This window comes from Tympanuchus pallidicinctus, unplaced genomic scaffold (genome assembly GCF_026119805.1).
Source record: "Tympanuchus pallidicinctus isolate F22 unplaced genomic scaffold, pur_lepc_1.0 scaffold5, whole genome shotgun sequence".
Classification (NCBI taxonomy): Eukaryota; Metazoa; Chordata; class Aves; order Galliformes; family Phasianidae; genus Tympanuchus; species Tympanuchus pallidicinctus.
Genome location: NW_026294769.1, coordinates 69,574,517 through 69,718,695, shown reverse-complemented (window position 1 = coordinate 69,718,695; position 144,179 = coordinate 69,574,517). Strand labels below are relative to the sequence as shown.

Sequence of the window (144,179 nt, the reverse complement as noted above, 5' to 3'; positions counted from 1 at the left end):
AATCTATAGTACAAACTATCAGAAAAGCCCATAAATCCATATTACATATTAAAATATGAATTCAGTTCAGGAACATAAACCAGACTATGGGAAAAATCCTCCTTGTATCTTCTCTTAAAATATCTTAAAGTCTTTACTGACAAGCATATTTTTTCTCCTGACAACCAATTTTGATAGATTCTCTTTTTTACTAGTTTTCAATATTTTATGAGAGTTAGCAAGCCAATGTTGACATAGTGATAGGACTTGATATGACCACCAATACTTAAAAGTAAAATTTGTTTTAGAAGCAATAGCTCCCTTTAGTTCAGGCAGAAATGCATTCCTGCTACCTTGAATTTAAACAGAATGTGATGCTGGTTAGCCACTGAAATTTTTTTCATGTTTTCCCTTGGGTCCCAAAGCAGTTATGTTTTCCTTTCTTTGCCATACATTTATTTATAGATTTCCCCAGTGCTACCGTAAGAAGACAGACATGAAATAATATGGCTGAAAACTATGTCCATGGGAAAGATGTCAGGTGTTGCACAGTATCAGGAGCTCAGGGAACACAAAGAAGGAGCCATCTGGAAACGTAGTGTCTTCCTGGTCTTCATGGCCAGACATTCTTGTGGGACACAAGAACTAGGAACTCCTAACCACTAGAAGCCACATGCTGTGTACGAATCACCCCTTGAAGACCCAGTTTCTATTGCCATGCTTAAGGAAAGAAAAATACATTCTGGCACTCCAATGTGGAAACGTTGCTTACTCCCCACACAGCCTCATTTTATAGATTGGAAAATGCCATTTAACAGAGACGATGCCATCTGCCAAATGTCAAACAGAAAGTCTGTGACTGCACTGAGAACAAGAACAAGGGTCTTCAAGACACGGAGTCCTTGTGTTTATATACTTCAGGGACCACTGCCAAGAAACAGGACATGGGCAGAGCACATACTGGGCTGCTCTACACAAGCCTTTGCTCTCCCAAGTCTTCCCTTTAAAATTGCTGTGGCAGAGAGGATTCCAATGAAGAAGGGATACTTCTGAAAAGGAGCAAAGGTATCCTTGGAAACAAATTTTATGAACCATATTATACCATAGGAGAGGTTCCCAAGTACTGGACAAAATTTTGAACAATCTCCTATACTTACCGTGCTGCTTTGGATTCCAGAGTAGTTTCGTCTTTAGAAAAACACAATCCCATCCCTTGATGAAATTTTTGAGCAACACAAAATTTTATTCCAAGAATACAGAATCTCAGCAGAAAGAAAGACCAGAGAAACGCAGAAATCTACAACATAGTACAACTGCATTCAATATCTTGTCTAAACCAGGGCTGCAAATTTCTCACACTACATAAGCATTTTCATACAGTCAGACTACAGGATGATGTGTGTTCCTAGGGGTAGATCATTTTATCATGTTTCTTTGCACTCTGACATTGTGGTTCTCTACTGTCCATGTCAATGACGATAGAAAAGAGCAGGTAAGCAACAATATTGAATTTGATTTTAAATGCATATATTTAAAGCAAAACCAAAGTTCAAATTTTTCCCTTATTTTCACTTCTAGTGATAGAAAGACCTATATCTTCCATTCTACTCCACTAGATCAATTTAAAGAACCCAGAGTCCCAGAATTGTTGAGGTAAAAAGAGATTTCTGGGTCCATCTTTTTCAACTCCTGCTCAAGCAGGGACATCCACAGCAGAGTGCCCTGGACCATACTGAGGCAGCTTTTGAAGATATCCAAGGAGGGAAACTCCATAATCTCCTTGGGAAACCTGTATCAGTGTTCCATCACCCACACAGCATAGAAGTACTTTTGGATGTTCAGAGAGAGCCGCCAGTATTCCACTTTGTGCCTATTGCCTCTTGTCCTGGCACTGGGCACCACTGGTTTTGTCCTCTACATACTCCCAGCTGCCATGTATGCACATTGATTAGATTCTCTTTGAGACTTCTCTTCTCTAGGCTGGATGGCCCCAGTTCTCTCAGCCTCTCCTCGTAGGAAGAATGTTTCAGTCCTTACATCACCCTCGTAGCCCTTTGTTGGACTCTCTCCAGTATGTGCATGTTTCTTTTACACTGGGGAGCCCAAAACTGGACTTCTGATGTGGCCTCAGCAATGCTGCATAGAGGGAATGTGGTGGTTTTGCAAAGGGACATTACAACTCTCGAGTGCTGGGTTCCTTTAAGGTTTGAAAATCCAGCCAGCCCCATGGCATTTAATTGTTGCAGAATCAAACAAGAAAACAATGCCTGTCTTTCACACCTGCTAGTGCTATCTCTTTAAGGCCATGCTCACTGCCCACTCTTTGCATGGTCAGCAATTTCCTGTGCCAGCAATCTCTTTAATGTTCCTCCTTTCATTACCACGCAAGTGCAATCCCCAGTGAGCTAAAATCTCTCATTTCTGTGATTTTATGAGATACCCATTAAGAAGAGGTCATAGGAAGGGGTTCTGGTGTTTATTATTAGTAACTGGAGATATAATTTTACTGCTGCTTTACCTCCTTCTGCAGTTCTTACCTTAAGTTTAACACAGCTGCTCTGGGAGGTCATCAGCCGTATGAATTATAACCTGACTTTGAGAAGGAGGTTTAAGTACATAATGTGAAGCAGTTGATTGATGGCCTGTTTGATCAACTCTGCAGGCAGGGTCCTTGCTCTGCTGAAAACCTTACTGTACAGCCAGTACTGCAACATCACAGGTTGGCATGAGGATTCAGGGTCAGTAGCTATACTGTAGTAAAATCTGCAGTACTGTACAGCTGACATCCTCTGTCTTCCCCTCAGCTGTCTTTCATTGTTCTCGTAACAGATTCAGATCTGGGGCCTTTCATCTGTTCTCCATCCTTTGGCTCAGGCCAGCCTGCCACCCCGTAATTTGCAAGAATTCCTGTGGTCTCTTGTATCCACTCAGTTAACCAAGAAAAAGGTCTCTGTTGCATGGTTTCATTTTCATAGGAGCAGATCAGAGTTCAGGGAAAAATGTAGCTTGAATTTAACATACAGTGGATACACTACTAAAGAGTCAGTGAGAAGTCAACTTTTGCTTTACTTTGTTTTAACTTGCTTTATTGGAAGACTAAACTGCAGACATATTCCTTTTGTTGTTTTTGTTGTTGTTTTCCAAAAAGCAAAGCTTCCCATGTTTTAAGAAAGGTCATGTGTAATAGAGAAACTTCTCAAGCCCAGGGGAGGGCAGCCATCACATCACCTTCAGGGAAAGTCAGGAAGATGGGTTCATGGGGACACCCAGGTTTTTCATCCTCACCACAGTCTCTGTGGAATAAATCACTATAGAAATCACTACGGAAGCTATATCCGGGCACATGAAAAATAAGATTGGAAACAGCCAGCATGGATTCACCACAGGCAAATCATGCCTGACAAAGCTGTTTGTCTTATATGAAGAGAACAGCTGTGTGGATAAAGGAGATGGATATGTGAGTTAGCTGCCCGTGCCTGGGTGCTTTCCAGGGTCTTGCAGGGGCTCACTGGGCAGCAGCCAGGGCTACCCCATGCTGGACACAGCTGACTTAAGCAAGTTCCAGCTGGCTCAATGGCTTGACCACAGGTCACAGCTGAGCCCAGCACCAAGCTGGTGGTGCCTTCTGGAGAACAGATTTCAGCAAAGGCATGGCTGAGGAGAAATCATAGAATCAGAATGGCTTTGTTTGGAAATGGCCTTAAAGATCGTCTAGCTCCAACACCCTGCAGTGGGCAGGGTTGCCACCCACCAGCTCAGGCTGCCCAGGGCCCCATCCAACCTGGCCTTGAACACCTCCTAGGATGGGGCATCCACAGCTTCTCTGGGCAACATGTGCAAGGGCCTCACTGCCCTCTGAGTAAAAAATTTGGGATTGCTCTGACCCAAGTACAACAGCTTGCACTTGGGTCAGGGTAATCCCTTGCTGAATCTCATTAGATTCACATATGCCCACTTCTCAGCTTATCCAAGTCCCTTCAGATAACATTCCTTTCTTCTTTTTGATCAGTTGCACCACTGAGCTTAGTGTCATTAGCAAGCTTGTTGAGGATGCACTCAAACCCACTGTCCAGGCTATTGTCTTTGATAAATGACAGTGTTGAAGACATGGCAGAAGTTTAGGATGAGATCAGTTGCTCTTCCTTTATTTACTGTAGTCATTGCTCAGTCATAGAAGGTTAAGTCCTAGATTGGTCAGGTATAATCTGCCCTCAATGAAGCCATGCTGGCTGTCAGTGATCATGCATGTGCCTTAATATAACTTCCTGGTGGATCTGTTCCGTGAATTTCCCAGATACACATGTGAGATTAACAGGTTGGTAGTTTCCTAGGTCTTCATTTTTATCTTTCTCAAGAATGGGTGTGATGTTTTCCTTTTCCCATTTACAGGGAACTTCACCTATCAGATACAATCTCTAAAATATGATAGACAGTGGCTGACCAGAATCATGGAGAAGCAGCAGAGGGGACTCAGGCCCAAGGAGAAGGGCAGGAGAGGCTCCAGGCCCATAGCAGGGATTCCACTACAGCCCTGCAGAGCCCACCTGGAGCAGATCCCCAGCTGCCATGATGGGAGGGCCCACACCACATCAGGAGGATATTTTCTGAAGGAGCTGCAGCCATAGGGAGACCCTCAGGAGCATGGTGTTCTTAAAGGACTGCAGCCCAGTGCAGGGTCAGTGAAGCAGGAGAGTGTGTGAGGAGGAAGGAGCAACTGAGAGGGACTGGGGCTGGATGAACACAACCTCCATCCCACTTCCTGACATTCTTAGGGGAGAGGAGTTGGGAATGATCAGGGGGAGAAATAGGCATAGGAAAGAGGCAGGAAGGTATGGTTTTTATGTTCTCCTTTGTTTCTCATCCTGTTCTTTTGTTTTGTTTTTAATTGTCATTAAATTAAATTAGTTTTCCCCAGGTTTAATTGCTTTCTTCCATGATTGTTGCTTGGTGAATAATTTCCCTGTCCTTATCTTGACCCATGAGTTATTTCATTGTATTTTTTTTCTCTGCCCTTTTCAGCTGTGAGGACTGAGTGTCTGGGTGGGCATTGAGCCACAGTACAAAGTCAATTAACCACAAAGTTGTATATCTTGGCTTTCACAAGACCTTTAACATCATCTCTGTATGTTGTACTTTTAGCCAAAGTAAGGTAAGATACAGGCTGGATAAGTGGATGGTGAAGTTGACAGTATATTGGCAATAGCTTCAGCCTCAAATAGCACCGATAAGTGATACAAAGTCCAACTGGCAGCCTGTAACTAGTAGCTTTCCTCAAGGAACAGTACTGTCAGATTATCTATTCAAAATCTAATCACCATAAATAATTTTCCTACAAGGACCGGAATTGCTGTTTAGCAGTTGTCAAAGTAAAATTCAGGCTAAACCTCACAGTATTCTAAAAATCAGCTACTCTAGAACAGTTTGAAACATTATATCCTCCCATTGTTTTTTGTTTTATACAAGCTTCAGGGCTTATTTCCACCTTTTTAGATATATTTGTCATATACATCCAATGTATTTTGGACTGTCTCTGCTTTTGTTTGGTTTTATGGTTTTGGTGTTTTTTTGTTGTTGTTGTTGGGTTTTTTTGTTTGTTTGTTTTTGTTTTGCTTTTTTTTTTTTTTTTTTTTTTTTTTTTTCTTTCTTTCTTTTTCTTGTATCTTTATAGCACTGAGGATATTCTTTCCAGGTTTATTCTTGACATGTGCTCAAACCAGTAGAGCCATCACTCTGTAGCACAATTATGTCTTACCCTAGTTTTAACTGTGTTACTTCTTTTGTTCTCTGCAGTCTTGAAACATTCTATCTCCAGTCAACTCTTTTATAGTCAATATCTGTCATCATCAGGTTTTGCTGTTCTCCAGCATTTCTATCCATGTAACAATATAATACAATAGGTAGCCCATATATGCTGATTTCATTGTTATTCTTGCAGACACACAGAAGCAGTATTCAGAAAAGAGGAAAATATATCTCCCAAATGCATTAGATCGAGAGATGGAGGAGGCTCGAAAAAACAGAAATTTATGGTGAAGAACCTGCAGGACAAAATGCTTTCTGAATTTTTCATAGTTAAAAAACTGCTGAAAAATTACAAAATAGACCTTATTCATCTCCTTCTCTACTTCCCACACTTCTGAAGGCCGAGGTGCCTGCTGCTGGCACAGTCTCTCGCTGGTGATATTACTGTTTATCTCTGTATAGTACGTAGCTCAGTTTCAATGGAGGACTGAAGTTTGTCACTTCTGTATCCCCTTCTCTACCGTTCCATTGCAGAAAGGACAGATCATACCTGAAGGCAAAGACTGGACACTCAAATCCCAGGCAAAATCTGCTTCATTGATGGATCTTCCAATTAGTAGGGTTTTTTTAGTTTTTATGTTATGTAAAACACACTTATATAAATATTGAGATTTGTATACAATACACAGAATAGTGCTTATATAGTTTGTTGTGAATGATGCCTCACATGTATCATGTTCTATGCACTGATGTATATTCTGTGAAATTCACAGTAATTTATATGCAGATGTCACAGAAAATGTTTTGGGTTTTGTTTTTTTTTTTTTAGATATCTATAAATGTGATAATGAAGTTGGGTATTACATAAAACTACCACCAATAGCTTCTTGAGGAACCCAGTTCTGTCACTGAGTGTTAGGTAAGATCTGAAACACTGTGTGGAGATCCTCAGGAGGCACCAGCGTCACTCTGCGTTGTTTCTGCTCCTGGATCACACTTAGAAGATAGTGGCTCAAAGGAAAGGAGGCCTTGAATGGTGACTGAAAAGGTGTCAGATTGTGGTTTTGGAGCTAGACACATCAGTCTCACTTAGACTTTATGCTAGTTGTTTCTATCCGTATCTGGATGGAGCCCCAAGGCCTGGAACAATTATTTTGTTGCTCTATCTTTCACTAATGCAATGTTTCCAGGATTGGTCCCATAATTTCTTTGAAGATTGCAGTTTTCCAAATATTACTTAAGAGGCACATCTCAGTCAAGTTTCAGTAAGCAGCTTCCTGTGCAGTTTGTTTTGTCACTGGATGAAGCATCAATTTCCAGAAATAACATGCTTGTACCAAATCTCATTGTAATCGCTAGAATCTGCCCCACTTGCTAATGCAGAACAGGGAAGCCTGAGTAACAGGAAAAAACCTCTTAATACAACAGATTATTGCATGGGGCAATTTGTCAGTAGAAGTTGGAAAGGCTGTGATACACGCTCACTCCTGCACACTCGCAGCAAGGAAAGGGACAAGAGACAGCAATCTCTGGAATGAGGAGCAGGGAAGGGTGCAAAGAGCAGGATAAGCAATTGTCAGAAGCTCTTTGGAAAAACATAAACAATCTGTTAAGGAGGAGGAGGTGTGGGAGCTGAGCAGAAGCAAATTAAAATGATAATTAGAAAAAAAAAAACCACTGAGTAGCTGAGTACATTTCAGCTGGTAAAGCCACAGATTTCAGATGTATTCACAGCAGACAGATGGTAAAACGGGAAGAAAAGAAAAAAAGAAAAAAGAAAAAAAAAGAGAAAAAAAAGAAAGAAAAAAAAAAGAAAAACGAACAGCACACCCTATAATCAGTTCCTTAACATGAATATTTGGGATTTGGTTAGGGGTGGGAAATAGGGATCTGGCAGTCTTATATACCATTACTGTGTTTTGTACCTTTGCAGCAATGGAAAAGGGATCAGAAAAACCGGAGGCAACAGCCCCAGCCCTGGTTTATTGTGAGCGTTAGCTGGAACAGTCAAATAATCCTCACTGTTCGTCTGAACTGATCTTTTAACTGTAATTTTCACATTTCCTTGTGTAAAAGCTTTGGATTTCCTGTTTGCTCAGACACCAATGTCCCTGGGTATCTGAAAGTTTAATTAAAGAACATATGGATTAAATAGATAACTCATTTTGCCTTGTAAATTATTGATATATCCTAAAGAAGAATGAATGAAAAATAACTCCAACGCCCCATTCCCCAATCTCTGATAACATCAAATAACAGCTGCTGCAGTAAGCAAAACAAGAAAGAAAAGAAATAATCTTCCCAGTTCGATAAAGCAGTGCATGTCTTCCCAACGCATCAGAGGTGAAGTGCAGAGATTCCCATAGTAACTGACTGCTCAGTGCACCCTTGAGGCAAAGAGCAGAGAGCGATGCAATGAATTGCTTCAGCTCACTACCAAAACAGTTATCTATCGTCTTGCGCAGGGAACACAAATTGCCCATACAAACCCACCTAGATATCTCTTTGCTGTGTGCTCCAGAGCCTGGGATCTACATCTCAGTCCTCCAGAGCAACTTGGGATGTCCCTGTGACAGATAGCAGAGTAGTTAAAACTAAATGATCATTGTGGTCTTTTTCAACCCAGGCCATTCTATGATTCTATGATATTTGGTTTGGTTCTGTTAAACAGAGATACTTTACACAGTACCAGCTTTCTTGGGGGATGTACTTGCTTCACCTGTTAGTCTAAAACTGAGCTCAACCTATTGCCATGGTGAAGTGATCCCCTAGATTTATGAAAAATTTCACTAAAAAAGTCCCATTCCATCTGAAACTACTGGCAGAGCTTCCATTGGTTCAATTGAAAGAAGAATCACAGTGTTCATAGCCCCCAGCCTACAAATCCATAAGGACATCTGACTCGTGAGGAGAGTAACCAGAGGCAAGCTACTCACACGCTTTATTAGTTATGGAATCATGACTTTGGATAGCATAACGGTGTCCAAATTGATTTTAAACAGACAAGCATTTTTATTGAAGACCAAAACTTTTGAATATTTTTGCTGATTTCAACAACCTTTTAAATTTGTACTGGTTTGCTAATTGGGGTGGTTTACAACAGAGGAATTAATTTAAGAAAAATGAGTTAATGTTTGGGCTTTTTGATGTTTGCTTTCAAAATGAAATGGAAATTAAACGGGAATGAAAGAAAAGAAAAACCTTTGATTTCTCAATGCAATTTTTCCTATGAAGATGATGGTTAGATTCTGTAGTGTTGCATTGAGTATATTTTCAGCTCTTGTCTGAGAATTACATTGTTCTTTTGTTTTGTTGCTGCTGAAATACTGTTTCACTCATACATGGAATAAAAAGGGTTTTTGCAAGTGTGTAAATCACAAATAGATGTGAGATCAAGAGGGAGAGTTACCCTTCCTATCCACAATCACCCATACTTTGCCTTAATCCATGCTCAAGCACTGAGTCTTTGGACACAGCCATGGCCACAAAGACCACTAAGAGAGGGCTGTAGACCTCCTGGCTCTGGCTGAGGGACATGCAGAGACCTAGCTGTTCCTCCCTCTGTGGTCAGTGTAGGCAAAATAAGCCTTTTTTTTTTTTTGTGCTGCCGAAAGTAAGGAGTAAAACAGGCTGGAAGATTCAAAACAGGAATAAATGACAGAATATGGTAGGCACCACTGCATTCACTGGAGGAACAAGCTAACTTCCGGAAGAGTTTTTGAAGAAAATAAAGGCTTCAATTTCCCCTTGGCATCAGGCCTGGTTTTGTAACAGCCATTTCCATATTTCACTTGTTTCAGCTTAGAGGCTACGATTCCTTGATAGATCAGAACTTGCATCACTTCATCTCCCACTTAACTAATTTGATGAGGAAAATGGAACTGCTACAGTGGCAATTTGAGTGTATTAAAGAAAAAAGCTAATGCAAAATTTTGATTCACCAAATTTAAAGTCCATTTCCATTACATTTAATAAGTTCAGCCTCTCTTAGTTCATCTGTACTTATCTTTAAGTCTGCATGGCTGGGTGGCATTAGAAATAAGAAGATTATTCATAGTAGGGTGCTCTTCCTATGAACTTTTTTTAGCTCTCAGTAGAGATAAAGAATTTTTACTCAACTGTATATCATTCCATAATCACATGTGCAGTCAGCTTTTCTGTTCTTATAAAATCACATCTCACACCATCAGCCACAGACCTTTCAAAAAATACTGAAAGGAGTATAGTTAATTCAAATGGAGTAATCATTAAAATAAGAGGATCGCCTGGCACGTGACTTTTTATTTCCCTACAAGAATACAGTTGAATCCAAATGAAATCCAAACCACAGATCACGTTCATGTAAGTAAGAAGAGGATAGTGAAAGGAACTTGTTACCAGAATTCCCAATCTGCTGCTGCAAATCCATACACAAACCATTTGGAGCTGAAGGCCCAAATCATGATGTGCCACACCAGATCAAGGAAAGTCAGCAAAGAAGTGAGCCCAAAGGAGAAAAAATCTCTTAACGGGAGGCAGCATGCTAAAAGACTTCCTCTAGGAGTGGCAGCTGATGCTTAAATTTAAGGACTGATTGGGAAAGAAATGAAAAGAGAGAATTAAAAACAAAACAAAACAAAACTTCTAGGCAATCTTGCAAGAGCAGGAGCAGAAGCAGCTGGTGCTTCTCTGTCTGAGGAGTCAAGGAGAGGCAGCAGAGCCCTTAGAGCTGGTGCAGAGCAGGTGGGAAGGTGAAGGTGCTGCTGTTCTTTGCAATAGATCTTCCTTAGCCATAACCTTGAGCAGATGGGAGCTGAGTACCACCACGCTCAGGTGCTGGCAGCAGCCCCTGTCCCCTTCATGTCCTGCCTTGCGCAGAGGGAGGTAAGGAAGGACAGCAAAGTCTACAAGAAAGCTTTAATCCTGGTGAAATGAAAGGAATAAGGAGATCATCATCTGCTTATGCTTAGTTGAATCCCAAAGAGATTTGAAAAACTTTCATTAAATTAGTTTGATAGACACCAACAACAGTGTTGTAATTATATCTACACTAATTATAACTACAGGAGTATTAAACATACATCCGTCCATCCAATCTTTCATTTTCTGAGCCTGAGTTTAGAGTTACCTGAAAATGGACAGTTCACAGATGCAGAGGATTTCAAAGAAAGCGTACCTTGACAGATGGATGTGTTATCAAATTAAAGAAAACTAGTACCTTCTAGAGGATAACTAATTAATCTAGCACAGAGAGCATATGAAGAATCACCAAAGTGGAATGTAGCTAGAAGTGGCAATAGAGCTGCCTATAGACAACGTCTGTAAGACTGCAACAAACACCAGCAAGTTATACAGTCATTCCTTTTCCACAAAATCAGGTATGCAGAAACTAGTGCTCTGATATCCTGTAGTATGTTACTGCTTATGTAAGCACTGTCTTATTATTATTAAAGGAAAATAAATTATATTGCCTGTGTTTGATCTGGCACCATGCCCTTGAGCCTTGGTTGTAATCTGCATGCAAAAGTGAGGGGGAATAAAAGAAACAGAAGGGCCATAAAACTTCATGGTTAATAAAGCACCATAACTGTCTCTTGGGGAAAGGAGAAAAGCCCTCAGTAAGAGTTTGTATGTAATAAGAAGTGGTTGGTTTTCTTGCACCTCCACAGGGTCAATATTTTGTTTGAAATATGTCTATGGCCAAATTGGGATTATGTAAATCAGACTTCTGTCCTCAACACCTCTTTTCTATCCATATCACTACTTATGAAAATCTGACTGTCTGGTTGTCTTAGCTGATGACCTTGATTAATCAGAATCTAGGTGAACACCTTAAAGACTCACAGATAGCTTTGTAGCCAGGAAAAACAGATCAACACATGATTATGCATTCTGGTGAGTCAAGCGTACCCATATGGGATTTCATCTCTTGTGTCTCTTTTTCACTTCTGCTAATTTAACCTCTTAGCAACATTTTAGCAATTCCTGTGGGTGAAACAAGTGGTGAATAGAAATTGGAGAACTACAGATGAATCTGAACTTAGTTCCATCAAAGCTGATGGATTCTTTATTCTGTTAACTTAAAGGACACCAGTTGGGGTAAAAATGGTATTTAACATGGTGGCTGCTCCAGAAGTAATGCCTCCTATTTTATTATGTTGGCCCACAACAGAGGTGGATATTGGTGGTATGGCAGTAGAGGTTGAACCTTCCCATCAGTATCCCATTGCATTTTATTGCCATGTGACAGATGACAGCAGAGATGCAATCTGACAAAATGGTGTCTGATGTAGAAGTGCATACGATTCAAAGGTGTGTAATTAACTGAATTCTTCCATACAGCAAAAATTGCATCTACTGATATTCATTAACACTTTCTGAAATTTCATGGATACCAAACAGTGGGTGTGAGTATAATGAGGTGGTGGGTGGTGCATTTCAGCAGTGGCAACAGCGACAGTGGGGCACCTGAACTGATGCAGATGTATACAAGCATGGCATACAGGCCCTTATTTATTGCTGGTAAAAATGCATAGCTAATGGTGGTATCTATATTGAAAAATAGTGCTCAGTAGCTGAGAAATTTCTCTGTCAAATGATGCTATTGTGCTCTTTGTATCTGTTGTAGTTTCCATGAAAATAAATAGGAGACATTACTTTTGGAGCTACCTACATGCAAATCAAGGTTTAGTTCAGTCTCTCTTATAGAAATGGACCTAATGAGACATTAGTTGCTACATGCTGAAGAAAATAATACCACTTTGCATACCTGCCAGACCTGGTTCAGCCAGTCCTGGACTCTGGACATGAACAGGGAACACCTTCACAGAAGATCTGACATTTAGACTTTTTTCCTGTTTTTCAGAGGAGAAGTACCAATCAAAATTTACTTTGAAAGAGGATTGATTTCTGACTTCGAAGGAGTTGAACAAGACTGGAAATTTTAGAGACCCTGACTACGTGGATCCTGCTAGCTAACAGATTGAGTTTTGGCTCCTGAGGATCTGAAAGATCGCTCCCTGTCCTTAGACTGTCCCACACAGGAGGAAAGGTGTCAAAAAACAGTGAACAATTCGAAACTTTGGCAATGTAGTGACTGGGCTGAAATGTTTGAGATAGACAAAGTGTTATGGAGCACATGAGAAACATTAAATAAACCATCTCCTCAAAATTGCACAATTATTTCTGAACTGGTCAATTCTGATATCAAAGAAGGCTTCATCCTGCTGCTCATTAACCTTTTTTTGTGTATTTCATCTATATGAAAGCAAGAAAAAGAAGTTCTCATTTTGGCAAAGATATAATACTCTCTGAAAATAATGCTTCCTATTTACTCCCATGGAACTTAAAACAGATACAAAGAGCACGACAACACTATTTGATAGAGCAAATTCTTACCAACAAAACACTACTTTTCAACATAGTCACCACCATTAGCTGTGCATTTTCACCAGTGATGAATTAAAGGCTGCATGCCCTGCTTGTAAAGATCTGCATAGCTATCCAGAACGTGACTGATCTTTCGCATTGCTGTTGCCACAGCTGAAATACATCACCTAGCACCTCACTGTTCTCACATACACTGTTTGGTGTCCATAAATTTTCAGTAATCATTGATAAATGTTAATAGCACCATACCACCAACATCTGCCTCTGACGTTGTAGGCTAAGACAATAAAATAGGAGGCATTACTTCCAGAGTGGCCTTTGTATCTACATCGATTTCCTTACTGTAAACAGTACTAATTGCATTTCACTTAAGATTATTCCTAGCTGCCTCAATGGAAAATAATTCTGGTTTAAACTGATTTAGAAGCATCCAAGTAGGAATTTGCAGTGCTTTTCTTCTGTTAATTAATATCACTTATTCACTTAAACAATAGCAACATTTCTCTAAATGCATTATGGGCAGGGGCTGGGATAGCAGGCAGTGTCCATATACAACATCTTTGTCTCACAGCAGCATGCCTGTTTTCCTTTTCTTCACTTGGGTAATTTAATATAGCTCTTCTCATTCTTCTTCACATCCACAAAGCAAAAGCCACTATACTGACCTTTCCAAGGCAAAAACATGTAGTTTCTTTTCTTTATCATTTTATACTCTATCAGGGTGATCCTTTTAAGTAGTAGGAGAGCCAGCTTCACATTTCATAGAATATGCCCTTTTTAATGCAAAGTGTTAGCTAGAATGACATTTCAGTGCTGATCCTGAGGACAGGACTTTGCAAGTGTCTTTATGGTAAGATAAATCCAGTGTAGCATAAATAAAAAAATTTCCAATGCATTTCCATTCCTATTGCATATCTACTTGGAAAACTAGATGTCTTGTTTAAATCATCAGTCTGCTTGGTTCAATGCCATGGAAATTGCAAAGAGGCTCTGTTTTGGAGGACCTTCCATACTGGATCCAGCGAACAAATGTGAATGTTCCAATATACAGAGTTGAAAAAGTTCATTGTGACACTCCGCTGCATGGATTGTGTCACTTTTCATACTAAGCTGACTTTTTCAGTCTTCTGTTCAGCAGGTTATGTCACTTAAATACACGGTAATTATTTTGAAAAAGATTTATTTTTCATTCATTACTTTTTCATTCATTTTGTTACTTCAATAGGAAATCTATTCTGTTCTTGTTATTGTTTTCTCCTTTTTGTTTGTTTGCTTGAAGGATTTATAGAATCCTTTTTTAAAGGAATTTTATATTCCATTATATGCTACAGCAGCCTTATTGTGCAAATAGTATTATTACTTCTATTTTCTACTAATAAAAGCAATAACATGGTAAACTTCACTACTTAGTTCATTTTGCGAAGATTCTTCTTTTCCTAGAAATTAAATTCCAGAGAATTCGTAAAGATAAAGAAGAAATTTTTCTGTCGATATTGCAGTCACCAAATGGAAAATGATATTTGTGGTGCAGTTATTGCTTATTGCATCCAAGCAAAAAGATGGTGATCTGTGGGACAGGGAAAATCTTGGTGCACATCTTTCTTTGACTGATCCTTTGGTTTACAGGTTACTTTCCTTTCAGTGTTCTTCAAATATTACACAGTGCCACAGTCATTGCAAGACACGCATTTAAAATGCTGAGGCTGAAATGAACAATCACAGTACAAACATGAAAAATTTTACATTTAATTCTGATTTAGAGGAAGGAAGGAATATGATTACAGAACTGGTGTTTAAGAATTCAGAGGAAAAGCGAGTCAAAAACAGAAGAGGTCATTACCGGACAGCTTAATTCTTTCATTCCTTTTTTTATCATTCTGACATTACGTATTTATTTCAGTCCCTTATGGTTTTGACAATGTACAATCTCATTATGTGAAGTTCCCAGTATTTCACTTACCCCTTAGGATATGTAAAAATAGCAGATTTTTTTTCTTCTGTTTCTTTTGGTATAACTTTTCTCCAGTTTTACTTTTTAAAATGTTACTTTTAAATGTTGTCTAGTTCTAAATATTTCAGATGTTCTGACATGGTCTTATTTCAAGTTTCCTCACCCATCTGCAGAACCATCCCCTAGAGGATTGAAGTGCAGCTTTCATTCCAGACTGCCCTACAGTTTCCCAGAGAGAGCTGTCCCTCTCCCTGCTTATCTTTCTGACATGAGTATAATACCATTTTCATTGACATCCAAGTGAATTAACAGAAAACTCCTAAATCTTTGTGTGGCAGAATTACAGAATCATAGAATCCCTAGAGTTGGAAGAAACCTATGAAGGCCATCTAGTCCAACTCCCCTGCGATGAACAGGGACACCACAGCTAAGTCAGGTTGCCCAGGGGCCTAAACCATCCTTGCCTTGAAAGTCTCAAGGCACAGGGCATCATCTCTTGTATAAGGTAGTGACAAGGACCACCATTTAGCTAAGACATGGAACATGGGGGATGATCCACCTTTATCTCTCCAGTCAGCCTGTGGTGTGGCCTGGCAGGAGAATTGCACAAAAACGTGGAATTCTCAGACATAGCTGTGGTCCCACCATAGCTGGAGGTCCATTCCACGCTCTGTTCTGGACTATTTAAATGTGTGGAAGAGACAGCTCTCCATATTCTCCACCCTCATATTAGCACATGCTATCTATCTCTTGAGTTCTCATTCCTCAGCTCATGCGTATCTCTTTGAAGAAGCTAGCTGGAGTAGCTGCCTTCTTTTACATTTCCTGCTGTACTATCAGTGGTATACCACAGGTGATAAACTCTTCCACACTCTTGATTTGCTCTTCACTAGCAGTAAGCTCACTCTTAAAGCAAAGAAATAAAACTTCTTATAAGTAGAAGGAAATGACCTTTATTTGTTGTGTGTCTGAGTAAACTGCATAAAAATAATGTGAAGATTGTGCCATGAGGTAAGTAAAGATGGTAAATTTAGGCTGACACCGTGTCCTCAATTTGAACTGTTCAACAAGAAAGTATGCAATAAAAGCAAAGAACTAGCCTTAACTCAGGTTCTCTTGGAATTCTCATTCTGCTATATGCTTAATATATCTTCAGCTACTTCCAGAGCTGCCTATTACATGAGACAGAATTACTGGAAAAGCAAGAATGCTGAAAGACTGTCACTGGGGATCAGAATCCCTTTGAATTAGATGCTAAAAAGTGAAATCACAGTACAGTCCTTGCCCAGACAACTCAGAAGTTAAATGCCAGAAGGGCTGCAATAGATAAGTCATTCAGACAGATGAAGGGAGGGAAAGGAAAAGAAGCTGAGTACATCTGAGAATAAAAAGAACAAAGGTTATGAATTCCAATATAGAGGTCTTTCCTACACGTGGGAGTTAAGGTAAGGAAAGCATTTGTAAGCTTGAAAAAGAGTGAAGCTAGCGAAAAGCAAGCATGTGGGTCTTCTGTTCTTAGTCTTAGTCACGGACATTTGGGTGACTGTGGGTTTATGTGTCCATCCAGTTTTAAGTTAAGCATTCTAATATTAAAACAATTAAACAAAACACCTTAAAATAGTGCTATCAAATAAGCCTGACAGATGGATGGTGCCCTCACTGATACTGTAAGAGGGATGCAGCTACAGATTAGTATACCAAACTTATGTGTCTATGTTAGCAATAGGATCCAGTGTCTTCAGTACAACGTAGAGAGATCTAGAAATTGATTCAGTTGCCTTAAAAGTAGGCATCCTCTTTTGTTTAAGAGACTCTAGATCATCTTACTTTTCCCCTAGATTCAGGAACACTATATTGGTCTTCCAGCGTAAGATGTGTGCTAGATCTACTAATCTCATTCAGATATCTTGACACGAGACACCTGTGCTTAAGCAACTGAATGAAGAAACAGTCAATAAATTCAGAGGAGCCTAGGGAGAACTTACAATCTCTTTAACAGGGATTCAGCTTAGTTGCCCAATTGGATAACCATGCTTGACAGCTACGCAGCCTTCAGCTATTGCTCTAGATGGATGTAGAGAGCTAGCCAATGCTGTCTCATGGATATTTAGATTAGATGTCAGGGGAAATTTTCACTAAGAGAGTAATGAGTTGCTGGAACAACTACGGCTGCCCAAAGAAGTTGTGGATGCCCTGTCCCTGGAGATATTCAAGGCCAAGTTGGATGCGGTCCTGGGCAGCCTGACCTAGTGCCTAATTTACTATTGGCAACCCTACCAGCAGCAGGGGGGGGGTGGAAATAAATGATCTTTGAGTTCCCTTCCAAACCAAGCCATTCTATAGTTCTATATCATGTGGATGTGTGAGATACCATAGGGCATCAAAACATGGATTAGCTGTCTTTAGAACGTCAACTGAACAAATCCTCTGATGCTTGGTCAGTTCAATAATGCACTAGTCTGTCATGACTTTGGTGTGGATTTAGTTGCCTATAGAGAAACATCCACTATGGTCTGAGACCTCACAAGCTGTCCTTCCTGGCCTCTATGGACTAGAATCTACCTGGCATAGATAAGCCTAGAACATCTTAAATGGCCTATGCTTTCGAGATGCTTAAGAGACTGTTTGTATCCAGTGATGATGATGAGAAATCTAGCATAACTAGAAGTGAATATCTACATTTAAACTAATAAATGTTCTCATTATTTGTGGAAATATGTAAAGGCAGGCCTAAATGAAAGGAAAGGTGAACCCTGATCTTAGCTAAAATTTAAAGATGAAAGTCTCTGCATGTGAGGGGAATATTACAAGTTTTCCACCCATAGAAATAATGAATAATGGACATCAATTATCTTGACATGAAACTCCACAGCAGCAGACATCCCACTATGCAACTTGTTTTGCTGCTCACATCTTTTTTATAAAATAATAGAATTATATCCATCAGTATCTTTCTGATGTGTATTTGTATTGTTGTTAAAGCAAATGAGAGAGATAACAGAAGCAAACAAACAAAACTCATGAAGTCAATGTTTTTAATTACAATTCTCTGTGAGCAATGACTAGTGATCGAGAGTTGTTGTGGGCTTTTTTTATGCTTCATGGCTGCATGTCAGTTTATCTGCTATGCTACTAACCTAATTGTGCTTTCTTCCTCAGCAGAATGAGTCCTGGCTGAAAAGCTAAACATCTCTGATGAGAATTCACAAAACACCTCATGACTTCCTCCGAGCAATCAGTAAAAAGAAAAAAAAAAAAGTCAGAATTATCTTTTAAGTTGACTGAATTTCTTTTTTATCTTATTTGGAGTATGGAAAAAGGATTTCTATACTGAGTAAATGCTTTATTAAAGTCATTTTGTTAAGTGCGTTTTGACTGCGTAAAAACTACTGACAGCTTAAACTTCTGTATTAAAAAATGACACAAACTAAGCTTCAGATAAATTCCCTTAAGTGTACTAATACATAAAGTTATTTTAACTTTTTATTTATTATTCCATTTTAACAAGTTTTAGCAACTAGTTTTCCATCCATTTTGGCCCAGCTCCAATTTCAAGGTAAGATGTTGGGAAATACAATGCCATTGTGTAGAAAATATAAAAACTAAGTGGTAGTTCAGCATGACAAGACAACATATCACTGCCCAGCTGGGATGGCAAGAGGAAAATCAAAGCAAGAACTGGTGTTTGTAGTCTCCCACACAACATGACAAATGTATGCTGTGATCTCAAGAGAAAGGAGGATGAGCTCAGGAAGTGTGTAATGAATGGTGCTCTGTCTTTGAGAGTCAGCAGCACTAGGAGCAACTGCTGTTCCAGTAAAGCTCTGTTTCCTACAATGTTTTTATACTGAGCTGTTGATAATCAATAGCAAAAAAAATCCTGTTCTTATCAATTCTATTGGAAAGACTCAACACAGATCTCGTACAACATGCTAGTGGCTGATGGAGCCTTGGAGCCCCTTCTGGGAGCCAGCAAGGAACAGCAGAACTTACATGTGTGAATCCATCTTTCCTCACCTGCTAAGAAAATGCTGTGTATTCCGCAGTTTCATTTCTCCATTTTCAGTGGAGGGAGACACAAGATATTTGGCAGCTGGCCAGTCCCAACTAAGGCAACTCCTAAAGGAACCGCTGGTACTGGGTACGCCAGAGGAATGCAACTGTGGGTGACAAGGGGAAAAGTTCAGAAAGGGTTGTGTAGAGAAAAGACAGATAGGGATATGGTAGCAGGGTGTGTATGTTTCACCTTGCTGAAATTTATATAGATGACATCACTGGGTCTTCACTTGTCCACTGACACAGTTATACCACCATAGAAGGCCACTAGATTGGTCAGACAGGACTTACCCTTGGTAAAGCCATGCTGGTTACTCAGATGATGAACAGGAAGGGGACCTGCAGAGATTTAACCCAGAAAGAGGCAGAGGAGGTGGAGAAGTAAGTTGTACCCATCAAACAGCTGAGTTGGTCAACCCCATTGTATGCAGCAGCATGGCAACACTCCTGTGATTAAAAGGAGGCCTACGCACAGGTATAAATAAATAAATATATAAACACCTTTTCCACAAACATGAAAATTGAGAGTGTTTAGTTCAGGCTTGGCTGTTACTTTCTTCCCTGCATAAGGACTGCGCAGAGTGAGGACCACTGTGAGATATAAAGAAGCATTGACTCTATTAGCTTTTAGCTATTCACTGCATTAATCATAATCCACCTCACCTTTCAAAAAGTAAATAACATCTTTAAGATTATCAGACTCGGTTTCAAGCAACATTTTTCTTATTAAGCAAGCACAGAGGACTGGGAAAAATCAATAGGAGAGTTAGACTAGCCTCTGCATAGAGTGTTTGTGATCACTCGTAAGTCACTGTAAAAGATGACAAAGCTGCCACATCATGGAGAAAAGTAATTTTACAGAGCTCAGGTGAGCTGAAGTTTCTGTCTTTTCCACTCCTGTTAATTCAGTGCACCATGTGTCTCCACCAGCTAAACGAATCTGCAAGCTTGCCAGAGACAGATGGTCACAACAGTGACGGAGCTCAGTGTGCTAATTTCCACTTTATGGGCCATGACTCCTTACAGTTTCTTTTCAGCAACAAAGAAAGGAATCCTAACTCTTCCTGGACTTTGCAGGTCAGTGTGTATGGGCTGCAACAGCTCAGTGTTGCAGGTGGTTGGCTGACTACATCCATCTAGGGAAAGGAGAGGATCCTCATTTCAGCTGGTAGGAGGAGACTTGAGTGATCTCCACCACATTCATCACTCGACTGACACAGTTCACATCCCTTGCTTTTCCAGTCACCTCAAATAACTGCAAACAACAATAGAAATTCAGTGAATTTGAGATGGCTTAGACTAAAGTTATCAAATACAAACAGTTTTTAGTTTCTGTACTATTTTTCTATGAGACTTTATATGAGACTTTAAAAATTAATTAATTATGCTAAGTTTTGAGGTAATTTTGAGGGGGTTTTTACTCTGTTGTTGAGAGAGGAAGTTGATTTTTTATCAGAAGAGTAGTGAATCTTGATTTTCTTAGTAGGTATGTTATTCAGTTGTATTACAACAGAGCTTTAGAGGTTGCAGACGTAATGGGAAGACCAGTGGTTCTGAATAAGAAAAGGTAAGTAGCTATTCCAGCAAACTATTTGCAGTGCAAAGGAAAAGTGGTAAAAGAAACAACAGAAGAAGAAAATATCAAACAAGTTGCCTCTGGATTTACAGCCTATCTGTGTTAGTGAATCCCTCCATTTACCTTATATTTAGTGGATTGCTTGTAGTAGAAGTTACAATACATAAATGAAAACAAATATGTATGTGCTAGACGTTATGGACACTGAAAAAAAATGCTTCTAGACAAGAAAAAATGTGGGTTTGTAGTATTACCAACCTCAAATGTGTAGGAAAGCTACTATATTTCCTTCTTCCTTCTGTATCTGTTATGTGAATAGAATAAAACTATTCTACCAGTGATTTTCATATAGATGCCAAACTTCATCTAGATTAATGTGCTATTATTTTCTGTGTTTGTCCTTTTACCACTGTTAATTCTGACTTGAAGATTAGCTACTAATGATCAATAGGGCCTCTAATATGCAAATCCTTACATTATTAAAAGTAATGACATAGCATAGCACAGAACATAGCATAGCTGAGATTTTACTTTGTCCACCAGACAATTCCATAACCTTCATTTGTCCTCTGCGTATATTTTGGTAACTAGCATTGAGTTACTATCTAAACTGAATACAGTAACCTGTATTGTGAAATCAATCAATATTACTTGCTGCCATTGATATTACGCTCTGAGGATACTTAATTGTAAATCCCTGGAGCACAGGGGTATTTATAGAATGTGTCAATACATTTAGCTGGCTAAAATGGAAAAATAAAATTTTATTCCATTTTTAGTGGTATAAAACTTGGTCATGCAGTGTAGTAGAACTTGTTTATCCAGATCTATGCATTCCATGAAAACAGAATTATTTTCAGAATCTTCCCAAATTTGAACTGAAATTCTACGTATTGCTGCAAATTTCCTGCCAGTGAAGCAAAGCAAGGATAGTGTGCAAGTAGAATAAGATTATTTTAAGCCAACTTCTGCATTTGCTGTAATGTATATAATTGGTTCAAGATCAATTTTTCTAGGCAGTGAAGCACTTTCAGTACACAGTCCTGATTCATCTGTGAGATGTGCCCAATATATATAATGACATCCTAGCTTGTATCAGAAATACTGTTGCCAGCAGGAAAAGGGAGGTGATTGGCCCTCTGTACTCAGCTCTGGTGAGACTGCACCTCAAGTACTGTGTACAGTTTTCAGCCTCTGAATACAAAAAAGACGTTGAGGCCCTGAAGCATGTCTGGAGAAGGGCCGAGAAACTGGTGAGAGGTCTGGAGAACAAGTCTCACAAGTCTCAGGAGCAGCTGAGGGAGCTGGGCTTGTTTAGCCTGGAGAAGCGAGGCTCAGGGGTGATGTTATTGCTCTCCACAACTCCCTGGAAGTTGCGGAGGCCTCTTCTCCCAGGTAACAAGAATAGGATGAGAAGTAATGGTCTGAAGTTGCACCAAGGAGGTTCAGATTATTTCAGATATTAGGAAAAAATTCTTATCAAAAAGAGTGATCAGGTGCTGAAACAGGCTGCCCAGGGAGGTGGTAGTCACCATCCCTGGAGGTGTTCAAGAAATGCTTAGATGTTGTACTGAGGGCTATCATTTAGTGGGAAATATCAGTGGTAGGCAGACAGTTGGACTAGATGATGTTGAAGGTCTTTTCCAACCTTCAATGATCCTTTGATTCTATATAATGTATAATATGTAACATATTGTGCATAACATATTAACTCATTAATGTTATATATAATTAATACATGCATATATTTGCATAACCAACATATGGAAGAAAATATTTAGGAACAATACCAATTCAGGTAGCACAGAAACTTTTTCCTATGCTATGTGTTACATATATTTAAAAAAAAACATTTAAAGTTTTTAAGAAGTAACAGCAAGCAGAATTGTTTTTAGTGAAAGACTTTGCTTTTGGGTTGCAATATGGTCAGATAGTTATGCTAGAAATGTATGTATGCCTAGAATCATTCTTGGGCTCAGAGTGGTCTGTATTTGTACTATTCAGCTTTTCTAGCCTGCAAACTGGGTGAGCACATCCAAACTGCTAACTGGGAATGGTTTCTGGTCTGTGCTGATTCCCAAAATGTGTCCAGGATGTGTTTGGGAGAGCACCAGTTGGCTGCAGTGAAAACCATAACAGGAGCCATTTAACATGACTGGCAATCGAGTTCTCATCCCTGGGAATGTTCCCTGGCACTGTTGAATTAGCTAGGATAGATGTAGTCCAAAAGTCTAAACTAATTACTGTGAAAAGAGACAGTAATTCAGTGGTGGTGTTTCAGTGCCATATGCTGACACCTTTGGGGTCTGGAAAGGAAATAAAACCATCCTAAAGTATGCTTCATTAAAGGAATGCTCTGAAAGACAATTGCAGTGGGGAAGCAATTTCAGGCATCACTTATGACACAGCAAGCAGCGTGAACATGAGCAAAGGAGGGAAAGATGAGCCCACAGGAACATGTCATGATAAAACTATGCTTCCCTTACTTCCTTTCCTACTATTTCATTAGGAGACAATTGTGTTAAAATTTTTTTTTATGTTAAAAAAAAAAATTTCTTACAAAGATAAGCTGTTTCCATAAATTAAACCATTTGAATGACATGTTGGCATTACTGGAGTATAGAGTTAACCACATCTTGTTCCATAGGAAGAGCTCAAATCAGTTCCCAGTTAAAGCAGACTACTGGATATGGTATCCTGAGACTCTGTTCAGGACACAGTTGTTGTGAGGAACAGAAAAAGAAACAGGAACGTTATTTGGCGGAGCCTTACCAGGTATGACAAGTGAGCCACAAACATGCTGAAGCCTTGTAAAAGCCAAGATTTCCCAGTAAAAAGGCAAAATGTAAATGATAAGTCCCTCAAATTGGGACTTTGCTTATACATACACTCTTAAATATACGTAGTTTATAACAGACTGCCAACTAGTCCTATCCTCAGCGTGGATTTGCCAATGTAGTAAGTGAGCTGACTTAATCTGTCTTCTTGTTTCTGTTGTTTTAGAGTGGCCTGTGCACTAGATCATAGGAGAAGGAAGTTCATCCTTATCTGCCAGGCCTCTAAGGCCAGCAACTGTCTGGATGAGGAGAAGATATTGCATCAGCAAGGAGGTAAACAACTTTTGAAAAGACTATAAAACTTGCGCTATACCTCTCTAAGTTATGAAGTACTGAATATCTTTTGAAAATAGACAGATCTACAAAGGTAGGAGGCAGTGGGTAAAATCTTTTCATGTTTACTGGGACATAAGCCAAGATATGACAATCGTATAATCCTTCACCTATTAAATGGAACAACCAAGTTTATGGACTACCTCCAATACAGCTCAACAGTGAAGAGAAGACTAGTTTTATAACTTACTCACTGGACACCATGCATACATGTAGGGCATGATGGACATAAAAGTAACTTGATTGCGTCTCAACAAGTTTTCCTTTACTAGGAAAAATTCAAAATGTGCTTAAAATGACTGCATCTCAGATGTGCCTCACTGCCCACTTGTGTATTGTTATAAGGAGAAGTTGTCAGAACGTGATCTATGCACCCTGTTAGCTTTAACCAACTTCCATTCACTAAATTGCGGGAGATGGATAAAGGTCAATTTGTGGCTGAGAAAATTGAGCTTAATCACAGGCCACCTAAATGAGGAAAGACATTACCATTTGGTATTATATAGTAAATTAAATGGGCTTTTCTCTGGCCTGCAAAGGTCATTATACATTGTAAGTCAGAGGTTGTACTGTGGAAATGCTAATTGATTTTTAATATTGGCTGCTGACTTTCCTGTAGAGGGTGTCAAGTGCCTCTTGGGAGTACTTACTGACACTCATTCCCAATTCAGCCATAATTCCCACTCCATATCAGTAAAATCAAATAGATTTTTGAGGACTAGTCCAGCAAAGCTGGAAAAGGATTAAAGACCCAGGTAATAAGCATGACTCTGGCAATGACAAACTATTCAACCTCTGTCCATGCTGAGAGATACCATTGCATCTCATCTAGAAAGCAAGATAATTCCTTTCTCTTGTCTATGCACTCAGAGATGGAAAGGGCAAGTTATTATCCATCACAGAACTGGTCTGAGCATTTAGTGTCAAGTCCACAGCGTTTTCAGTATTTAACTCATGTTACATTTCAAATCACTTAAATATAAGTGAAATGTCTCATTAAAGAAAAGTCAATAAACTAATACAATTTCAGTGGAGACTGCTGAGATGGTCAGGGCTATAACACTAACTCAGGAGGGATTGGCTGAGGGATAGAAGTTGTTCAGTTTGGACAAAGGAGGAAAATGATCCGCAGGTGTTGGTTGGTGCTCAGATGAACATGAACTAGCAGTGTGCCAAGGCATCCAAGAAGGCCAATGGCATCCTGGCTTGTATCAGAAATAGTGTTGCCAGTAGGAGCAGGGAGGTGATCGCCCCTCTGTACTCAGCTCTGGTGAGGCTGCACCTCAAATACTGTGTTCAGATTTGGGCACCTCACTGCAAGAAAGACATCGATGTCCAGAGAAGAGCAACAAAGCTGTGAAGGATCTGAAGCACAGGTTTTATGGGGAGTGGTTGAGGGAACATGGTTTAGTGGGCAATGTTGGCAGTAGGTGCACGATTCGACTAGATGATCTTAGAGTTCTTTTCCAAACAGTAACAATTCTATGATTGTGTGACAAGAGGTTTCTTTGGGGGAACCTTACAGCAGGGCCTGGCTGTCAAGCAGATGGAGCAAGGGTCTTCACAGTGATATGTAGTAAGAGAAAACAGTAGGTTTGGACGACATATAAGAAGCATGTTGTTGTTTCTCCAGTGGAGCATGGAAAGTGTTGAAGGACATTGTCTACCTCCATCTTCCGAGATTTTCAAGATCTGAATGTATAAGGCCCTGAAGGATGTTGTTGGATGCCATTGCTGGCCCTATTTTGATAAGAAGTTTGCGATAGAGACCTCCTGAGGTCAAAGGAAGCTTTGTCTAAACAGTGATACTTTCCCTTCTGTAAAGAAGACAGTTGATAACCTTATTGTTTGCATACATCCAATAGCCTGCTTCTGATTGTCACCTATAGCATGAAATGCTTTCAGGGCATATATGGTTACTGAATGAATGCAAAGACCGAATCTTCCCAAAGCAATTTAATTAGAGTCAGCTCCCTTTCAAGGAAAACCTGAAAGATAAAGTACATTATTTGAAAGGATGTGTTTTCCAGGGCTCTGGTATGGCAGACTTCCTGGCTCATGGACATGGCTCATGGACAATGACAGAGGAAACCTCTGGCAAAGCATTGGCAAATTCAGACCTAAAATGAACTCTGGAAGTCTAATCATCATTTGTGTTAGATCATTAGCACATAGAAATAGACACAGGCTATGAGAGAAGGATAGAAGTTACGATGAAGACATTTTGACAAAGAATGACAAGAAAAAAAGAAAAAAAAAAACCTTTGCTGTTTCAAAAGTATATATTTGTAGGGAAAAAAAAAAATAGGAGCATTTCAGCTTTCAAACTGGGACTTCTTAAAATGACACTTCCTGTAGTTTAGACAACATTACCGCATTACCATTTATGTTCAACTTGTCACGGTTTTGCAAAAATGCCCAATATGAGGGGAAAAAAAAAAAAAAAAAAAAGAAAGAAAAAAAAAAGGAAATGAAAAAGCACTACCAGGGCTTAAAAGGAAGAGAGGAGAAAAAAAAAGACAGCTTATTCCCAGTGCAATCCAGGCTCCTTTTTGTCAGATTTAAAGAATTTTATCCAGTTTTCCCCATTAATCAGCCAATAAAGGGGGCCCACATTCTGACAAGAAGCATAAGATAATGTCAACATTATTTGCAAACTGCTACACTACAGTGACAGCCTAATGTTTATTACTGTCAAATTACTGTCATTTTATTAAAAGGACGAAAAGAGCTGGCTTTGCTGAGCACAGCTCTCAGTCCCACTAGACTAGTGAAGCTGCTCCCTCTTCCCCCTTGCTGTTCACTGTGATGGAGCACGGTACAAACATTCCTCGTACAGACAGCACCATGAACATGCAAGTTAATGAACAATGTAGGGACGTTCAAATACTGTGAAACCTTTTTATCTGAATCATCCTTTGTATTTTGATTTTTTTTTCTCTCTCTTGAAATATTAATATTATTATCACTAGAGTTTATTCTCATAATTGCTATTCTCCATGTAGCATTTGTACTGTTAGAGCTACATTCTGCTAGCCTTACACCATTTGAAGAAACATTTTCCTGCTGTGTCAGTTCTGGCTCTTGTGAAGAGGTATGCTTCACAATTTTAGGAAGTATCTCCATGAGGTACTGGCATAAGTTGCCCAGAGAAGCTGTGGATGCTCCATCCCTGGAGGTGTTCAAGGCCAGGTTGGATGAAGCCCTGGGCAGCCTGATCCATTGACTGATTTAGAGGTTGGCAATCCTGCCCACAGCAGCGGGGTTAGAATTAGATGAGCTTTGAGGTCCTTTCCTATGCAAGCCATTACATGATTTTATGATAGCCTTCTAGATTTGCATCTATTACTGAAAGAATGTCATATTCTCTTTACCAACAATTTTCCAGTACAAAATGATAACACTTGGTAACAGATCTGGGCTAATTCATCCTGTAGGGTCATATGAAAACACGTTAACATTGTTTTGACAGTGTTAACAAGAGTGTAGTGGAACTGGAAGCTGGAGATGGTAAAATCCAACCTCAGAATCATGGTAATGGTTCATTTGGTTCAAATGGTAATTTCCTGGAAGTCTTATTACTAAGAACTGATACAGCGCTTACACAAGGGAAGGAAGGGCAGGTGCTGTCTGCTGATGCCTTCTTAAAAAGTTTTGAGATCCCTTTATTGGGCTTTTAAAAGAATCATTGGATTTGCACTTTTTGAGAGAAAGGACAGATGAGCTTCCTCTGCTGAGTAGCCATGGGCACTAGCAGGAATGGGATCTCTTATGCTGCCCTCAATGCATTTATAACAATATTTTAGCTAATGTATTTATTGCAGTTGAACTTCATGTCAGATTGCCACCTATATAGGTCAGAAGAACTTTTTTTCTCCTTCAACTGCATACTTCAAAAAAATAGGAAAAAAGCATCAGAAATACATCTTGTTCTGTTCTTCACTGGTTTGTGTCCACAGAACCAGTCTGCTTGGTGTGACCCTTGCCTCCAATGTTTGCTTTCATATCTAATAATAAGCAGAGTGCAATTAGAGCTGGTTCAAATGAGAGTTAGAATGATTACTTAAAAATTTCAGGACAAAGAAAATAAACTCAGCGCATGCCTCACTACACATACAGTACAGAAAAACATAGAATCATGGAATCATAGAATTGCTCAGATTCGAAAAGACCTTAAAGATCATCAAGTCCAACTGCAACCTAACCAGAATACCCCAACTCTAACAACCTTGCACTAAATCATGTCCCTGACCACCACCTCAAAATGGTTTTTAAACACATCCAGGGGTGGTGACTCACCTTCCTCCCTGGAGAGCCTATTCCAGCTTAACAAGCTTAACAATCCTTTATCTGATATTCAACCTCAACCTCCCCTGGCACAACTTGAGGCCATTTCCCCTCATCCTGTCTCCAATGAGAACAGACCAGCCTTGCTCTGCCTGTAAGCACCTTTCAGATATTGGAAGAGAGCAATAATGTCTCCCCTCAGCCTTCTTTTCTCCAGACTAAACAGCCCCAGTTCCTTCAGTCTCTCCTCATAGGGCATATTCTCCAAACCCTTCACAAGCCTTGTTGCCCTTCTCTGGACCTGCTCAGCACTTCCATGTCCTTTCTGTACTGAGGTGCCCAAAACTGAACACAGTACTCGAGGTGAGGCCTCACCAGTACCGAATACAGGGCAGGATGACTTCCCTAGTCCTGCTCACCACAGCATTCTTGATAAAAGCCAGGATGCCATTGGCCTTCTTGCCCACCTGGGCACATTGCTGGCTCATATTCAGCTGGCTGTCAATCAGTGCACCAAGGTCCCTTTCTATCAGCCAGCTTTCCAGCCACTTCTCCCCAAGCCTGTAGCGCTGCCAGGGCTTGTTGTGACCAAAATGCAGGACCTGACACTTGGCCTGTTGAAATTCATACAGTTTGCCTTGGACCATCGATCCAGTCTATCCAGGTCCCTCTGTAGTGCCTTTCTCCCCTCTGGCAGATCAACACTCCCTCCTAACTTGGTGTCGTCTGCAAACTTACTGAGGGTGCAGTCAATCCCCTCATCAAGATCATTAATAAAGATGTTAAATAGAAGCAGCCCCAGTACCAAGCACTGGGGACACCGCTCGTGACCAGCCACTCCATTGACCACAACTCTTTGGGTCTGGCCATCCAGCCAGTGTTTCACCCTGCGGAGTGTATGCACATCCAAACCATGGGCAGCCAGCTTCTCCATGAGAATGTTGTGGGGGACAGTGCCAGAGGCTTTACTGAAGTCCAGGTAGACCACATCAACAGCCTTACCTTCATCCACTAAGCAGGTCACCTTGTCATAGATTGAAATTAGGTTTGTCAGAAGGGATCTACCATACATGTTAAATAGCAAGTCCCACAGACACAGACTTTAATATGACAGGTGGAAAAGAGAAAGCATAGAAGTGAGCTGAGGGTTAAGAGAAATTGGCTTTGGCTGTCACTGGAAGATCTGTTCAGAAAGAAGATGAGAAACTCTTTTGCAGGGACAAGAGGAAATGCTTTCAAACTAAAACAGAAGTGATTTAAATTGGACAGAAGGAAAAAAAAAATTACAGTAACAGTGGTGAAGCAGAGGAACAGGTTTCCCAGAGAGATGGTGGATGCTTCATCCGTGGAGATGCTCAAGGTCAGGCTGGATGGATCTGTGAGCGAGCTGATCTAACTGTAGGTGTCCCTGTTCATTGCAGGGGATTTGGACTGAGTGACCTTCAAAGGTCCCTTCCAACTCTTCCAACGATTTTATGGTTCTATGATCCTCCAAAATATTCTTAAGTTAAAATACTCTCAACTTCCATTCCTACTGACTGTCCAAACCACACACAAGTCATCCTGTAGAGTTTCAGTAGCTAATTTACGGATGAAGCTCACATATGTGGAATCAACCACTGCAAAACCAAAGCAGCAGAGACCTTTTAGATACCTGCAAAACCAAAGCAGGTATCTTGCCTCTTTCCATCACATCCTCAGGCCTATTGCATTCTGACTCAGAGGATCTACACTGTGGAGATGCTAAAAAAGTAAGGCTGGTGAGATAACACGGCCCATGGAGAAAACAGGATGAAAGAGAATATTTGCAATGGGCTATCTGCATCAAGAGAACTTCTCTGTTGTCTTCATTCCATGCTATGGGAAACTGTCAAGATGGTGTTTCTGCCATCTTGAGGAAAAAGATTATTTTTTATAAGATCTCACTTGCATTGCAGATTGCTTACTTATTGCCTACTTTTACCAAGACATTTAGGTTAAGTTTTGTTCTGGTGTAAAGTGGGAGTCAGCTTAAAAGATACAGCAAGAATAAGCACAAACTCAAATTTAACTAATTCCAAGAAAAGCCAAGGAGGCACATCTGACAAAACCTGAAGATTTCTTTTTTTTGTCAGTATCAAAAACAAATGATCTCCAGAACACTGAAATTTAACGGCAAATATTTAGTAAGCCTAAAAGCCTGCCTCTTCAAGAGGAGATTGGTGAATTTTTCAGGGGACTGAGGGAGGTATAAGGAACCAGTCCTCTTCTCAGGGCTATAATAATTTAAGGACCGATATCTCTATCAATATCTGAATTGTTACTCCTAAATCTGCGGGTGTCTGGAAAAAGATTTTGAAGTGAAATAAGGCAGAAGAGTAGGAGCTCTTTCCTCCCAGGGAATTTCACATGCTTGAAGAAAAGCAGTTGGCTTTGCCTTCTGCTGAAATGCAGCTCTCTCTGGGGTACAGAGAAGCAGCTGTGTAACAACACATAGCGATGGCACACAGGAGTGGAAAAATTGCACATGAAAGTACAGTGGGACCAGGAAGTTTGCTAAACAAATTGTGCTGTCATTACCCATTCAGATTATCAGATTATTGGGACAGAGAAGGGGATTAAGTTTCCTATACCACGCGGTCTTTAAGCACTCCTGTGTGGCAAAGCTTGAAGTTTGATATCTTATTTGAAGGTTGGCAACTACCACCTCATAGGGCGCTTTGCTTTGATACTGCTGCTCTGCTCCTGCTTACGCTGTACAACTGTCATAACTGCTGATATATTTTCACTGAGGAGCAACATTTGGTTACAGACTGAGAATGCTGGTGCTAATAACTTGGGCTGTTTCCAAAAAGGTTAAAAAAAAAAAATAATTAAAAAAGAAAGGAAAGGCAACAATCCAAATATGTATCAAAAGCTGCACAACCCACTGAGTCAACAGGGACATGAACTGAGATAATAAATGCCAAGTTCTGGGTGGACATTAGAGGACTTAGCAATTAGCTAATAGGAACAATACATTCATGGACACATTAAATAAGGCAGTGCTGCTCAAAAGAAAGTAAATAATAAATTGCAGTTGGCTAGGGTTTTTTTTGTTGTTTGTTTTTAATATATACTAGGAAACTCTTTGAAAAACAAATTTCTGAGAACGTTGCCTGCTCTTGAGATGTATCCATAGCAGAACAAAAGATCTGCAGGGATGATTAATAAGTAGCTCTGTTTCTCAAGCTCTGATTAACAGCATTCCCACTTACACAATACTCCACTTGAATTAGCAGAATAGGATTGTCAGTGAATGGCACTAATGGGACTGGTAGCAGAGCAGCATAAGGAAGTCAGTTCTTCCCCGCGAGCATATTCTGATTATCAGGAACTTATTTGTAATCATCTCACTTACTGTCTGCATTTGTACAAGCGAGAAGGCAGAAGAAGAAACACAGGCTTCATGTTAAGAGTGATTATTCATTATTAAATTAACTACTATATTAACGACTGCAATTATTTCAACAGCAGTATGTATGGGTTGATAAGGATGTGTCAGCTACCCTCAGACAACCAAAGGAGGGCTCTAGCATAGGAGGAGTGCTCCCACATTCCTTTGGGCAGATCATATCTGGCTGGCCTGTTTTTCCCTTTCATGCACTGCTCTCTCTCACAGCTGTCCATAGCGGAAGCCATAGCAACCACAGGACCAGACTTAAGAGCACTTCATGTGGGTCCAAAACCACCTGAAGCACATAAGCCTTTTTATGAAGTGGAGGAATTTACTTCCCCTGACACTGTAAATACCTTTGAAAACCTCACAGATTCTGATAGCATCCTACAAGAATCAATCAGAGGTGCAATGAACAAAACTGTTCTGATGGTCTTACGCCCATTGGCTGAGGGAGAAAAAAAGATGTGACTGTTACAGACTTGATGAGAAAAAGCAACAAGAAAACATGCTGTATGTTTTTAACCTTCTTCTTATGTATCTTTATAAAAGGGAAAGAAGGAACGACCTCTTTTGTTTTAGATTGCTCTCAACTACCTTGGCTTGGGAAAAGTTGGACAATTAGCCCAGTGTACTAGGTAATGAAGAACAGAGGAATATTTGAGTGAAAATGCATTTCTCTATCCCTTCCACTTTTTATTTCAAAATATGTATCTTTGGAAAAAGACTTTGGAATAAGTTTATTTTGAAATGAAATAGTAACTCTGTTCCAAACTCTGAAACAAGTTTTTCTGGGAAAAGTTGAGTTCCTAAAGAACATTAAAATAAAAAATTTCAATAAAAATAAAAAGACTTACTGGCACATACAGGATTATCCACTGAAAAACTGCACTGATGAAAAATTAAGCTTCTTTTAGCTCTTTTTCTGTATAGTGCATAATGATCTATGTACATTACCTCTTCCTTAACACAATAGAATTTGAAAGTCTGCAAATTCCTCAAATGTTAAGAACCATAGGAATATACAGCCTTAGATTTCCATTAGTGGAAGTGCTGCATGTTTTCTGTTTTTAGTTAAAAGATTTCCTACCCATATTCCAAAGGAGAACTAATCTTATTTATACAGCTCTGGATAACTGGAAAAGTACAATGAAGGCTTTTATTTTCTTTCTATGAGGCATCTAATGGTTATTACTGGAGGCTAGATACTAATATTTTAGCTACTATGTTGAAATAGGAAATATTTTACTTTCTTTGTGCCAAGTTTTTATGCATAGAAATTCAACTACATTTCCTAGTCTCCAGACTTTGCTGTAGCCAATCCCATTTAAATGTTTCCTTTAAGCAGCAGCTAACATTTATACATAACCACAAATTTCCTTTTGTGTGAGTCAATTTAGCCAATGTTGAAGCTAATCCTTCGATTTAAAGTACTTATGAGCAAAGAAAAGTATGTAGCAGTGTTTAACAGAAGGCTCTGGGAATGAACACTAGGTATGGAAACACACAAGCAGGAAGGCCACATCACAAGAACATTTGAAATGGCAGTTATCAAAGGATAAATCTTTTTCTGCTAAACCTTGGATAGAAGGAGAAGAAGAAGGTTGGCAATAAATATAGTTATGTACATCTCTCTCACCTACTCCTACTCTGTAAAATCCCCTCTATACTGTGTAGCATACCATATCTTCCACAAATTGCTATGATAGCTGTTTTCTGTGAAATTTTCCAGGTTTCTGTTTATTTCCAAACCATATCAATTGCCATTATTTTCAGTGTATCAACAAACCTAGATTTGGAACTGAAATATAAGTGGAAATCACCATGCCTCACTTCAGACATCTAAAGATTAAACATCCAAATGAGTCTAATCACCCACAAAATCATGGGGAAAGAGCCTGTTGCTTTCAAAGGATGAGACACCTGATCCCAATGTACTTCAGTCTCAGGTAAGATGAGTTATCATTTGAGCTAGTTTCTCTTGGTTGCCTATGACAGGAAATGGGCAACCAGTCTGGAGTTTGCCATCTGAGTTTGAGATGCATAAATTGTCACAGAAAAACCCTCCGAATTTCTTTTCTTTGACCAAACATACAGAGACTTCTGTTAAAATAACTAAATGCTTTAAAAAAAAAAATTAAAAGCATAATTCATAGTTAATAGTATTTCTAAATGTTTCTTGTATGGGGAACAGCAGCTGTATTCACGCATTAATACCAGTAAATACTTGCTTAATGTGGCTTTTGCTATTTGAAAAAACAGTAAGAGATATGTAGAATTACTGTTTTCTTAACATACCAAAATAGAGAATTCTTGCTAATAAAATGTATTTTTACCATCTCAAACTTCAGATTATACCGTCAGCTTGCAAATCAGAAAAAGAAAAGCTTTCTTGTGATGGTTTGAATTTTTATACAGTCATCACAGATCCACAACTTCAGTTCAGATGCAGTTATTAAATTGTTCAACCTATTCTCCTATGTAGAAAAACATTCAGAAGTTTGTTCTCCTTTATGTAGCTTGCTGCTATGGCTAACCACTCTCTTGTGAGCCTAACTTCTCATTTAAGATTACAGAGCTTTTACAGCAGCATTAGTTCTTAGTTTTTTTCCACTACTAGATTAGAGTCATTTAGTACTTTTTATTCTATCCCTGTGCAAGCAATTATAAGCCACAATCAAGCTTTTCAAGTCGCTCACAGTAAGATTTCTTCCGTCCTTTGAATTATTTTTCTGAAGAGCATTTACCAAGTACTTTAAATTATGTACACATGCATGTAAATACTACTCAGGAGTACATGATGACCTTTCAATGAGGTACCAATAGTAGCATTACAAACATTATCTGCTTATAACTTTGAAGGCTACCACCAAATGTTAATGAGGTTACTACTGCTGTATGAGGGATGCCAATGCCAGACTACTCAGTACAGATAGCACAGTTATCAGAGATCCTGCATAGGACCAACGTTTTCCTCTTATAGGAGACCTCTCTGACCTAGGACAGATCACTTCAACTTCTTAACATCAGATATATCTAATTCAAGAGGAATTATGGAATCATGTAGGGAGTACTGTGTGCAAAAAATACACTGTTTTGAAGATTAGCAGCCATCACATGGCCTCCCAGTCTGGCTCAGGAAAGCTGTGCACTGGAGCATAGAGGCTTTCTTCTTCCATTCCAGAGTTGGAAATAGAAATGGCTTTTAGTATTTAGATTGCTTTTTTCACTACCTGCTTTTCCACATCCAGAGTTTCCCATTAATTAATATGCTTATTCTAACTTCCATTTTCTCCTGTCTGTAACAAATATAATAAAAAAGTATATGCAATTGATGATCACCACCACAAAATGTATCAAGAAATTCTTCTGCAATTCCTTACACGTTACAGTTCTTTCAAGAGGAAGAACTGCCAGAGGATCCTCTCTGCTTTCTCAACTTCTACTGAAGTATAACAATCTTAGAGGGTCTCAACTGCTGATAGAACAATGATAGAATAAGTGAATCATGAAGAAGTACATACTTGTTAATATGCTGCATAACTGAGAGTGTCAGCTCTGGTATATTTTAAATGTCTAATGAAAGCTTCTGTTCAAACCATCATAAGTTAAGAAGCTTAAGTTCAGTAAAGAAGGAAATTATAAACTGAACATGGTTAATTTTTGCATTTGGAAAATGCCAGTCAATAAATCCAGACAACCTCCACAATACACGTAGACAGAATTCACCATAGTTAACGTATACTTGGTCCTCTCATCGGCTTTCAAGCCTGTGATCAACTATGCTGAAGGGTCTAATGAGTTTTTTAAACACTAAATATTTGTATTGCAATATAAATATTGCAAAATCATATAGCAGAAGCACAAAGCCCATGAAAAATACATTTAGCAGAGAAATTCTGTAGCAGTCTCTTGACACTGGAGGCGAAAGACTGCATGTATGGATTTATGAGCCGGTAACTGAATTACCAGAATTAATTTCAGAACACATGCTTCTTTCAGATACTTCCTCAATGACAGCAGTGACTTCTGTGCACATGGAGTCTGCATCATTTTTCTCATTGAGAGGTACACAGGAAATAGCCACTTATCAAGAAGTAAAAAGGAAACTACTCAGAAACGAGACAGTATCAAATGAAGATGCTTGGTGTGGGAAAAGGGGTCAGATCTTTCACAGGCAGATTAACAGCATTAGCACAAGTTACCACTTTAATCCTTTGCCATAGGAAGCCATGAACAACTGAGTTTGTTTGCCTGAGTCAACATTTGGAGCAGTTCAGAATGTTTTCTGTTGGAAGGGAAAACCACTCTGAGGTCAGTAAAACAACTTTCTCTTTAACTCCACAAAGGGAGGGGACAGCATTTCACTTCAGATGAAATCCTTCTCTCTTGATTTTATGTTATATAAAGATAAGGTCACTTAAGCTATGTTACACCAAATTCTTCCAGGCATGATGAACTGTGGATAACTTCAGTTTTGAAAAAGCAGAACCTGACTCCATGAACTGATTCACATGGGATTTCTCTCAAGGCGGTAAGAGCAGAACCACTTTTAGTCAGGAACAGCACAGTAGCTTTCTATCTTGAAATAGCATGAGTTATTTTGATATCTGGATATAAACATTTCTGAGAAATTTTATCCCATACTCTAATTAAATCTGAATTATTTTTATTTCATAAATCACAAGTATGATGAAAGCTGGAAATTTCCAGAAAGTCTCTTCCCTCATTTGCTATTCTTAGTAATGTCACCATTTCATACTCTCTTAATACTTTCCAATAAGGAGACTAAAAAAGAACTATACAGCAAAGCAGCTTTATTTCTGCCCTTGGCTAAAGTTTCTGAACATTTTAAAGATGCAAGCCAACAGAGACACACTCTCAGCTTGCAGTCATAGAGACAGCCTGCCTGAAGACAAGCACCAATGCACTGCAAACTCATTCAAGGCTGCACAAACATTTATCATCTTAGCAATACGTGCTTTAACACTAACTACCTTCAATAATTTCCCTTACCATAGGGGCTTTTTTTCCCCACTAAGTAAAATACAGCTGTCTTGGAAAAAAAAAAATTGCTGAGCTAGTGAAAAGTAATTCTCAGTGCCTTCAACCAATTAATCTTCTTCATAAACCTGAAGTCAAAGATGCTCTTTATTTTTATTGTGCATTTGCTCAGCTCTGACAGCAGTAAGGTTGTTGGACATCAGTTACTTGGCAATTTTACCACCCAAGATACCATTTATCGGCATATTAAATACACTTTTAACTTTTGTAACTATTTATTTTCATCTGTAAAGTGTCCATTCTCTTACTCAGAAGGATGAGGAGTTCCAACTTGAAAAGCACACTCAGTAATGTTTTTTAGGAAGATGGGTAACCAAGGTTTGATCCAACTCATCCAGTTACAGATTGTTTCCAAAATGTATGTACCTAAATGTGGTAAGACCAGTATCATTAGACACTGAAATACACCACTGGAAAGACCAAGATGCAGACTGAAGCTGGAGGCTTATGTCCTTGCTCCAAACCTTTAGGTAATGCAATGTTATGACCTCATAACAAAGAACCGTAGGGGCTGCTGTATCACAGTAAAGGAGGATTCATCAATGACTGCATAGGTAGGATACATCCTTCCTTCCAACACCCATATAGGGTCTTGAGGTGAATGACAAAACACTCCTCTCTTGAAACATGACCAAGATTTCACTCAAAAGAGATCACAAAAACCTCCTGATTGCACTTACTAAGAATAAAACCCAACAGTAATGAAGATCAAGACTCACAGCACAAGTTTTTAGTGGAATCAAGCAAATTGCTTTTAATTCAGGATAGCCTGCAATCAGCCAACTTTCATTTGACCCTATCAGTTTCCATGTTAGGTTACTCAGTAATTACACATATTTGTACGCATTGTACATTTGTACATTTTGTATACATATCAAAATTACTGGCAATGCTAGATAGGTTTGATAGTGCCATATTTTAAAATAAGTCATACTGGCAAAACATTTCAGTACCAGTGTTAGGAAACTCACTCTGGAATGAATACCTTACTCATTAAATAGATCATATTATTCCTCAAATGAGATCGTACCAGTAATCCTACTGTCCAGTCCAAACTGCAGCAAGTGAAATTACATTCTGCTTAACAAAGCTCCAGCTCCCCACCCTCCTCCAAGATCTACAGATAATTTTTATCCTTGGCAACACTTAAAATGTTAGGTGCTGTTCCACACTGGAGACTCCTGTCTGTCAGTGTGAAGAGAAGCCATTACAATCCATCTCTGGAGCTTACTCAAATGTTTTTGGAGTTTGCTTTTAAAGTATGTTATTTATTTACTATTTACTTATTGCTTGCTGTGGAAAACGCTGCAAAAATGCAGTTGTAATATAGTGAGAGATGATGGCAGGGAAATTCTTTCCCAACTTTGAGAGTAACTGGTAAAATCAACTTAAATATTCAAATGTTGGAAATAGACTTTTTTTCACTATAATCAGAGTAATCAGAGGTGTTCCCTTCCCCCGCTCCCTCCCCCCCCCCCATTTATTACTCAAGACATTTGCATCAGTGTAAATGTTAACATGAAATCTTAATATTCCCTGGATCCCCAACAAATTTCCAATGCATTCTTCAATAGTCAGTATCAGAAAATAACACATGCTGCAGACGAGCCACTTGGTGTAAAGATTTTACCTAACATTGCTTATTCAAAGTAAATTAGGCCTAAGATTTAGTTTTTGGTGTAATGAGACTCAGTGAATGCAAGAAAAATACATCTGATGGACGTATAACAAGAATGGGACACTCGTGTTTTTTTTCCCCTAAATATTATTTGCAAAGCACAAGGATTTGAATTATCAGGATTTTATTTGTTACAAATTATCACAACCACAACTGAAATAGAGCAGAAAGCATTGAGTAAGCAGAACTGTAAGATACAAGATTAATCAAAGTGTAAAAGCCTCATTCAGGACTACTACTAGAAAACCAGTGATTGCATACCAGAGAAAACAATTCTATGCAAACACCAAGTGAAAGAGAATAAGCAGCATAATACAACTGACAGGAATTAAAATACCATGTTATACAAGTTTCTGAAGGAAACTGGATTATCACTAGTACTTATGAGTTTTGTTTGGTGTTTTGTGTTTAGCTAATACATAAAGTTCCAGAAGAAACACTGATCCTCCATTTAATTTACCCATGTTGTTCATATATCAGGCAATCTATTTCCAAAAGCGTATTTAAAGTCTAGTCATGAGAATTCACACGCGCTTCAAGTTGCTGCGTAAGGCTAAGAGTCACTAAAGGAATGTGAAGTTGCATTATTGCTTTGTAACAGGAACTTAAATGAAAATTCTTTATTGAGCTCCAAGTAGAACATTTTGAGTCACTAAACAAATAAGGGTTCATATATACAATTATTTTAAAAAGTATATAACATTATACACTTTAAGGCTTTAATACAAGAAATACAGAAACAGAGTTTTCATACTCCGAAGCCTGTCTCATTGTTGCCTAGGCACATGGACAAGTACAATGTTCTAAGCAGTCAGTAGTTAACATGGCAGAAGATCCTGAAAAAGAGAAAAGCAGAATTTATTTGTACACAGCCTGAGAGTAGTAACTACTAGTTTTCTGAAGACTGTCAGAAGGATTAGGCAATAATGTGTACAATAAATACACACAGACTTAGGGAAACCACTGCAAAGACTGCTGTCATTGAATTCAGTGCAAGTGTGATAATAGGTTCAATAAAGGCAAATAATTGTGTCACTATAATCGTATTATTTGACCAATAACAAAGCAACTGACCTGTGCAAGAACATAAAATCCTACTAGAATGAATCAAGCAACATTTATTCGTTCATTTAGTTTTGCCTTAATAAAAGAAAGGCTGCCTTTTCTCCCTCTCACTTTGACTTAGGCCCCTTTTTAGATTACATTTCTCTTTGTTCAAAACTTAACAGATTTCATTTCATGGATTAGTCCAAAATTAGTCCAAAAAAAGAAAAAAAAATGCAACAGCTCAATATAATACTAGTGCATGTTATCTCAGAAAGTGTCAAGAAAAATTTCATACCACAAGTTTGCAGTTTCTACAAATATGCAGAATTTTAGTTTTAAGTGATGTAAACAAATTTTCATAGGAGAAATAAAATCTATCAAAGTGAAGCATGAAAGAAGGAAGACTTACTGTATTTACCATTCTAACTACCGTTCTGCCCTACATATGTATACTTTTTTTCTTAAAAGATTTTTTGAAATTCTCTTCTCATTAGTAGAGCAAATAAAAAAGGACTGAAATGGTCAGCTTTCCTGTCGAGGTGGGACATGTATACCAAATGGCAGCAGCACATGGCTGAGGATTATTACATCTCCTGTCAGAAGCAGATATGGCACAAGACCACGGCTGATATTTCTGACTACAGAATGAGTGTGTGCCTTTCGTCATGAGATTAGTTTACAGATGCGACCAGCAATATCCAATCATGTGCCATCACATTACACAATGGTGGCTGCAAATGTCCTCTGAGTGTTTGCACAGGGACACCTGATTATTATTTTTATTTTTCCCTCCAAACAGAATGAAGAAAATTAAGGTTTATAGAACTTGAGGACTGTATAGCAGAGAAACTGAACACGTTCATCCTTCATACTAACAAAGGATAACATCAAAAAATACAACTTGCATAAGCATTCCAGAAGGTTGAATTAACTTCTGATTCACTGGTTCACTGGTACTCACCAAGCCCAACCACTAGCCATTTTTGCTTTAAGCCATACAGTTTCATTGTATATGCAAACGAATACTTAATGATTTACATGAAACATCATTATCTTTCAGCAGATAAAGAGGGGATAAGAATGAAGGGGACAGATCTTTAGCAGGATCTGCTGGAATACAATAAAGATAAATGGTTTCAAACTAAAAGAGGGGAGATTTAGATTGGATGTAAGGAAGAAAGTCTTTTACAATAAGGGTAGTGAAGCACTGTAACAGATTGCCCAGAAATGTGGTGGATGCTCCACTCAAGGTCAAGCTGGACAGGGCTACAAGCAACCTTATCTAGCTGTAGGTATCCCTGTTCGCTACAGGGGAATTGGACTAGATAACCTTCAAGGGTCCCTTCGAACTCAAACAATTTAATGTTTATATGGTCTTGAATGTGTCAATAGAGATTTAAACAATTTTACTGTGTGTTTTTTAAAAAGATGCTCTGCTTTGCTGCTTCTAGCAGCTACTTTTTCTCTCATTTATAGAATCTTTGCTCTTCGAACCCATTCAGCAGAAATCTTCTCCAAGCTTTCCTAACCTTTATAAGGTCCTCTACTTCAAATCTTCGCAGTAATCTCAAAATTGTTCTAAAAGCATATTTATATGTACAAAAAAATTCTTTAGCTTGTGACAGTTGCCTCCTAAATATACTATGCAATACAATGTATAAAATATTTTAAGTATGGAGCTCTAAGTCATGTCCTCTACAGGCAATGAGTGCATGGGGTTAGCAGTAAGAATAACTGGTCCAACTAGGAAGCAAAGAGAATATCTGTGCAGAATAGTTCAATTATTTCTTACTTTATGTACTGGATTTATCAGAAACAGCACAGCTAGCTATTCTATAGCTAATGTTTCTCAGTGACTTGCAGTCCATTTGTGCCAAAATTCACTTTGCTTCTTGTGCAGAAATGCTCACCTTTAAATCTTTTTACAAAATGCTTTATTCAGCTTTATAAAACCACTTTAGACAAGCCTGCTGACCAGATCAGGATTTGAAGTTCTCATTTGAACGTCAGTAGCATAAAATTACATTCACTTTCACTCACTTTCTCCTTTGATGAAGTTCTTAATTAGCTGAAACGCTATCAAAGGTAAATATACCTTTCATTTCCCAGTCTCAGATACATTTACACAATAAGCAAACAGCCAGAGGACAGTGTCTGTCTGCACACCAGTACAGTTTAAGATCCTGTTTAATGACAATTGAAAATCATGCCTTTTCCCAGAGGAATTGAAAATGGCCAGTGATTTTATTGTATTCTATTTCAGTACCTTTAACCATTATGTAATTAATTACGTATAAAAAATTAAGGACCCGATCAGAAGCTCTATTATTTATCTAATAACTTCAGAGATGAACAAAGGTACCTACCAAAGCATCAGAAGATTAAGGTTTTTGTTTTTGTCTTGGCTGTCCAAGGAGTTGAGTTTCCTGGCAAGAGAAAAAAAACATTTTACTAAATCTGAAATATTTTCAAGTAAAAAATAAACAATATAAATTGAACTATAATAGAAACTTAATGATTAACAAAGCTTCAGATAACATTTGCAATGTTTAAGTTACTAGAATTTATGGAAAAATAATATATTACAAACTACTGGTTATGAGGTTTTACAGTTGTTTAATAGGGAATAGTTTGTCCACATTTAACTATCTAAGCTAAGGATTTTAGATTACTAACACAAATTAAACGTTTTAAAATGAGAATTTAGGTGTTCTTGAAACCTTTCCTACATTCTAAAATGAAACTTTCTAAGTTGTAGTCTCCCTGTTTTTATTGGTTAAACTAAAATAAATTAGTGAGATTAAAATCTTATTGGATTTATTTACCTTTGCAAATGAAGACCGTTTTAAGGGTTACACATCCTCTGCCTCTGACGAAAGCGACCTCAATTAGTCAAGTCAGAAAGTCTTTAAAAGCTTTGTGTTTATTGCTTCCAGCACGGAGCGAGGTGGTCATTAACGTACCAAAATTCTCATAAAAATTCCAAAGTTGCACTAGTGAAAAAACGCTCAACAAGGTGAAAACTAGTCACATCGTTTTCAGAAAATTCATTAGCTATTTTAACCCATTTTTTACAAAAATATTTTGATCTAATGTGGCACTCAAGCAGATCCATACCATTTGGATACTTTAAACAGCATTTATATCTACTGTGAGTATATGAAGGTACATTTAGGTTTATACCTTGTTTTTAAAAAAAAGTTGTGCCATGTTTAATATAAGCCTTTTATGCTGATTGCTGTTAAATGGATTTCTCCCTGTTTACTACTATTTATGAAGTTTTATTATAAGATAGAGCATAAAATTAATCTCACACACACTGATTTTCTTTCAAAAGTTTATTTAGTATCAAGCAAGGGTAAAACTTTGCTTAACACTACAGAACATTTCAAGACTTGAGTTACAAAATACCACATTATTTGCATTTGTAATTTGCTTCCCTTTTTACGCATGTTTGCAAAGAGAAAAAAACTAGCAAATGGCCGAAAATAAAAACTAAAAACTAAGTTGTTGAAAACCTTTAAAATAAAAGGTTACGCTTATGTTAAAAGAACAGACTAACATATTTAGTAAACCTAGTTTAACACTAGTTAATCAAAGGTTATTTTTTTGATCACCTATTTTTCAAATACAGTTTGGAAATAACAAAGTTCCTTGTTTTACATATCTTTCTGTCCAGGTTGTTCTTTCAACAAAATATTTTAAGCTCAGTCCATCCATTCAGATTTTTAAGCGCTTTGATTTAATAAAAAGGGATTGTTCATAGAAAAAATTACTTTGAACAGTATACAGGACTGGTGGAGATTGGATATTTCACAACATCAGACAGTACAATCAGTATCTGGCATATGGCTGGTCTCTGTAGACTCCTTTTGTCGTCCTTGCCGAAGGTGCCTTGTGTCTCGAGTTGGTCCATTCTTCTTGTCCTACAAGAGGAGAAAACACAGTTAGACCTCTTTCAGTATTTTCCAATGCTGTACTTTTTTCTTAATTGTGAATTCAACGGAAATGCTATTTACTGAAACCAAGGTATACAAATGGAAGTTTAACACCTGGTAAAAAAAAAGTGGATGGAACAGATCTGAATAAGCTAGCTTAGTCTTTCAGCCAACAACAGCACACAGTGTGACAAAACTTAAGGTGAAAAGATCCAAGATTCTGGCATTCAGCTAAGCCTCCATAGTGCAAAGGTAAAAAATGCCAGGTACATTAACAGACTAATAATTACACTAGAATGAAATAACTGAAGAATATGAGTTATATGTAAGCAACTCAGAAATAAATTTATTTTGATCAATACAAATTTAGGCTTAATTCATATATGCAATCTAATAGTGAAAAGCCACAACTTCACTGCAAACACTTGTGGCTTTTAAAAATCTTGAGACAACTGACTTCATTGAACACTCACTTCCTCTAACTGGCAAGGAATATGATGGTAGGTTATAAAATTAAGGAGCAAGATACATCACATGTTGGAATTCTGACAGCAAAATAACTTTGTCAAAAATGTGTGCTATAGTTAATGCTTCATATTTTCATATGCCATTTTCATGGTCATAGATATTAAGAAAAAATAGCAACACATCTTATTAAATGAAAATCAGAAGGCAATGTCAGGCATTCATAACAAGAGGAAGATTCAGGACCAAGTGCAGAATTTAACAAAACATGACTTAGGTATGCTCTAAAATGTAAGCACAAGTCAGAATACCACATAATCCCCCAAAAAAAGAAATCCCAAAAGCAACCATACACCTTCTAGACCTGTATTCTGAGAACTGCTCTGCACTAAGCATAAAGGTGTACACTTGAATCCAGTGCTATTCAGAAACTAAATGTGAAATCTAAATGGCTAGATACAGTAATCTGAAATGTTCAAGTCAATAGAACAAAAATATTACAGTCAACAAACAAAGAACCCACTGTACTTCTTTGAATGATAAAACAACTTCCTCTGATGGCAGATATGTGCCTCAGCTGACACAATTAGGAAATCGATAATTTCAAGAGTACAATTTAATCATCTCTTTATAATAGTCTAATTCCAGCTGTTTTATTGAAAAACAAAAAAAGGGCAGGTTACCTGCAGTGCCTAGGCTACATATCACACTGAGGTGTGAACATCTGGACTAATAAGTAAAAGATGCAAGTTCAAATTTCACTGTAAGGCTAGAAGAATTAAAATTTACTTTAGCCATCTGGTAACAGAGTAATATGCATGAAAAGCAACCTCTGGGGCTTATTCATTACAGTGAAAATAAGGATCATATTAAGCAAAAGAACACTGGCCACACAGCAAAGGCAGCTGCCAAAGGTGTAAGAAATTAAAAACTATTCTAGCTTTTAAGCACTGCTGTAAAGAACAGTTTACATGTAAAAGGCAGTGTTATTTAGTAGTAAGCACAGGTTGAGGAGACTTAACTGTATTTTTGCATTCTTGAAATACTCTTAGAAATATCATACTTTGGCAAAGAATTTACTTACGTATATCTATCTATCAATACCAAATGAAAGTGATGTGGGATAAAGAAATTTCAAATTGGTACCTCTTTTGATGAACTGATTTTTCTCTTAAGCAAAAAGAACCAGATTAAAAAGGTGAAATTGTAGAAACTATCATTAGGTATATTTATAGAATCATAGAATGGTTTGGATTGCAAGGGATCTTTACGATCAGCTAGTTCCAATCCCCCTGCTATAGGCAGGGACATCTCTCTTTAGACCAGCTTTATCAAGACAAGGATCTTGGTTGAGGTAATTTTTGTTTCCACAGGAAATGTTTTAAAATATAATTAAAGAAATACTCACGAAATTCTTTTAAGTTCTAAAATCCTGTGACATGCACGACTCAGAATCACAACTCTCATACTATGCACTAGCAATCCTCAAATGTATGATATTTGAATGATCTAGATTTTAATTTCTCTGATCTCTAGCCAGAGTTTTAATATTTATCCCTTAAGCAAAGGTGCCTTTTAACATGCTTTATGACTCTAATCCATAACAGATTCCTTTAATTAAACCTGTCACTACCACACTTCTACCTCAAAAAATGTGATCTTTACTACTGGCATATGGTTTTTGCTTCATTACACATTGTTTTGTCTCTGGATGAGTAACTCCCTGCCCTCATGTCTATTAGCCACCTAAAGTACTTCCACAACCTTTACCTAATGACTCTGCTTGATTTCACAGGACTGATGCACGACAATGAAATAATGCAAAAAGAGCACAAAAGTTTTAAATGCATTTGGTTCGGCTCTGTGTCAGAGAAGTTCAGCATATTCTTTGCTGGTACTGAGTTCACCACCAGATATGCTGTACTAGAAACATTTACTTTCAGCAGCAAACATCTGTTGAACGAAGGACAAACAAGGCCTTTTTTTTAGTTTAAATCTCACTGAATGAGACATGAAAATGATCATATATATTTGCATTTGCAAATATATTTGCAGCACAATTTAGACTGTTCTCTTTTAGTTTGTTTCTTTGATTTCAGATTCACATGAGTACACTAGCTAATAGACCACAAAAGCCTCCTGCAGTGTTCACATGTTCACATGTGGACAGTACAGGAATTCCTAGCAGCTGTTAGCCACTGCAGAACTGAAGTCTGCCTTACGGAAATTCTGCATCTTTGATTACATTATTTTTTCAGACATCTTTACTACTGTAGTCACTCAGCTCAAAGCCACTCACCATATGATTCATATGTTTCTTCACTCAGCCCATGGCCGTAGTCATAGTAATCAGCTCCACTGTACAGGAGGGAAGCGGGAAGGAAAATAAGAAATAAAGCAGTTAGATTTTTTTAAGAAACAGTGCTTACCATTACGCTTTCTGACTTCAAAAAGGAGAATCTAGAATGTAGATGTGTCCCAAGCTAAAGAAACTAAGTATTCAAGTGACAATGCAGCTAAAAGGTCCTCACTTTCACTGATGAGAAGGAAAACCAAAACACATTTACATTTGTTTAGGTTGATTTTGTCCATCACTGAGACCCTAGCCCATAGTGCAAAATGTTACACGAGAATTTTACATTTATCATTACACCTACAGATGAGAAAGTTGAAAAACTTAACAGTGCCAAAGATTATCAGGTAATGTTCCGGAACTAATTCCTTTGCTATCATTGTCTACTACTACCTAGTGGCCTGAATCTTTGAATTCAAAGAAAAAAAAACAAAAACAAATAAAGGATAAGTGAGGGTTATACATCTCCTACATGTTTGCAGAGTTCAGCATCTTCAAAACGAGACAGATGTGCACAAATGCAAAGGCTATCACTTGAACAAATAGAAAAGAAATAATAATCAGAATTTCAAAGCTTAAAGAAGGACTCTGTAGTTATTAGTATTCAAAAATTTGTATGAATACTGTAACGATGGACTAGAACAGTCTTCCATTTCATAATGACATTTTCTATTCACAGTAAGATCACTGAATGGAATCTAGAGAACAAGCACGACTAAAAGTGATATTTCCATCATCCTTTCATATTTTGTATAATTGTAGCTATGTATAGGTTGTTATATATTGCCCATTCCATCCATTATGTAAGAAAAGCCTATTAGACACCTTTACAGCACATTAAAAATAAGTGTCTCATTTTCTTTTCTTTTCTTTCTAACCACAGGCAGAGCACAAATATGATAATTGGAAAATATATACTCCACAAGCTGATGTCACCAGATCTTTACCTGCTCGGTAAAGAAATCCTTGTGAAATATGATCATTAACAAGAAATTGCAAATACTGACAAAGCATTTTCAAAATTAGATGGATTGCTAACAAAATAAAAACCAGAGTGAAAAGGCAATTTATAGAGCCTTAACATGAACTTGCAGATAGAACATTATAATACAAATAATTTCTAAGTCACAATCACTTCTAAGCTGAACAAGATCACTTTGGTTTTTGACTAGCAAGTTCTGGATTCCAGAAAATAATCTAAACCAAATACAGTAAAGCCCTGATGTGTGCAAATATGTATCTGAAAACCGTAGCTGAGTGCTTTTTAATTGTGAATGTAAAACCTCCTGAACAAAAGCGTTAACAGTGTTAACAGTGCACTATGAAACCCACACAATATATCTGTGCCCAATCGAAATATTGTATGTGTTTGTCAGCCCGTGTGATATACAACACAGAAATAAGGTCAAAGTTTGAAGCCTAACACATAACATAATCTTTTCCTGCAGCAGCCAGTGATAGAACAGTCTTTATTCTGACAACCAACCTGAAATTGACGTGCACTATCCCTCCACACAGTACGTGATTATTTATTTTAAAACTGTCAAGCTTAGAGGCCTGTAGCAGCTGAGCCCTATTCCCGTATCTGTCAATCCTGTCAGAATGACTTCTGCAGGGTTTCATTTCATGGACTTAAATATCTATTAAACAAAAAGTGACTCATTTTACATTATGTAAACTGAAAAACAAACAAACATCTGAAAATCTTCTGCTTGCACTAAAAGGATATCATGACTTATCCATATTAATCGTCCGATCCTTCAAAATTAATAATCTACATAAAAATAGAAATAATAATAGGAAGGAGAAATTGCCCAGTGAAATGCAATACTTCTTCCTTCAATTTTTCCCTCTTAGTGAGGAAAACCAGCTTTTTTTTTTTTCCTTAAAAAAGGAAAAATCTCCATTTTACACATGGATATCACAATTAATTTTGGAACTGATGGAAGGCAGAGCGTTTTCAGAAAACAACTGAGGAAAACTTCCAAGCAGAAAAGGTGTTTTGTTTTAAGACTAGGTTCATAAATGTCACCTTTGTCCTACAGAATCACACACAACAACAATGTAAAAAGAACAAGTAAGGATCTTTTTAGCTAGAGGTCCTACATGACAAACCCTGACTGGAAGAATCGTATCTGAGCAGAACTTTTCCATAAGGACAAGCCTCTTTCTATCCCCCCCTCAGATCTTTATGCACAGCTGCCACTGATATCAAAATCCATCTGTCAACAGCAAACAGGAATATGCATGTCCTAAGTATTACTGCCAAGACAACGATCATCGTAGCGAAGCTTCTCATCTTCACAACTGTCTTGAACATTAAGTTGAGTATATGTTCTTAATGCTTTTGTGGATCATTAAAATAGATTCTGTAACCTAGTTTATAGAAGGGTAGCATGAAACCAGGACATCAAGAGAAGATTGAAGTCCTTTCTCAGATCTTATAGATATATTTTTTACTTACTGCACAGCTATAACATTTCTTGGTGGATGTTTCTTTGGCTCGTGTTCTCAGCCTGCATCTCAACTTATATCTAATACAGAAAGCAGTTGAGACCTATTCGTGCATTTTTATAAAATACAAGAAAATGATGCAATCACTCTTAAACTACATCCCATTTTAATCTCATAATACAAATAGCAAATCTATTTCCTATAATCCAAAAAGATGACCACAGTGCCCTCTCAAGGATTCTCTTAGCTATCACTATTTAGAAATTATTTTTTATGGCAAGAATTGTAATATTTTTTACTTGTGTTGAAGAACAGTGAAATGCCTTCATAAACATCTGCATTTTGAAGCTACCCACCAGGCACAAAACTGGGTCTATGTATTTCTAGCAGAACTGTTTTTCCTTAAAGCAAACAGTCTTACCACATGGAATGTCTGGTTACTGGTATCCATAAACTCATTCAAGTTGTTTACCCCTGGACTCCACTCTCATCATATTATCTCAAAAAGGAAAACACAAAGGACAAGCAGCAGCAGTGACTACAGTGCACAATGCAAGTGAGATGACTTCTCAGGAATGGCAGTAGTAGGAACCTATAGTACTACTGTGAAACCAGTCTACAGTAACAATCCATTCCATGGATTCTATGGGAAAGACAAAATAAAATGTCAACATCAAACCAAAAAGCACCAGCAGAGAAACCAACAAGTAGAGCTACTGGCATTTTGGTTTACCATGAGAATTAGAACCAAATCCCAACCAATCCCCACATCACATTTCTCTGGCTTGCAAAGCAGTCTAAGCATAGGAGAACAAGACTGCTATCAAAGGACACAAAACTGGAAGCCCTGAACAATCCAGATGTGTACCAATGTGTTTCAACAGCTAAACAAGGATAGAAATTTGAACCAACATGAACATTAACGCTGAAGAATGTGCTTTCTTCCCCACATTTCCAAACAGACAAGAACTCTCAGCACAGTGGGAACAATGGGGATAACGAAGATCTGAATGGCATCAGTTAGACTTTGTAGAGTTAAGTAAGGCACTCCTCTTCATCTTGCATTAAAAAGATGAATCCACTTAACAGCAAATGTTTGTTTGTTGGCCTTCTGTGGGTCTGTGTTGTGTGTTCCAACTGCATTACACATTGTTCTCATTTGATGTGATTATATCACAATAAAATTTAAATTCTGATGGGTGCTAACTGATTGTTTTTCATGGCACCTCACGCCATAATTGTACAACTTCCATCTGCCAGTTATTTCTTCTAAAGCAAAACTCAAGAAGGAAGAGGAAAAAAAAAGTACAAATTTAACGTTTTTCTGCAACTGTCTTCCTTTTCTAAGATTTGCCCAATTAAATAGATATTCTCCCACCAATGGAAACAAGTAAAATTTTTCTTCCCTTCCAATAAAAGCAAATACATCAGGGTAACCTCCAATAGATAAAGCTACAGTTTTCAATTAATGCTCATATGCTTATGTTCTGTAACATAAAAATGTGTCCTGAACTGATAAAGACCTTTCTCATGTCTCTGTCATATGCCTACTGTTCACTGGCTTCCAAGAAAGCATGAGCTTTCAGTGAAGTTCCTTCTTCACCTAACATCAGGGAAATCAATCTTATTTATTTATATTTTTGAGTCTTCTGCAAGTCTGAAATTATGATGCCATCTATTTTCTTGCTGTAAACGATGTAATCTTCATTCCTTCCCTGTCTTTCAATGGAACTGGTTACTACATATGACAACTTTAAACTTATTTCCAAGTGAATAATTTGTAAACCCTTGAAGTCCAATCATCCAGCTTTTGTCTCCGAAGATCATACCTCTGGGATCCCTGCTGCTGCATACTGAGGCTTAGCAACTAGGTATTTCTAAATTCATTTAATCACCCTAAACTTAGTCTTCATTATTGAAGCTTAAGTCATCTTCTTAAGTAAAAGCTTAAGTCACAACTGTGTATTCCAAAATTCATTTTACGCTACTCAATATAAGGTCTGACAGTCTTCATTACTGAAGCTTAAGCTACCTTCTTTTTAGAAACATACTCTAATTAAATTTAAGCACTAAAATTAACGTATTTTTAATTTGTGACTAATTCCAGAAGTAACCATTAACATCTTCATAGCCTTTATGTTCAAAAATATTCACTGTTAATTATTTTTTCTCCTTATCAAGTATTTCTTAAGCAGGTCCAATTTTACCTACCCTTTTCTCACACCGTTCCACCTGTATAATCAGTCAAGGAAAGATTTCTAAGTCCCACCAAATACCCTCTTTAATTATACTGTGCCAATTCAACCATACTGTTTTTAAGATTCTGTACAGACACCTAAGTTCAATTAAATCGGTCACATAAAATGAAAAAATTGTCTGGCATCAAGTTCTGTTTTTAGATTTCTCAATTACTCACAATTTTACACTACTCTGCTGTACGTTACTTTACTTCTTTGTACAGCTTTAACACCATTCAAAGATTTTTCCAAGGTCTCTGGATCATTTATTATTATGTGCACTTTGTATGTTTTCAAAAGACTGAGAAACAGTCACAATAAACTTAAACATAAAAACCAGGACAAACTAAAATTAGGTATCTAAAAATGTTTTTTCTTAAGTATTGTTATTACAATTTCAAATTAATTATATTTCTTAAGTAGTGAACTAGTGACATTCACTAATGCCTACATAAAGATTCTGAAAAATTTTCCCCGTTTTTTGGAACGTACAATGTGAAATACTTGTGCTATGATTTTTTTTCCTATATGAAGTTTTCTTCCATCATTACACTGAACTGGCTTAGTTCATTCCTTAGTTAATTCCTGTGTACTGAGGCTTCAGATCAGTGATTTTTGTAACTTTTTAATTGAAACACATGTGCTAGAATCACAGTTAAAAGTGACTGTGCCATTGAGACACTAACATTTTATCTTCTCACACCTTCACAGATGACAGAAAATTATGTATCTAAAGAAGTACCTGAGGAACCAGATATGACAAAGTGTAGAAAGAAATTTCTTCCAAAAACTGAGCCTAAAAATTAAACAGGAAACCACATGGCAGAGATTTTCCGTTAAAAAATATAAATTACCTTGTGTATGATAATGCTTTTGAAGCTTTATTTGTGCAGAACTACAGCCTACAACAAGCTTCTATGTAGCAGGTGCTCATAAGCAACAATAAACAAATTGCAAAATAGTGGCCATTCTTACTATCCCAACAATGCTGTGAATTGATTTGATTTATAAGCCAGAGCATGAAATACTAACTGCAACTAGCATTAAAATCCAGAGAATCACATCCTGAAAAGCTACACTAACAGACACTGTTTTGCATATAATGCATATTTATGGATCCTGGAAATGCTTGAATGCTGACAAACTAACTTAATGTAAATTTAAAACACCGAGCATCACCAACAAAATGATAGCAATTAACATGGAAATGCCAACAGCAACACCTAAATAAGCTAGCTTCAAATCCATCTACTCAACTCTTTGCAAAATCCCTCCATTCACAAACAGTAACGTTGCCTGCTTTTGTATAACAGTTACTAAGCACAGTTTAAGAATGTAACTGAAAATTTGAGTTCTTGGTTGAAAATGCACAGGACCACATTTCTGCGCCTGGGCTAGAAGTACAACCTCAGAATCAGGTTGCTGAAACTAAGGTGCCACTTCAGTGGCACTAGAAGAGGGACTGAAAAATCTGGAGAACTTTGGCCAATTAATTTACCTATATTAATTCAGCATCAGTTGAGCAACACCACTATCTGATCTTATACCTTTGTTTCTTTATCTTGATGTAACATCCAGTAATATTTTCTTCATTAACTACCTCAAGCTACTAACAACAAACTTCCTCAAACCTTTCCAACCAGAGTCCTTGCACGGGCTTCTGCAAAAAAAATTGTCTCGAATCACTCACTTGATGAATGGTGAAGAATAAGGCTTCACTGCATGGCATCTATAACACTGGTGTTTTAACACTCTTAGCAATTGCCACATGTACATTTTTTTTCTCAGGCTTTTAGACAAATGATCTGAAGTTGCATCATGCACTGTTCCTTCAATACATTAAGGAATAAGCACACTGAACTGCATGGAAGATGCATTGAAAGGTGGACTGAAGAGAATTTGTAAATCCGCTCAAAAAGTTCAGATTAGCTTGACAAGATGGCACTGAAGTTTGCAGACAAATTGCTGTTATTTGAATGCATTGCATTTTGGTGTAATTTAAAGTGGAAATAATTGTTCAATATGCAAGAAAAGTGACTGAGAAACAATGCTTGAGGCAACAGCACAATGGTTGTTGCTGAGAAAAATTTGGAGGATTAAGAAGGAAAAGCGGAAAGCAGAGAACAGCATAGGAAACCAGAGAAAGCCAGCAGTTATTTTAAGTGCTAACCTTTCCCTGTTTTTAATCAGCGTTTAGATTAAATTCTTCTGCAATGGAGTCAAGATCACTCAGACTGAAGATCTAAAGCAACTTTAAAATAATAACAGTTGCAAATTAAATACCAAATGACTACACAACTACAGGAATGACTTACTGTTTTTGGCCCTGAACAGGCACAGGTATACAGTTATATGAACCATTTCTTTTATAGTAGACTGCTCAACTCCACTGTAGTTAAAAATAATGAAAATAGTCATTATCTTTTTTTTTTTTTTCCTGACGAAAAGTTTTCAATGCTAGCAGAAAAGCCTGAAGAGTTACCAGAAACTTCTGAGTGGCACAAGCAGACAGATGGGGTTCTCTAATTTTTTTTGTGCTACAGTAGCAGCATTATCCATTCTCTTGATAGCAAACTTAAAAGCAAACAGTAAACCTTTAATGCTGCTGGAGAGGTAACAAACCCACCCCCTTTCTCAGCAACCTTATCACTTAATCTGAATTTTAGTAACAAACCTCATTCTCTGGCATGTTAACTCTCTGCAGCATCTGTCACTGCTATGAATGGTTGATCATAAGTACCTCTGTAGTCATCTCAATGCTATTAAGCAGATGGCAACGCTAAATCCGAATGATGTAGTACATCTCCCTAGTGGACTTTGTTTCCATACACTACCATTATTCTACAATTCCTCAGCGATAAATCTTACGTATTCTAGAGAACATTTAACAGTGAACTGACAACGCCAATTGATTTATTAGCACCAGTTTCTCTTTGCCCTATTATCGTCTTCGCAAACACTTGTGCAGCTCATGTATGGAGCCACTAAGGGACAAAAGCACATTTGCTCAATTTGCAACACATTTCAGAGATTAAAAATCAACAGATTTTTTTCTTCACGTAAAAAAATCTCAAGATTGATCTACCAGCTAAAAAGTAAGACCCCACTAAATTCTCTGGTTTCTTCCACAACATTCTTCTCTACATTTTTGTACTAAAATTGTTCTAGCACTAATACCAGACCACAAAAATGCCCACTACTTTCTGCAATAAATCTGAGTTAAAGACAGGAGCTCTAGATGGATTTGGGAAGTCTCTCAGAGTTGGTTACTTCTCACCGGTGACAGGATTAGAGGAAATGGCCTCAAGTTGCACCAGGGTAAGTTTAGGTTTGATATCAGGAAGAACTTTTTTTACAGAAGGGGTTGTTAAGCACTGGAATAGACTCTTCAGTGAGGCAGTTGAGTCACCATCCCTGGATGTGTTTAAAAACCGTTTGGATGTGGTGCTCAGGGACATGATTTAGCAGAGGGTTGTTCGAGTTAGGGTAGTACAGTCAGGCTGTGGTTGGACTTGATCTTTAAGGTCTTTTCCAATCAGAGTTATTCTATGATTCTAAGTTTGTGTTGTGTGAGCACGCACACACACAGTAAAGGGTGCTATCAAATCTACATGCATCGGACACACCCTCAAGTATCTGAACCAAGAGCCCCACAAGGAGATGCCACAGCAGTACCCTGTACTTACAACTCACACTCTACTGTAAGATCCTCAAGTTTTTGACGTAGCTCTTCAATATTTAATTACTATATGTTTTTATATGACAGATTTCCTGAAGGAATTACTGACTGCATAATAGGATATCTGTGCTGCATGACCAACTATCTTCAGCTCTATTTTTGCTGCTTTCTTTAGCATTTCCCTTAAATGATCAGAGCTCCTGGCCAGTTTTCATTGCTCTATAAGTAAAAGGCTGCTTCAATTGTTTGATTTTCAGAAGTTGAGAAATGTGTGTTAAATTCATTTTAGGTTGTTTTGCTTTTTATGAAAACACTGAACAGTGTTTAACCACCTTACTAGTTTGCCCTAATATAAATTTTGTCTAAGGATCCTCTGCAAAAAATTAGATGTAATTTAGTCACATCTCTTCTGAAAATCAGTTAAAATAACCAGTCAAGCTTAGCGCAGCTCCAAGGGATATCTTTTTAAAGTTTCTTTAACCATAACAAATAATTCTGATAAGAAAAAAACACATCCCCCAGCACTACAATTTGGGGCTTTGTCGCATGAACAAACAACTGTGGATAAGGAAATGTTTTAAATGAAAGCAACCTCTACAGGATTACAGGGCATTAAGATGGATCAGAACTTAGAAAGAACTCTGATGTTTCTCTCCTTATTAATGCTGTGACAGGCTTTAACTAAAGCTTCACATTGTGTACAACTTAGATACTTTCTTGTACTTGACAATGTTAAGTGAAACACCACTGAAATTTAAACAAACATGATGTGGTAGCCTCAAATGAGTAATAGGAATGAACTGCGTAAACAAATACAGATTCTGAGCTACCCCACTGCACTTAGAAATACACAATATGCTATTCTTCATATACTACACCATCCTAGTCTATCTCAAATTTGGCCATTTTTGGAAATTACACTAAACACATCAAAATTAAAAAGAATACTGGGGAGTACTGTTGTCCTGTATTGAATGGCTGAATTTGAAGAACTTATGCATACATCTTAAAGATGCAAAGAACAATTTGGAACTATTTCAATCCTAGTGCAAATTTCCATTTTTAACAAAGGAATCACTGAAATAAGGAAAATCTTTAAAAACAAAATAAGTATTCAAACCATCTCAACTTTATCACACAAGAAAATACATCTGTAAACATTAACCAGTTCTAATGAGGTGCAGGAACAGAATTCCTGCACTGAATAACTACTGCAAATGATTTAATAAACAAAACTCATCTTTTCAGTTTATTAGTCATCTCCCAAATTTCCTTGTTAATTTAGAATATCATTCTTGAGAAATCAGTACCAGAAGATACACTAAAATACTACTACTTTTTCAAAAGATCATTGCTTTGAACATACAAATGAAAATAAGAATACGTTTGTTATTAAATGTGTTTTAAACATGTGAACGCTCTCTATGCATAAACATCTTTTCTATCCATGCATCACAAGTGAGGTAAAATACAAAGAAAAGTTTAAGCTACGACAACAATTCTATTTTTCATAATTTCCTTCACAGAAAGAACACTGTAATGTAACTAAATATGATAAAACATCTCTTTGTGGTTAAAAAACATTTTGCAATATGGGCTAGTATTGATATTCAAATTAAATGCTATTAGTCTAGGTAGCTCAGATGGCTGTTGATAGTTACTACTTCTTGACTGCCAAGACAAACCTAATATTCTTTTCTGCCAAACTAGAAAACATGCAGAGAATGAGCATCCGTACCCCAAGAGAAATTACAAATGAACCATTTTTTGTTTTCTTTTAGCATACTTAACAAAATTATGGGAAAAATAGTATTTTGAAATTAAGTGGAGATCACAGAGTAATCAATTTGTGAAGCATCCCCTTCCATAACAAGTTTAAGCATATCAGAAGAATATATAATATCCACACATACACATATCATTGTTAGGGCTTTATTCATCAATTTCATCTCTTAGGAAAAAATTTGCTAATTTTAGTTCAAAGGAAAAGAAATCCTAGTGAAATCCTTAGCATGAAAAAGAAGCAAATTGTAGCAATGTTTTCAGTTTTGGCTCAGTCAAATTACTTGGTAATGAAATCTGATTGCTATGTGCAATAAACCCTGTTACCCAACACTAGAAGCAGTAAAATAGTACAGAATTACCAACATAAAAGTTGAGGACTATTCTGGTAATTTTCTTTTTGGGGAAAAAAAAAAAAATCTATTACCAGCAGCTGGTCTCTAAATGCCTACAGAGCATTGTGTTTTGGAGGTCCTACACTGTCTTTTTTTAAAAAAATCCATTTTTAGTAGCTTATAACACCATAGGAATCAAGTACCGTATATACAAAGGTAAAATTTCCCTTGTGTTAGTTCTCAACAGCAATGACATTGGAACGTTCCACTAAGATTTTCCACATGAAGTTGATGGGCACAGAGAAGAATTTATAAATACATCAAAATTTAAGTTGGGTGTGCCAACACTAAAGTAAAGCAGATGTCAGTTATAAACAGCTTTGATCTCAATTTTGCTTTAAATTGTTTTGTAGTCTTTCAGACTACACTGAAAAAAGTAGAGTAAATATTGTTGAAGCTAAATGCTATTTCTCTGATTCTTTCATTAACACACATCCAGCAGCATCTCCCTTCCCTTCCGTCTCGCTTCCAGAGGGCATGGCTTAAAGCTCTCGTTATTCCAAGCAACCAAATTACACTCAGTAAAACATGCACAAGAATCCCCTCTGCTTTTTCAAATGTATCCACTAGAAACAGCTCATACTGGGGATCATCATCGAAACTTTGTGTGACATGCTGTTTGCTGTTAATTCAAACTGATACCTAATACAAGTAGCTAGTACTTCACAGTTGTTTTTTTTGTCGCACTACTGGAAATCTGGACACCTTATTTTTCTATGTAAGTCATGTAATTTTCAAGTAACTTCTTTAAGCAAAAATCAAAGAAAATAAATCATTTTTAAGATATCACTTCTGTTTCTTTTCAACCACTCAGTAATTGATTTTCATACTGGTGGTACTAGAGACAAAACACAGCAGGTTATTTCCAATAAGCCTTTTATAATATTTTTTGTTGTCTAAAATAAACCTGAAAAAGTCTAAGTAAAATTAACTTTCTAACTGCACAGTATTTCAACTACAGAACTTGAAACTTACCTTTGTGCTTGAGTACTGTAGCTGTTGTCATACGAATCATAGCTTTGCTCATCATAAGCAGTTCCATAGCCATCATCGTATTCCTGAATGGATATAAAAGAAACATAAAATATTAACCCCTCAAAATACTTCACAAACAAGACAGTAACTCAGTTCTAAATATGATTGTACTCTCAAAAAACAGACATGACATATGTACACCCTAAAATGGCAAAATCTCGATGTTCTTGATGTTCACACCATACAGAAGTTGAATATGAAAACGGCTGACAACGACGCTGGGCTTTCCTTAAAGGATAAAATGTGGAAAAATAAAGAATTGCCACAAATTTACTACCAAGTAACACAATAAGCTGAACTAAGCTCAGCTACTGATCAGTAAAAATGACATTTCCTTGGTAGTGAACCCTCATAAGGAGAATTAGGAAATCCTATCCAAATATCCCAAAGGCCTCAATGAATATTTAGAAGTATCTTGTCCAGTTTCACCAAGTAAGAAAGCCCTCTGAAAACAAAGGGAGTTAGAGAAATGAAGATCATGTAACGTCATATAAATTATGCTTTCTGAGAAAGTGGGTTATCAACCCTGGCAATGTAAGAATAAAGTATCACAAAAGAATGTCTTTCATAGAGAAAGAAACCTTATAAAGAATCTTTCAGTAATAACAAAATAATAAAACCAACTACTTGTGACAATTAGATAAAGATTGTCCAATGCCAGTAGAAAACACCTCCAGTGATCTCAATCTGACAGCCTGCTGGAAGGAAAATTTTCTATAGCAGTCATTGAGATCCTCAAACCAAATAAGAGCTGTGAAATTGCTATCTATGAGGCTTTTTAGAACTTCCCCTGTCATTTGATATTGCTTATATGGAAAACCAAGCAATCAGCCCATTAATACTGCTTCACCACCGACCACTGAAAATTACTGCTTCCCAACAGTGATCAGTAGAAGGATGTCTATCAATATTTGCAGGTAGAGGTGAATAACAGCTGATTCCTATGTCTGGAAGAGGAAACAAAGATTCCTCCAATTGTGAAAAGAAATGCATGCCTAAAATGAAAATGAAATTCATTGTTTTCTCTTTCATCAACTCACTGCCCTGAAACTAAATATTAAAATAGAATCTTAGCATTTTCTTTGCTCATCTGATACGGATATCAATTTTCCTTGATGCACCGCACACTAAGCCCACAAAACCATTGCCTCTTGGCACTTAATTATGAAGAAGTATTTTATTACTTATTGATGCAATGCACAGACATCTGTTAACAATAGAGTCATTGATAAACAGCAGAAGCTGTCTGAGCCAATGTACTTGCTCTGTTCCAGAGCATTTACATGACATTTGGGCTCCTCTCATAGAATCTACCAACTGTGAAAGCTTCAACCCTAAGAGGGAGTCTCAGATTTCAAACTACGTGCAAATAACAGTGACAACAAATGAAAGCAGAAGACTGAAATTAACCTTTTAACATTTAATGAGAATTGGTCCTGTTCTTCACATTTATATAAACTTTTTCATTAAAAACAGGCTGGAAAAAAAGGGGAAAACAAGACTACTCCAAAGCTATGGTGTGTCTATGACTTCTCACAGAAGAACATAAGAACAAACTAAAAAGGAATGGACTTCTCAGGTTAACAAAGCATACAAAAAAATGAAAGCAGAATTTAGGGAAAGCCCATTTTTTTTGTATTATACTTGAGGGTCTGGTGCTACCTTTCCCTTCCACAGAAAGTTTGCTTGGAATTCATTACTGCTGACTTTTGCCATGCTTTCTGCAGTAGTGAATTTAATATCTTTTTCATTATTAGCATTTTGCTGTAGGTAACTAAGTTTTGATTGAAAAATAGCTAGATTCTATTTTTTATATGTAGGACTCCTATCACTTAAGCACGATGTTGCTTATTATCATAATCTGCTTAAATAGACTGATTTTAGTGCTGTATTTATACTTATAAAAATCACAAATTTACATAAAAAATACACATCCAGTGCTATATGCTGCAAAAATTGAATATTTTTATAAAGCTGCTAACATGTCGTGAACAGAAAAGATTCAAATTTCAAAATGTTTTTATACAGTGCACTTGAAATATCAAGGGCCGAGGGGTAACTGAAGTCTCTACCAGAACATTCCATGAACTAGGTCTGATGTTGTATTTTCTGTCAATCATACTGGATTTGAAAACTTTCTCTTTCAGGAAGTTATTAACAAGGCTGGGCAAAGTAGAGTATTTTAATGCAATTAAGACCACACAGTATTTTTGTTTTTATTTCTGAAAAAGACCTCTTGTGACTTCAATAAATGTCTCGTTTAACATTAGTTAATACCTGTGTGAAGGATTCTCAGACATCTGACATGTTTCAGGTAACATAAAACATGTAAAGATGAATGAAAATATTTGTATTTATATTTATATAAATAATATAAAACATGTAAATTTAACTTTATATATTCAAATGTAATAAAAAGTATAGAATATAGGTGTATATTTAAGAACATCAGATTCACTGGCCAACACTGCTGCAAGTGAGTAGAAGAAAAATTACACCTTCATATAAATATTTCCATTACATGCACCTTATTTGGGCTTCTTTCAGTTATTTCTAAAATACTATTTTTCTATTTAAAGCCACTTCATGTAGCAGACAGCATTTGCACACCTACCGATCAAAAGCAATACAACAGACTTCCCCTATACTCCAATTACACAGGGCTAAAAAAATACCTCTAGCTGAAGATAATCAATAACCACAGAATTACAGAATCATAAAGGTTGGAAAAGGCCGCTAAGATCTTTAGTCCAACCATTGATTCATCCCCACCAAACCATGTTCCTTGGTGCCACATCACCACTTTTTTTGAACACCTCCAGAGACAGGGATTCCACCACCTCCTTGGGGAGCCTGTTCCAATGCGCTGCTACTCTCTGTGAAATTTCTCCTAATATTCAATTTGACCCTCCCTTGGTGCAACTTAAAGCCATCACCTCTTGTGCTGTCACTAGTAACAGACTCCCATCTCACCACAACCACCTTTCAGGCAGTGGTAGAGAGCAGTAAGTTTTCCCGAGCCTTCTCCTCTTCTCAGATGAAACAATCCCAGTTCCCTCAGCTGCTCCTCACATGGCTTGTGCTCCAGACCCTTCACAGCCTCGTTACCAGTAAATATCAGCAAATATCAGTATTTGTCTCCCAAAAACAAAAGCACAAGTAAGAACATTTTATCTATGAATGGAAGCATTCTGCTTCTATGATTCACCATCCTGCTTCTCAGTACAGCCTAGAAAACCAACTCTCAAACTTAGTCTGATGAAAAGGCAGCAAATGTGCTGCGCAGTTTATGCTTACAATATAAAAATGTAAAAAATACTGAGCTGAAAATGCTACAACTGACTTAAAAGTGCAGATATTTTTCACAGGACAACTGAAACGTAAAAAAGAATGGTATCATGAGAAACTGTCCTGATTTAAATCCTGATTTTAGGAATTTATTTTCAAATTAAGAGATTAAGTAGAATTATATGGCAGATGCTCTGAAACGATATAAAATAGTTCTGTATAATCTCAAACCTTCTTAATTACTACTCCATTAAGATAGCATCGCATTACATTTCCTCTTAAAGAGAACTCATGCCTGCAGTTGTCTTAATGACAGTGCCTGCAACTGATGTAAATCCAGAGAGTGGAGAACAGCACAGAAATTCTTTGTAGACAGAACCAACTGCATCATGTAAGCATTCATCATTCAAGTATGTTAAACAGTAAGTCACAGTCATGGGTCAAATGGTAATAAAGCTAATGAAAGTGATCTCTGTCAAAACTTCTGCACAACCCCCAAAAACATCATGAATTGTGCTGTCTTGAACACCTGCATTTCCTTCTAATAACCAAGCACTTTAAATATTACCTTGTTCATAGGGAATAGGAAATGGGGGCTTTGAATTATAACCTGTAAGCAATGACAGTAACAGGTAAGTGCTTGGGACATCTTTAGGTGAAATTCACCATGTTTCAAACAGAGCTTGGCAGAAGCAGGCAAAAAAAAATAAAAATTAAAAAAAAAAATTGTAAAAATTTCACTTTAGCAAAGTCGTTTGCAGTGCTAAAAAAATAATTAAATCAATAAGAAGTCAAATTCCCAGCTCTCTCTCAGTAAGAAAATTCACCCAGGAGAAAAAAAATTAAGGCTGCTATCACTACAACGTAAGGGTTTCTGTTTCCTTTCCTCATCATTCTCAGAAATTAATACTCACACCAGTACTTTATCATCCAATGCCAATGGAGTGCCTACCTTTCAGAAAAGAACTATTACATTCAGAAAAGTACTGAGTGCAGAAATGGACTTGACGGAGAAAGCACATAAGGTAATATCAGCATGAAGAAATGAAGGATATTTTTAGGCAAATTAGAATGGTAAAAGGAAGCAACAGCTGTTTTACTGTGTAAAAATGGCATTCACCCCATCACTTAAATAACAAGGAATAGCGAGCTGTCAGGACAAGCACGGGCACCTAGTACCATCTGAAGTCTGAGTGATAACACTAAGTACATTTGCAGCAAACAGGCACAGGCTCTAAGCTCTTAGTTTGAACATTTTCATTTGTTTTCATTTAGAATTGCACATTCAACCAGAACAATCAAGGTGTTTATGAAATGAGAAAGGTGCACTGGTAGGTTGTTTCATACACTTTAAAATAGTAATTAGAGAAGTTGCTAAAAAATATGGCAGCTGCACTGAAATCAAGGCAAGACTATTTCAGTTCTCCTGTATACAATGGCAGGAGCCAGAGTCAGAATCACAAAGACTCACAACTACAGAACTGCATCAAGTCACAGAGGTTCAAATTATGATTAGCAGCTTGAATTCTGAAATAATTCAGGAAAATATTTTATGCTCAATGCAGGTTGTATTTCAACCTCAAGACAGGCAGGCAAGAGAAACTTTCCAGCTTTGTCACCAAAACATTTGACTGTTTCCACAATCAAAAAACACATTTGAGTTCCTGACAAAAAAAAAAAAAAAGCTTTTCCACTGTTTTTCTGGCCCATGTTCAAAATCCCAACAGTTTATTAAAAATAAATAAATAAAAAATAAAAGGAAAGAAAACAAGCAACGACTTGTGGGACTAACATTTATTTTTGCTCGACCTACTTAGCAAGTAAAAGAACTCTGAAACATACAAAAAAAACAAGAGACCATGTTTTTGTGTTCTGAACTTCCTTTCCAAAAGCCTAACCAGAATTTAGCCTGACTTTAAGTACTTTTGAAAAGCCCAACCCAGTAAACACACTGCTTTAAAAATCAAGTAAGATTTCAGTGTAAACCACAGCATTATCCACAAAAGGGAACAGAAACAGAAAAGACAGAGAGTATTTCTGTAATCCCTGGAGAATGAAGTTATGACAAATCCTTTTCCAGGAACTGAAAGCTTCACTGAAAAAAAACTAAGTAAACAAGAACATCCAAATTTAATTTGATTAAAATGATCACAAGTACTAAGGAAAATATCAGAATTCAGAATCACAGAATGGCCTGGATTGGAAGGGACCTCAAAGATCCAGTTTCAATCCCACTACAAGCAGGGTTGAATGCCTTGGCAAATCAGAACATGGTGTAATTCCTGCAAAGTGAAACAAAAATTATATTGGAACTCAATTCAGTTAGGACTTTTATCCTTTATGACTTTTGAGTTAGCTCTTAGCCTTATATCTTGCCTTGCATCCTGGGAAACGTTCACTTGGAAATAAAGACTTCACAATTTTCACATGGTATACAAAGATTTTGCTGCCACTTCCAAGAGAACTTTCCTTTTCTACAAGCAACAGTAAGTGAGCAAATTAATGCTAATGAGAAGGAAGTCGGGTTTAAAAGCAACCTGCCCTGCAAAATCAACACAGCTCCAAGAAATTGCTCCCACAGTATGCTCTGTATGATCCTCACTTTCAGTTTTTTGACATCTTCCAAATTTGGTGTGATCTCAGTGAAGAGATGCAGAAAGGATATTTACAAATGAGAACGTTGTGTTAAGTGGTTGAACTTCAGAAGTTCCTATCAGCTAGACTCCATATAGCCCCTGAACACCTTTCAGAGTGGATATTAAGACATCCAGTAGGTACTGAAGCCATATCACAGAATCACAGTATCACAGAATCACCCGGGTTGGAAGGGACCTCAAGGATCATGTGGTTCCAACCCCCCTGCCTAGCAGGGCCACCAAACGTACACATTCAGATCAGGTTGCCCAGGACCCCGTCCCACCTGGCCTTGAACACGTCCAAGGACGGGGCATCCACAACCTCCCTGGGCAGCCCGTTCCAGGGCCTAACCACTCTCCTTGTAAAGAACTTCCCCCTAACATCCAACCTAAATCTTCCCTCCTTCAACTTGGATCCATTTCCCCTAGTCCTGCTGTTGTCAGCCCTTTTGAAGAGTTTACTCCCTTCCTGGGTGTAGGTTCCCTTCAGGTATTGATAGGCTGCAATGAGGTCACCCCGCAGCCTTCTCTTCTCCAGGCTGAACAAGCCCAACTCCCTCAGCCTGTCCTCATAGGGGAGGTGCTCCAGCCCCCTGATCATCTTAGTCGCCCTCCTCTGGACCCTTTCCAAAATCTCAATGTCTTTCTTGTACTGAGGGCTCCACACCTGGACACAGTACTCCAGATGGGGCCTCACAAGAGCTGAGTAGAGAGGGACAATCACCTCCCTCTCCCTGCTGACCACCCCTCTCCTGATGGAGCCCAGGATCCCATTTGCCTTTCGAGCTGCCAGAGCGCACTGCTGGCCATCTAAGCCATCTAACACAAGATTAGTGGTAAAAACGAAGGCATGAACAACATTTCTTGCAGCCTCAATCCTTGTTTGTATTTAATAAGCATTTAGACAACAATCTTACATACATGGTTTAACTCTCAGACACACTGTGTCTCACTCTCTATGTGGAGCCAGGAGTTGGACTTTACGATCTTCCTAGGACGCTTCCAACTTGGGATATTCTATGGTTCTATGAGTGTAGTATGAACAATTCTTTAGGAACTCATGCATACACTCCTATACTCATTGCTCTGAACTCATCACCATTACATCTGGAGTTTTCCACAGTGGAAAAAGGACTTGATATTACAGCCAATACTCAGCATCTGCAGAATTGAAGTTGAATGTTGGAGATTAAGCCTGAGAGAATTTGAATAAACTTTCTAAGAAGATGCACTAAAAAAATAGGTTGATCAGCTGAATGTGCCCTCACCTGGAAACATTAAGGCTTTGCATTCATTCCTTTCACTAATGGATACATACATATTTTATAATCATCAATGGGTTGTGAAATGGAGTTTTTGTTCTTAGCCATCCAGCCAAACATCACTTGTAAACAAACCACCCCCACCTCCTCCTTCCTCTTAATCTTCCCACAGAATTCTCAGAGTTCCTTCCAAAATGGAAACGATGGAAACTGCAGCTCATGACACTGAGAATGCCAGGACAGCCAGCAGTACGGTGATGAGCACATGTTCCCCAGAGAGAACTGAGGAAATGTGAATATCTCCAACAGAAATCTCAACTGAAGGCCTTCCGCTGCTTTCAGTGGAACCAAGCTTTCAAATAAGTGAGACTTATAGCATTACATCTCATCTTTTTTGTGTAGATCTTGTTACCCAGAATGTTATTATGTCCACTGAGTTTTCCCCATTTCTTGCAGGGAACAGTATGAGCTTGGCCTCACACTATTGTCATGAATGTAACTTGTAGTATCAGTGTAGCCTTGCAGAATGGACTTAGCGTGACAATTAAAAGCTCAAGTCTGAATTCAATCTGAAGCATCTCTTTGTGCACCAGTAAAAGCAATATATTTCTGGAAATACCCATAAGTGTATGCTTCGGAAACTGTAAACTTTAGCATTTTCTAAACTTTAGGATCTTCCAGAATCAGATGATAGCTGAAAACAGGTCATAAAATTTAAATTTTGTTATCAGCATCTATTACACATCGAAGTGTTCTGTAAATTCTTTGAAGTAGGCTATGTCTTCAAATTAAAAAAATATCAATTTACAATCTCTGTAAATTGTTCACAACATTCTTATTCAAGTTACAATTTATTCAACATTAGAAAGACTCCACAGGTCTCTTACTATTAGATGTTTCGTCTTAATTCAGTTTTTTATTACAGAATATTTCAATGAAAGTGCATTCTTCTTAAAACTCTAACTGCTAAACATTGTGCATGCAGCATTAGGAAAATGTGCCATTAAGGTAACCCAGCTTATGTTATGTCTGAACATAAGAAAGCATCACTAAACTCTGCCAGAAACAGGACTAAAGCTCTGCCATCACTCCCACATACAAAGCAGGACATTCAGAACTGTTTTCCAAAATAGTGCTTAAACAAGTCTTGTCCATGACTTGCTAGATTACCAAGTTATTTTTTTGGTTCAACAAACTTTGTGCTTTAAATCCGTGTTTAAAGTTCAATATTTAATGCCTAAGAACTGATTATCAGTTTAGGTAAATATCAAGTTTCATTTAACACATTTTAAAAAAGAACTTGATGTGGCATCACAACAAATATATTCAAGCAGTAGAGAACTGAAAGAGAATATCTGCAAAACATTTTTTGTGAAATGAGAATAGCAGCAAATAAAAATCTAATCTTGAACAGCTTCAGTTACATTGCTGCGTTACTAATTCAGAAAAAAGCTTCAAAGTTTTAAAGCTGGTGGGAAAACAACAGCAGAAAACACAGACAAGTTGTTAATAGACAGTACTTGAGATTGAACAGTTACATTCTTATCCTGTGTTTGACTGAATATTAAGAAATCAACAGTAGAAAAAAAAAGTAATAATATTACTTATTTCCTGCTTATTGAAAATTATGGAAAAGACTAAAATCTCCAAGTAGTAAAAAATTTCTATTCCTAATCTTCATGGAATAAATTGGCAGCTTAAAAATACATGAAAAATTTTTTGATTTACCTATTGCATGTTTGGTAAACATGCAGCAACTCTTAATTAAGAGAACAGCATCCCTGAGACTATCTGGCTTAAGTAAAGCCAGCAACCATCTAGGATGTTTTCCCTTATCCAAGTATTATAAAAATAATCCTGGACATCATTCTACCTCATACTAGGCTTTCTCCTGACCCAAGCGTATGAGGATTTAGAAACGGGAGGTGTATTAGCCTTCCGAGAATGTTTATCACACCAGAGCAGAGAGATTAGAACAGCCATTATAAAGCTGGCTGGCTGCAGAGACCTGAATTTTTCCTATCGCACAAACTGATGCTACAGCTATTAAAAAGACAATGTTAACACAAGATGATAAGGAGCTGTGGTTTAGTAGCTTCAAAAACTCCATCATGGTGCTAGCAATATGGTGAAGTCCAAGAGAAATGGGTCTTGGGGTTGAACGCAATACAGTAGTGAGACTGGCAAAAAATGGAAAACTTATACTGAATTGGAAAAAAAAAGTGGAGATATTGCTGCTATTCCAGTACTTATGTGACTTCAGCAGAGAAGGCCACATCCAGCATCCAAGAGTGTTATAGGCCTCTCAGAAAGCTGAATGAGCAATGAAGGCGGTCTATCTCTATGTAAAGCCTTCCGTAAGAGTTAAGTCCTGTGCTCCTACTTCCAAACGTGGGACAGATCATCTATTCCTGTTGACTTCGAGCCTGCGTTAATTACCATCTATGTCAAAATCAAAGAGTCTTTGCTCCTGGCATCATCTCCCCAGTGTGAAATACTGCCTCCAAAATTAACCCTTCAGATTTGTCAGACTACTGTAGGTATTTTCAATTTTGATTTTATTTTTACATATAGTTTAAGTAATAGAAGATAGGAGAGAAATTAGGATAGACAGGAGGAAGAACTGAGTAAATTACTGTTAAATGATATATTTATTGGTCTGATGTGTTAAGGACTGCAAAATAAGTCATTAAAGGGAGTGATAAAGAAGAAACTAACTGTTCATGTGACTCAGTGATGGCCCCTCTGTCACACCGTGTACATAATAGTATGTTAGAGAAAAGGGCAAAGATTTTATGTACTGACAGCTCTGCATCATCTTAGATTACAGAATTACAGAATCAAGTTTTGAAAGCTTCATTTATTATACAGCTTGCTTCCTTCCAAACTTGCACAATTTCACACTGTTTTAAAGAGTACAAGGTAGAGATCTGTTGGAACTGAAAACCTTCACAGATCTTTGTAGACTTTTCAGACCACAACAGAAATGCTCTGTAACTTCTGCAGATATCTCTGGGGTTGAGATATCTCTCTGGGGTTCAGAAACTATGCCATAGATGCTGCTTCCTAATGATACTCATATCTACTATTTATTGTCCTCTCAGCAAGCTGTGACACCTCACCCAGCTTGGATATTCAGGATTGCAATACAGCACTTAATATTTACCAGCAATTAGTAAGCAAAGACTGAAATACGACTCTAATCATGTTTCCTTACTCACTAAAATATACAGTTATGGCCCTTTGATTATAAGCTAAAATTGGACAGGTGGATGAAGTATCATGCATTGACACAACATGCAGTATTCTAATGGTTCCTGTTTTCATCAGACTTTTCTAGCAAAGCTCAATTTTAACAAAGGAGGTGCAAAATTTGATAATTTTAAAATGAATTTGCTTGCACTGCTTTTAGCCTTGCTCAGATATTTGGACGATAAGTGATCTGGTTTTAGACAATTTTTTTGTTTTGTTTTGTTTTTTGTTTTTTTAGTAGTTGTATAACACAGCACTGTTCCTATATGTATTTCCTAATATTCTCTCAAAAGAAACATACATCAGGATAGCAATTCAAAAGGCTGTTACTTCCATGTCTTGCTACACAGATATTGAAAAGTAAGAAATTAATCAGGTTTACTTTCTACTAAACGGACATTTAATCTACTACATATGGTCTAGAAATAGGCACAATTGATATGAAAGGACTATCAGGACTAATTGATTTCCAAGTCTTATGAAATAATCGCCTACTTACATCATCCACCTTGAACAGTTAAGTCCGGTATAGCCAAGAGACATTTGGATAAGTTGTTTAAGAACAAGTTCTCATAATATTAATAAACAACACTAGTTTATCCTTTATTGTTCAGGTACGTGAAAAAATGTTCATACTGGCAATATTAAACTTGTACCTCCACAAAGCAATGGTACATAGAACCATATGTTTCTGACTGATGGACAACAGTTGAGATTTGATTTGAAACTTCTGTGGTAAGATAGAAGGTAGGTAGAAGAAAGGTGTTCATAAAATAGGAGAAGACATCTCGATAGAAGTAAATATTTTCTGGAACTCCAGAAAATATTTTTTGTAAGCATGAATGAAGAGATACAAAGTCTGGATAGCAGAGTATGCTGTAAAAAGGGCGCATGAAATTTAAAGATATATATAAGATCAAAAGTATTGTCCTTGAAAATGTTTTCTATTAAGACAACCCATTTTTATTACTACAGTTGTGATTTAACAATCTTTTTTTCTTTATCCCACTATTCTGTAAGTTCAGTACAAATTAAATTTATCCTTACAGTTCATAACTGTAATTTTCAATCATATACAAAGTATTGTGCTATGTTTAATTTTTACTGCAGTGAAATCAAGACAAATATGTAAAGGCTGACTGAGATGACTGTGCATTGGATGATTGTGGTAAAGTTCTTTGGATCAATTCTGAAGCATTCATAAAGGCATTTTAATTACCTAATCACTGAGCAAGTACTACGGCTATAAACACGGCTTTGGGCTCAAGAAGAGAAATTACTCTAAGTGCCAACTTAAACCAACAATGTGGGTTTTCAGATTTTTTTAAAGAAGAAACCTAATAGATTTAAGAACTACATAAATATTTTGCTGAAAGCACTGTAAATGTCTTTACGATAGCACATAAAACCTGAAGTCTGAGCAGTATGAAACAATTCAAGCCTAAGAGGATAATAAGATTATCACACTTTCCACAGATTCTGGGCGTAAGACTTCATTAGGTACTAACTGAAGAGGTTCTGTTGGGTTCCAAAGCAGTAGTTAGGCCCACCCCTTCAAAAATGCAAACACCTCATGTTAACAGCTCTGAGAACAGCTCAACTTACATATTCACCGTATGTCTCCTGTGCCGGAGGTGGTGGAAGAGGCCGGTAGCCTGCAGGTGGAGGCACTCCTCTCGCTCTGGGTGCTAGAAGTCCACGGCTACGACTGACTGGCCCTCTACTGGGAGGCACTCCTCTGGGCGCTGGTGCCCCTCTTGGTACTCCTGCAGGTGGTGGAGGCACTCCTCCACGGCCCCTGTGAATACATGGATTACTTACATAAATATCCTCTTGGTATCTCTCTCAGTAGCTCCCTCCCACAACAGCATGACAACCAGGCTTTGCTACAGACAGATAAAAATTATGAAAGAGCCATTTTAGTTTGACATATTTCTGTATGCTTTAATTCAATTAAATGCATTACGCAATAAACGCTGGAAGATTAAAAACTAGTCATATGATTCAGTGATGAACCTCTCAGTAGTTTGAGCCATTCTTTTTGCTGATCACATACAAAGAAACACTCAATTTGCTGGAATCAATCATCTTCACTAAAATTTGGTTTATAGCATGTGAAATCACAAACACAGAATATCAAGTTAATTTGAACCTGTCAAGCTATTTCATACTCAGATCCTGCACAGAGGAATCAGTCCCACTGCCCTTCTCATCCTGAGCAAGCTCCGAAATGCAATCCAAAGATCACAGCGTGTGCAAGAACTTGAATGGGTCAGAATAAATTATTTTTCTTCTGGTTCTATGAAGTGATTTCCAGCTGTTGCAGAAAACTTTCAGATAAACGTGTAAGTGTTCAACTGGACATAACTTATACATGTATTCAAGGACAACAAATAATAGTGGTATATACATAATTTTTTTTTTTTTAATTCTGAAGGAGTAATAGAGGTCAACTTGCAGCCCATTAATTTCAACAATTCTATATTTGAATTTCTTCTGCATTTCCATATTGAAGTAAAAAATCAGAGACAAACAGGGACAGTTTGCAGAAGTATTTGACCCATTTACAGGTAGAGTTCCCTCCTGCCTTCCTATAGTAAAGGCAGATCCCTAGAAGCACAACTTGCCAAGTTTGCATCAATTATCCTCTTTTCAATAGAATATCTAAAATATTGCTAATAGACATCTCCTTTCTAAAGGAGTCAATTTTCCCCCCATTTACTATAATTGAGTTTAAATGACTGCTCTGTAGGCATATTAGACTTAAGACACCATTACTGTCTAATATAACAATTACACAGAAGAAAATGAACAAAAATTCTTCACTACCATCTCTACACACCATTATCTAATTTCCAGAGCAGTAATTGGATAAAAATATTCCGTCCTGATTTCAGTAGTTATTTCCAACTTCAGCAATACTGTAGAATAAGATCCAGATCTAGTTTCGAGATTTCAATTAAATTACATAAAGATCTTCTACTTCCAATGATTTCTAGCTAAGGTCCCTTCCAACCCAAGTCATACTGTAACTTTTTTTTTTTTTTTTTAAAGAAACTTATCAAAAAAGTACTATTTTAGCAATTTATTTAATTCTTTTTTTAAAAACTACATGAATAGTAAAAGAATGCAGAAATGTAAACACTTGCTAAAATCAGCATCTAATTGCTTCTAATTATTGATCAAAAAACAGAGAGTAAATGATTTAAAACTGTGCTTATTACTTGTTTTTGGCTAATCTGTAGAATGCCTCCTCAGGACAGGGTACCAGCTGCTTATTTGACTTCACTGAAGTGGGGGCAGGGGTGAGCAGTGATGTTCCCAGACACAGCCTGCTGAAGTAATATAAAGAAATAGCAAATGTGACACTTTCCAAGCGAAGCCAAAGGAAGGGAAATGATTCTACTGGCACAGACAATAGTCAATACCAAGTTTAAAAAAAAAATCAGTCAAAAAACTCGAGAATCGCAAGACAATATTCTTCACTGCATCCTTCATGTTGGGTGTAAGTGAAAGAAGGAAGAAATTGGATATGCTGAAAAACGTTGAAAAACATTTGGAGGAAGAAAAGAGTTTAATTTTTAGAGCCTGCATCAGTTTATTCTTGGAGAGGTATTATAACACCAGATACACAATTAAAAGATATCTTCTGCATTTCAAAAAAGTTAATAGGATTGATGTAGAGATGGTGGGAAATCACACTTGCAGAGTGAGCCTATCAGGGCATGATATAAAAAGCTAACTTTAGGAAACTACAGAAGATATCAGGAACTGAAGTTTGACTGACAGGAGCAATAACAGAAACTGATATCTAACACAGAGGAAACTCTTCAGCAGCAATCTTTGCATGTCTTTACAGAAAAGAACACAAGTTCTATTATTGCTTAATTTGAAAAAGGGAAAGTATATAAATTATGTTTGAAAAGATTAAAAATATACAAGAGCAAAATGTGTACACGCAGCATGGGAAGAAATTCCACTACATCCCATGTTAAGTCACACCAAATACACAGCAGTTATTTAAAAAAAAAAAAAAAAAAAAAAGATTTAGAGAAGGCAAAAGGAGTTCAGTAAGGCCAGCAGAGCCAAAAGAGCGGTATTTAAACAGGTGTCAATTGAAAAACTGAAACTATCTTTGAAATTGAGGGACAGAGACCATTAAAATAAGTCTAAAATATTCAAAAGCATGTCAGGTTAAGGCATTTCTGAAAAGCCTAAAACAGCTACAAGTCATTCAAACACTCTGGAATCAGGGAAGCTGCCAAGAGTCTGAAATCATCAGCAAAGAATGCAAAGATATTTATCTATAACATCCTTTAAGTTTTTTGCAACACAATCAAGAAAGAATGGACAAAGTTCTAAAGCCAGAGACTTCTCTTATTGGGAATGCATTGAATGCTGCAGCCAACTGTCTTAGAAACAAGTTACAGAACATATAAAGCAAGTATAGTATTGTACTATCTTTGTACAAACCGTAATATGAGTTCAGATCCTTAGCTCCTTATTCTGGAGCTGAATGCCAAACTGAATGTCAAGGAAAGAAAAAATAGCAACCAAAATTCAAAGCAGAAAACTAAGAGGGTGCTGTTAGCGTGTGTAAATTAAAAGTGAATAAATAGAACTGTAACACTACTATGTTTATTTACCCTTCTGTTTTCTCATTTGCAAACGACAGTACAGAACAACTTAAATATAGGAAAAAATTAGGTAGATTAAGGCACTCGAGACTATAATTGGCAACTCAGGACAACATAGTGTGACAGAATCCAGTAGAAACCAACAGAACAGAAGTTATGTAAAGAAATATTTATCAATCAATCTCAAGGTAAGAACGAGAGGACAGGAATTAAGAGGGACTACATGTTAAACCAGATTGCTCCTATAAAGTATGTTCACTGAATCACAGAATGGCTGAGTTTGGCCACCTCTGTGATGACACCTCTGTGTCCATCTGGTTCTTTTCCTGCTCAAGCACAGATACACAGAGCACGGTGCCTGGGATCAACTCCAAGCAGCTTCCCAAGATCTCTGAGGAGGAAACTCCACAGCCTCTGGGCAACCTGCACTGGTGTTTAGTCACACACAATGAAAAAATTTCCCTGATTTTCAGGGAAAGACTCTGAAGAAGGGTGTAATTGTCTGTAATTACTCAGATTTATGATACTGCAAACGTGCAGTATATAAGCACCTCGAGAGACAAGTTTGCCTATTTTGCCACCTACTCCTGAATATTAGTATGCTAACCAGAATCCCCTGCATTTCTCTGGATGAAGAAAATTCTACACCTTGAGTACGTTTATATACACATACATAAACTGTATTATCTACTGGATTGTCTGCAACAGTTAATAGTACTTAAGCACACACCAAAACTTAGCTTGTAGCCAGGTGCTGTGAACATGACCTCCAACCATATTCTGAAGAAAAAGTGATAGTCTATGCAGTTGAGACCACTGAGTCCTGTTATCAAAGAAATACTCTGCCCTAAAACATCACTACAGCCAAGCACATTAATGTCCCGCTTTTGTTATCAGCTTGGTTTGTATTTTCTAGATTGTATCAGTCTGGCAGTGGTGAAACCAGTGGGAAAACAACTGCGTATTTAATGAGGATGTAAATTTAGGTGTTTAAAGTAAGAACTCATTTTATTCCTAGTACTCGTTAAATTAACTTGTAGATTTTGCAGTGAAAAAAGTCTTCCAGTCCTATTCTCAGGGCCTAAACTAAACATCACATTTCAATAAACATATGATTTTTTTTGGTACACTGATCTGTACTCCAAATAATGTGTGATAGTAACACAATTTGTTTACTATGTCATGAAAAATATTTGCTTGGAATCTGAATAATACCCCATGATACCTTTCTAAAAATTATTTATAATTGCAATTTAGCATGAGAAAAAAATTACAAGTAAAAAAAACAATGTATATGAAGCAATTTTCTTAATCTGTTATTACGAATGCATTGAAGGATGAAAGAACAAGCCTTTCAGAAAGATGTTTCACTGTGCTACAGCATTATTTGTACAGATTGTAAGGTAATTATATAACTTTACTACCTGAAAATCTCAAAGTGCACCTCACTGTGTTCAGATAAAAATAACTACATCACTGAATCTTGTAATTTATTATCTTTTGCTTTTTGACTCAAGAGTTTGACACGAGGAAAAGCACTCCACTCGTACTATTCAAAACCAGGTTATACTATTATTAGACTTGGAGAAGTAACTCACAGGTATAATTTTTGACTGCCAATGAAGTAGCATTTTATCAGCTCATACAACTGAAATAAACAACTATTTAAACACTTTTCTTCTGTCTTCACAAGTAATAAAGTAATAATTTTTATAATCACTACTACTTTATAGTAGTCTTATATAACTTCTTTGATTTATTTACAAAAAGTAGTTATTGCCCTTGTGTATTATAGTCAGCTTCTATCTAGCACGTCCTACCAGTTTCCCTTGGCAACAGCCCTGCTGTAGCCCTGTTACATTTTTTCCCTAATTACATAGCATTGGATGCTATTACAAGCTTCTCCTTTCACTCAATGAGTTATTAACTTTGATTACAAAATCACAGCTCCAGTTTGTAACTTTTTGTATTTTTAGTAAAAACAAATTAAATCAGTACCTGCTAGAGCTATGAAGCTCTTTCTCAGTATCTCTGAACAACTGTAGGAAGAATATACAAGAATGGATCCAATATGAAAATGCTTGTGAAATTTAGGACCAGCCTCCTAAAATATTATTATTAGGAGACTAAATGATTGGAATTTCTTAATTTTAACATTCAGAATTTCATGCATAAGCAATATTTTAAATTCAAGTCAATCAGTGTAGCATTATTTTGAAAGAAGGCACTGAAGTATTTCTTTATTTGAGCATAGGCAGCTATAGTCAATGCTCCTCAAAAAGGAAATTTTGTCTAGGTTTTACAGTAGACATCTGAAAAGTAAGAGTTCCATTACATTATTTTTAAGTGTGAGCACCAAATCATTGAATGCTTCAATACCCAGTTCTCCCCACAGAAAGCAAGGCTTCCTCTGCCTTTTCATCTTTACACCATTAATATGGCTGAGGGTAGAAAAGCTTTGCAGAGGTATCTGGATAAATTAGGTTGTTGAGCTGAGTCCAATTGCAAGACAGTCAAGAAAGCTAAGAGTCAGGTGCTGACCTGGATCACAACAATCCCATGCAGCAGTACAGGTTCTGTAGTCACAAAAAAAAAAAATCAAGGCAAGAAAATCTGGAACTATTCAGAAACAGTGAAATAAAAATAATTAAGAAATGATTTGCCATATACAGGAATACCTGTGCACAAGCTAGAATTTTATATGAAAGGACAAGACATTAATTTCTACGAAGAGAAATTTTTGTATGAAGCTAAACATACAAGAAGCTAAACAAGCTGCCATAAAAGAAGGCATCTGATAAGATATGTTATCTCCAGTTTCAAGATCTCTGATAAGTAGTAAAAAGGCAAAAAATAGTATTCAAGTAAAACTATTCATGAATTATGTATTATAAAAAGAGTTAATAAATTGGGAACTTTAACACAGTTATCACATCCTCATTAGGATGCTGTAAGTATTAAGATTGATGTAAAAATATTCTGCAGATTATAAAGAGAGATTAGGACTGATTTTTCAGACATAATTTTAGAAATTTTCTCAGGCTGCCTACTACTTTGAAGATATGCAAGTAAATTTTCTTATTCTGAAAGCTTTGCTTCAGCCTCTCTTATAGGTCTCACACACGCTTGTAACTCAAACTGTCTCAACGTGGGAAGGAAAAGCCTTTAACAAAGTCTTATTTCAATGAAAATATTACTGAAGTCAACTTGTACTAAAAGGAATGGCAGCATTACAAATGAGTTTGAGATCTTGAACTCAGTATCTGTAGTACCATTGCTACTGAGATATAGTAAGTCTCATTCAAGTAATCTTTTTTGCAAAAGCAAAGCTTCAATTTCCAAGGGGAAAAAGGAGAACTAAAGTTTAAGAAAGTCTTAAAGAAAAGGACCAAAAAAACCCACAACAGTCTTTCAGTTTTGTTTAGATCATACGAAAAATGAAGTAGACAAACAGAGTTTTTAGCTGCCATCTCCAAGTCACATGCTAACAAAATTTACATTTACTCTGAAGATAGTTCAAGAGCATGCCAATTCAATGAATTGCAAAGAACTGAGAGCTAGATAGCAGTATGCATGTCTTGCATAAAAAAGGAGACTTGAATAAATAATTTACTGAAGATGGAAGCAGTGATAACTTGCTATTATACTGAAATTCTCAGATAATTATGTATGTATGTACTAGATACTTCACAGAGGAAATTAGTTATGAGGAACTTAAGTAAGAAAGATGGAAGATCAGAACAAACTACTCATATTCAGTGTCACAGAAACTCTAGCTTAAGGATACATTTACAATAAGAAAACATGCAAGAAAACCATAAATGTCTGTACTGAATCCTTAATACCTGTAAAAGAGTTCTGATACAGATCTGTAGAAAAGTTGAAAACAAGGTACTGAAGTAAATCAGCAAACAAAAATCATCAAAATCAAATAAGATCTGATTTGCAATACTTTTTTATGTCTGATTACAGTGGCAAAGACAGGAACCTCAAGATATAATTACCACTACTTTGAGAAGAACTAAAATAAAAAGAAGGAGAATAGACATATCTACTTAACGCTACTTGACTAAGAATAAAGCAACAAATTTGTGTTGTTATACAGAAGGCAGTTATATTCTTACATGATGCTCCCAACTGTAAATTCCCTAAATTAAGGTCCATTCTATATTGGTTAACAATGGTTGTCAGGACACACAGAACTATAAACAGATTTATTTTTTTTTAACTGCAATAATTTCTCAGTACTTCTTCCAACATGCTCAAACTAGAATAGAACACTTCAGAACACTATTTGAAAACTATTTTAGAAGCTACAGTATAAGTTTCAAGTCTGCTGTAGCAAAGATCCATAGTGGCATGATAAAGACAGCAGATCACCACAAAAAACAGTTGCACTCAGCTGCAGCAGGCACAATCTCCTGTGAAAGAAACTGTTACGGAGTTCATTTAGTTTTGCTTTCACACTCTGGGACTCAGAGGACTTAAAGCTGTCATTCCCAGAACTTCAACAAAGACAGGGTGTTTCCAGAGTGAAAACAAAACATCTCCTCCCCCAAAAAAGCAGTAAACTTTCCTATTCTTGGATCAAGGAGAAGTTACGTTTATGTAAAATGTTCCAATGAGAGAAGCCAAAATCCAAGTTCTATCTCCACAACATTTCTGTAGGACTACTTAATCACAATCTTGAAAATTGACTGTGATACAGTAAAGAAAAGGAATGTCTATATTCCACAGATTAGAAAAATCACTCTGAAATCTATAAGTCGAGGCAGAACACCTTTTAAAAAGCTGTGAACTCCACAGGGCCAAGACATCATCCCTGCATGCACCTGAGGAGGAGCTGGAAGTTAACGGTTAAGCGAACAACTACAGGAAGACTGAACATCTTGTATGATGTACAGTGCTTCTTGAAGTGTATCATTCAGCTTTCATAGGATAAATTTCAGCACCACCGTTAATTCAGTTAATTCAGCCTAAACTGTTTAGATGATCTTTGAAGAATCGAAATTATTTCTTTCTTCTCATTTTTGAGGGCTAATGTACATTAAATATATTGTTTTGTTTTTAAAATGTTTGAAGGGATACGCTTAAAATGCACACATTCAAGTGAAATTCCATTGCAGCTGAGACACCTACCTGGTCAAAGCAGGAACTGGTACTCCCCTTGCTCGAATAGATGGCTTTCCACGAACTACTGGAACCTCTGCATTCTCTGAACCACCATTCAAATACGTTAACTCTTGAAGCTGCGCCTGTCTGATCTCATCGTTGTAGTCCTGAAACAAGGGAAGGTAAAGGGTGAGAAAGCAAACTGTTCAACCACCATACCAAGTTACAAGCAGCGAAACAAAGATCTGGAAAGGACTTCCTCTTAAACGAACTTCCCACTGAAAAGTTTAATACACAGAAGTGTGCTATAAGCATATTTCTAGAAGAATTCTATGCATTAACTGCAATTTGTGCTCAGGTCATGTTTTTCTTCCCTACTGCATATTACCTCCAGGTAAGTTTATCACTTAAAATGTGAATGTTAAAATGCTGCAGATGACAGGTGAAAATAAAATAGAAAAATCAAGGTCTTATACTCTGAGCTGAGATCTGGCCTGTAGTTATTTAAGATGGATAGCTCATTAAAAGCAGGAAACATCTACTGCGTAGTGTTGCAATGTAGTACAGAAGAAATGCACAGTTCAGAACAGCCCCCCATGAAGAAGGGATAGATTAGCCACCTATGCTATTAAAATCAGGATTTAAGGAGAGAATAAAAAATGAAATTCAATCAAACGTTCACCATTCTCTCAAAAAGAGCTCCAAAACCTTCATTTCTAAAATAAGCAAGGATGAATAAACTGAAGACAAACAATTTGTTTCTTATTCAGTACAAATCTTCACTCAAGTCTACAGAAAAGAAAGCTGAAGTCATTTACATGGAATTAATACAGTATTTCTCAAATCCACAAGAGTCTTTTCAAGGGACCTTTTTACAACCTCCAAAACTGGCACATCACAGGAATTTAAGAGATAGCACAATGAACTCTTCAGAACTGAACATATTTTACTGTCATTTTCCTTCACATAAGATGAGCCAAAGAATGAAAATGGCCAAGTGAATCAAGAGAATACCTTATTCAGCATCTATACATATACACTAAGTATCAAAATATTTATAGGTACTTTAAGAAGAATGAAGTGATGCTTCTGGTAAAAATTACTCTCATCCTCTGCAAATCTTTCCATTTCAAAGAAGGAAGGTTTATCCAAATACTACTGATTTTACAATTCAGTTATGAAATCGAAGGATCTTAATCTCTTACCAGAAATCTGATTTTTGTTACATGCATGTACTATGCAGATACCAAAAGACCATAAGGCAGCCTTTCTTTGAAAAACACCTTCTAAAACAATGCTGCACAGGAAGATTAATACTTCTGTGAATACAAAGATCTCAATTATCCTTGAAACATTCTCCTTCCCTTAAGCTTTCACAAAGAAAATATGGAAGTTTTCCTTTACACATCATTTATGAAGATAATTACTAAATTGAGAAATCTGTGGCACTATACAAACATTTTGTCTATCTGCTGTTTTACAACAGGATCTGAAATTTAAATCACAACTGCCCGTTTGATATCGTTCTCTAAATAGCATGAGAAACCAGCTGGCAGAGGATGAGGAATAACTGGAAGACTGAATCAACTGAACAGTTTCAAGAACTGCACATATTAAGCGTTTGAAATATGGATTCCACTGTAAAACAAAGCTTGAGATCCAATAAAATCACACTGCCCCAAGGAAGAGGCAAAAAACATTGCTCTGATAACTACTGAACATAAATCCAGACTGAATTCTGGGTAGATTAAAATCAAGTACAACACCCTAAGACTAGCATCAAAAGTGCTACTGACCATAAAGTCTGACAAGAAGAACGCGACTCAATAATTTAAAGGAAAGGAAGAGAATATACCAAAAGACAGATAAGAGTCAAAGCAACTTGACGAGCACAGCAAAAAAAAAAAAAAAACACAAAAAAAACCACACACACACACAAACGAAAAAACAATGTAAGAAGCTTTTATGCCTTATTTTCACGTCATTCTGAAAAAGTTACACACTTGCAGGTGTTGAAGGCTCACTTCAATGTAAAGGTGCTTGGCTGTGGATCTGAAAAGAGTTAAGTAAGCCAGCAGTATTTTACCATACTTGGCTGCAAGGATATTTTGTATTTTACACTCTAGCACCAACTGTGATTGGATAGTCAGACCTGATCTGGAAACTGAAAAACTTCCATAAATCTTCCATAAAGGATCAGCATCTAATACTGCAATGCATAATTAGCTAGCACTGTTCAGAACAAAACTGAGGTCATATACTGAAATCAGGTCTTCTTTCTGATAGTTTTCTAAAAACTAAACTGATAGTTTTCTTCCAGACCTTACAGGAAATAAAATCAAATAGCATTTGGCAGCAGTTAACCCAATATTTATTACTTATAGAAGGGACAAAGCTGGTCCTTATTGCTTCATGGGGTTACTGCTGCAAAGAGTTGGGAAACAAGAGATTGCACGTTTTAGAACAACTGTGATAAGATTACATTTGAAAAGCCAAAGGGAAATTAAGACATGCTCTCACATTTCATAAGAGATTGTGCAGTTCTGCTCAGTACAAACAAGGCAATGATCAAAACATGAGTAGAAATGTCTAACCAATAAATGGAATTGCTCATTATCAGTCTAATTTTGATGGTTTAATGGCAGTAAGGACTATAATTTGCTAAATATATTTATTATGACATAAGGTAAATTAAGCTCAATGAAGGAATAAAATTCCTGCACAGGAATCAGACATACACTCTGACTTCCAGTGAATGTAAAAGGCTTTTCTTATCAAATCATGTGCATCTTCATCTAGAAACAGCTGTTTGCCCACTAAAGCAGACAATCTCCTTACATCTTACTAAGAAGACATTTAAGCCTTCACACAAATTTGAATCGTGTAAATACAGTAACCTGCTATGTTAAAAAGGCTCAGCATTCCTACTGAGGAAATACTCTGCTGGGTTTCCCTTACCTCACCACTTGTTTATCTGAACAGAAGAACATGAAAAGAGGTAAATGTATGTCAAAAAAGCTACTTGGAACTCTTAGATTTTTGATCTGGTGCTTGGTTATTTAGAAACAGAACATAAATCATAAACACAGTACAGTTTAGCTTAGATGGACCTCGGGGTCCATCTGCCCAATCCCTGCCAAAGCATGAACACACAAAGTAGGGCGCCCAGACCCACATACAGCAGCTTTTGAAGATCTCTACGAAGGAATCGCCGTTGCCCCTCTGGGCAACCTGTACCAGGAGTGGCTCTGCCACTCTCAAAGCACAGAAGTGCTTCCTCATGTTCACATGAAACTTGCTTTGGTCTGTGTCACGGAGTAGTACGGGAGCATGTGAACTACCTTTCATTAAGAAAAGTGCAAGTCAGAAGAGCCTAGGAACACACGGTCAACTCAAGTCACTCACGGAATTCCAGCTTCAAGGATCTAGATAGATGCAAAGTGAATTAATTCCCCAAAATACATATGGTAGCATTCTCAGGTCATCAGCACCAATTGCTTCACCCAAGAGCAGAACTTGCAGCTCTGCTCAGACTGTAGTGGACATACAGAACAGGCATTCAATTGGTTCTTACACTACTATACTAACTATACACAAGTACCCATACTGCTGTCACTCCAAGATATGAACCTTTGGAAAGTTTTCTACTTAAATCTCCCACATTTCCAAGATCTTGTACTAATCAAGAACAAAATTTAGCAACATTATCAGCACCATACAAAACAAAAGTGAAAACAATACACCTTGAAGAAATATACAAACCAAAGCATGCTTATTCAATAAAACTTTTTCTGAATTCTGATTTCTCTGAATTCTGTTTAGCACTTTCTAAACAAAAGAATTGCCTCATACATTAAAAACTTTTTTTCCTGGGACTATCAAGATAAATAATAATTTTAACAAACATCAAGATAAAATACCTTATTAATTGATTATTCTGCACAATTTTATTACTTTGAACAAAGTCTAAGAAGGAAATATAGAAATAAATACTAACAGGGATGAGAAACTTCTTGATTTCTTCTAATGCATGCCCCATTCTGGCATATGCTTCTGCTGGTGGAGCAAACACTTCAATTAAAACATGAAGGTCATCATTTAGGTGGAAGTATTTTGCCTCTCCACTTTTTCTTAATTCTTCCTCCTAAGAAAACAGACAAAGATGTTTGTTTTTTTTTTCCCATTTTATCATTTTTAAAATTTTAATGTAGGCTTTAGAATTGCAGTGGATGCATTTATGCTTACTGTCTGTTCACATTTATATATCAACAACTAAAAAGCCTTTTAAAATTTTATACTTTTCTAATACACTTCAAACAAGCTTGTTGCTAAATATCAGAGTATTATCAATTTGCTTACAAACACTAGAAGCCTAATAACCTAAAATAGGACTCAGCAGCTCCTTCTCATATACAGGAATAGTACTACAAGGCAGAAAGCTTTCAGTTTTCCCCAAGTGCACCCATTTTATATAGAAAACACAAAGAGAAATAAATAAGATAAAATGGAAAGCTTCTTTTCTCAAAAGTAACATCTTTAGAAGTAGGTTTATTCTGATATTCCACAATGGAAGGATTTTTGCCAGTATTATTTCCATCTCTTAGTTCTAATGCATTCCTCAAATACTTCTCATCTATTTTTTCCTCTTACTGAGATGGCGTGATGAATGAGTTCTCAAAGAATAAATGAGAAGTGTGGCCAACTAGTTGAGGGAAGTGATTCTGCTCCTTTTTTTCCTGTTCTCATGAGACCCTACCTGCAATATTCTATCCAGCTCTGAGGTCCCAAGCACAAGAAAATGAACTCTGAACAATCTGGTCTAGTGCAAGGTGTTCCAGTCCATGGCAGCAGGGCTGGACCTAGATCTTTAAAGGTCCCTTTCAACCCAAATCACTACTGCTTTGAGCACTGCTCAGGCAGCGATGATTAAGTTGCTTGTTTTAGTACCTGCATTAGTGTCAGACAGAAAAAGATGTGTAGTCTATTTATCTACAGGAACAAACAAAGCTTCTCTCCACATTTTAAGGATTATATCATAATTATGTAACTTGATTTTCTGTTAAATATCACATTGACATTTCAATTAGAATTCTATGATTCCATGATTTTCTAAGAAACGCATGCATTAGTCACATCTCAGAACTTGCCAGCCTGACCAGTAACTTGTTAATTAGTAATTACATTCTAAGCTCCACTTCACTGTAGATTGCTATTCCTTTTCATACAGAAGGATCAGCAAGGAGTGATTTCATATTTTAGATAACATTAGTGGCCAGAAACATTACTGGCCAGAAAGGGAGGCCATAAATCATGACATACTACAGGCAAAGTAGTATTTTAATTTGTATCAGTTAAAAAGTGCAATTCACTAGGCAGGTGATGATGATGATCTTGTTACTGATTTGTGCTTCCTTTATTTTTTACAGCCTGAGTCATATCACAGGATCATAGAATCACATGATCATAGAATGGTTTGGGTTGGAAGGGACCCTTAAGATCATCTGGTTCCAATCCCTTGCTATAGGCAGGGACACCTCCCTCTAGGCCAGGTTGCTCAAAGCCCCATCCAGCCTGGTCTTGAGTGCTTCCAGAGAGAGGGCATCCACAAACTCACTGGGCAACCCGTTCCAGTGTCTCACCATTCTCACAGATACGTCACCACAGTAAGAATGAAGCTGATCTGCACACACGTACGTGAAGCTGTAGATTTCTGCTGTCTGCTAGGGCTTCTTGCAATGCATACTGTCACCATAACCAAATATCTTCCATTAAAACAATTGCAATTAGATGTTGACTTAAGTTGTATACAGCATCCTAAATCGGGGCTGTGATTATTTTTTTCCTACTTGTACTTAATTTGCTTTAATTGCCTGTTATTCTTTGTCTATTCTTTGACATTAAATGCTAAGTGCTCTTTTCTATGAAATAACTTTGTTTGATTCATCTAAAAGTCCTTCTAAGGTGAAAACACTGTGACGTGAACACTACAGGTTATAAGCAGAGTAAGACTATCTATAATGAGCTACTGCTAATGCCACAGTTACTTTCCCAGGAACTCTAGTTTTGGGACTATACATACAACCTGTAGTAGCCTCAATGTGGACTGCGACAACAGGCTCCTTACAGAAAACAGACCCCATGTGAATCTAGTTAATACAAGCATATTTTATGTTTTTATTTGCTCCCTGACTTTTTGTCACAGGACTTGTTGACCTCTCCAAAAAATTTAGGAGGAAATTCAGGGTATCGTAAGCACTCTCTACTGAAATACTCAAGTCTTACCTTCGTCTTATCCCTCATTGAACCTTTTCCCAAAATAGACATTTTTGTCAGCGTTTCTTCCTGCAAGCGTTTTAAAGAATTGCCACGTGGACCCAAAAGCTTTCCCACAAAGTTAAACTGTAAGAAAACAAAAAGACATTATGACCATTGGATTTCTAAGCACAGAAAAAAGCAAAATTTGCTGAAAGAATTTTTTGTTCTAGCAAGAACAAAAAGCAAGAAAAGCAAGAAGTGTTAAATCATAACTGACAGTCATTAAGAAGAAACGTATAGGATAGTTAACAGCATGTTACGGACTACCAGATGCCAACTGAAATCTAGAAGTATCTGAACTCAAAGAACTTTCAAATAGCACAGATAAATGACACATTCAAAGCTGAGGCCAGATGTGTTCAAACTGCAATTCAGTTTTTCAACAGTTGTTATCAGGTATATAACCATAAAAACAAAGCTGGCAGCAATCCCTCACAGATGCAGTAGCACCCAACAAAAGTTTTGAAAATGAAAAAGTCTGAATTGCCTTATGCTGCCTGTAAGATTTATGAAGTAATATAGCAACTCATATACCCTACACTAAAACACAGAAACAAACAGGGAATTAAATCCAGAATTTATATGCTTATATTTCCTGTCTCAAACCAAAATGAACATTCTTTAAGGCATTTTCAACTGTCACTCAACCTCTATTATCACTGAAGTTTACCAAAACCAGCTGCACTTCCTAACCAGGGCAAAACACTATTAAGTTAACTAAGGGGAAGGTAATGGAGCACCACAAATATAAAGGAACAATATTACTTGGGGAAAACCCAAACATCTCCCTTTGCACAAAACATCAAAACAGGCTACTGTGAATATCTGATGCTCCTTAAGCCCAGAAGGTAATTCAAGGGGAAGATGAGTCAAAAACACAAATTCAAAACCCCACCCAGAGCAAAGAAATAAGAAAAAAGAATCTGTCTGCTAACATTTAAAGATAAAAAATTGGGTTCAATAGAGCCAAGAGGCACGGAGATCTGCACAACACATTTATTCCCAGATGCATAGAGAGAGAAGGTATGTAAATTCAATAGGTAGCTTTTGTCCATCTGTGATGCACTTTGGAAGATGCATGAAATCTGAAGAATGGTTAGAGAAGATTAATTTGAAGTAAACAGCCATTATTTTGATTTTTTTTCACATACTAAAATGTGCCAATAAGCATGAAAAACATTTTGAAATTTGTATGGAACGGCACTTACTTCAAGCACTAATTTATTCTCTTATAAATAATACCCAAATTTGGAGATTACTATTCAGGTATATTTACTATGCTCTGCAAAGCTTTATAAAACCACAATATTCACAAACAGTTGCAATCTAAAGCGACCCACTTATGGTAACAGAGCTTTAGGCATAAGTAATATACAGCGACACTATAAAACAAACACTTTTAGACTACTTGTTTTTCTGGACTCATTTATGCAACTGTTTTCCAGTTGTCTCTTCCTCTAGTACTGTATCATTAAAGAACCACAATAGAAGACTCATTAGAGCCCTCCATAATTAGATGGCTCATTTGATCTCCCTGTTTCTCTAGACAAATCCAATAGCAGTTGACAATGGGGCAGTAGCAGTTCTTACAAACTCCATTGTTGCTACAATGGAAATGCTGATGGAAAAAGTAGTCCAGCTCTAGTTCTCCTACAATGAAGAAAGTCTACAGTTCCAATTCACCTACTTCAATTTGAGACAAAAAGAAATGCAAGCAATAAAAAAAGCCTATTAAAAATGAAAACATAATTCTTCTCTCTTTAGTACTTGCAAGCTCAATTCCCGACTTAGAAACAGGATACAAGTGAATGAATGGCTATGGATGACTGGTCCACACAAGCTATTGAATAAGGCCTTTCATGAACTAGCCTTTTCTGAGACTAAGAGATCAAATCTCAAAACATACTAAGGTGGCACCTTTAATTGCTGTGGAACCTCATTTTATTCCTTACAGTTTCTTTAGATACTGTCAAAGAAAACAGATTCGAAACAGGTTGCCCAAAGGTAAAGAAATCTATCAAGCTGAGAGCATTCATGAGGTCATCAGGAGGTTGGGCCAGAGATGTCTTGGAAGTCCCTTCCTATACAGACTTTTGACTATGATTACAAGCATGTAACTGCAATGAAAACACTCAAACTAGGGGAAGGGAAGGGAAGGGAAGGGAAGGGAAGGGAAGGGAAGGGAAGGGAAGGGAAGGGAAGGGAAGGGAAGGGAAGGGAAGGGAAGGGAACCCAAACATTGAACTTCCAAGTCAGTAATGCCTTGTCATTTTTTTAAATAAATGATCACTACTAATGAACAGGGACTTTATAGTTAAACGTAAATGGAAACCTTCGTGTAATGGAATACTACATCAACTTTTCAAGCATTTCAGGTTACTCATGTTTTCAGTAAAATAGCCTTGTAAATTAGGAAAACAAGTACTACATATATTTTTAAAAGAGATTTTCCATTTACAGTAGAATATGCTAAAAATATTTCTGAATGTTGAGTAGCTGCATATAGATAAGCTACTCTGATATAAAGCTTTTAATCTATTTTACTATGTTTTCAAATTGAATTTTACTAAAAAATTATCATAATTTAGACAGATAATTATGTATTCAACTATTCAGAACATAGTGCTGAACATTTAACTGAAACAAACTAGTTGACCATTGAAGACTAAAAATCCTAACATACAAATACAAATGCATGCTTCCAACAATATGAGTTCTACTTTCAGATGTCATTTTCAGAAAGAAAATAACTAACTTTCCATAAATAAAGCCCATTTGAAATCAAATGAAATCTTTCAGTAGAGAAGAGTTACTTTGAACATTTACTGGATTTCTTGAACTGATGAACATTAAATAGGAAGTATCTGTTAAAAAGCTTTGCATAAAATGTCTCACTGAGATACTGAAATGCTCAAAGAGATCACCACCACCTTCACCAGCACCTTCAGTATACAGAGTATATTATGATCCCCAGTAATCAATAACTGGGACTTGAACCTAAGGTAAAAAAACACAACATGTAAGACATATTTTCATTACAAAAAAAAAGCAAATCCAGCCCAGCTGCTGGTGTAACATAAGGTAGTAAGCCTGGTAGATCCAAGCTAGCTCTTACAGAAGTTTCTCACATACACAGGTTCACAGCTGCTTCCCATGCCACACACTCCTGATGTTCTTTTGTCCTTCTGACCAATACCAAAAAAAATAATAATAATAATTCTGATCTAGTACTGAACTCAAGTCTATAAACTCACTGAATTAGGCAATGAAATGAATATTAAAAACAAGATATTTGTGCAGGTATAGACAAGCAAGATCAAACCAGTCACTTTGTTATCCTTGCAAAATTCAAGCTGTCAGATTCTTCTCTCCATTGTCTTCTCAGTATAGCATGATCATAACTGAATTGCACATTATTAGTCTAAACTGTACTCAAATTTTCTAGTTTCAGCTTAACACTGTGCTAAAACAGTCTCATTACTTTCCGCTACTAACAAGTGTCAGCCATGAATGTCGTTCTCTGGTGTGCATAAATCTGTGTTAAAACGAGATATCTATACATTAAAACAGCTTCCAGGATCTTAGGTAAGAATTAGGATCTTAGTATGGATTACAGTAAATAAACCTGAAGTCATCTCTTAACTGCTGTCAGAAAGATTCAGAAGACTATGCCAGATACACAGCCTTAAGAAACCAGATAATAACAAAAAAGTTGAGGCATTTTAGCAAAAAGGATCAAGACTGAGAGTAACAGTTTGAGTACACCAAATTGGAAAAGACATTAGATACTGCTAAGTTGATGCCAAAAATCATACTCCAGTAGTGAGTGGATAAACGTTACCCCTTAAGTCTCACATCAGTACTACTAAGTTCAACATAATCTCCACTCATTCTTAAAGTATGAGATTCTGCATGTTGGCCATGATGTCCACTAGCACAAAAATGTAGGTTAATTATACTGAAAGCATTAGTTTCCCTTGCACAGATTATCTTTCAAGGCTGCTAAAGAATCTCTTTTATATATATATATATATATATATGTATATATATATGTATAGGAGACTGTTTTGTTTTGTTTTTTTAACATAGTTAGAAGATTTTACACTGATAAGTAGTAGTAAGATTTTTGCTGTGTTTTTTTGTTTGTTTGTTTTTGGTTGTTGGTTTTTTTTTGTTTTGTTTTGCTTAAAGATTGCATTCTTTCTAGATATTCTGAAGTGATTTTAAGTATTTAAGTATTTTTGCACATGAAGTACATTGGAGATTATGGACATCATCGCTTAGCTCTTCCTCCCTCCAGAATCCTCAGATCAAAATGTCTTTAACAATTACCTAGATACGTATTTCCTTATTAAGGCCATGCTTGAAGCTATTTTCTGAAAACAGTTGAAGAAAAAAAAAAAAAAAAACTTTACAAAAATTTCAAATACAAATGAGGTACTGTACTTTCTTTGTGAACATTTAATCTTCTCTATGAATTTCAGGAAAAAAGGAATTAATGCCAATGCTGCAGCATGTTTAAGTATATATATTACAGGAAGTAGGATATAATAGAAAAAGTAATCCTCATTTATCCCCATCAAGACAAGTCTGCTGAGACTGGTTCATCCAGCTTAAAATACTTAGTGAAAGTACAAATATCAGACCAAATGCTTTGCTGTAAAGCTCTGACAATCCAGTGCCAAAGCTGTAGAAAGCTTTCTTGGCATATTAGTTTTCTGCAATGGTTCATACGTGATAGATTCACTAGAAGAAGAAGTATTTAAGTTATGATTCAGTGCACCTTCCCTTCCAATGGCCTGAAATCAGGAAGAGTTCAAGATTTTCCTTATTCATTCCAAGAGAATATGGTTTCTATAGGAAGGTAAGTGCTTCCATCATTTATGTTGTACCAAACTGCTCTCTCCTCCACACAGCTCTCAGAGCAGTAATAGATCTTTAAACATCTATCCAACTTGAAACTTGGTTGATTGAAGTTATTCAACAGTTCTCTAGTACTAAATGTAAGGCTTGAGGTGCCTGGAGCATCTCCCCTATGAAGAAAGGCTGAGTGAACTGAGTCTGTTCAGCCTTGAGAAAAGAAGACTGAGAGGGGACCTGATCCAGGTCTATAAATATCTAAGGTGTGGGGGGCAGAATGGCGAGGCCGGACTCTTTTCAGTGGTGAGTGGAGACAGGACAAGGGGAAACGGCCGGAAACTGCAGTATAGGAAGTTCTGCACAAATGTGCGCAAGAACTTCTTTACAGTGAGGTGATGGAGCACTGGAACAGGCTGCCCAGGGAGGTGGTGGAGTCTCCTTCTCTGGAGATGTTCAAGACCTGCCTGGATGCCTACCTGTGCGACCTGCTGTAGAGAACCTGCTTTGGCAGGGGGTTGGACTCGATGATCTCTGGAGGTCCCTTCCAACCCCTACAATTCTGTGATTCTGTGATTCTTTCATATGACTTCAGGTTATATACTTTTATTCTTTCTATTTCTCATTCCTACTGAGGGAGTTGTTGTTGTTTTTTTTAAGTAAGAACGTGTATTCTAAATAGTCACATAATTAAAAGGGCTGCTCCGAAAGTAATGCCTCCTACTCCTTTACAATGGACCAGAATTTCAAAAGTGGAGGTTTGTGAAATAGCAGTAGAGGTTGATATATTTTAATGTCATGGTTCTGTTTTTTTTTGTTTTGAGGTTTCAGTATTCCACATCAAAACAACATGTAGTGTTCAGGGCATTGAAGTGTCACTGCCCCAGTCCCAGCTACCTATCCCTGTACATTACAGCAGTCACGGGATCTGGCCCTTCCGGGTGGGGGGGCGCTCTCTTGCTGCCTTGCAGTGGATGCTGGAGGTGCTTTCCTAGCCATTCCAAGCTTTTCAGGTTTGACTCGATCCCGGGAACTCTCTCTCTCATCTTGTCTGATTTATTAATCTCAATTTCAATTAAATTGTATATATTGTGTTATCTTGTATTCCGATATTATAGTAAAATAAGTTTTCCTTCATAGATTGTTGCTGCTGTTCTTTTCCTCCCTTCCTTCCTTCCCATTTTTGTGGGACTGGGGTGGGGGGGGAGGGCAGAGGCCTGCTGCCTCTGTCACGGACATAGATTGATCTAGTCAACTCCGTGACATAATATTACATTTCGTTGCTGTACAACAGATGTCAGAGGAACAGTCTGATTAAATGGTACTTGACACATAAGTGAGTAGCAAGCAGGAAGCAAAAGTGTAGAATTGAATTCCTCCATGTGAAAAAAATGGCACCCACTGACACTCATCAACACTCGCCAAACATTTATGGAGACCTAAAAGTGGATTTGGGCACAGTGAGGTGGTGGCTGGTACATGCATTTCAGCAGTGATAACAGCAACGTGAAAGATTAGCCATGTATTGGATGGCCATACACAGCATGAAATGAACAGCATCTCCCTTTAAGTGCAAATCAGCAGATTACAACCAGGAAACCGGGTATGGATATGAGTATTGGCATCTGTACATTGGAAACAATGGTGGCAATGCTGGAAATCGAAGTTTGGACCAACTGGGTAAACACAGGAAAAGAAAGGAGACCGAATTAAGTATGTCACAACCTACTGAACCAATAAGAAGCTGAAAGTGACAGTTTCGTGACTGCATCACTACCGGTGACGAGATGTCACTTCACTACTATGAGCCAGACTCAAAATGACAGTCCATGAAGTGGACACATGAATTCCCCATCAAAGAATAAGTTGTGATCCTTCTGGATTTCCTGGAGCCCAGACAAACCATTAATTCTGACCACATCATGACCAAGGTTCCAACTTCCAGTAAGGACAAAGACAACAACTTTGCCCTTGCAACACAATAATGCCAGGCCCCATATCAGTTGAAGACCATGAAGACAGTGTCAGACTTGGCTGGGCTGCCCTACCACACCCACCATATAGTCTGGATTTGGTGTTATCTGACTTCCATCTGTCCAGACCAAAGAAAGACAGACTGCATGAGCAACGTTTTCCTAGCAGTGATTCCATCACAACAGTGATGAAACAGTGGATCGCATCCAGTGGTGCAGCTGAGAATTTGCTCTATCAAATAGTCTTATTGTGCTCTTTGTATCTGTTGTAGTTTCCATAGGAAAAAAAAAAAATAGGAGGCATTAATTTTGGAGCAACTTATGTAAGATATGAACCTCTCCAAAACTATGTAGATACTTCAAATACCTTATACCTGACAGTCAGTTTTAAATACGTATTCTAATTTTAAATGTTGAGTTAAAACACTTCAAGAAAGTAACTTTTGAGAATATGGAGTACCACTTCAGGGAAATAGTGCAAATCATTTCTCATGAACTTTCAAAATCTACTCAGTATTAAAATATAGTTCTGTAAGCAGTTTTCAAAATGGTAGCTTGTCAAAAGGTGGAAGTGATTATTCCTGCAGTTTTGATTGATTCCATGAAAAATCATCATCGTTCTATTTATCATCCATTAAAGCTATTTCTCTGAAGTCTGAACACTTCAGTTTACCAAGCTGGCAGAACAAAATCAGATGTCTGAGATTACAGACTATTTCACAATGCATATTTATCAGATGCATGTGGTGGGAAGGATAATACCCTCCTGCCGCATCTGTACATACGTAAGCTATGAAAATTTTCACAAGTTCAGACATTTCGTAGAAGCAGTAGGAAAGATTTAGAACCCCTTCACTCTCACACTGCCACATCCTGATCTTTCATTGCCAGCACACTTCATTGCTATCACTATGTCTATGCAAGTTTAAAGATTCATTTTTCAAGCATGATATCCAGCAGAAGTTATAGGGTTGCACTTTCACGCTTGACCTGGAATCAATAAAGATATTCAGCTGATGAAATAGCAAAGTATATTAAATCACCCTAAACTCCAATTCCTAACCGGCAAAACCTCATTAAGCTAATAGCAAGTTAGGCATCCAGCATTCATGTGGACTCCATAATATAGGTAACAATCTGGAATGGAATCCTACCTCAAAAAATTTTCCACTGAGGCAACATAAAATCCTAAGTTTCCCACTTACCCTTGTGCATCATGTGTCTCAGAATAGGCCTGCAGACAGCATTATGAGAACACACAAAAGCGTCACCTGAATATTTTACAGTAATTCCTGCATTTCAGCAATACAAAACTTTCAGACGAATCAATCAAGCTAGGCCAACCTGAATTACTCCCAACAAGACTCTGTACAATCAGAATTTGAAAAGACTTGCTGGGACCTGCAGCCTACAGTGGAGTTCCCACACAGTTCTGTCTCACCAAATAATGCTGTCATCATACTAAAATATAATCACTGCATTTTTTAACAGCACAAGTGTTTCCAAGGAACTCAAATAAAGATAATTCAAATGCACAACCAACCTTGAGATGAAATCAGAATGTAATTCCTTCAAGTATCATAAATTATTTCATAGAAATGACAAAATTCAGGCTGTTCTGGTTATTCTGTCACTTTCTGTGAAGATTCAGACAGAAGTCATTGAACTACAGAGTCATCAAGGCTGGAAAAGACTCATCTAGTCCAACTGTGCACCTACCACCAAAATGGCTCAGTAAAACCATACATGACATGAATTTTGCCCCTCAGTTCTTCTTGAATTCAACTGCAGGAAGAGGAGTAAAATGAATAGTATATGACGTTGTTACCATATATTGTCTACTTGATCACAGGCATCTTCTTCTGTACAGGAAAATAATTTAGCAATAACTGAAACATTCTCTTTGTCAAGTGTACAGGTATTTCTAGAGTGAGACTAATGCTACTGTAGTAGTGGCAATTATGGAAGACAGGAAAAAAAAAACCAATTAGGAACAGGCTGCTCAGTGGAGGGGGGAAGGCTCCTTGGGCTTCTTCTCTAGAGATATTCAAGATCCATCTGAGCACTCTCCTGTGCACCCTGCTGTAGGGAATCTGCTTTAGGGAGAGGTTGGACTCAATGATCTCCAGAGGTCCCTTCCAACCTCTACAACTCTGTGATTCTGTGAACTCTCTTTCATATGAGAGATTACAGTTAGGCAATCTTAACACATCCACATCAATACTCAACTGTTGAACTACTAAGCAGAAGATCAAGAAAACAAGGAGATTTTTTTTCAGGAGATCAACAATAACCAAACAAAGGAAAACTACTTTTCAACCTGAGATAGAACAGATTTCCTTCAGAGACATAATCAGCAGCTCTAAACTTCAGTTGAATAGCTTTCTTCTGCAGTAAACCTGTCACCTTAAGGTTTGACAGAGGTAATGAGGCTGAGTATGCACAGGACCCAGCCATGATCCTGCAAGAATACATCTGACAGGACAGGTAATGTGAGCAGTCATTACAATGATGCGTTGATCAGATCAGAGCTAGAACTGTCTGACCTATGTTGAGGCTATTATGATTTATTCAAGGAGTCAGAGTTGGAGAGGTTTTAAAGAGGGAAAGCACAATGAGATACTTAAAAGTTAACTCTGTGTCAGCTTTAGTAAGGTGTCTGAATGGTGAGTAGCACAAGGGTGGGCTGATTTGGTGCAGAGATCTCAAAAACTAACTGGTATTTCATTGATCCCATCTATTTATCTAAATAGAAGAGACATCACGACTTACCAGAGAGTCACTGGCCAACATTAGCAGAATGGTTGTTCATTTTTAGCAAAATCATTTGTAGTTTGTAACATTTTTAGATACTATACCATCTTAAGGGTTTAATAACTCCAATAATCAACTTTTCTGTTCTCATGTAAGTTGAAAAAGCTGCACCATTTCAGAAATAAGCTTCTTTTTTGTCACTGTTTGGATACCTTAGTTTGTCAGTCAAACTGGCATTCCTGATGCTTGATGGATTTATCAATTATCATAGTGCCTTTGTCAGCTCTAAACACCAGATTCTCACTTCATTAACAAAGAGACTACATCCGAAATACTAGAAATATCGTTGTCCAGGATTTGTATGCTAACTGACAGCTTTAGCATGGACTGTTGGCTGAGAGAGAGAAGAAAAATTGTGATGAGAACAGCTCTAGATTTAATATTTACATACAGAAGAGCTTTTTACACATCTGTCATCCATATTTATCTGCCTTACATTCCATGTTTCTGAAGCATTTGTAACTAATACTCATCAGCAAAAAGGATAAAATTACTCACAAAAATCAGAATCAACCTTCAACCATTTTTGTGAGGTACTATCAATTTGGCACCCTCTTCAAATGACATATTTGCATTAACTCTAACACCTCTTGCAGGCAAAATGGTCTGGCAAACCACATACAAGCACAGAAAAGCATGGCCTAGAGGCATAAAGCATCATTTCAGGCTTTTTAAGAACCACATTATGTCTTCTGCTTAAATTCTGCACCATCTGAATATATAATAAATGTGTTCAAAGAACAGCTCGTTAAAGTGTCTGGAATCCCTTCATATCTCCCCTGACAGACCTGATAAAGCATTACTAATTCAACCCTACTCTGAACATATCTAACAGGAATAGAATTAGTATTTAGACCTTCTGCATTGCAATGTTAGCTCTTTCTCCCCTCATGTTCAAGGCATTCTAAGCTCTGCAGACTACAGTACATCAGAATAAGGCTCTCAGTTTGTCATGTTGAAGCTATGCTACCTTGTACAAAAGTATTTAAATTTATTACAGTTCTGAAATAAAGCAGCAAGCCCAATTCTAGCAAACATGGTGGCACACAATTACAGTGACTGCTCGTATTTTGGGTCTCTTTCAGAGAAGACCAAGAGTGCTTACGACAAGCCTGAATTCATACCCACCTCCCAGGCTACTCCCACACAATGAGAGATTTAATTCCTTTCAACAATATTTAATCTGTAATGAGCAAGCTTTTACATAATTATCCACTTACATTTAACAAAACTGAACTTTCTGAAAGAAATATTGAGCATCTTCCATTCCATTAGGGAGCAAAAACACTCTTCAACCAGAAAATACTCATAGCTTTATTCCCTTTGGTAGAAGAGATTTGTTTGAGAGGAGTTACCAGTATTCTCCAGAATATTCTACAGAAAAAGCGGAGACATATGAACTCACATGGGAAGTTTGTTCTGCAGCTGTTGTTATTGTCCCTTGGATCCTGCTCCTCTAAACTTACAAGATTATAAAGCCCTATCTTTTGGGTATAAATGCAGGTTCCTTTCCATAGCGTGGACAAGGCTTGACTCCCAGCTCAGACAGTCAAAAAGAAGTCCATGGACCACAACTACTGTCAGCATACAGCAGAGCATCCCTGTCGTTTCAGAGGACAGCATGGGCTTTCCCAATAGCTATTGTAAAGAAGAATTTCGGTATTTAGATCTTTATGGATCTTTATACTAAAGAAAGAGAATCTTTCAAAAGACACTTTTTCTCCTCTTCCTGTCACTTTGCTTTCTCTCCTTTCAATCTTGACTGCCTACACATCTCACCATTTAAATAAAGAAAAACATCTTGATTAGAAATACCATCAGTGTAGATTCCCCTATTTGTTACCTTCCGTTTTTTCGCAATTCCTAATGTGGTATTTATAGGATAGCTCTTCCTGATCATTAGATAAACATGGAATTCCATGTCAGAATTCCAAAAAGGTGCCCAAGCATAAAAGGTATGCAAGCATACAAATTCACTGAAACAGTATTTCACTGAAGTTTGTTCAAAGTTGAAACTCGGGCAAATTACTTGGCATAGTCTAAGAGAAAACACTGATAGTCCAAAGAAAACTATTTAGAAAGTCTTTCAGGCAAAATGGAGAAAAGGAATGAAGATATAAGCAAAAACAGAAGCAATTTCCAGTGAAGGCTATCTCAAGGAAATAAGAAATTGCAGAATCATGTGATAGAATGGTTTGGGTTGGAAAGGATCTAAAGATCATCTAATTCCAATCTTCCTGGTATGGACAGGATTGGTAACCACTAAATCAGCATTAGTTTAAATGTAATTATTTCTTCTATCCAAAAAAGATTCTACTATTCTGACGATATGATTTATAATTTGTTTTCAACATGTTTTTTGTGTGCTGAGCAACATTCTTCTGCGCATTTATTTCAAGAAACATTTCTACCTTAGAATTCCCATACAACAGACTAGGGGACAGCATTACTACAGATGGTTAATACTATCATAAACGTAAAAGTCATCTCCTTAAGATATACCATTACTATCTTTTTATTAGCATTTAGTTACGTAGTATGAAAACTACACTTACCTTAGGAAATTGCTTTACTGGAATCAAAACTTTTTGCCCCAACTTCATATTTTTATTGATGACCACATCAATATATTTTTCTTCCTCCTTTCCTTCTCCTTTCTGGTATTTTTCAATTTCTGTTAAAAGAAAAATGTTTGTTATTTTCTCAGCTTAATACTGCTATTTGAAAGCTAAGAATCTTCAAAGGCAATATAAATTAGAAATAATAACTTCAGAAATAATACTGTAAAGCATGACACTATTATATATAATTCCCGTTGTGTAAAAAAAATGGAGTAAACCATGTTTTCATATACAGCATTTTTAATACTTACAGATCATTATCTTAAATTATCAGTACAAGTATTTTAAATTTTTTTTTTTTTACTTAAAAGTTAGGATACGCTTATGTATCATATGGCTCAAGCAAGGAAAAAACTATTTTGTCTTAGACACTTTTTTATTTCAAAAATTTATCACATAGTTTAAGTATCATATGTTATTACATATACATTTGTATATAAAGCTCTATAAAGAATGCAGTTGTAATGGTGGTTGTCTACAGCAAAAGTATGGATTCAAGTTCTCAAACTTTCAGAATTGCAACTAAAGCACATTGGAATAACACTCATCTGAGATCTCTAGACACAACCCAAGATGACAATTAGGAACGAGATTTAGAAGTAATGAGATGAGAAGAAACTCAGGCCTCCTCTTCTGCAGACTGAACAACTCCGTTTCCCTCACAGCTGCTCCTCCTTAGTTTGTTCTCTAGTTCCTTCACCTACCCTGAATGTTTCTGAAAGAACAGGCCTCCCTAACTGTACTTTCAAATCTACTTGGCAAAACCCTAGAAAATTTAATCATACAAATTCTAACAGTGTAAATATTTGGGAGGATCAACATTCCGTAAAGCAACCTTCTTCCAGTGCCCTTTATACTGCAGCACGCTAATGAAAAACTCTGAATTTCAGTGCACTGCCCTGCAAAACGGTGACAACAGAGAAATATTTCAACCACTGAATCTTAGCAACAATGGAATTTACATGGGTTTTGCAGATGCCACTTTATGGACTGGAGAATTATGAGCAATAAGATAGATGTAAAGTTAAATTGAAATTCACTCCCAGATGAAATCAAGGCTGAAATTTTGCAGAGCATGGTGTTCCAGCTCACAGAAAGCCAGGTGAATGACGTGGTAAGAATTCTGAATTTCTGAATCCATGCATACCTGAAGTGCAGTACTACTGCAGTACTCTGAAATATAAATGAACTTCTTCCAACACTTCTGCTTCCTCGTATAACAACAAGAAGGCTCTCATTTTTTTGGATAACAAGATCGGATATCCAAAGTTTCATTTTTTGACAGTGCAAAGCAAACTACGACATTGATTTTTAGCACTACAGTTTGTATACACTAAGTATGAATCCTCAAAACTCAGAACTATGCAACCAGAAGGATGAAGATCTTTAGCAAGATTTTATACCAATATTTATCACATAGTAAAATTGTAATAAAAAGAGTTCTATTCCTACTGACTGAAGCAAATACAATCATACTGAAGTTTAATGGGAGGACTAGAAGCTGTTTAGGAAAGCAGAATAACATAATCGGACTGCATTCAAGATCCAAACACTACAAGACAGTGCATTAACTTCATTTTGAAACAGATCAGTGCACATAAGACTCCCAGTAGGTAGATACAGAATCTTCAGACGTTTTCATTAGCGGTAATTAATGATAAATTCAAGTTATCTTTCTACAGTAATTTAAGCTCACAGAGAAGTGCCTTTAAGATTCAAATTCAGATGTTCATTGTGCTTTTATCAATGGGTACATACAGCTAAAAATTTGTTTTCTCCTGCTGAGAACGCAACATTACAGTATGGTACATGTGCAATACTACCCTGCCCCCAGAAAAATTTTCAGAGAAGCTGCATTTATAGATCTAAAAAATTCCAAATTAGAACAGTGAATTCGCAAATTAATCCTTGTTAAAGGATATTCATGGGAAATGCTAGTAAGTGTGACGCAACTGAATGTTTCAGGAAGGTCTCTCAGACTTACAAAAGTTAAAGTGGTACAAGTCAGGTCCTAAAAATGTCTCAGTTACATTCCTCTGGTGACCAACTGCATAAATTCCTTTGAAGCTCAGTGCAATGTTACTTGCATTTCCAAAATCTTAGCTCATGTTACCATTGGAGTTTGGTATTAGAAGAACTTCTTGATGGCAACCTCAACGCAGTATTCATTCATTATTTTGATTTGCTTAAGACAGTGAGATTCAAAAGGTCATAGGAACAGCGTCATCTTCTTGCACTGATGATCACTCAACACAAAGCAGACAGTAAGTTTTGAAAAACAAAATTCATTCATTTGACTGAAGAGCTGCCTTTGCACCTTTAATAAGCTTTGTACTTTTACTGACCATGTTAAGAACAGCCATTTCCGTATTTACTTTAATTCCCACGGCTTAAAAAACTTCCATTTCATTGAAGAAGCTACTGAAACTCATGAGATTGACAAACAATAGAAAATGGACTACATTTTCCCCTATTTTACTTAAATTCAACTGAATTCTTTTTCTTCTGAGCAGCCATTAAGTGCACTGACACAGCATTATAAAACAAGAATTGACTCATATTATTTAAAAATTAATCAAAAACAGCCTAAGACTTCTTGAATGATTACTGATCTACCAACAAAATCATCTAAGAGCAAAAAATTTTTATCACAGATTTGTTTTTCCTCTGATTTCATTACACTCAAAACGAAGATGAGCATGAAATAAAACTAAGTATTAGAATTAAGCATCGAATCAGATTTGCACAAGTCACTTGTTATTTATCATCCACATACATGAAGCTCTAGATAATTAGGGAAAAATCATGCCCAATCACATAGCAAATGCAATCAGATTTCCAAGGTCAAATGGATAGGAAGATTTACTTTTTCTTAATCCTTAGATTACATTCACCGCTGCTTAGCTATATGAAGTAATGACATCTCTGAGATCACAAATAGTAAATAAACATGTGATTAAAGCTTCTCCTTATACTAGATATTAAAATCCCATGTTATCAGATCAAGGATATGACTAATACAGTAGTAGAGGAATTTAACTGGATGAAGAAAAAATTGCATGTTTTGTTGTTGTTTTCTTTATATTTAATCATAGCAGAGATCTAAGCGATGATTACTTCTCACTTAATTCACCAAACAACACTGCTAGATACATTAGATAATGACAAAGTAGGATTGCTTCCTGTTTATCTCATGGTAGAAGTAATCTTCCAATAAAAGAACTACAAGCTAGTATTCCAGATCCCTCTGCTAAGCCAATCTAAGTACTTGCATTTAATGCAGAATGATGTAATAGTGCGTTCTTGTCTCTTGTAAATCAACTTAAAAATCAATGCAAGACAAAATATCAAATTCAAAGTAAAATAAGTGTGCATTGCATTTATACTTAATACAGTGTTAAAACAACAAAAGCAACAAAGAGGATGGAGCCAGGCACTCCTCAGCAGTGTCTAGCATGAGGACATAAGGCAATGAGCACAATTGGAACACCAGAACTTCCCCTTGATCTTCAGAGATCTGTGTGGATGACAGCACTGGCACAGATTGCCCAGAAAGGCTGCAAAGTCTCCTCTGAAATCTCTGAAAACTGTTGGGGTGTGGTCCTTGGTAACCTGCTCTGAGTATCTCTGCTTGAGCAGAGATTGGACCAGATGGACCCAAAGGGTCCCTTCCAACTTCAATTATTCAGACAGTATCATCTTGTGAAAGAAAAAGACAGACAGACAGAAGGACAGACAGACAGAAGGACAGACAGACAGAAGGACAGACAGACAGAAGGACAGACAGAAAACAACCTCTGCTACTGGCCAGATAAAATACTGATCTAGATGGATATGTGGCCTGACAGCACAGTCATTCCTTAAGCTATCTTTTTGGGAAAAAAAATAATTTGGGGAAAAAAATATTTTTTGGGAAAAAAATAAATAAATAATATATATATATTTTTTTTAAAAAAAAAAAAAAAAACAGTAAAAACAATAGTACTACACTGTGGCTCAGTAGGTTGCATTTTTATACAGATCTACATTACAGAATACATATTAGTTTTCAGAAAAGCAAGCTTCCAAAGGAGAAAGAGTATTCTCAGTGGCAGCAGAATTTCAGAATAGTTTAATGGAGAAAGAACGAGGACAATATTATCTGCCCCGTTTCAAACTTTCTACAACTCTTCCAGCACAGAGCATCATTAACTACTTCTGAAGCAGCCTTTGGGATTGAAGGACTACATTTATACCATATGTGAAGTTCTCCTGCATTCCGTACTATTTTTCTTTTTTGAAAATTTTCACTGTAACAAATCACACTTGGATCTCAGGAGATTCACATTTTAAGCTTACCAATTCTGAAAATACTGGCAAATTAGAGAATTAGAGGCTATGAAAATAGCCTCACAGACTTGAAAATAATGGACAAATATTTGTGCTACAATTACATGTAGATTCATTCTGAATGGTTATAGGACACTTGAATGAAAAATACTGTAAAATTGTAAATGTTCAATGCAGCTGCTCTACTACTGTACCATCCACCTTCATTATTTCACAAATTCCACCCATATTCTTTAGTCACCATTTTAGTACTTTGAAAAAAAAGTGATTTTTTACATAAATTTAGCTTCATCAATAGTTCATAATTTGTAATTGTTATAAAATGAAATATTTCAATCATGAGCTACACATAAGAAACTGGAATTTATTTTAACAAATGCGCATTGTTACCATAGTTGAATTCAGAACAACTGTCTTTTTTATATGCCATTGCCTTTGTAAAAGCAATTGACAATGAATCTGATTTAAATGTACAATAAAATAAGTGGTTCATGCTAGAATGATGTCTGCAGCATTCAACATACTCAAATTAATAACATCCATGTTGAAGGACTTAAACCAATCTTGATAATAAATTGTGATCACAAGCATTTTAAGTTCTCTTACCCAGACTGAATACTACTTTCTGCAGTAATCTGAAAATATATTTCAGTCACCAATATGACAAATTTGAGTAGGCTTTTTATTTAAGCAATTTAAAGCTAATTGAACACCTATTACTTCACACCAAAAATTTATTCAGACTTACTAACATTGAAACTATTGCAGGAAAAGTAGCAGCTAAGATATTAGCAGATATTCATTCAGTCTCAGCTCAGGAAAATAAGACATAAACAGGTTCCAGCCCCAGATTCACACACCACTTCACTAAAAATTATTTGTCTTATTGTGAGTAGAGCTTTGGAGCTTATCTATAAAAAAAAAAAAAAAAAAAAAAAAAAAAAAAAAAGTGCTAAGAATTCCCAAACGATTCACCTAATGTTGACAATTTTCTTCAGAGAAAAATGCTCATGCATAGCTAGTTCAAGAATCCACTAACTACAAAAACATCATCTCCTTTGTTCCATAATTTCATAAAAAAATTCCAAAGGCAACAAATATATGTAGATATATACACCCTATGTGGATCACTTTGAAAGTAATGCCTCCTATTCCTTGGAAACGACAACAAAGAGCACCGTAACACCATTTAAACAGCCACTTCTCAGCTGCAAAACTCTACACTGAAATGCTGAAATGTAGTCACCACCATTAGCTAAGTATTTTCACCTGCATACCATACTCACAAAAATCTGCACCAGTAGAAGTGATTCACTGTTTCACAGCTGCTATGGCAGAATCATCACTAAGAAAATCTGCGCAAGCAGTCCACCTTTCACTGTGATAACATCCACTGCTTGGACTCCACAAATGTTTAGCAAGCATCAATGGGTGCAATTTTTTTTTTCCCCATGGAGGAATTCAAAGGCAACTTTGCTTCACACGCACTTCTGTGCTAGACAGCATTTTGTCAGACTGTCCCTCTGCTGCCATTTGTCATACAGTAAAAACACGTAACCAAATATTGGTGGGAAGGTTCAATCTTTACTGTCATACCATCAACATTTGTCTCTGAGGTTGTGGACCAACATGATAAAACAGGAGGTATTACTTTCAGAGCAGCCTTCATACATTTCACAAGCAGTGTCCCCAGGGCTCGGTACTGCAGCTGCTTCTATTTAACATCTTTATTAATGATCTTGATGAGGGGATTGAGTGCACCCTCAGTAATTTTGCAGGTGACACCAAGTTAGGAGGGAGTGTTCATCTGCCAGAAGGGAGAAAGGCATTACAGAGGAACCTGGATAGACTGGATCAATGGCTAACTGTATGAGTTTCAACAGGGCCAAGTGTCAGGTCCTGCATTTTGGTCACAATAACCTCAGGCAACCCTATAGGGTTGGAGAAGAGCGGCTGGAAAGCTGCCTGATAGAAAGGGACCTTGGTGTGCTGATGGACAGCCAGCTGAATATGAGTAGCAGTGTACCCAGGTGGGCAAGAAGGCCAATGGCATCCTGGCTTGTATCAAGAATGATGTGGTGAGCAGGACTAGGGAAGTCATCCTGCCCTGTTACTCAGCAATGGTGAGGCCTCACCTCAAGTAATGTTTTCAGTTTTGGGCACCTCAGTACAGAAAGTACATGGAAGTGCTGAGCAGGTCCAAAGAAGGGCAACAAGGATTGTGAAGGTCTTGGAGAATGTGGCCTACAAGGAGAGACTGAAGGAACTGGGGCTATTTAGTCTGGGGAAAAGGAGGCTGAGGGGAAACCTTACTGTTCTCTTCCAATATCTGAAAGGTGCTTACAGTGACAATGGGGTTGGTCACTTCTCACTGGAGACGGGATGAGGGCAAATAGCCTCAAGCTTTGCCAGGGGAGGTTTACGTTTGATATCAGGAAACACTTCTTTACAGAAAGGGTTGTTAAGCACTGGAATAAGCTCCTCAGGGAGATGGTTGAGTCATCATCCCTGGATGTGTTTAGAAATTGTTTGGATGTGGTGCTTAGGAATATGATTTAGCAGAAGGTTGTTAGGGTAGTATAGTTAGGTCATGGTTGGACGTGATCTTTAAGGTCTTTTCCAATCTGAGCAATTGTATGATTCTATAAACAATACCTAATACCCTACAGAAGTTAAATGTACTATCCCATCACAAAAAAAAAAAAAAAAAAAAAAAATTCATTTCCACATCTCGCCCTCCTTCAAATATGCCTCACATTACTTCCTAAATATTCAAACTAACATTGGGAAAGGGATTGGACAGTTCTGAAGTTTCTTAACAGCTCGAGTACTTTGTGATCCTGTCCTTCACAGTATCATAGAATCATTACAGTTGGAAAAGACCTCTAAGATTGTCTAGTCCAAACATTAACCCATGCTTATGACTGCTCTGGACCACATCACTCAGTGCAACATCTACCCTTCTCCTGAACACTTTTAGGGATGGTGACTCTACCACCTCCTCGGTCAGCCTGTTCCAATGACTCACCACTCTTTCTGAGAAGAAATTCACTGAATCATAGAATGGCCTGGGTTGAAAAGAACCACAATGATCATCTAGTTCCAAACTCCCTGCCACAGACAGGATTGCCAGCAACTAGACCAGGCTTCCCAGAGCCACATCCAGCCTTCCCTTGAAGCCTCCAGGGATGGGGCATCCATAACCACCTTGGGCATCCTGTTCCAGTGCATCACCACCCTCTGAGTGAAAGGGTAGTGTTAACATCTAACCTAAACCTCCTCTGTCTCAGTTTGAGACCATGCACTTGGCCTTACTGAACCTCATTAAGTTTTCATGTGCCCACTTCTCCAGCCTGTCCAGGTCTTTCTGGATGGCTTCCTTTCCTTCCAATGTATTGACCGCTCAGCTTGGTGTCATCTGCTAACTTGCTGAGGGTGCACTCAATTCCATCGTCTGTCACTGATAAAGATGCTGAAGAGTACCAGTCCCAACACCAACCCTTGGGAGACACCACTTCTGACCAGCTTCCACATAGACATAGAGCTGTTGATCGTTACCCTTTGGCTGTGACCAGTTGTATACTCACCAGATCTGAATACAGGGAAACTATAACCTCCTTGCTCCTCTTGCTGTGTTCTCACCTCTGCCTCTTACTCCTTGTTCTATCTCTGCGCACCACTGAAAAGAGCCTGGCCCAATCCTTTTGATTGCCACAGTATCAGCAACTACTGCAGGTTTCTCAGCATGAAGTCCAGTTGGGTTTTAAATATCTCCGAAAAAGAAACTGTATCAGATAATTTTGATGTATTAATTGTGTAATACCAAACAGAACTGATGTGGTCTCTGTCACTTCAGTAATCAGTAGCCCAGTATAGAACATTATATTAAATGTGGTACAGACTTTGCAAATACACATTCAGCTCATTCAATACATTCTAAATCAGTAGTTCTGCAAACCTACTTCCTGTATGATTGATTACCATTTTGTCACAGTGCATGGAGTTCTTTCTCCATGAGTATGGTTCTTGTATTTCCCTTTGAATTTAATTAAGTTCTTGTCTGCCTGGCAGAGTACATCTTGATGGCATCAGTGCTCTGGTACTTGAATCACATTCCCCAGTTTCTTATTGTCACCATATTATTTCTTTTCGCTAACTTGCTGAAGTTCTGCTTTGTTCCACCATCCAAAGTATTAACAAAAATGTTAAACTACTGACTTCTATAACCCATCATTAGCAATTAGAATTTATCAGGAGGGTATCTGACATATCGCTGAGTTAAGGATTACCAGCTTGAGGCTGTACCATTGTCAGCAACCTCCATCTCAAATAACAGAAGGCTAAGGTCTAGCATTTCTCAAAGTGTTTTTTAAAGAAAGGAAGATTACACTTCATGTTCATTGTTGCATAAATCTTGCCTAATGCTGGACTAATGGTTGTACAGGTATCTTCCAGGTATTAAATGTAGTTTGTTTAAAACTGTCAGAAGACTTCAGAGATCTTTGCCAGTGCCCTAAGAAGCTGTCAATGCGAGATCTCTAATAGTGCCTTCTGTCTGCTTCAGTCTTCAATAAACAAATGTTCTGTGGCTAAATGAGAACTATTTCAACTTACCAATATTTTGATTTGTGATTTATGCATGTTAGGAGCTGCACATTGTATCCATTTTTTCAGATGAGGTTTATTTTAGGGTTTCCCTATTTGTGAATGGTGTCAAAGGAGTCAGTAAGAAAAAAAAAAAAAAACACTTCATTCAATTGAAGTGCAACACACATTATGAGGAAGAAAGAATATGGGTCCTTGATGACTCACCAAGATGGCAAGTAAAATCTTGTCCAAGGGTTACCTGATCATGTTTGTGCAAAGAAATGGCAGAGTAGGAAAAGCTTTTTGTAAGGTCTCCTAATATAAAATAACTTCATTATGTCAAAACACAATGCCCTAAGTTTGTATGTCTGATCCCTTTATGAATTAAAATAAATATGAATTTACATTTGAAGTCCACATGAAGTAGCTTTACACCTACTGCAAATTGTCATGTTCGCACACTCTGCTTTTGGAAGGAATTAGACTGGGATGATTGTTAACATCATGCAAATCTTCTAAACATAAAAATCACTTAAAACCTCTCATTTTGTTTTTACTATACTGTCCAGACAGTTCAAAGGGCTTCCAGGGGTTTTCCTTTTGCCAGTAGTTACTCATGGACAACTTGTGCTATCATATGAAAGCATAAACACATACATGTATGTATTTGCTGAGGGAATTGTAGTTTGTTAAACAGTTAAATGTAGTAGATAAACACAAGGCAGCAAGGTTGACTTTACAGACAACTTCAGGACAATTTCACATGAAGACACAGAGCTCTTGGAATGGATCCAGAGGAGGGCCGCTAAGATGATCAGAGGACTGGCGCACCTCTCCTGTGAATAAAGGTTGAGGGAACAGGGCTTGTTCAGCTTGGAGAAGAGAAGGCTCTGGGGAGATCAGTGGCCTTCCAGCACCTAAAGGGAGCATACAAACAGGAGGAGGAACAGCTGTGTACATGGGTGTATAGTGATAGAACAAGGGGGAACAGTTTTAAACTGAGACGGGGAGGTTTACGTTTGATATTAGGAGAAAGTTTTTCCACTCAGAGGGTGGTGACACTCTGGAACAGGTTGCTCAAGGAGGCTGTGGATGCCCCATCCCTGGAGGCATTCAAGGCCAGGCTGGATGTGGCTCTGGGCAGCCTGGTCTGGTGGTTGGCGACCCTGCACATAGCAGGAGATTGAAACTAGATGACCACTGTGGTTCTTTTCAACCCAGGCCATTCTATGATTGTATGGTAAGCAACACATTAACATTTAGCGGAATAATTCATGTATCAAGTACACCTACATTCAAGGTGAAATAAAACCCAAGCTGAAATGGTTATATTGGCTTAAGATATCAAGTGAGTAATGGCAGAAAATGCCAAAGTTACCACTGACCACAGACGCTCGCTCTGCCTACACAAGCCCACCGATTCAAGCTTCTGCTCCATCAATTCTGTCTGCCAAGGAAAAATATGAAAAGCACAAACACCAAGAACCTGAAGCATCATTACTTGGTGATTCAATTACATTTACATTTCTTCAGAATTAGAACAGAAAATACTGATGCTCTTATTTCAAAAGTAAGTTATTTCTAGATGTGAGAAGAAAAAAAGCTATAAAAAACAAGTGCTATTCAGAAAATGGAGGGTCTGGCCTCTCAGAGGATGAACATTAGCTGAGAAGAAAGTCAGTATGCTATGTTTCACTGCTAAGAAGGGAAACAAAAGAGTTTAAGGGTGCATGTGAAAAGAAAATATCAAAGCAATCATAATGTGCACTTGTCCTACAAATGCATTTGTAAATCATGGATCTTGTATTGAGATACACGCATTAACGTATCGATCATGCTAAGTTTCACACCTCACTTACCTTAATTCACTGACAGTATTTTAGAGCAAGTGCAGGAACAGCTGATAAAAATAGCTAAATACTTCAATGTGCTGCTTAATATAAAGCTAGGAAATAAAGGTTTTTAAATGAACTGAATAAGATCTGACTGCCCATTAACAAAAAAAAAAAAAAAAAAACCTAGAAAGAACACTTAACCAAGGAAAGACTAAATTCTCATCAAGCCATGAGCAGAAGTAATCACAAACATTTCCACCAGATCCCTGACATGAGGCTTTAAAGACTTAACAGTCAGCATTTCAGAGAAAAATAAATGTTTTGTTTATATCTATACCCAGAGTCTAAGTACATTCTCAGAATTATTTTCATTATAGCATCCATTTCTGAAGCTGAAATTCTGAATGGGTTATTATTCCTATTTACTATAACTCGAAAATATGAACACTAAATTCTTAGTAAGAGCAGAGACAGAAAATTTTTTTTTTTTTCCCCCCATTAATTTCATATAGCTTCTATTTTACCCCTGGTATAATAATTCTATTGGCAGTAGCCCTTGACAAGAAGCAAGGGATTAACTATGTAGCTGGCCAGAAGCATCTATTCTCTTTAATCTATTTTTCTGAAGGGGCCATCTGCTCTTATTTCTTCATTTCATGTTCTAGCTTGAAATTGCATTCACTATTCTGTTAGTATTTCAATTAGTTGCATGTAAAAGTTTCTACCATGTCAGGATGGCTGTCTTGAGGATGAAATGCTCTAAGGTAAAAAAGGGGAAAAGAGGTTATTAGCAAAAGCTGATTGACTGTAATTTATACAGTTCAAATAGCTAATTAGTTATCATTGGAGTGAAGGGAAAATAACCCTCTCTAGCATTTGTTTTATTACAACACAGCCTGACATCCAATACCGACAAGTGCATATAGCCAAGTTATAAGGTGCTGAGCTTGAACAGAGAAGGATCACAGTTTCTCTGACAGCTTCTTATCAGATGATTGCTCAAAGATTTCAAACCCGCTTTGGTAACAGCACCAAAAACTTCCAAATGATGTGCCAAAACCACTTCATGAAAATGCTGACAAGCTACAGTCACACGATTAGCAATATTTGCATGGATTTATGAAGAATGAACAAGCTTCCAAAGTATTTACTCACTGTAAACTACAGGTTTGCACTCTATCTAGATATCATTAATAGCCTTCTAGTCAGGACAGCCAGCAGAAGTTCTGGTCATTGCCTTGAGCACGCAAGCAAAAGGAAACAACATCCTCAGGACCTACTAGTTACTTACGTACAGCAAATAAATTGTCAACAATGCTGAGCATATCCACTGAAGTTTAGAGAAACTATGATTTACTTGCTGAGAGCAGATCTTACCAATTTCTATCAGACATTATTTCAGTAATAATGAAAGTAACTCATCTCAACCAGCTACTTGCCACTTATGCAATAATGAAATGCACATCAGCGTTTTTAATTAACCTTATGCAGAACTATGAACTATTACTTGGTGTTCCAAATAAGGCCTGTTATTTCAGATGCGTAAATTTTCAAGCACATCTGTGAACATACGATTTATAAATAACAATGATAGTTGCTCTGCACTCTCCATTTAATCAGTGATAATTATGTGATATTCTAAGAGCTTACAGTTAAAAGGTTTGGTGAAGTGTTGCTCTTAAATCTCAATTTAACACTTACCAAATTGGCCTGAGCCTTGCTAGTTAAAACATACATCAAGAGAACAGCACAGGTCAAAGCTATTTCAGTTCCTATCCACAACTTAATTGCATTTAGAAAGTCCCAAGTAAAGTACCTCCATTATAACTACAACGAGCAGCCTGTGTGTAAGCCTATGCTTGTGATCAAACAGTAATCAACAAAGCAACAACAACAACAACAAAAAACCTATGGGACAGAGGAGCAGTGAGACGCAAGAACCACTTTCTGCAGGCAGGCCAGTTAGAGCCTTTGTACCCTGAGCAACAACTTTTCACACTTACATACCTGAATTGAGTCATTTTAACAAAATGATTATTTAACTATTGAAGTCTGTTAACCGTACACTGCCTTTCTTCAGAAGGGACCCACATTTCCAGGAGCAGACAGTATATTCAGCAACAAAATCACTGTGACAGGTGAACACTGATGGCATACAGCACTCAGGTTCAGTTCCCTGCTTTCTTTCAATGGAACCAACATCACTTCCCCAGTTACGTTCCCTCACAGCAGCAGACACTCATTAGGCTAAATGCCGGCTCCCCCTGCTGACACTGTCAGTACGAGTCACAGCACAGCTGTCACGCTGAAGATACAGGCTGCATTTCAAGAGATCAGAAAAATCACAGAATAGTTCAGGTTGGAAAAGATCAAGTCCAACCACAACCTGACTGTACTACCGTAATTCTAACAACCCTCTGCTAAATCATGGCCCCAAGCACCACATCTGAACCTCAAAACATTCAGGAAAAAAACTGAAATTAACAACTGCATGACAGCTCTAATACTTGGAGATCAACTGCTAACAATACTGTTTCTTGACAGAGGTAAAGCAACCAAAAAAAGTTACCTATTTTCAAAACTATTAAGATACTTTTCAGTTATCCTACAGCAGATTCTTACACAGAACACTTCTTTCCTTCCGTCAGACTAACATCTCAGTTACCTGAGAATCTCAAATTCAAAAGAAAAAAGACTGGAAGAAGTTTCAGAAATACATTCATTCCCTCAAGCATTTTGCCATACTCCTGGAATTCCTGATACATGCTTCACATGGACTTAACAGGTTTCTGTGAAGCCTTCAAGACAGGCTGCAGTAAAAACACATTTCAAAAACACAAACATTAAGTTTTAAGATATAAATACTCTTGCACACTTTTACATAATAGGATAATAGAAGCTTTAGCCCTTTTTTCCCCAATCACAGTGTAGTAAGTGTATGCTAAGCAAAAAGAATCCTTAAAAGAACTTTGTGTTGGACAAGGTGGACAGATCACAGTAATTCTTTTTAGACTTTAAATCCAAGTGTTAAGAACCACATTTCACCTTCCAATCTCTGTCTAGGATGTCATTAGGATAACACTAAAAAAAATACTGACTAGAGCAAGAGGTATCACTGCAATTGCAGTCTATCTGCTGCAGATCCTCCACAGAAAGCGAAGCAAATTAGATTCTCAACAGGATCTAAACAGAGGAACTGAGTCAAATGATTCATAAGAAACAACTTCTTTGAGAAACCTCTCCAGCCCCCACAGAAAGTCTGTGAAATCCTTGTAAGACACACAGACAATTCAGTTCTGATAATTTTCTCCTGAAGCCAAGGCAGGCTGGAAGTGGGCATGAAACTATCAACTAATACAGCAAAAAACTATTCTAGCTTTCTGAACTTTTTAAACTGTAATAGAGTGAGATTGGAAGGGACCTTAAAGATCATCTAGTTCCAACCCCCCATCACAGGGGGACAGGGTTGACAATAAATTTTGTTGTTTCATATGAAGTGATTTCAAAACGATCATGACAGTTCACTTAAGCAAAAAGGGTCAAACTTCCCCCCACTTCTGTGCATACGTATCTATCCCAGTGGAGACTTCTGGTGTAGAGAAGAAAGCTTGACTTACATTATGTGTAGAAACTGGTCTCATCTATAATGACAAAAATCAGGGGAAAAGACCAAAACGTGCTTGCAGAAGCTTTAGGTCAGAAGCCCTGAGAGTGCAGAGGGCTGACAAGTCCTCCTGTCACTCTAGCAGGAAAGTAATAAAAAAGCCATTAATAAAAATTCATTTGGTTTCTGTTTTTGTTTTTTGTTTGTTTGTTTGTTTTGTTTGTTTGGTTTTTGTTTTGTTTTGTCTTTTTTTAAATAATATCACTACTATCCCAAAACAGGAGAAAAATACAGCTGAAAGCATTAAGCACCTGCTTTCAAAAGAACCTGCTTTCAAGAGTACAGTTACTGTTCCTGGACCACATCTGATCAGGAGCACTTCACTACAAATGCATTTACACCGAGCAGTCAATGAATGCAGCTTGAATGTTCAGTGTCAGAGCAACAACAGCAATTCTGATTTCATTCTAGATCTGTCTAGTACATGGAAAGGAATCTTCTCCTACTGATTATTCCTATTGTACAACCCAAAATGGATTGACAAAAGTGAAGAAAATTACTAAAACCTCAAAGGATTTGAATATCTAGTTTCCACCATCACTACACTATACCAGGATCAGCACAGCAGAACTTCCAATACAAAAGAAAATTTGTTAAGTGCAAGAGCAATAAGCTTACTGAAATGATTTCTAGTTCTTTCATGTGCATCTTGATATTGACAATTACCAGTACTAACACTAAAAAAATCTAGTCAAGATTGAATGTCCAGAAATGCAAGTATTTTGACAAAGATTTTAAGGAACCATTTATTTTAGTATCTTATTTAACATCTAGGCACTCAAAATATTGTGCTTCAGTTTTCACTTTATTTTTTGCTTCACGTTTCACAACTCTGAAGGGCCTCTTTACAGCTTTACCTCTGTGGAGGCAGCTATGCACACAAACCACAAGTTAATGATTATTTTCACAAACATATCAGATCAACAAGAAGCTTATAGGCCTTTTAGCAAGGTTGTAATATTATTCCATTTATTTTTCCATGATCTCCTTGAAGATGAAGACAATTCTGTACCTAGAATTCACGTCAGAAGACAATTAAATTCTAGTCCGTATGACCTCATTTTAAAGACATGATTGTGTGCTTGTAACTTCTGCTCAAAGTATCTAACTTAGGTCATTCTCAGAACTACAATCACTGTATTCAACACCCAAGTTGCAGAATACTCTGAATCAGAATCCTTAAAGTTGAAAGGGACCTTGAAAGGTCCTCTAATCCAACTCCCCTACAGTGAACAGGGGCATCCACAGCTAGATCAGGTTGCTGAGAGCCTGGTTCCACCTGACCTTGAATGTCTCCAGGCACTTACCATATTTCTGGGCAACTTGCTCCAGTGCCTCACCACCACTGTAAAGACTCTTTCCTTTATGTCCAACCTAAATCTCCTTTCTTTAAGTTTAATGCAGTTTCCCCTTGTTGTAACACTAAAACTAGAGACTCTCTCTCCTTTCCTGTAGCTCCCCTTCATATACTTAAAGCTATAAAGAATGATGAGGTTTCTCCCCCAGAAGAAACAATCCTATTTCCCTCAGCCACTCCTCAAAACTTGCTTTCCAGCCCCTTTCATCAGCTTTGTTCCTCTTATCTGCAAACACTCATTAAGTTCACATTCTCTTTATGAGTGAGGGGCTCAAAACTGAAAACAGTATTTCAAGTTTCTCCTTGTTAGTGCCACATACAATGAGACAACCCCTTCCCTAATGCTGACCATGCTATTTCTGATAGAGGCCAGGACACATTTTGCCTTCTTGGCCACCTGGGCACACTACTGGCTCATGCCTCTAGATTTTTTTTATTGGGCAAGCTTCCAGCCACTCTTCCCCAAGCCTGTATTACTGCATGGGGTAGCTCTGACATGAGAGAAGAACCCAACCTCTAACCTTATTGAACATCACACAGTTGAACTCTGTCCAGTGATCCAACAAATTCCAGATTCCTCCACAAATCCTTCCCACCCTCAAGTAAATACAGCCCTGCTCAAGCAGATCAGTTGCCTACTTTATCAAAGTACACCATTTGGCTAATGCACCTATCCTTAATTTCATATCTCTATTAATAACAAACATTAAGCTCAGCTAAGAACAGTCAGCCCATTTACTGTAAGCTATTAGTTATATCAGTTACCAGCTAATCCATTTAAGCATGCTTTTTACTGAAATTGCTTAGTGTTAATTAGAAGTCACACACAGTACCACACTTTACAAAGACTGTTCAACTCTGAACTTTGATATCTCACTCTCCCAAAGAAGGAAGGAGATCACTTTGTTTCTTAATTATACCTCAATTTGAAATCAGAGAGAACTCAATAGCCACAAATATCACATACATAGATTATAAGTACATGCGAGTAGAGCAAGCTACGGGCCAGAGGAGCAGCCATTCAGCGTTGTGACTCCTCTGATTTCTTCAGTAAATAAGTGCTCAGAAGGTTACCGTTTTAATTTGCATGGATGGTGTCGAAAAGGATTGAAAGTGACAAACCATGTCAGCTTAAATTTGAAACCTTTAAATTTGATCTCTCTCATTGACTGCCAAAGTAAGTGTGCAAGTGAATTAGAAGTCAGCTTTGGTCTCAATGTGATCATGGGTGAGCAGCTGCAGGGTAGAGTCACGCTTCATAGCAGATGAGCCCAGGGTGAAGTATGTATGCTTATCTTTAGCTGCATTTCCCAGCTTCACTGTTAACATGACTGGAATACCTGATAAATCAATTCCCCTGCCTTTTAGGAGACTAAGACTCAAACCTAATTGTTAACAAGCTACAACTTTCCCAGGGCAGTTTCACTGCAGAAAAAGCAATGAGCCAACCACAACAAATGTCTGCTTCTGAAGTGTTATGGAGTGGAGAAGGTATAGACCAGATGAAACAAGAGACAATCTGATGGCTTCTTCAAGTTCTTACTACTTTTTAAGCTATCTTAAAAGAACCAGAACCTAAGCCAGCTTTGCTTGGTTTTATGGGGTTGCCTTCAAGCCATACCCATCCATATTTCTGATGGAAATTTTTCTTGCATTACACCTGCCAGTTAACCCTTGTAAGCTTTCACATATTATTTTGAAGTTTGATTCTTAGAAAATAATAACAGTTTCTGCTTTCTAGTTAACCTCCAGGAATGACAACTTCAAAAATCTTTCAGTCTGAAGTGTGTACTACAAAATTTACTCATACTCAGGATTACTCAGAACATACAGAATCCAATCAGTTTTTTTTTTTCATTTGCTTTACAAAATGCCTATAGCCTCTACAGAGCATTGTGCCAGCCTCCAAAAGCTGAATACTGAAAAGGGGAATTACTACTTCGCTTGCAGAAGCTGCAATGAGAAACAAATGGAGGATGTGCCACACCACTGAGGGACTGGGAACTGAAGTTACCATGCATGTCTGCCCCATGCCACGTTTGTCCTCAAAGCAGGAGGATGATTCAGCAGCAAACAGATGATTTATATCACAAAGTTAGTGCATCAGTTCACTAAAAAGTGTGCTTGATGACAAAATTTTAATTCTTCACACATCTATTCATTAAAAAATAAAAAAATAAAAAAAAAAAATCAAAGGAAATCCTTAGTAAGCACCCAGAAACCCACATCCCTGAATAGATTTATTCAAAATCATTAACATCTATGTTAGTGTAATAAATTGAGTTCCTGCTTTAACAGTTTTTACTTTGCAGGCACAGAATAGCTACAAACATAAGGCAGGTTAATATTCTCTACAATGCAGGAAGCCAGTACGCTTCTCACACCATCTATCCTCCTTGGCTTTTAGGAAAGTACTGGTTTTAAGAGATGGCAATTTGATCGCTAACTCATGAAGCTTTGGACAGAAGTCAGCAAACCTGTGCTGATCATAGACAGTCACGTGGCTCAGCACAGTGATCCAGCATCCAGCTAGCACACACAGCCATCTACTGATCAGAAGGCTTGTTATTCCTGTATATCTTACTCTTGACAGGAGTTTAAAGGTAGTCTTGCCAACTGAAGCAATAGCTTAAGTCTCAATATAGCTAAAATAAGATCTTAAGGCAAAATTCCTTAAGACCAGCCTACGTAGAAGTAAAAGCTGTGTTTCAGATAAGACACAGACTCATTACCTCTTAATGTAAGGATTTCAGCTGCCCTGACTTTAATCACTGTTTCCCTCCACCTACATATTTAAACTTATATAAAACAAGCACCAAACATCAGTTTTAATGTCATCTTATTAAAAAACACACCCTGTATCAACATGTTTTCAGTGAGCTTCTGGTAGCATGCAGTCTCAGATCCCTCACCCAACATTCACAGAATACTTGCCAGATCAGCACAGATCTATAGGACGACAAATAAGGCAACTCTTTTCTTCTCTTCTACATTCTTACAGTACCATTAGGGAATTTTTTTCCAGTGTAGTGTTGGTTGTAATATGTACAAACACTTGCAGTGTTAATAGCTTTCAAAAACACTGCAATCTACACAATGATAAAGAACTGATTTCACTTCAGAAGTATCACTTTTACATTCAAAACATATTTCCCAGTTTTTGCATATAAAATAGAGCAGCTGACAGTAACTTGGAAAAGTACAAAGACACAATACCTGTACCAGATTTTTACTCTTTCACAGAACTGTATCCTTCCCTTTTGTCCTTACTTGTAAGATAGTAACCAAGCAATATTCCAGTTCCCATTGCCTGGTATCAGCTACAAATTAATCTTATTAGGATGGACACAATTACAAGCAACATGCCTGCTTCCAACATACAGCATGCTTAAAGGTTAACAAAAATCATTTTTAAAGATACTTACTGTTCAAACATACAAGTAAATCTTATTCAAAGCAGAAAAAATAGGAAAGATTCCTACTACGCTGAAATTTAAGCAGCAGTTAAAGATACCAATAAGAAAAAAATCACTAATAGATTTTGCATCCCAAAAAAAGACAGTCACCAAATTCCTAAGCAGTGTTCAGTGCCAATGAAAGAAATCAGTATTGCAACAGCACTGCAATGCAATATATTACGAAGGATAAATGAAAAATACTACCTCCAAGTTGAATACTTTCAAAACGCTGAAAATTTTTATTAGGGCAAGAGGAGACAGACACCTTAATTCTGAGACACCAACAACACTGCCTATCGAAGTATTCTGGCAGCATCCCAGTTATCTCTGCATTGTTTTTCAAGTGACTCCTCTGAAACAAAGCATGTCAAGCTCTTTCTGCATCATTTGCAATTACATAATTTGTATGTATCCAAATTATAGTTCGTAATTACAAGCGTAACATGCAAATGTGTTCACTTCTGTGCAAAAGCTGTAATTAACTGATTTTTGGAAGTCTATACACAGACCACTTTTCCCTAGCCTAGAAGCAGAGTTTCAGCATGGGCAGTTATTTCAGCTATTTTGCTCTTTTGTCGGTGCTGAAGCAACTGAAATGAGGGAGCAACATCTCAGGAAGATTCACAAGTTCTACCATAGAATTCTTACACGTCAATCCTAAGTTTATGTATTTCAGTTGAAGTAAACGCAAATCCTAAATGTAATGCTCTTAAGACATCAAAACACCATTACGTAATTAAGCTAGTTATTTTAAGCACGTAAAGATGTTCTCACACACCTCGGCTAAGCTAAACTCTGAAACGCTTCATTCCAAACTGAGGAACTAAGCAACTTCAGCTTCAAAAAAAACAGACAAGCCACTTCATTTGCCTTGTGTTCTATCACAGAAAGAACTCACTGGACCTGGCATATGACAAACAAGCAAAAATAACACTTCGCCACTAATAATTGCATTTAATTCAATGTGAATATCAACTGAATTAAGTGAACCAGCCACTGATAAAGTTTTGTTAAATGTCTTTTCTCAAAACAGTGAGTTTCTCAATTCTATTAGACATCCAACTCACCTCACTTGGGTCCTCAACTGTACAACTGCTTTAAAGGGTTTTAGATAACAGCTACAGAAATACACATTTTAAAGCTACAGTTAACTGGTTGATAGTTGTCTTGCTTCATTTTTTGCCTCACACGTGAACACTTCAATCAGATTTAATGCAAGACTTACAGTGTAAGCAAAAATTCCAATGAGACTAGAATAAAGAGGTTCAAACCACAACCATCACTTTTTTCCTAAGGAATACATTACTTGGCTTTGGACAAGTATGCAAGTAGGTACCAAGTATTATACAATGAAAGCAGGTAGATATTTCTGCGTCTTAACTGCCCATTTGAATGAGAACTACAAAAACTAATGGTCTACAAAAGTGATGATTCTACAGTAACAACTGCAGAACTGTATGTATTTCCATAAACAGTATTTGAAATAATTTACATACTTCCACAACGTGCATCTGATTGTATGAATTGTATAAAGGTTCTGCCAACACTAACTTAAAGTAACTTCACTAATTTGCAGCCTTAAGTTCTGAGCCATTGAGCTTAGCGTTTAGCCTTTCTTTAATAGAAAGCATGGAAATAGAGAGTTGTGTTAACAAAGAGCTCTCTCCCACTATCAGTGGCACTCCTACAAATTCAAAATTGGAATAAATAGGCAGAATGTCAACAGCCCAAGGGCAGGCAGCTGCAAGTCACACAGTACACGCATTCCACAGCTGAAACTAACAGTAACTCCAGAACATTTTGGACAGTAGTTAAGTCTCCATCCAATTTAGAGATCGGCATTTGCAGTCCATTACACATCAAGCAGCATGTCAATACACTGAAGACGACACACTGATTTAGCCCTATCCCTGTAGCATGCCGTACAGCTTGGAGTCGCTTCAACTGAAGCAAAAAACACTTAGCTGCTATTGAGTTACACTGGAAGACAGGTTCCTAACTTGCTTCACCCCACCATCCCAAATACTCGGAGGGCTTATTTACTGAGCGGGACTGGTAAATGTGGAGATGTGTAACAGGCAGGTGATTCACACGAAGCCACGCAGCCTAAGTCACATGGCTTTTCTACTCAGCACCATCGAAACAAAGACCTAGCACGATCGGACATGTCAAAGGCAGAGGGATCATCCTGACTGCCTGGAGCTGCATATTTGAAAAGGAGCATGCCCGCTGTTTTGGGAAAAAGCAACCAAAGGCGTTGTTTGCGCCCTAACACTGGAGTTTGAAGAGGCACCAGATCCGAGACAAAGATGCAGGCTCCGGCCAACAGTCACGCATCTGCAACCAGCAAGCTATTACACCGGAACACCTCGGGGTAAAACAGGTTAAACCCTTAAGTATTCCCGCCCCAAAACTTCAACTAAGCTACACAACAACTCAACTTGAAGTACTCTATAAATTACACAACGAAAGATTATCTTAAACCACCCCAAACCAGAGCAGGGCTGGGGGAAACCACCCTCAGGCTCCTTCGAGCATGACGGAGCTCAGGAGCCGGGCAGCACCTCAGCAACAGCCACAGGATAGAGAACAAACCCAAGCCGTGCGGCCTCCGCGCCCCTCCGCGCCCCGCGTCTCAGCGGAAACTTCCAGCAGCGCGGAAGGATGGAAGGAAAGGGCCGCCGCCGCACCCCTCACCTTGGTTGACCAGCCGCAGGGTGTGCGTGAAGGACGGGTCCAGGGAGTCCTTCTCCGCCATCAGCTCGGGCAGATATCTCTCGTCCATAACGGTGGTAGCGCTCCGGGGCGGCAACGGAGCGCCCGCGGGAAAGGAGAAAGTGCGGAGCTGGGTGCCGGGCGGCGGTAAATCCTTGGAGGCAGCGCTTCCCCCCGGCCGCCTCCCGCCTGGGGCTGCGGGGACGCATCCAGAGGGAAGCGCCGCGAGCCCCCGGCCGAGAGCGAGAGGGAAGGGGACGGCCCCCTGGGCGCGGGACGCGAAGAAATCCCTCAGCGGACACGCACGGGGCGGAGGAGAGAGATAAAAACGGGCTCCGAGAGCCGCCGAGCCCAGCCGGGACGCGCCCCTTCCGCGCACACGCGAGCCGAAGAAAAGCGTGTTAAAAAAGAAAAAGAGACACCGAACGCAAACAACAAACGCACGCCCTCCACAACGCCGCACCAACTGAGCGACAAATCCCACTGCTCCAGGTTTAAATACACCCGGGCAGGCCACGCCCCCACACCGCCCTAAGCCACTCCCCCACATCGCCCTAAGCCACGCCCCGAACGCGCAGAGCCACTCCCCGAGGTGATGCTCCGCCCCCACCTCCTCCCTATGGGCGGTGCTGCGCCAGCCCCCTTCCGTGTCGCCCCGCCTATTTCTATGACGACTCCCATTGGATATATCGGTTTGTCAGTCAGGGCGCGGCCACAGATTGCGATTGGTGGATACTCCGAAGCCCCGCCTCTACCTTTCTCTCCCTCTGCGCGCCAGGGGGGCTGTGGAGGCGGCTTCTCTCGGGGCGGGGTGGGGTCACTCCGAAAAAATTGGCGAGAATTTTGCTTTTCAAATGAGAACCAAAACCACGATTTTAACTTTTTTCTCTCCCCAGATAGTGGCCATTCGGTTCATCCAGTGACAAAGCCCATGGGAAGCGAGGACGTGCATCCTCCGTAGCACAGCATAAAAGTACCAAATCACTGAAGGCAAAATCACGATGCTGAATCTTGAAATCAGTTTCACCCGATTAGCTGCAGTGAACAGACCATTGAAAGCGTTTTGTCTCTGTGATGACAATCGTCTCACGCTGGCTTTTGTATTCCATGCAAAATAGATTTGCGGTGCGCTTTAGTCATATTCTGCAAGATGGAGAGAGAAAGCACTGAAAAAATGTGAGAGAAATCACTCCGAGTTAGAAGCAGAGGTTAAGGATGCTTCCTGAGAGCTACGTGTGCTCTTTCACCCTTAAAACAGAAAATACCTTGCTTGTTATACTTTATGTACTGGAGTACCTCATAAAACAATGTTTGCTGTGCTACAGTATAACATCTGCTTGATTTACATTCTCTTTCCGATCCTTCCAAAATAAATCTGACCCAGCAGTAACAAGAACCAGAAATAGATTTACAGAAATATATTCTTGAAAATTCTCCTGCATGACATCAAACTTGACAGACATACAAGCATACAACAAGCATGCAACCAACTGCAAAAAGTTGGGTTGCAATGAGTGTTTTATTTCAATCTTACATCTACATCTTCTATTAAAAAAAAGCCTCCTGAAAGGCAGCCATCTGTTGTGAAACAGGCAGAAGGTGACACAGGACAGTATGTAGGAGTGCGATCTTTATTGAGTGACCTGGAGCAAAATAATCCCTACCTCTGCTAGTAAAACTAAAAGCGTATTTACAGCCCTCTATAGCAAACAGAACCTCAGAAAGAAAAGTAGATTTATTATAGAAATGGCATAAAACAGAATGTGCTTTTCTTGGAAAAAGCCATATTCCTCCTGGTAACTGATTAAATAAACATTTGATGTTTCAGAAAACCACAGTATTTCTTCCCAAAGTATAACAATTCTCCCTGACTTAAAATACAAAAAGACTTACTGGATGTGTGTAGACTTGTTTTTCATCAGGTCTATAGCAATGTACAAAGTGTAAAATTACCACATTTAATCCTACTGTTGAAAATCAAATCTTGCACATAAGAAGTATTGTATGTTGTTTTCTCAAGTGAAATTCACTAGGATGTAATAAAAATAGAAGATGACGGAAAAGATGGGAAATGCAAGCTATAGTAGGCAGTTTAGGTTATGGTTAGCTGGAAAGCCTCCTCAGCAAAGCTCTTGCTGTCCAAAACAAAACAAAACCAAACCAGGAAGCACCAAATCCTTGATTCCTGCTACTGACATGAAAACCAACTGGATTAAGGAACTTCCCAGTAAATGTTAGCCTTACTTTTCAGAGAATCATAGAATGGCTTGGATTGGAAGGGACCTTGAAGATCATCTGGCTACAACCAAGTTCCAGTTCCACGAATCTGCTTAAGACATGAGTCTGAATTTTCAAAATTAACACTTCAACTGTTTTTGCAACTACTCTCCAACAGTAAAATAAATGACATTTTTATGCTTGTTCACTTTGCTGTGTATATATGTACATGTTAGTGTCAGGAAGTTAGTTCAGTAGGTGTATATTGGTCAGGAACAGGCATCAGAGTAACATTTCTTAAAGCACCAGTTATCTGACTTGGCAGTATGTGTATATTCGCATGCAAAAATGGTAGAAGCCAGAATTAATATCCACATGTGGTAGAAGCATTTGGGCATTTTAGTACCCTTGCTATCTGCGATGCAATTCACTTCCTTACTTCTTGTACTTTTTGACATGCACAAAAGGACAGGTAAGAACTGTGATGTGTGTGAAAAGGCTCTAACTGTGTTGCATCCTACCTCTGGTGCCTAAGAGTTTCAGTATAGCTTGTTGCAAGTCCTTTTTCTGTATTTGTTGGGTCAGCAAAACAAGCAGTATTCTAAGGATTACGTCTTTGTTTCTAAGTACACCTAAATATTCATGATCCTGCCCAAATTACTGTCCATTCATTTTTATTTCATGGCTGATGTTGTTTCATTAATTCAATCTGCTGCTGTAGATTTTACATGACTTTAATATAGCTCTTATGTCTGATTTACTGATTTAAAGCTCAAACCTTAGAAGACTGCTAAGAAATTATTATTTGAGCCTTCAGCTTGCTGAAATGCATGTAGCTAAAGACCTATAGAAGCAGGGTTTATTTTAGGAATAGTTTGTCACAAATATCTAGTGAATATGTCCTTGATATGACTCACCATCATTCTGATTAGCATGTTGTTAAGTAGGTGCTGGCTTCCTTAGTAATCCAATATATCAGTTGTCAATTTCTATTAGGCATATTGAAATTATCAGTAAACATTTTTTTTCCCTAGTATTGCTATGTCTGATTTCTTTTCTTTTTTCTTTTACTTACACTTGGGTTAAAGTATGAAGGAACAGACAAGAGTATACCATTAATCACAGAACCATAGAATTATTAGGGTTGGAAAAGGCCGCTAAGATCCCTTAGTCCAACCATCAGCCCATCACCGCCACACCTACAAACCCATGTCTGTCAGTGCCACGTCTATCCTTTTCTTGAAAACCTCTAGGGATTCCACCATCTCCCTGGGCAGCCTATTCCAATCTCTCACTACTTTTTCTGGGAATAATTTTTTCCTAATATTCTACCTCTATTTCCCCTGGTGCAACTTAAGGCCATTTCCTCTTGTCCTGTTGCTGGTTACCTGTAAGAAAAAAACCGACCTCCACCTTGCTACAACCTCCTTTCAGGAAGCTGTACTCATACTGTGAAATGTTTTCAAAAGCCTTGGAATCTTTCTTCTAAAAAATTGTAGGTTTCTCTTTTACCTCATTTGTTCCACATTTAAAAGTGAAGACTACTTTCATCCCCAATGAAACTTACTGCTAGAGCTGTTTCTTTTAAAAGATTTGTTATGTGTGTTATTCACTTTATTACATTTACTTTTTAGAGAAACAAGATTTGCAGGAAAAAAAAACCATTGCTTTAGAAATAGAAATTTTCAATCGTACAAGCTGTTTGGTACCATGTTGTCAGCTACTGCAGCATGTGTGGGCACCTATTCATACAAATTTTCTTTTTTTCTTTTGTACCTTGTTTTATGGTATTAAATGTCAGAAACAGACTGACAGGAACCTTATGGAGTTCCACAAGGAGTAGATGTCCCTGCTCCCGGCTGATGATCTTTAAAGGTCCTTTCCAATCCAAACTATTATATGATTCTATGAAAAGAAAAGTCATGTGGGGTCTACGACAGGCTGCCTGATCTAGCGGAGCCAGTTGATAAAGCCTTCTTCCTCCAGCTACAGGAGACATTGTGATAACAGGCTCTTGTCCAGGGACAAGAGACTTTACCTACCCTGACATCTGTTAGAAAAATAGAACAGCAAACTGTAGGCAATCCAGGAGGCTCCTGGAATGTACTGAGGATAACTTCTGAGCCAGGTAATAAACAGCCCCACAGGGGGGATGTAATGCTGGACCTTTACTCACCAATGAGAGGGAGCTGATTGGTGACATCAGGATTGAAGTCTGCCTGTGTTGTAGTGAGCATTTTATCACTGTGTTGAGTGATAAAATGATGGATTTCACACTCCTGAAGAATATCGAATTGGCAAAGAATAAAATCAGGAAGCTTAATTTTTAGGAAAGCCAACTTAGAGCTCTTCAGGAAGTGAGTCAACAAAGCCAGGAATCTATCCTCAAGAACAAAGGAGCAGAGCAGAGCTGGCAGATCATAGAATTATAAAATCATAGAATAACCTAGGTTGAAAAGGATCATAATGGTCATCTAGTTTCAAAACTCCCTGCCACAGGCAGGATCACCAACCACCAGACCAGGCTGCCCAGAGCCACATCCACTCCTTGAATGCCTCCAGGGATGGAGCATCCACAACCTCCTTGGGCAACCTGTTTCAGTGCATCACCACCCTCTGTGTTAAAAAACCTCCTCCTAATATCTAACCTAAACCTCCCATCTCATTTTAAGACCATTCCCCCTTGTCCTATCACTACCCACCCTCATAAACAGCCCTTCCCTTTCTGTTTATACGCTTCCTTCAAGTATTGGAAGGCCACAATGTGGTCTCCCCAGAAACTTCTCCAAGCTAAACAAGCTCAGTTCCCTCAACCTTTCTTCACAGGAGAGGTGCTCCAGTCCTTTGATCATCTTAGTGTCCTCCTCTGGACCCACTCCAAGAGTTTCACGTCCTTCCTCTACTGGGTGCCCCAGGCCTGGTTGCAGTACTCCAGATGGGGCCTCACAAGAATAGAGGGAGACAGTCACCTCCCTCGCCCTGCTGGCCACCCCTTTTTTAATATAGACCAGAACACAGTTGGCCTTCTGGGATGCAAGTGCACACTGCTGGCTCATGTCCAGCTTCTCATCTACTAGGATCCCCTTCCTTTGCAGGGCTGCTCTCAAGGGGTTCAGCCAACAGTTCTGTATAAACACCTGGGATTACCCCCAGCCCAAGTGCAACACCTTGCACTGGGCTTTGTTGAACTTCATTAGGTTCACAGATCTTTAAAGAAGCTTTCCTTAGTATGCAAGAGGTCTCCATTCTCAGGAAGTCAGCAAAAGGAAGGCAAGAGACTGGCCTGGCTGAACCAGGAACTGATGGTCAAACAACTTCTTTTGTTTCAGTCTTCTCTAGCGACTTCTCTGTAGAAAGCCCTTGAGTGGAAGCTGGGAACGGGGGGAGCGAAGCAAAGATCAATTTTGCATCCGCCTGAGGAACCTGAACATCCATAAGCCTATGTGTCCCGATGAGATGCACTGCGGAGTCCTGAGGCAATTGTCTGGCGTAGTCACCAACCCATTCCTGATTATACTTGAAAACTCATGGCAGTCAGATGAAGTCCATGGTGATTGGAAAAAAGGCAATATAGAATCCTTTTTTTTTTAACAGAGAACTATATGCCTTTTTTACATTGTACGTCCTTTTTTGTTGTTGTAGAGTCAGCATGAGAACATAGGGATTTTTCAGTATTTTTCTTGAATTAGAATCAATTTTGTTTAATTTCTCTTTTTGGGTGTACGCATATCTGTTACAGTTAAAATAATAATAATAATAATAATAATAATAATAATAATAATAAAGTAAATGTTTTTATATGGTGGAGAATATCTGTGCAACATCTTTGAATTCATCCTGACTGTGATCCCAGTACTATTTTCTTCTCTTAGTACTCTACATTTCTGCTGGTCTAAATTATCATCCTCATTATGTTCCACAAGTCTCAACTCCTCAGAGAGTCAGGGAAATCTAAAGTTATATAATAGAAACCATTTGGTGATATTAGTTTATTGAATTTGCCTTTAAACAGAGTTAACTTAGATACAGTAATCATGAACGATTTATAAATAGCTATTCTCAAACTTCTGTTAAGGAGGGGATGGACAACAGTAAAATGTCCATTTTTCTTTTGGAAAAAAAATCCAAATTTGCACCAAATACTGTTTTTTGTAGGTTTGTTTGTTTGGGTTTTTTTTTTTGTTCAGGTACTCAGTTGTACCAGCTAATGCTAGAATGAACCAGAGAATGCTTTGTGAAGACTTTGCAGGTTATGGTGAGACCAAAATGCACTAATGAGAGTCTACATATCGAAAGTGAAATCTTGAAGAAAAGTAGCAGTGTTAGGAGAGCTCCAATCGAGTCACTGAAAAAGAAATCAAATTTATATGCAACACACTTTAAACACTTCATCTTCTGTTTGTGGATGGAAAACATGGCTCTTTCTAAACTCTGTACAGGCAACAAGATGAAAGGAAATGAACTCACCGTGAGAGACAGCAATATTTTAGCTCCTGCTCAAAGTATGGGGGCAAATCAGCATGTGAAATATTGATTTTATAAGGCCTCTCAGTCTGTCAGGCACATGTGCTACAATGAAAGTATGAAGCAGTGGAAAATGTTCTCACAGTCATATGTTCCTGGTATCTTTTGTGATTCAGAGGGGAAAAGGAGGAAAACAGCCATCAAGCATTTGTAGTCAAAGATTTGCTCAATTTACTACAATTGCTGAACAGGCTAGCATGACTTCCAAGTCTTTTGTTCTCTTAAGACAACATAGCTGTGTTTTCTAAGGCCCAACATTTTCAAGTGAACTATTGATACCAGCTCCTCCAGGAAACATGGATGTAAGTATCTCAGTGGCTCATTTTGTAATATCATGGAATAGGCAATCAATATATACAGAAAAGCTGTTTTGAAAAAGTTTTAAGTTTCTATCGATAATGTTTATGTAGGTTGCTCTTGAAAGTAATACCTCCTATTTATTTCCATGGAAATGACAACAGATACAAAGAACACAGTAGCACTATTTGATATAGCAAATTCTCAGCTACAGAATGCTATTTTTCAACATAATCACCACCATTAGCCATGTGTTTTCACCAGCAATGAATAACAGCCTGCATGCCAAGCTTGTAAACACCTGTGCCAGTGCAGGTGCCCAGCTGTCACTGTCACCACTTCTGAAATGTACCACCCACTGTCTCTCTGTCCTCGCATCTATTCTTTGGTCTACATTAATGTTCAGCAGGTGTTGATGAGGGTCAGTGTGTGCCATTTTTTCCACGAGGAGAAATTCAATTCCACATCTTTGTTTCATATGCACTTCCATAACAGAAGACATTTTATCAGTCTGCCCCTCTGCTGCCATCTGTCACACAGCAAAAAAATGTAATGGAATACTGGTGGGAAGGTTCAACCTCTGCTGCCATACCACCAAATTTGCCTCTGATGTCGTGGACCAACGTAATAAAATATGAGGCATTGCTTTCAGAGCATGATTGTGTATTGACAGAAACAGTGTAGGTGGAAAGGCAGAGTTATGTAAATAATGTATTTGTGATTTATTTTATTTTATTTTATTTTATTTTTTTTTTCTCAGGGTAAAATCACTTTTTAAATCTAATACATGACAAGCTTAATTTCTGGACTAATGCATCTTCTGCTCATTGTGTTTTGGTCTTACACTTTGAAATAACAAGTATCCATACTTCTTTTCCCAAAGTTTTTGAATTAAGCAAATTGAATGTTATCTCTGTATAATAATTTCTTGCTTTATAGTCTAAAGTTTAGAAAGTAAATAGATTAGCAAAGTTCCATTTCAGTAACAGTCTGATTTCACATGTAGATTTTCTTTTATATCAGACATGTACTGACATTTAATGCTCTGCAGCATAGTAGTACATTAGAACAGAAATCTTGAGTTACATTTTGTAATAATTACATCAAATATATAGAATTATATTTATTTCTATACTTAAGGTAAATTAATCTGGGAGGAAAAATCAACATAAATTGTTTATCAGAGTTTATCTTTCCATTAGTTGTCTCACTGCTGGAGAAAAACAGTGTTTTTGTCATGCATTGTTTAAAGTCTGAATTGTGACAAAGTCAGGTAGCATTGCATGGAGATGGGATGAAAGGGAGAGGGAGCTGTTCAGACTGTTGTTGCAACCATTATGTTAGCTTTACAAGTATGAGGTGTTATCTTGATAGTTATCTTACTGTCTCCTACTATTTCATTGCAGTTCAATGTGTAAAGTGAAATATTAAGAAAAAAATATGCCTGTGCTTCCCTGCTTGAAGGTTTTAATTAGGTGTAGCGTATCTTACTCACCCAATCATTTTCCTTAATTATTTGGAATACTGACTTAATGAAATTCTGTGACTTAAATTGAGAAATATATTTTTGTCAGAAGAAAAACAAGTTACTAGAAATCAATAGTTTGTCTTATTATTTTAGCAATGAATTTAGCTTTGGTTTAAAAAAGAAAGAAAGAAAGAAAGAAAGAAAGAAAGAAAGAAAGAAAGAAAGAAAGAAAGAAAGAAAGAAAGAAAGAAAGAAAGAAAAAGAAATTGCTAAGTAAGGCTTAAAATTTATCCAAGCACAAATTTCTTTAAAAGTTACATGTATCTGGGTTCATGCTGAATTTTGGTTTTAGTCACAGGTTTCTAGGTGTTGTTTTTTTTTTTAATTGATAGAGAATTAGAACATAATACTTCCCAAGGAAATAACCTCTGTTTGCTTAATGAAACTGCGTAATTTTATTGACTTTTGGAGAGTTCACCTCTTAAACAGTTCAAGGAAAAGTGCAGTGTGTGAAAAATGGGGTATAAATGGGTCTTTTAAATTACCTTGAGAAGCTAAGGATATCTTTATAGCATCAGTATTTAGTAATTGATGCATTTATCCTAAATCTCAACTTTGCTGCTGCAGCAAGTCACAAAAATTAGCATAGCAATTCTAAAGAACAAATTAGTCCCTTGCTGTAAGTTTCTTGGCTACTGATATTTTCATTTATTACTGTGATGTTTTTCTGGTGTTTTGCCACAGATCTTTTGTTCACATGACATAACATGCAGTTAAAATTACCTCATTTTCTGTCTGTTTTTCAATAAACAGAATAAGTTACACAAATATGCCATGTTCTTAGCTGTAATGCAGTGTTCTAAATGACAAAGATGATTTGACTTTTAATATTCCTAATTTTTTTTAACTTTATAATGTCCTATATTATAGCTATAAGGATAATAAAATGATTTCTTCAGCTCTACTTTGCATTAGATTTCCACAGCAGATTAGAAACAATCCTAAAAATATCCAATCCTAAATATATCCAGATAAATTTCTATCTCATTTTTTATAGTACATAAAACAGCTGAAATTTTATTCTAGGAACAGATCTAATTTGAGTAAAAACACTTCAGGTAGGCTGGAACAAATTAAAGCATAAAAGTGGGAATGTGTGAAAGAAACATATGCTTCCATTCCAAGATTCGTCGTATTTAGCTACGGCAGTGCTAATGTCCTGCTGTTTTGTTGGTGTTTTTTTTTCATACAGAGGAATATATGAGCAGTCAGATTTCTTTAAGATGGGCCAGTAGTCAATTATAGCTTTATAAAAGAATGTCTTGGCAGATGCAGTTGTATTCCACATGCAGAAAAAGAATCCACATGTATTTTCTTTTTGACAGCATTCTAACAGCGAGTTGTGTGATGCAGAATGGTAGAAAAACAGGGTGGAACAGATATGAAATCCATCTGTTCAGCTAAGGAAAGAATCCAGGAGACACGAATATCAGCCCAATACCTTGATAAAAATTAGATGCAAGATTCCAAGTACAGGCCTTTCCTTAAACTTACAATCTCCTTTGAAGTAGAGCAAGCCAGGACAGAGCTCACTGTAGAACTTGAGCTCTTACTCTAAAATTATGAAGCAATGTATGTAACATTTGTCACATTTGCTTTATGTATAGAGGTTGTTCTTGTGCACCCTGAACACGTTCATTAATATTCACCTAATCCAAGGAATGTGAAAGATTACGTTTTGCTTTTAGAACATAAGACTGTACACAACTGCCTACTACCCTTCCTTATATGAAACGTACAAGATAAAAGCATATCTTTACCCCTTGTTATATCAACTTCCATGTGTTTCAGTCTTCAACAAGTCTAACTGTGAAAAAAATATTTGCAGTGCTGTTTGCCAGTTAACCCCTTTCTAGGAAAAATTGTTTCTCTATTTCTTAGAACAGTTTAACTTTAAAACCTACTGAAATAAAATAGCTGCAGACTAATAGTCTTCAATGTGCCATTAAATGTAAAGGCCAGACTTTTGAAAGGTTAACAAAAAAGTTATAGGCTTTTGAAGAATAAATTCCGAAAAAAAAAAATTGTAATTAAAATTTTAATGCTTCAGCCATGTTAAATTACTATGCACCAGAATATGGGATGGGTGAAGTTCAGAAACAATATTTAATCTTAAATCTGCTCCAAAACAAAAGGACTCAGAAAATCAATTTTAAAATGAGTCAAGACAATTATTGCTACAGATGTGGTAAGACAAACTATATTGGTTCAGTGAAAGAAATGAAGTCAAAGTTTGTCTACTTTTTTTTTTTTTTTTTTCTATTGTAAAGGAAACTGGATGTCAGATGGAAAAAAAAAATAAAAAAAAATCTGAACTTGAAATTTTAGGAACAAGAAGCTATTTTCTTCTTCATGAGGGAAAGCAGCCTGACCACTGAACTTACAGGATGGTTCATCCTCATCCAGCAGTTTGCACAATCTAGACTTACAGCATTTCCTGATTGTGACTGTCTTGTGATTAACAGTATGAATATTTGCATCCCTCTGTAGAGAAAAAAAAAAATAAAAATCAACTATTGAAAACATTGTTAAATAAGAAAGACTAGCCCATATCTACATTTCAGAGACATAAAATTACACTGAATGTGTAATATCACAGAATCACAATCACAGAATGGCCAGGGTTGGAAGGGACCTCAAGGATCGTGAATCTCCAACCCCCCTGCCTCATGCAGGGCCACCAACCTCCCCATTTAATACTAGACCAGGCTGCCCAGGGCCCCATGCAGCCTGGCGTTGAACACCTCCAGGAACGGGGCATCCACAACCTCTCTGGGCAGCCTGTTCCAGCACCTCGCCACTCTCTTGATAAAGAATTTCCCCCTGACATTCAACCTGAATCTCCCCTCTCTCAGCTTAAAATATCAAGTTAGCATACAAGACACTGGAAGAAAAAAATAGCTACAAGCTAAGAAGTGCTCATATAATCTTTATCACAGGTACCTCTTTCTTACTTACACTGAGCTCTCAATTTTTACTTGTCTTGTTTTTGTTACAGCAAAGAAAATCCATACATCATTTTACACAGTTCACTTTTGTTCAGATATACTGATACAGCAGGAGTCCTTACTAGAGTAATTTCTGGCCTGATTTTATAAAAACCATCAAACTCTTAAAAATCAGAAAACTCATGAGTTTTTGTACCACTGCTGATATTTGTAAAATGTTTCTTTATCCAAACAGAGAAAGGAAAAGCTCTGGAAATCTGAGTCCATTTCTGACAGTCCAGGGTCTTAGAAGCAACCCACCAAATTGGAGGGATGGGCTCTGATGTTGTTAAGTGTGAAAGAAATAGAAAACAGCATGGACTAATAATATAAAAGATCAAATTATCTCTCATTAACAAACACTATGATGTTTTTAAGACTGCTTAAGGCCCCCAAATGGAAGTTCTCAGTATAGCCATAGGTTTTTCCTGTCACTGTATCGCTGAGATTCTTTAAAAATTTTGTTACTACTCCAAACTTTGTTATAAATAAATTAGTTTTAATAAGCAACAGTGTATGGATGCTACAGTATAGTAAGCTGAGGCAAGATAAGATCTGCATAAAAATTATTCTTCCTTTTTATTAAAAAATAAGTGCATACCCCAAATTGAGAAAAACCATAGTGCCAATTGCTGTAGTGGTTGACTTGTCTGGCTTTTAAAATCCAGTTCCTAACAGAGGTTCATCAATGAGGTTTCCTTTTATGTGGGTCTTGAGAGCTATTAGAAAAAACTGCTTTGCAAAATAGGCTGGGAAATGTAGTTCTACTGAAAGTGATTATTTTGGCAATTAACCTCTAAGCACACTGCTAAACAGGGATGAAGAGCTGGAGTGCTTGACTGAACTGTGTTACAGTTAAAGACAACTTGGCAGTACGTAACACAGTGTCAGAGGGTAATAAGAGTCTATAAACTTATTTGTGCTGTTTTGTATAGATTATCTGAGATTCTAGATTCAGTGTTGTGATGGTTTTCTTTAAAGTAGTAAGATTCTTTTTGTGAGCGTAATATAGGGCACCTGGTTTTATCTCACTTGTTTAACAAAAGACTATGTGAGCAACACGCAATAAATCATCTGCTGTAAGCTGTTAAGAATTTTTTTTTTGTGGTAAAATCTGAAATCTTGAATTTTATGACACTTCTTCAATATTCAGACAAAGAGGTGATAGCTTTTGCTTACAGCTATCCGCTTCCTGTATGATAAAATCAATGGTTTTACACACCCTAGAATTCAGTTTCCTACAACGCTGATGCTGTTGTGTTCCTGCAGACAGGTGATGCTGTACTGCCTGAGAATACTTTTAGTCCCTCATATCTGAAAGTCACAGAATTTATTGGAAAATTAGATTATCCAGTTTACGGTACACAACCTCTTGCACTTTTAAAGGAGGTTTACCGGAATGAATAGTATTTTTCAGAAATTCTTAGCAAATGTTTCTTGTTTTCAATCTCAATCATCCAATAGATATTTAAAACAAAATACTTACTTCTAAATTTAATCTTGCATGAACTCCAAGCAATAAAAGTGTAGAGCTTGTTCTGTATATGAAAAACAATTAACTCTCAATGAGATTTTAGCATGAATTTTAGAGTGGAAAGAGAGAGAACTGAGGGTGAGTTAGAAGCACTGACAACCATGACTATAGTTTCTGACTTCTTTATTTTCATTACAAACATGGCATGTGATGCTGCCACCAGTGATACAACATAGAAAGCTCACTGAGGATTATGCTCCTTTTCAGCATGAAGGTGACACAGAATTCATTTGTGTGGAAAGCTGGTACCAAAAGCTTCTCTAATGCAACTTGACATGTCTAGTTTAGCAGATTTGACCTCCAGCTACTGTTGCAGATGTATGTGGATCACCTATAGATCTTGTGTCATTGCCTCTCTCTGTATAAATGAATCTCTATTCTCCTATCTCAAGGAGTCTAAGGTAACACCAGATGTTCATGCTTAGGCGCTTGAATTGAATGCTTCCCATTCTTGGAAAATTTATTTCTAGCTCATGAAAAACCAATGAAAAGACACTATCTTCTTTGACAGATAATTATGGTTAGAATGACTGGGATTTCTCATCCTATTTAAGAAAACAGTTATATTGACTTCAGACTGTTTACTTTTCTGTAAATGGCTGAGATGTGTCCAATGACAACATTCTGTTTCTTTGATGTTAATCCCAATGAAATCTGTCATTTGCTGATTTGTTTTCACCAACCGAGTCTGCTCAGTATGGTTAGTGACTATTAAAAAGACATGTTTAAATAAGAATGTAAATGCTTGTTCCTCTTTACTTTCACTAGGGTTAGTAGGGAAATTAAAATTCTTCACCAAGTTTTTCATATTCTGACAATATTTAATGATGTTATGATGCTTTGGTAACTTCTTTAAAGAATTCAGAACAGGCTAGCATGAGAAGAGATGAAAATATCTACCAATATAACTGCTAATTGCTATGATCACATTGTGCCAAAGGTTATGCAAGTGTTTAACTTCAAACATACATACAGATCTGCTATGATGGCCTCTAATGAGCATGTTTATAATGGAGACAGAGAGCTTCAGAAATTTTAGACAAAATGAGCCTTCTGCATCTTCTAACTTTTCCATGATTCTGCTTCTATAATCAAAAATTTTCTGAGAACTGCTTCACTGCTTAGCCTTTTTCCTATACCAGTTTTTCGTAGAAGTAGGACTCCTTCCATTCTAGCAACTTAGAGTGAAATTATCTCACATCACCACTAAAGACAGATGGGTAAAGAACTTCAGTGATTTTTTGAAACAGTGATTTTTTAGGTGTCTGATCACAAAAATGGAAGCCAAACCTCTCGGTGTGCTTTCTATGCAATGCAGTGAGGACTGCTAGTTCCCTCAGATATGCAATTCAAAGATACTCAGATTCAATAGGAAACTGCTAGCACTTTCAGCATTTACCAGTAGAAATATAATTTTTATGTCCTGTTTATGTACATACCACTGCCAGGAGATATTATGCAACCTCCTCAAAATCCAGAGCCAAAACCTACTCTTGAGGGAAGATGCCTAATCTGAAAGAACAGAAAAAATGTTGTGCTACAAGTATTGTAATGTCCTCCTTTTTCAAAATAATTGCCTAATTTTAACACTTAATCAGAAATGCTTTTACAGTAGTGCCTAGTGCACTGACTTCAGAGTGTGGAGTTCTGAAGTCTCCCCTTTCCCTCAAGATTCTTCATTCCTTTTTGTTGCATGGACTGTTGAACAAAAAAGTTAGTAGCCTGTAGGCATATTCAGTGTGTTCTCCTGTGCGGAAAATGAAAGATTCATGAAGGCATCAGGAGAAACTGTGGAAGTGCAAGTTTCTAACTGGCTAGAGTAGCTTTCTGAGAGGAGCAAATCTTCCCAAAGCATGCAAGGTAGTTCTTAGTAGTACCTGCGTAAATATTGTGGCTACTGGGCCATTATTATTAGTAAGACCCGAGGAAACGGCCAGAAGTTATACCAGAGGAGGTTTAGGTTGGACATTAGGAGAAACTTTTTCTCTCAAAGGGTGGTCAGGCACTGGAATGGCTGCCCAGGGAGGTGGTGGAGTCGCCGTCCCTGGCAGTGTTCAAGAGGCGCCTGGATGAGGAGCTACGAGACATGGTTTAGTGCTTGTGGTACTAATAGGAATGGGAGGGTGGTTGGACTAGATGATCTTGCAGGTCGTTTCCAACTTTGTGATTCTGTGATTCTGTGATTATCATGACAGATACTGCTACAGGTGGTTGGGTTTTTCTGTTCAGTTGGGTTTTTCTGTGTGGGTTTCTTTTGTTTTCGTTCTTTTTTGGGGGGAGGGGTGTTGTTTTGGTTTTGTTTGTATAGAAAGAATCTACAAGTGCACTTTGGCAGTGTTTGTCTTATTGAGGATGTGTTCCCACTAGCTCATGCAGACGCCTTCCAGACTGGGTGTTTTGGGAGTTAGGCATTGCAATGACTGTTTTCTGGATCCTGACAGAGCTTGTGCTTTGGGCTGTTGAGGAAACAAGGAAATTGCACCTGCTTGGAAAAAAAATGCCATATTTGTGTGGGAAAATGAGTTACCAAACAAATATCCTCAAGTTGTTTTTTTTCAAGTACTTAGCATTTAATTGCACATGATTATTGCTAAATTCTACTGTGAATTTCGCTGTAAAAGTAACGTAAGTGGTTAAATAGTGGATCTGTGTCTTAAGAGCAGCAAATCTCACAATCAACCCTGCAGGAAAGGAAACATTCTTATTCCATTTGCTCTATAGATGGGAAAAGGCAGAGACAGCAACACACCGAATATCTCAGTATTTCCAAATCAATAATGATTATAATAATGTTACAGTTTTGCTTTTGGGTACAGTTTTTTTTGTTGTTGTTGTTTGTTTGTTTGTTTGTTTGTTTGTTTGAAAGGGGATAAAGTGTTGGGATTTAGATAAATTTTTAAGGAAAAAAAAAATCAACAGGAAAAGCGTTTGTAGAGTAGTCCTCAAAGCCCTGGTTATTACAACAGAAATTCCACAGCATGCAAACAGACCATCTGTATTATTCACTTTGTTCAAGAGAAAATGTGAGGAAAAACAAATACATTAAATAATATTTGAGATATCTGTTTGAGCTGAGCCTCACTACAACAGAATAGAAAGCTCATGACAGTCAGTAAATGATTTATCTTTTAAATTCTTTGATAATTAGAGAATCTTTTGCAGGTGAGGATCCAAAGCACAGAAAATTTCCTGAGACAAGCTGTAACAGAGCACAGAGTGAATTAGGTTTCAGCTAGAAACCCCGTGGAACAAACTGTCCTCTACTGCCCTGATGTGCCGTCACATACTGCTCACTTTGGAGGATGGCAGAGTGCAAGACACGTATAAAAGCAGAACTGTTTAATGTCACTGGCTCAGGTAACTGCTCGTATCCATCATCTCAGGTGATGCGCTGTCACATGAGCCCAGACACCAGACCTGGAGCTGATTTGCAATTAGCCGGCTTTGAGTGGAAGCAGAATTAAAGCCAGATGTTTCTGTATGCCTGAGCACATACTCGTGGCACAGACATTCCTATGGATTAACCTAGTAGTCTCTCCTTCACATTAAAACCTCTATATGAAGACAAATTTCAGTTGAGATGTTGTATTGTGTTTCTCTCAATTTATTCTGTATGGTGAGCTAAATAATTTAATGTATAATGTGCCTTGAAATTGTCCACTTTCAGTTCTTTATGCTATAGATGTTACTATACTTAACACTGTCAGCAAATCTTCCTGAGTTAATTGTTGCTGGGCAGCCAATGGAGATGATAGCACATTTATCAGTAATTAGAAGTGTATGTATCTACCGTCAGGTGGAAAAGAACAAACATCTGCTCAAGAAATACTGTGGAAAACAGAGGAAAAGGGAAATGTTACACATGCGATCAGCTTCAGGGATTAAACTCTCACACACATGGATCAATAGAGATCATTAAATATAATTGAAAATAGCAGTTTTCTTGTTATTTTTATTATAAAATACAGCTAAATGCTAAGTAGCATCACATTTTCCCAAGTTTATGTCAGCTTGTAAAGATACAATAATTGCTTAAGGCAAGAGTATTAAATTATGCCTGCTCAGATTGTGGTCCCACATAAGTGAGGGTCACATTTTTCATGAAGTTTCTTTAGAATCACTGAGTGTAGGGATGAAAAGACCTACAGTATTCCACAACTTGCCCAAGAGTTATTAATTACAAGAAATAACAATAATAATAATAATAATAATAATAATAATAATAAAGATTTTACTTTGGTATAGTGGAAGAAAAATGCTGAATTTTCAGAACTTTTATACTGACAAGAGACAATACAACAGCAGCACGTTTCAGGCTTCTGCAGATTTTCAACTCTGCCACACACGGTTTTGTTTATTCTTGTGAAGTTATAATCAAAGAGATTGATACAGTGGAAAATTAATAAAACACAAATGTAAGGGTTTTTGACAGTTGAGAGAAGACTCGTATTAACTCATCACTTTAGTTTTTTCTTCTCTGGCATAGCAGCTTGCGAAAGAGAAGTGCTCACAGTATAGATATTCCTTAAATTCTTGGATAGGAAGAAGCTTTTTGCTAAGTATATTATGCTTTATTTTGTTCATTATAACCCCCATTATTTTTACATGTTGTCTGTTCACAATAAGGACATGGGGCAGATGATGCTATACCAGATGAACAAAAATAGTATTAAAAAAAGAAAACAAGCTTTAGTCTTGGGTAACATTTGCAATTCTACCTCAAATATTTTCAGTACTGTTCAAGGCAGGTACAAATGCATCTAAATATCTGTCAGCAATGTGTTTTCTGCACGTTGGTGCTCCTGCTTGGAAGTGCTTTGCAGTGTTGGGGTCGAAGTAGAACGGAGTAGTCTTTGACATTGAGTTTGCAAAGTGACAATGCTGCCTCCCGGTGGCTTCCTCTGTCACTCTTTCTTAATGCCTGTACATTTAAAGCAGCGTTTTGGCTGAAATACATTGTTTTATTTCTTTCCTTTTTTTTTTCCTTTTCCTTAGCATCTTTTTGATGCTAAATGTACACAAGTGAGTACATGTGTTTGTTTTTTTTTTTTTAATAATATATATAATAATACATTTCTACACCCATTTGTGCGCTGTCAGGGTGTTTTTTTCTGGCTCTTTTTGGTTTGATTGATTACTACGTTTGTGCCGATTGTGACTCAGACTGAAAGCCCCAACGCCTTGTTTTCCTTTCATTCTGACTTGGCAGGAGTTTTTAGGGAGATGCACAAAGCACTATACTCCTTAAGTCACATATAAGTTCAGAGGAATTTCTTCTACAGCATAGTGAGCAATCTACTGCTAGCAACTTCTTGTCGTTTTTGCACAATGTAAGCTTTTTTCATGATTTAATGAGTTTGTGTGCTTTAACCTAATTATATGCATTAATTTCTTTGTGTTGCCTGAAGCTTTCCAAGAGCACCCAGGTCCACCTGACCCATCTGCACAAAGATTCAGGCTGCAGAGGTGTGACAAGGCTTTCCGAAGCTGAAAATCAGTGAGAAGAATGGTCAGCTTCTCAAAAGGTTTGGGCACTCACTCCAGCAGCTCCCACAGTCACATTTATAGTAGGCTTCTTTTTAATCCTTCATATGTTAAGAAGCTGAAAATCTGACATGTGATCACATTAAGATGCATTATGTGACATGTAATATATATATTAGATAAGGCATGTAGCTCTGTTTATGGACAAGATGGATGAGAAACTTAATTCTTTACCATGAGGGCTAGAGAAGTCTCTACTAGCCATATCTCTTTACCCAAAATGTGGGAAGGAAGAGGAAAGGAGCTTAGATGAGTGAATATGCAACTATTTACAATGTCCTCCTTTTAATGTTTCAGTTCATGCACTTCACCTTGGCCAAGCTAAAGCCATTGTTTATGGAGTGCATGTTGTATTAAGTCAAATGATAGCATAGGATGAGTTGAGATGTTTGTGCTCTTTTACATGTATTTTATTCAATTATACCCAAATTAGAAAACCTCATTAAATATCTGCTTTACTGACTGTGAAACAATTCCTTTTTTCTTGAAGATGAAATAAAAAATAAAACTGCATTAACTGTCTAAATGCAACATTATGGCTGTGAAGTTAATTATGAATGTTTATTTCAATACTTTATACTTTAGTTTTCTTGTTGAAGTCTTGTAGTTTGGGGATGTAATTTTGAGGGATTGCTTTCTGTGTTTTTTTTTTGTTTGTTTGTTATTTGGCTGTTTGGCTTGGTTTGTATTTTTTCTCACTTATTTTTTGGTCGCACTCGGGATTTCATCCAGTGACATCAGATCATCCGCTCCGGATGCCAAGACTCCATCAAAGTTACAGCCTACTTTTTTGAAAACAACTACTGATGTTAGACAACTGTTTTCTAGCTGTGCTTTTAAGTAGGAAAACCTAAAGCTTAGACTCTCAATGCTATCATTCATCTATACATTCTTCACTACACCTTCTGCTCACGCTACATGCAGTTAAACCCTGAATTGCTGAGAATGCGTGTGTAAACCACATATGTGGGAGCCAATGCTACATGGAGATGGCAGTGGCTGTGCCTCCTTTGCTGGCCCCTCGTGTCCTCAAACCAACAGAGATTTTCAGAGAAAAGTGGAGGTATTGTAGGTTGGTCAGTGCTTCTCATGTTGGGTATCAGAATCTGAAGAGCACAGAAGTGCTAGTAACTTTTGTATAGGTGACTCATGATATGTCTCAAGTGGGAAATATGGATTTAGACACAGCACTAAAGACAGAAAATAGTTGTGATCCACTGTGAATTTGCATTAGCAGTTGTCTCAATGGAAGAAGGAGGTTGGTGGTATAGAAATGCAGGCATCCCTATCTGCTTGTGCTGTTCAGCTCCCAAAGATGCTGCAGGTATACAGATGTGTCTGTACTGTGCAATAAACATGTTCTGATACTTCCATGTGAGAATGACTTTTTGCATTTTGGAGCAATCTCCAAGGACAGCTTTCCCATAGTGCTTAATTCACATAGCTGGATAATGATATTTGTGTCAGGTAAATAAGTGTAGAAGTGCTGCTACAAGGCAGCTTCTCAGCCGCTTCATGCTGAGCTTGCTGCATGCAATGTTTGGGCAGTGCTGCTCTCAACCCCGACAGCCAGTTAGATTTTCCAACTCCACTTTGCAAAAAAAGGAGAGACAGGTTCACCAGGGGCCAGGCAACCAAAGCTTTCCAAGTTTTCATGTGATTACTGAAAAAGCATTTACCAAAGAAATTACAAGTGGTCATGTCCAGCAGTGTCTTTCTACATCCTTACTTTGTATTGTGTGATTTTCTAAAACATAATTTGCTGCCTACAGTTTCTGTGCTCTCCAAGTTCCTTGGGAGAGCAGAAGCAATTCCTGCCACGCAGCAACTGTTGTTTTTTTTAATTATTATTTTTATTACAGACTTTGTCTCCCTTGCACATTCAATTCACTAGTGCCCTACAGAAAAGAACTTACTGTCTGACAATAAGTGTTTAATAAGTGGTTAAATTTTTCCATGTTCCGGATAACCTAGCTCTGAAGGAGGCAAAGGGAGGCAAAAGGCAAATGCTTTTTTGGTTACAGGCAGGTACTTGAAGGACAGTTGTGACACTGCACATTGGTAGCACAGACAGGTTAGGTGTATTAAGAATGCTCTACACAGTCACTGCACAGTTCTTTTTGTTTCAGAAAGCACTCTATCTGCTGCTGATTTTCTCAAGCATAGCTAAACAGCTTTTAGTTTTTAGCAAGTTTTAGTTTAGAACAATATATATGTATATATATATATATTAAAACTTCATTATATTATCTATTAGGAATCCAGGTAAATTATGACTTTTTCCTCCTTTTCCTTTCGAACATCTGAGCCTCCAGGGCAGTATTTGGATGCAGGTATTCTGGATGCTTCTCCTCCTGGCTCAAAAGCTTTATAGAATTGCTGTTATCAGTTTTCTGTCCTGTGCTAGTACATTTGAACAGCAGGGAATGCTGCAGCCTAGAAGCCTGCACCTGTAATAGCTCTGCATGTTTGTGATGTTTATGACATATTGTCTGGAGCACAGCAGAATTCTTGTAAGCATCTTGGGTTAACAAATAGACATGCAGCAACAAAAGCAATATTCTGTTGAAGAGATTGCTGTAGGTAAGAATCTCAGGTGCCAAAAGTTTTCCCTCCTAAGCAGTTCTAAATTAATTTATGAGGCCAAGCTGGTCTGTGAGTGCTTGCTATGGCTTTCAGGGAGCTGGCTGCTCCTATGATTTAGTCTAGATTTTTTTTTTTCTTCATCGGCTTCTCTGCGTGTCTCCATTCTTTTTGCAAATGGCAGCTTTGAGACACGTTAAAGCCCCTGAATGGCAAGCAGAGACTCTCACTGCCACTGGCAAGAATGTTAAAGCAAGGAAGAGCCACTCTCAAGCTGCTGCTTCCAGAACTGTTGTTTTCTGGAGAAAAGGGAAAAATAAAGTGTCATGCGGGCGGTCTGGAGGCAGCCAGGCAGTGAACGCAGAAGGTGATAATGAAGAGGGATACAGGGAAATGTGTAGGATGTCCCATGGAAAGGAACCATCTAATTTGGCAGCCTAACTGAGAATAAATAAGTACAAATTATGAAAGTAAGCAAAGGAACGAGAAGAGACGAGGATCGGGGTGTGGAGAAGCATTATCAGAGGAGCAGAGAAAGAGAGATGAACAGGTGGGTTCAGGATCATTTCTTACATAAAAATAATAAAAGGAAGGAGCAGGATTATATTGAAAAAAATTCTCGTGAATGCAGATATAGGTGTAAATAATTACATATATGTACATATATGTAGGTTGCTCCAAAAGTAATACTTCCTATTTATTTCCATGGAAACTACAACAGCAACAAAGAGCACAATAACATTGTGGGATAGAGCAAATTCTCAGCTACAAAATGCTTTTTTTCAGGATAGTCACCACCATTAGCTATTTATGGCTGTCCGGAGTGTGACTTGTCTTTCATATAACTGCTGTTTCCACTGAACCAGACCACCCACCACCTTGCTGTACTCACATTCACTATTTGGTCTCCATAAATGTTCAGCAAGCACTAATGAATGTCAATGCATGCAATTTTTGTTTTTTTTTCCACATGGAGGAATTCAGTGACTTCCTTTAGCTTCATATGCATTTCCATGACAAAAAACATTTTGCCAGACTGCCCCTCTGCTGCCATCTGCCCCATCGCAACAAAATGTAACGGAATACCGGTGGGAAGGTTCGCCTTCTGCTACCATAATATCAACATCTGCCTCTGATGTTGTGGACCTATGTAATAAAATAGGAGGCATTACTTTCAGAGAAGTCTTCGTAAATAAAATATCGTTTCTTGTCTATATGAGCAACAGCTGCTTCTGCCAAAACACAAAATGATTATTATGGTTTCACTGCACCGTTTGTAAAAACCTATGAAACCCTTTGCTCTGAATAGTAAGAGAGTGTCCTGGGATATGATTGATTTTCTTCCTAGCTGCCTGTAAAGCTCTGTGTTTTGGATGTAGGATGAGAATAATGTTGATAACACCCTTATGTTTCAGTCATTGTAGAGTAATGCACTCTGAGTTGAGTGTGTTTCAGCTCCTCACACTGCTCTGCCAGTGAGGGACTGGGGATGCATGAGGAGCAGAGAGGGGGCAGAACCAGGACGGCTGACCCAGACTGGCCAAAGGGACGTCCTATACCACAGAGTGTCACAATAAACACTGGAGGAGTTGGGGGACAGCCAGTGCTCAGGGTCTGTCTGGCCATTGGTCAGCTGGCAATGAGTGACTGCACTGTGCATCTCTTGGGTTTTTATTCTTTTCTTTGTTTGCTTGTTTTTATATTTTTCTTATTAAACTTTCCATATCTCAACTCATGAGTTCTCACACTTTCACCTTTCCTATTCTCTCTCCCATTCCACTGGTGAGGTTAGAGAGCAGCTGTGTGGGACCTGGCTGCCCACCAGGCTAAGCCACAACAGAGAGCTTCTGTATTTCTCAACATAGTGAATATTCCAAAGCATTTTGATATCATTACCTTAGCCTAGTTCCTCTGTAATTCTGTGAAGTGAATATAGAGACTTGGATAATTCAAATGTATGAGTTAATAAATTACAGTTAGAGTATATCCAGTTACCATAATGGCTCTTAAATAATTGAACAAAGCAATCTTAAATAGGATACCGCTACACTGCACTAACTAGAAAGGTGTCATCAGAGCTACTAAAAGCCTAGCCCTTAAGGTCCCCTTCCACTCTGTACGTAAGTACAATTAGTAGCTGCTTTATGGGTCTGGAGGAATTGAGTATAAATCAAAGGAATAGAGAGCTTGTTGGGAATCAAGTGGAATATAATGCTGAGATTTGTGTGAGTTATGGAGAATGTGGCTCAATTGCTGCTGAGATTATCTGTTAGATGAACCACCTAATTTTGCTCTGACTCATTTTAACCATGTGCAGATCAGCCATGACCCACTTCCAGACCACTGCAGGGATGAATGTTTATAAAGATCTTTATCATTCTTCAAAGAGGCCACTACTTTCTAATCAACATCTGGAATCAAGATGGTATTGGAAGTCTATATTGACTATGCCTCTGTCTTGAAGCCCTGATGAAAGCAGAAAGCTTTGCTCTTGTAATTATTTCCACTAACACCTGACAATTTACTTACCTAGGTGAAGGACACAAGATTAGCCCGTTAGGACTCTTGCAGGAGCTAAATTTGTGATGAGGCAGTCCGTGGGCTAATTGAACCTTTATGCAGACCTGAATGAAAATATAAAAGAAAGAAGCATAAAATAAAAGGAAAAAGAATATCTAAATATATATATATATATATATATTCTTATGTATGGGAACTGCTGAATCATAGCATGAACCTCTGATTGATCACTGCAGGTGAGCAATGAGTCAGCCCTGGGAGCACAGGTGAAGGCAATTCACCTGTGCTGCTGGAAGGGGTGGAGCCTGGCTGCACCTCTCCTAGACCCATTTAAGAGGTGACTACCACTAGGAAAGGATCTCTTCTGGAGATCCCTCCTCTGGAGTTTTGTAGCAAACCCAGGACATGAGTAAGCTTTTCTCTTCTTGTTATTGTAATCTGATCTGCCAAACTCTCTATTTCATAATTATAACATCTTTATATTCATTGACTATACATCTTATCAAATTCTCTTATGCTTAAAAAAAATGAGGTGGTAATGTAAGAGTAATTCTTTGCCACGTAAAACTAAAGGCGTTGGCTAAAAGCTGAGTAAAAAAGCATATCAAGATAAGACTGTGGAAGAACTTTACTCGAAGGCTTTTTACTATTTGTGAGATTTCAGATTTTCTCACAGCAGGTATGCCATACATCATGTTACTTCCTTTGAGAAATTGCAGGAAAGCAGCTGGTGATACACAAGGTGTCATCCAACACTGCTTTTATATACAATAAAGCAAATGAGTAATGTGGGTTTCTATGATTTATCAATAAACAGACAAACCAAACTACATACTGGAGTTGGCTCTCTACAACTCGCTTTTTCTTCCAGTAGTAACAGGTAAGATTTATTTAGCTCCTTTCATACTCCAAAGAATTTTGTGAATTCTTTGGAGAACAGTTTTTGAGAGGAAACACAGGGCTCATGACAAAAAGGTGACCAAAGGTTTGGGAAAGAAAAGTAGTCTGACAAAATATGCAATACCGTAATACTGCAGGACTTTGGACCAGGAAGTGGAGTCAAAACAGAACAGCAGACAGAACTTAACCCAACATCATGAATAAGTGCATATATAAGCACACTGAAACTGGAATCTAGAATGATACTACAGGGGCTCCACTTCCTTTAGGGGATACATTTGTACTTTCTTTAGCCTATAATACAAAATCAATACTAAGCTTGGTGCTGAAATACTGTCCTATATGTGCAACTGCAATGAAAATGTATTTTTATCACTGGTGGTTACACTGTTGTAGTATCCAAAATATATCAGATACTGTTCAGTTGCTGTATACATAGAGCTTGTACTGAGGGGAAAAAAAAAAGTAGGACAAAAAGTGATGGATGTATAAGAAATTACGAGTGTGATACTGCAGTTTACTCTGTTCTTTCTTTCATGCCTTGTATTTATTTTGATCATTAAATCTGTTTTCACAGAATCAAAGGGGTTGGAAGGGATCTCTGGAGATCAAGTCCAACTCACCTGCAAAGCAGCTTCCCTACAGTAGATTTCACAGAAAAGCATCCAGGTAGGTTTTGTATATCTCCAGAGAAGGAGACTCCACAACCTCCCTGGATAGTTGTTTTGCCATTCTCATTTAAAAAAAAAAAAAAAAAAAAAAAAAAAAAAAAGCTGACTCTCTTTCTCCTTCATGTCAGCTAGGAGGCTGTTTTCACCTTTATCTTAATCAATGGGAATTAACAGCAGCGTATTCCCACAATCAAATGGAGCTCATATCTGATTTAACTTGAATCCTGTGTAAATCAGTAGGGCTTTATGCAGTATAAACAGAACAACCTTTGACCTGCTGTTCTGTTTGTTTGTTTGTTTGTTTTTAATAAATATTATGAGTGTGTGGGAGCAGGCTGCTATATTTCTGAATTCCTTGCCCTGCCCTTTTGAGTCTTCAGAAGCCCTGAAGGGAATGCCTTTGGGAATTATTTATTTGCTTAAAAGTTTAAGAGAGGTTTATTGAGTAGTGAAAAAATCACCGTATTTTGTTGCTGTATTTTCCACTTTTA

General features: G+C 37.6%; 1 protein-coding gene across 3 annotated transcripts; it reads right to left on the bottom strand.

The window, feature by feature from the left end:
• Positions 1–38,391: 38,391 nt before the first annotated feature.
• KHDRBS3 (KH RNA binding domain containing, signal transduction associated 3) lies at positions 38,392–118,850 on the bottom strand. Of its 3 annotated transcripts, XR_008211125.1 has the most exons (12): positions 118,366–118,850; positions 96,373–96,491; positions 84,141–84,257; positions 81,856–82,002; positions 77,886–78,025; positions 71,334–71,444; positions 69,715–69,907; positions 57,612–57,694; positions 46,036–46,094; positions 43,110–43,259; positions 41,700–41,759; positions 38,392–39,122 (listed from the first exon to the last, which is right to left on the bottom strand). XR_008211125.1 is itself a non-coding variant. In XM_052703596.1 (10 exons), the coding sequence occupies exons 1-10, from the start codon at positions 118,451–118,453 to the stop codon at positions 43,168–43,170; spliced, it is 1,149 nt and encodes a 382-aa protein (XP_052559556.1). In that variant the 5' UTR covers positions 118,454–118,850; the 3' UTR covers positions 42,654–43,167. The 3 variants fall into 3 exon arrangements, 2 of the variants coding, with proteins under 2 accessions (XP_052559556.1, XP_052559557.1); XM_052703596.1 differs by lacking the exons at positions 38,392–39,122; positions 41,700–41,759 and having other exon boundaries at positions 42,654–43,259; XM_052703597.1 differs by lacking the exons at positions 38,392–39,122; positions 41,700–41,759; positions 71,334–71,444 and having other exon boundaries at positions 42,654–43,259.
• Between the last annotated feature and the right edge of the window lie 25,329 nt (positions 118,851–144,179).

Coding starts and splice junctions, on each gene's coding strand:
- KHDRBS3 (XM_052703596.1), bottom strand. CDS start 118,453: ATGGACGAGAGATATCTGCCCGAGCTGATGGCGGAGAAGGACTCCCTG. Junction 82,003..84,140: donor CAATGAGGGATAAGACGAAG/GTAAGACTTGAG, acceptor CTGTTTTCTTAG/GAGGAAGAATTAAGAAAAAG. Junction 46,095..57,611: donor TACAGTACTCAAGCACAAAG/GTAAGTTTCAAG, acceptor CCTCCTGTACAG/TGGAGCTGATTACTATGACT.